This window comes from Diceros bicornis, chromosome 4 (assembly GCF_020826845.1).
Source record: "Diceros bicornis minor isolate mBicDic1 chromosome 4, mDicBic1.mat.cur, whole genome shotgun sequence".
Taxonomy (NCBI): Eukaryota; Metazoa; Chordata; class Mammalia; order Perissodactyla; family Rhinocerotidae; genus Diceros; species Diceros bicornis.
In genome coordinates this window covers 4870513-5014691 of record NC_080743.1, presented here as the reverse complement: position 1 = coordinate 5014691, position 144179 = coordinate 4870513, and the positions used below count along the sequence as shown (strand labels likewise).

The 144179-nt window shown below is 38.2% G+C and overlaps 1 long non-coding RNA gene across 1 annotated transcript; it reads right to left on the bottom strand.

Moving 5' to 3' along the window:
- Positions 1–58984: 58984 nt before the first annotated feature.
- On the bottom strand, positions 58985–110431 carry LOC131404040 (uncharacterized). The gene is made up of 4 exons (XR_009219710.1): positions 110375–110431; positions 104668–104833; positions 98783–98865; positions 58985–59180 (listed from the first exon to the last, which is right to left on the bottom strand). It is a non-coding gene; the product is annotated as an uncharacterized LOC131404040 (long non-coding RNA).
- Between the last annotated feature and the right edge of the window lie 33748 nt (positions 110432–144179).

Here is a 144179-nt window from a genome sequence, read left to right as displayed (position 1 = left end):
CTCCGTAACATAAAAATTATTCTAGCACTACATTTCTGCCCTATAAAGGTTTTGCATTGTTTTGCATGTTTTATACTAGGATTGCTTCAGATTTTTTTGATGTGTGAATGTGTCTATCTTCCCATATAAACTGTGGAAAGTTCCTTCAAAGACAGATCTTATTTTGTTTCTCTTGTGTTCCTCCCACAATACCCTCCTGCAATCTTTTGCTCACAATAGCACTTCACTATTCATTAAAAATAAGTTAACAACAAAAAGAAAATAGCTACCATTTCATAAGTGTCTACTGTGTTCTAGTAGCTTTACAGATATTACAATAACTTTGCACAATACACATTTTTATCTCATCTTGCCCATTTAAAGAAACGCAAGTTCTGAGAGGTAAGGTTCAAAGCTGAAAACTAGTAATTTCTGAAGGCTTTAGTCAAATCCAGCTCTGTCTCACTCTAAAGTTCTTTCTCCATCTAGAATGTCTTCTCTAAAAATCAATTACTCTATAAATAAAGTATATATTTATTGTTTTATACATAAATATACATACGTTATATATAAATATAAAAATAGTCACTGAGTTTGAATACCTCCATTAGTAAGCCTATATTCATTCCTAATTATCCAGGAATTGAAGAATTTCTCTGTCACTCTCTCACATTCAGTTTAGTTCTATGGGAAGAAGGAATAATTCTGTGTGGCTTTCCAATTAATGAGAAAAAAGGCTCGGTACTGGAGCTGATATTTTTTCCAATATTGTCAATTAGCTAATGCTCAAAGCTGGCTAGCCCTGGATTTTCCTGACAAAAACAGAAGGGATAGATTTTCAGCCAAAGGAACACTTTGCTCCTAGAACTTTACCTAAATGCAATCAAAAGAATGTACAAGACAGAATATTCACTGGACTAAAAACTCTCTAAGGCAACAATTTGTCACGTCCAACCCTATGCATGACACAAAGCAGGTATTCAATAAATGTTTGGTCCCAGAGAAGTGAAAAACAATAGAGTGTTATTTTCTCCTCTCTTCACTGAAAAGGTAAGAAGACTAATTAGTTATAGTATAATTGCATCTAAATAAGGGGAAAAATTGAAAATACCAGGCAGAAATAGCCATGCAGATATAGCAAGTCCGTCAGAGTATACACCAGACAGCATGTAATCCCTCATACCTTTTCCTCCACTTCCACTACTTTTGGGTAAATATCACAGACCTTCAGATTGATTCTGTCTCATCCAATTCCACAAACACCAATTGAAGAACATCATCATTCTTTGGCCAAAGCTACTTTTGATCCAAGAAAGACTGATCTAGAAGATTACAAATTGTCCCTTCTTCAAGGAAATATTCAGCTTTACTACACCTCTTCTCAAATAATCTAGACCTATAAAACATTGTAGAAAAAAAATAATAACCCTAAAAATCAAAAAGCAAAGATACACAATTTCCTGAGAACTCAAGATCTCTAATAAATATGTAATCCAAATGACAAAAAAATCCTCCGTGTAATGTAACAAGATATGGTAATACAGAGAACTGTGCAAACACATCAGCAGACCATTTGAAGGAATAATCTCCTGGCCTTTTGGGAGACTGACCATCCAAATGGCAAACTGATTTGTAAAACAATTGGCAATCTGACTACAAAATGTATGCATTGATACACACCTGCATGTGAAAGTGCAAGGGACCAAAATGCATAAAAACTTAAAAATCAAACATATCAGTTTAAAAGAAAGAGAAAATCCAACAAATGCACAGTAACAACATTTTATTAAAGATTTTTGTACTGGAGTCTCTAGCCAGTCCGGCTGGAAAGAATAGTGTGACTTCATAACAGAGAGAAGCAACAATGGTGGATATTTCCTGGTAACACAGATAACGGCTTTTATATTCATAAGACACAAGACACGCCATTTAAAAGTCCAAAGGAAGAAGGGATTATGACCTACTTTGTTTCATTATTGATAATGATGCTCATTTCCAAAGTATCTCAAATTATGCAGCACTATAGCTACAGGAATACAGCAAAACACCTGCTAAGGCATTCTAGAGATGATTATGGAGTCGATTTTGGCACTAATCATTCTCCCTCATTTTTATTCTTGATGTGTCAAAAACAGCTGATACTGCTGATAGCAGCATCCTCTCTGAACATTGTCAGGGACTATCATATTCTAACTCTGAAATAGTTAGGATAAATATCACACTCAGCACTTTCATTTCACTTCAACAACGTTAAATCCTTCAAACTCTGCCAATGGCTACATGCGTGCCATCAACTCCTTCCTTTATTTGCTGATGGGTTCTTGCATTTAAGTCACATAAGTCTCTTCCTGAAATGATTCCCTTAGAAATCTCCCAGTATACCTATTGCCATCTATTAATAAAAATGCCTAAATAAGTGGATTTTCATAGCTGAGGAAGGTATTGACTGCTATTAACACGTCTGCTGCTTTCTAACAAATGCATTCGTCCTTGAAAGAAAATTTAATGGAGATGTTTTATGTAGAAAAAGCAATCAAGTTATTAAAGGCCCAGCTGCCATATTCTAAGCACATAGTCATAATATTATAAATTAAAGCACAAGAATTAGTCACCTACCTCAATTGCCTAGAATCTAGTCACTGGAGAATTAAACTGATAAAACCAACATTTAAGTTCTATGTGCCTCCAGTCTCACTATTTCTAGTTTCTGCCTCCCCATCTCCCACCACAATTACTTATCTTCCTGAATATATCAACGTGACCATGTCCTTCTCTTACTTTATAAGATTCAATGATTCTAGATACATACAAGATAAATTACCATTCCTTTACCGAATGCTTCTCCTTTCTTACCCTGAAAAAGTAATCTATTCTTCTGAGGCAAACCCTAGCCAAGACTGTGTTCTGCCTCCCAGGGTTTCTTTCAGCCTCATCTCCTGCCAGCACTCCCTACACACTGCACACCCGTGTACACAGCCCTCCAGCCACGTTTTCATACTTCCATGCATTTAATCACTCGTGCTGCTTGTTGTGCTTGCAGTGTTCTCTCCTCTCCCTCCAGCGAATTCCACTCAAGACCCCAGTCAACGTCACTTGATTACTCCACTCTTGGAAGATCTTGCTGACACTTCCGGGTTGTTTTCCACAACCTCTTGGTATTTCCTTTGTATTTGGTAGATACCTTTCTATTACATTATATACTTATTAATCATATATTAACATATTGATTTTCCCCAGTTGACTGTGAACTCCGTGAGAATATGGTCTGTGTATTAATGATCTTTATATTCTAAGCTTCTATGAAAGCATAAGGTCCACTATTGACACATAGTAACTTTGGCTGGTTAAGTGAATAAAGTATGGATCCCAGAATATCTAACAGCAACATATCCCAGTACCTCCAGTCAATAATCTTCCAAATGCATATATTCCTCTTCTGCAAAGGATCATAGGAAAGAATGTAGTCTAGCCCCTGCCACTGGACATTATTTCAAAGTGCATGTTCCATAGTTAGGCTTGTATTGCCAACTTCATATGAAAGAATAGAACCTTTTTGACCTTTAAAGAGTAACTAACTTACTTAGAAAATTATTTGTAACTTCTCATAAACTTTTAGTAATATACATATAATTAAATCAGTTTGAAAGCCTGCTATGGTAGAAAAAGTACAATAAAGATTTGCTGAATAAGAAAATGAATAAAATTGTTAATGCATATAAAAATTATGCTTTAGTTTGAAGATGTAAAGTAAAAGCCCATCTTATGTTCTTCACTACTTTGCCTAAGAAAGTTGAATAATGAAATGAACCTTTGAGATGGATATTATGAGTATTTGTGAGTTTAAAATGGTTTTCTGACAAATTCTGGCTCAGAACTGCATTCGATTGGAAAATGAGTAAGCACTAGTAGAGTACTGTCAAAGAATAACACTGAATAGCAATTCAAAGCAAAACCCTAAAAGGGTCTAATGAAAGCACAAAGGGAAAAAGAAGAATTAAAGAAACAAAATCTCTACTATAACCTAAACTCACTTCTTTTTTAAGGCTTTTGAGAATCATAATAATAAAGTGATTAATGTCCATGGGCAAGAGTGCAGAAATATACATCATTCCAAATGTCATAAATCTAAAATTTGAAGATGTTGACAAAATTTCAGCAAGATATAATATAATGCAGTAGATCTTTCCAAGAAAGTGTTTTGATTTAAAAATAAAAATGATTTCTCAACTAACCAAGTGGCTAGGATAACCAACAGTTAATTGATTCCCTAGCAAATTAAGAGAGCTAATGCCTGAAAACAAGTCTTTGATGCTGTGTTTGGTAGTAATTAGTGTTACTCATCAAGTATCCCAGCTGTCTTCCTTTTAGGCAGATGGCAGGATAGCACTTCCTGGCCCCTTTGTGAGCATATGAAGAATGTGACTATTCTGACCAATGATTTGCAACTGGATGTGACCAAATGACTCGTTGCTAAGGTGAGACCCTACAGAGCTCTCTTTGTCCTCTGACACGTCTCATGAAAATGCTTGAGACAGTGGCTGCTGTCAGCCTGGGTCCCAGAAGGATTAGGATCAATCCAGCTCATCCATATCCAAGGTGAATGTGTAGTATGAGCAGGAAGAAAATCTATAGTGTTTTAAGCCTCTGAGAGTTTGGAGTTGTTTGTTACAGCAGCATAAGCAGCCTGTGCTGACTTATGCACCCTGAGAAAGCAGGTGTTTCCTAGGGAAAACTAGATGGAATAATTTAGTACATCAACTGTTAGATCAAAGTCATAAAAAGATCTATGCTGACCCAAAATATGGCTATGATTATTTTAGTATAATTACCCCCATTATATTAAAGTATAGAGATGCTTTACATTAAGAAAAACCTTATAGTAGAAGAAAAATATAGGTTGGGTCATGACATGACAATATGCTTTCTACATATGTCGTTGAAACATTCTTTCAAATGGTCAGTTTACTCTGGTACACTGAAAATATGAAAGCTTATAATTTCTAATTTATAAACTGCATTTTAAACACAATTTTACATTGTAATGTGAAGTATACCCACGACGTCACTAAAAAGCTAGAAAACACTAAATTTGCCATTGTTCTGGTCCATTCAAATAATTAACAAGGAAATACAAATGATGAGTTTAATCTTTCTGAATTCATTTATCTCATCAAAGAGAGCTCTATGATGACAAACAACTCTCCCAATAAGAATAACTTCTCATTACTATAAGATCCTATTTAAACAACAAGTAAAATCTTGCAGGAAGGGACCCCAAAGCCAGGGACCGTGTGTGACTTGTTTGCAAGCCTATTCCGTATGACACAGCACAACGCCTGACCCACAGAGAAGACATTCAGCAAGCATCTGTGGAATACATTAATAAATACATGAGCTTTGACAATAGGGAAAGAAAGGAAAAAAGCCCTGAGAGATCCCTTAGAATCTTAGGTACTCAGATACGAAAGAAACTCCCATTGGAGTTAATCTAGTCCAATCCCCTTTTGAACACATGGGTAAATGGATCCACAAAGAGAAGTCATACATTGAGTGAATAGAAGAGCTGGGATTAGATCTCCAGTTGCTGGTCTCTCCATCCACACAGATTGGAGACTTCCAGGTAAGGACATTTTCCAGCTCTATCAAGTATGCATACTTTCAGTGAGGGCCTACTATGTGTCAGGCACTGTGCCAAGCACTTGGGGAAAAGGTGAATAAGATGGTTTTTGCTTTATAGAAATTTATTCATGGTGACCTTGATCCATTAATTGGGAACCATCATGATTGACAATGTTTATATTCCAGTTAGATTTTTTCCTCGACAGATAAGCTCTTTAAAAATGTTGTCTTGGATTTATGAGAAATAAGGACATTCATTTTTAAGTTAAAAAAACCGACAAGATTCCTGGAAATGTTCACCACTGTTTAACATTTAAATCTATGAAAGTGTCTAATGTGGTTTGCTCCAAATAAAACGTATTTAATTTTTATTCCAAGGATGCCATATTTCTGTACTGGGTTTACTTTGACAACAATATGTGCTTTGTAACTCTTTGAGAATAGGATCCTGCACCAATTTCCCTGAAGTTTGTAACCACAGACTATGCAAAGCTGCATTCTAATTAATAGTACAGAAAAAGCTTTGTTCTCCTTGCTCCACCGGGGGGTGAGGTGCCTTAACTCTTTAAGCAGGCATCAGGGGGGCCGGCCCGGTGGCGCAAGCAGTTAAGTGCACGCACTCCGCTGCGGGGGCCCGAGGTTTACCGGTTCAGATCCCAGGCGCACACCGATGCACTGCTTGTCAAGCCATGCTGTGGCAGCGTCCCATATAAAGTGGAGATAGATGGGCACGGATGTTAGCCCAGGGCCAGTCTTCCTCAGCAAAAAGAGGAGGATTGGCAGATGTTAGCTCAGGGCTGATCTTCCTCACACACACACAAAAAAAAAGCAGGCATCAGTTGATGTTGCCCACGGTGTACTCCCATTTCTCTAGGTTACCCCTCCTCACCTTTCTAAAACCTATCCCTAAGTAATAGGGCAGGAATTCAATGAATTATTCAGATGTTCCTGCTCCATAAATTTAGCACATAAACATATGCCTCACTTTATAGTTAATTGTGTATGACTCTATCCCCGTCAAAATTCAGAAAGCTCACTGAGAATAACTTTTCCTTTAACTGAAATAGTCAAGCATGCTCAAGGCATAAAACAGAGCACAATGAGCAGTGTAAATAGGAAATAAAGCAATGACTTTAATCATTCTACTCAGATATAACCACTGTTAAGAGAACATGTGGGTATATATTTTCTAAGTCTTACACCTACCACACACACAGACACACACACACACCACACATATGTAAAAATGTTATCATGAGGTTTTATAGCTTGTTTTTACCACTTAGCAATATATTCCAAATATCTTTCCACAGCAGCAAATATTCTTCCACAACATGATTTTAAATGGTCTGATAGCAATCTATTATCTGGCTGCAAGTTATATCAGGCTCATCTATTAGATATGTAGACTTTTTACTCTTTTTCAGAATTTTAAGCAATACTTGAGCAAACATCTTTACGTATACTACTTTATAAACACCTATCATTTAGTCTCATGTCATCGTTAGTTTACATGAGCAAGGACATTAATGGACACATTGTAAATACACAGAATTTTGTGGTGAGTTGGTTTTCACACTGTGGTTTATAAAAGTCCATTTCTCTTGCCACAACCAAAAGTACCAGGAACAGTGAGTCCTGACCCTCCTGATGCGAACGCACGTCTACCAAAAGCCGAGACTCAGAGTCTGCAGTTACAAATGTGAATCTGTGCCTTAAGTTTTACGGTACTCAGGAATAATGTGCCTAGCAAAACCTTTCGTTATTTACTCATTTTATTCATTGGCACATAAACTGGGATGACTTTTGTAAATAAACAACTGTTTAAGCAATTCACTTGAGAAGGACATTGGTAGTGCAAGGATAGAGCTGCATGTCACTTGATTCATTTCAGCTGAGAACTGCTGGAAAACAAAGTGTGTGTGACGTGGAGTAAATTCTGTCCCAGCAAAAGTGCAATATCAATCACTTGACAATAAATCACCAAAGATTTCCAGAGGAAATGTCTTCCAGCCTTATCACTTCTCAGAAACGAGGAAAGTTGCTTTTAAGAAATCCGCTAGAAACTGAATTTTTCTGATATTTCACCAATCTCTAAAAATGTAGAAAGATCTTTATATACAAGCAGAAACAGGAATAAAAAGGGGGAGAAAAAAAAAAGAAAAACCCAGATTCCATGTAAGAATGTATTTGCACCCTCCAGGCTCAACTAATAAGCTCGGGTAACCAGTTTATTTCTAAGGCAGGATGAAAGATCTGCTTTTTGGAAGGCAAAGACTGTGTTAAGTGAAGAATGAAGAATGAAGAACGAGGGTGACGGCGCTTGCCTCAGGCCACTGCCAACAAGCGAAGGAGAAGCATTGATCAGGCAGCTAGTACCCACGTGGCTATAGGGGAAGACCAGCCCGTAACTGAATTAATAAACTTCATTTTCTGCTTGTGGAAGGCTAGTGTGTGACAGCGGGTGGTGAGTTGACAACAATCATATCTGGGTAAGAATGTCAGAGCCCTGGTCTCAGAATCCCCTGAGAAGCTGTGTTTGCTGCTGTCACAAAGGTGCTTTCCCACTGCTGACGGGCAGGCTGTAAATCACAGCTGGGTAACCTTCCTCTGGGGAGCCGATGAGTGACACGTGAAGCACTACCGGCACAGCTATGTGCTGAGAGCTACCGTATATTCCTCGCTGTGCTGGGCACCCTGGTGCAAAAAGGAAGTTTCAGACAGTGTCTCCTTCAAGGTGCTGGAAGGGAGGCTGGCAGGCAGACTTCCCACTGCCCACAGTTTCAGGTCCAAATGCACTGCTGGTCTAATCAGTACTTGTGGAGATGCAAGGATCAAATACACTAAAAAATCTAAGTAAAATTAAAGGGGAGGGACCTGAAGAAGAGAGTCTTGTAGGTAGAGCATATGCATCCAGTGGTGCGCTGGAGCTGACCAGTCACAGCTTGAGAAAGCTGACTGTTCAATTTTCAGGAATTTTCAAGCCAGTTGACACCACATTGAGAGTTTGGAATCAGCCACAGGGGGAGTATTTAGACCATGGAAATTAGCAAACACTATACGAATCAAATTTTGGTCTGTTGTTGTTGTCGTCGTTATTTTCTAGAGAGCAAGTTGTTAAACACTTCCCACCACCATTGCTTACATCCCAGTTTACGCCCAGAATTTTCCAGTTTATGCCTGCAATTATTAACTGCACCCACTTTCACTGTCTAAAGTATGCCAGTTTGGATAATAAATTATATGATCCCCCAATTTTAGGAGGCAGAGGTCTCTGGGACCCAGGACAGGAAATAGACCTGCCTCATGAGGCCTGAAGCATGGGGTACTGCAAATGCAGCAGAACTGAGGGGCTGCTGCCTCCCTTTCTTTTTCTCAGAGACCCCATGATGTTCCATCTTTGCTCATCTCTACACTTGTTCCATTTTTCTCTTTCTATAGACAGCTTCCTTATTAGTTTTCATATGGCCTCAAATAACTTCCTGAGCCTCAAAAGTTTGATAACTTCCCTATTCCAGGGCCCTCCATGGACTAGCTATAGTCTCGGTATCCTGGCTTCAAAATTTTGAAAGAGAGAATCTGATTCAGCCAACTCACCTGTTTGAGCCAAGCCACACAAGTCATACGTCTCTTGTAAGACAGACGCTGCTGCATTTGGGTCAGGGCTCCATCTCTGCCCAATCAGCCATGGCTGGGAGGTGTCCTATGTCACAGTAGCAGACCCTCCCTGGCACATGCAGGCACAAGAACACATCTACTACACTTAGTGCTGCAGATTCTCCAGCCACACTTAATTGTTTGCTATTTCCTGCATAAACCATGCTCTTCCAAGCCTCTGTGCCTTTCTCTCTCCGCTCCCACCCTCAGCTCCTGCTCCCTTAGGGAACTCATCCTCCATGCACAAGTCTCATATCATCCCCTCTTGGCAGCTTTCCATAACCCCTCTCACACGATTGTCTATTTTTCACTCATCTGTCTTCCCACTGAGTTACTCTGAAGCCTGCACTTTCAGACAAGACAAAGTGTTGCCTCACCAGCTTACTAGATATGTGACCTAAGGAGGCTATTTATATTCTCTGAATAACAAGGGATAATTATATTTATTTGGTGTGATTTAAGGACTAACCTAGCACATAGCAAGTATGCAATAAGTGCTAATTATTATCATTATTCTTATTATGAACACCTATCATAGAGGAGCTATAGAGTTATAATATATAATAGATACTGTCTCCCAAAGAGACAATGAGTTATATAGGAAACCCATCAATTTGCACGGTTCGCCTTGGTCTCCCTGCTGTTTCTCCAACATAACCAGCCCACTTCCTCCTTTGAAAACATTTTCCTTTCTGTTCTCTCTGCTGAGAACTCACTTTTCCTAGATGGATATGTGGGTTATTCCTTTACTTAATTCAGGTCTTCACCCAGTTTTCACCCTCTTAAAGAAGGCTTTTAAGATAACTCTATCTAAAATTGCAGCCACCATCACTCTCTAGCCTTTACCAAGCTTTATTTTTCTTCATATTATTACCAAAGGTTCTCCGTGTGTGTGTATGTGTTCACCGTCACCCTTACAATACAAGCTCCAGGGATAAAGGATTAGTCCATTTGCTCACTGCTGAATATCCAGTGCCTGGAACACTGCACATTGTAAATGAATGGATATTTCTCTAGTATAGATTAGGTGCGCATAAATGTTTATTGATTTGAACTAACTAGATAAGGATAAAAGTATAGGCATAAAATATAGGCAAAAGTATAGGAAGTTGAGTTCAGAGAAGGGAGCCATTATGATCTTATATTTTTACAAGGCTTTATAGTTTATAGACCATGCTAAAAGCATCTTTTTTCTTACTCTTAAACTTCAAGCTTTCTAGGGACACCCAGTGGCCTCAATGGGCACTGCTTAGAACTGCAGCTGGCTTTGAGTTAAAGGGACTGTCACTGTGCCCTTGTCACAAAACAGGGTAAATTTAAAAAATATGGCCATTATTTATTGAATGAGTATGTGTGTGCAAAAATATATACATAAAACAGCCGTGAGAAATGGGTATTATTCTTTTCTTCATAGATGAGGAATCTGAGGCCCAGAGAGTTTGCCCAAAACCAAAAGCCAGAAAATAGCAAAGTTGGGACTAAAATTCAAGCCTTTCTGACTTCTACAGTGGTGTTAAACTCAAAAGACACAGTCCTGGGTCGAGAACAGAGTGCTCGCTCAAGGATTGCAACCATTAGCAATCACGGACAGTCTATGTCAGCAATTTGTTCTTGCCTCAGTTTCCCCTTCTCAAAGGTTAAGATGAATGCTGTCTGCCATCTCCACCGCTGGCAAACAATGGAGACGGTGACCTACCATCTTCACTGTGCCTTGGGCTCCTCAGAGGAAAACGTGTTATGCGAATCCACGGTGCTACCGTACGAGAGCACATACTCCCTTCTCCACCACTGATTCACTAGGGCACTGCAACACAACTCTAAAAGGGACTGGAGTCTCTGGAGTCTCCCCCACTGTTCTGTTGAGATCAAGATTCTCAGACATAAGGCATTAAATGACTGCTCAGATACAAAGAGCTAAAAATAACAAATGCAATAATAAAATTTAGACTTTATACACCATTTTGTATTTTGCTTAGGGTAGCTGTATTGGTCAGGGTTTTTCAGAGAAACAGAAGCAATAGGATATATATTGATATAGATATGAGGAGATTTATCATAGGAATTGGCTCACATGATTATGGAGGCCAAAAAATCCCACATCTGCCATCCGCAAGCTGGAGGACCAGGAAAGCTACTGGTATAGTTCAGTCTAAGTCCGAAGGCCTGAGACCCAGGGGATCCGATGGGGTAAGTCTCAGTCCGAGTCCAAAGGCCCAAGAACAAGAAGTGCTGTCCAAGGGCAAGAGGAAAGGTCCCCGCTCAAACAGAGAGCAAATCCAAATCAGCCCTGCTGCTGCCTTTTTGTTCTATTCAGGCCCTTGAGGGATCGGGTGACGCCCACCCACATTGGTGAGGACGATCTTCTTCACTCAGTCTACCGATTCAAACGCTGATCTCCTCCAGAAACACCCTCCCAGACACACTCAGAAATAATGTTTCACCAGCTCTCTGGGCATCTCTTAGCCCAGCCAAGTTGACACATAAAATTAACCACCACAGGAGCCCAGACTAAATCAAACATACGAACTGGAGGGGGTGGATGAAGAAGTTTAAATATCAAATCAAATTGCTTTTTTTGTTGGATCACTGAATTCAATGTCTTTTGCTGTTGATGGAGAGGCAATGTGAAGTCACGGGAAAGCCTAGGTTTAGCAGTCAGTGCTGCCACAAACGAGCTTCGTGACTTAAGGAGTGAATCACTTAACCAGACCAAGCTCCCACTTCCTCACCGACAAAAATTCGGTAGTAACATCTACTTTAGAAGAGTATTATATTTAGAATAATATAGTTAAGCAAATAAAGGACCTAAGATATAATGAGCAGCCAAAAAATGGTACTTCTTCTTCTTCTTCTTACTGTTATTATTATTACTATTATTATTGCACTCCCAGCCCCCATCTCCAAATCCATTCGTTTGTACCGACCTGCCAGCACATTTGGCACAGTTTTACTTTCTCTCTCCCACAGACGTGTTGTGTCACATCTGACAGGAAGCTCACCTGCATCCTTTACGTCAAACAGGCCTATCTCCTGGTACCCTATCTACTCTTCCCAGCAATATGATTGAAAATTCCATTTAAATGAATTCATATTTCTAGAAAATTACCTACCTAAACACTACGAAACACAATAGTACCTAGTCTTCTCAAAATTAGGTGATTGTTACAGAATCAGAAATAATGAAGCAAGTATAAAATGTACAAAATTTGCATGAATGCTCATCAGAGGGTACTGTTTTCAAAACTAGCATTAAAATGAAGCCTATGTGAGTGATAAATAGCCTAGCTCTACCTTTATGCAATTCTCAAATGACCATCCACTTGAAAGAGGTGCCCCGTGCACCTAAACCTGCATAAAGTAGTGTCAGGCCTACAGGAAATGAACAGTGCAACAATGCTGCCCCCTTGTGTTGGGAAGTAAAACAAATGAAAATACTATTTTATTTCTGCTTATCTGGGAGGGACAGAATGGACTCAAATTTTAAACGATTATTTAAATATACCCCATAATACTTTCCTGATGCATAATTATAAAATTAAATATTTCAAGAAGAATTTTTTAAAAAGCATGTTCACAATTGGAAATGAGGTTCCATAAATAAAAGGCATCGGTAATACAAATTGCCACGCTGGTCTACAGTCCTTTCTAGTTTATACATCTCACTCTGCCCCTGAGACAAACGCACTTTGTCAATCACAAGTAAAACATACTTTTATCAACCACAAACTTGGCGAGAACTATACTGAAATCACCTTGAATACTCCATCAAATATACACGTACATTTTGTTCATTAGTGGTTGGTTGAGTTTACTTAACAAGGGAACATAAATAGAAGATACAAACAACAACAAACAAACACATAGAGACAGAGACTGGATTGGTGGTTACCAGAGGGGAAAGGGGGGAGGGGGGAGGGCGAAAGGGGTGATTAGGCACATGCATGGTGATGGATTGTAATTAGTCTTTGGGTGGTGAGCATGATGTAATATACACAGAAATCGAAATATAATGATGTACATGAACTTTATATAATGTTATAAACCAATGTTACCACAACTAAAAACAAAAAAAGGAAAAAACAAGGGAAGAATGTGTGGGGCGTGGGGGCTAGGTGGCACTGTGGCATGAATTCCATACCCACTGCAACTCTTTTCTCCAGATCATCTTTTATTCCACAAAACTAGATGACTAGAATTTAATAGGTGCTCTCGCCTGTGTACCTCATTCATTTGCTTTGAAGGCAATTCTACTGATGACAATCACCGAGAGAAAAGACTAAAAGCAAGAATAAAATGCTGTTTGAATCCAAGAAGGTGAGTGTAATTATTCGAGTCCCAGGACTGCCCTAACAAAGGACCACAAACTGGGTGACTATAAACAGACATGTATCCTCTCCCAGTTCCGGAGGCTGGAAGTCTGAAATCAAGATGTCAGCAGGGCCGTTCTCCCTCCGAGACTCTGGGTGGAATCCTCCCTTGCCTCTTCCTAGCTTCTGATGGACGCCACAGATCCTTGGTGTTCCTGGGCTTGCCCCTGCATCTCTCCGATATCCGCCTCTGTCATCACAAGGCCTTCGTCCTGAGTGTCTGTGTCTTCACATGCACTCTCCTCTCAGAAGGACACCGGTAGTTTTGGATTAGGAGTCCGACCCTACTCCAGTATGATTTCATCTTGATTACATATGCAAAGACCCTTTTTCCAGATAAAATCACATTCATGGATACTGGGAGTTAGGACTTCAACATATCCTTTAGCGGACATCATTCAACCCACAACTGCAAGGAAAATACTCTCAATACTCTTATGGGGGAGGATTCATTCAGTTTTTACCTTGATCTTTCTGATAATCTATTAATGATCAGAGAGCATCAATCCAAATAAGGATGGGGGAAAAATACATGATGGAAGAAAACTGTCAAAAGGGGTCATGTTAGTCAGTTCAGGCTGCCATAACAAAATTTCATGGACTGGGTGGCTTAAGCAACAGAAATTTATTTTCTCACAGTTCTTCAGGCTGGAAGTTCGAGATCAGAGTGCCAGCATGGTTGGGTTCTGGTGAGAGCTCTCTTCCTGGCTTGCAGAAGGCCATCTTTTTGCTGTCTCCTCACATGGCCTTTCCTCAGCGTGGGTGTGTAGAGAGAGAAATATTTCTCTTTTCCTCTTCTCATAAGGCTATTAATCTCATCTTCATGAGATGAGATGAATGCACCATCATCATGACCTAATCTTACCCTAATGACCTCGCAAAGGCCCTTTCTCCAAATACCACCACATTGGGGGTTAGGGCTTTAACATATGAATTTTAGAGGTATACAACTCAGTCCAGAGCAGGGATAGAGTAATCTAGAGGAAGGACAAGTCTGCTTTAAAAAAAAAAGGGGGGGGGGGTCCTATTTTTCCTTTAGTTTGGTTATTCACTACACTATACCTTGGGACCATCCTGAGAAATTCTGCAAGAATTTGGACTTCCCTCTCAGAGCTTATCTTGGACTCTTACTCACTCTGAGATGACCACTGAGGTAAATTATGATTGAAGGAGTCTTGGTACTCTGGCTGTGCCAAGAGTACAAAATTGAAGACAATTGAGCATACAACCACCATGGGGAATCTGTGCTTCCAGGTTTTTTGTTATAAGAGTAAAACTGTGTAAAACAGTACACCAGAATTAACCACTAGAACTTATGGATGAGAGATTATCTCTTCTCCTCAAGAACACACTGATGGGCCCAGAGGTGAATGCTAAGTGGAGTTGCGATGCTGACAAAGCCGAAGGTTTTGCTGTGTGTTTCACAGCTGCTGTGTCCTTCACTATGACTTTGTTCACTTGTGTTCCCAACCTTTTCTCCACCAAGGACCTTTTGACTGTTTTCTTCCATAACATGCATGTGTTAGAAGAGTTTGGACATCTTTCTTAAAAACAAGAACAGCTACTATTTGAATGAATACTATATACCCGGCACCATGCTGAGCAGTTACGATTCACTCATTTAACATTCACAACAATTCTGTGATTTTCAGATGGGACACAAGGAATGTTTAAGGACCTTGTCCAAGGTATCACCATTGGTAAATTACAGAGTTAGATGCAAACCCAGGAAATCTGACTCCAGAACCCATTGGCTTAACCTCAGTAATTCTGACATTTTCACATGGCAGCTACGACAGTGATACTTAATTACTTTTTTAACCAGCAAATTTCAAATACACATAGGTCCTGTCATCAATATTTTCTCAATGAGGAAAGAGGTCCAGAGGCTTTAAGACTCTTGCCTAAGGCCATACAACATAGGGGACAGAGGCAGGATTCCATCCCACATCTCATAGATTTCTTTTTTTTTTTTTTTTTGTGAGGAAGATCAGCCCTGAGCTAACATCCATGCTAATCCTCCTCTTTTTGTTGAGGAAGACCGGCCCTGAGCTAACATCTATTGCCAATCCTCCTCCTTTTTTTTTTTTCCCCAAAGCCCAAGTACATAGTTGTATGTCATAGTTGCACACCCTTCTAGTTGCTGTATGTGGGACGCCGCCTCAGCATGGCTGGAGAAGCAGTGCGTGGGTGTGCGCCCGGGATCCGAACCCAGGCCGCCAGTATTGGAGCGCACACACCTAACCGCTAAGCCACGGGGCCAGCTCCCACATCTCATAGATTTCTAAAGGCCATGTTCCTCCTTCTATACTGAACTGTCTACCCAGCACCATCATTTGTAAGACCCATCGAAAAATGAAAATGCGAGGCTCCTGTTCCAAAATGATTTTGAATTTCAAGGCAGCTACAGAGCATTAAAACAAGAGCTGGGCCCTCCTGAATGTGGGTCTCTGCACCATCTCACGCCCCTGAAGCTGGTCCTGCATCTACCTCCATGTCCCATAGTTGTAAGGGTGTTGCAGGAAACACAAGCAAAATACATTAAATTTCTTTGTTATAGCACCTTTGGCTATCTTTTCCATACTCTATTTTATGGCCACAGCTCAAAACTACCTTAAGAAACTTGCTAGGAGTATCCAAGGAAAGAAAAAAATTATAGCAAAGAGCTCAGGAGGGAACACAGCACTAAAGGCTGGTAAAGCCTTGGTCTCGAAGGCACTGCTAAAGAACAAAATTCAACCAAGCAAATTTAAAGATCTAATTGGCTTTATTAAATGATTCGTGAATCAAATCGGGCAGCATCCCATCTGCAAGTAGAGAGGAACTCTGACGAGTTATACAAAGTGGCAGGTTTTTATAGGCAGTGACTGGGCAGGAGAGAAAATTTATTAGCAAAAGAAAAGAAAGGATTGTTTCAGGCCAGGTCATCCTCCCTTAGGAGAAGACAGGGGTCTTATCATGCAGATGACTTCACTAGTGCTGACCAGGAAACTCCAGAGTGACTGGTTTAAAACTCCACTCCTGGAAGAGGCTGAAACAGCAGCTAGGTTAGCTACTAAGTCTTGGTAGGGCTTGACATAAGTGACTCCATTTTGGGCTGTTGTTTCTTTTTAACAGCACAGAACCACAGATTACTTGAATAATAGAACTTACAGAGACCTTAAAGATCAGAGTTCAGTCCCTTTCATTTGGAGACAAGAGGAGACCACAAAGTGAGTTGGTGACCTTTTGTGAATTCTTTCAACTCTGAGGTCTCAATTTTCATTTTAGAATGATGGAAAACTAGATTATTTCTAAATGGCTCCCAGGAGTAAAATTCATGACATGGTGTAGATATTTTAAGCATATACTGTATGGGGTAAAAGAACCATGTTAGTTCTAAAAATGTTTTAAACTGAGACTGCTTTAGGTCAAGTTCTCCCAGGAAAGCAGACTCTTGAGACAGATTTGCATGCAGGAAGTTTATTAGGGGGTGCCTGTGAGATCATCAATACCTGTGGGGAAGTGAGAGAAGCAGGATTCACAAAGAAATTGAACTGTGATGTGGTCTCAATAAAGGCCTCAACCAACTCCATAGGGAACTCTGAGCTGGGATGGGCCTTGAGAGTTGTCCTGGATTGGGCAACATAGGCAGACATGTCGACAGTCACTGAACGCAGGCTGACCCTTGGGTATGGCAGTCCTCTTCAGACACGGGCAAGTCAGAGAGGATAGCAGTGTCCACACTCCCAGAAGCTGGGGAAATGAGTGCTTCAGTCCCAGAAGGGCGTCAAGAGAGGATATTGGCAACACCCCAAGACATACACTACAGAGACAATACAATTTTATTCAATACTTATTCAAAAGATTAATGACTACTGTCACCTTCCCTCCAGAACTTCTGCTTCCAGAATATGGTGGACCAAGAGCTCACTGACCTTCTGCTACAAAGCAACTGGATCTTTGATAGGACTTAATTTGTAATATATTGCTATGCTCCCAAATGCCACACCACCCTCTGAAAAACAAATAAGCAAGCCACTGAATTCAGTAAGCAGTGAGAGTTAAGGACAGGCAGAGCTGCCCTGGGGGCAAATGACCACAATAGCACTGCCAAAGGATGCAGAGTGGAAGGAACTAAGCCTGTGACTCCTTCACCAAACCAGGCCCTTAAGAGACTTAAAACAGTCCTGGGTCAGTGGCATCCCTGGCTCCCAGCAAAAGATACACAAATCCTCTGTAGTGGGAGACCATCTCAGTTTAAACTGGCAGGATTCCACATAATATGATCAAGTAATGAGCACACATTAAAATGTCACAAAACACATTGGGGAAAGCCGCAGTGAGTAAAAGTCAGAGAACTCCAGGAACTACAGATGTTGGAACTGTCCAACACAGAATATAGAATTACTAGGTTTGAAATGTTTGAAGAAGTGAAGATTAAATTACAAAAAAAAGAGTGATATTGCACTGTAGTTTTGCAAGATATTACCATTGGGGGAAACTTGGTAAACAGTATACTAGGTAAAGGATACTCAACTATATGTGAATCTACAATTACCTCAAAATAAAAAGATTGATTTAAAAAAAGAAAACCAGTTGGAGCAAAAAGACAGATCATTTACAAAGGATAGACGGTCAGACCAGAGAGCAGTCTTCTGAACACCATGGAAACCAAAAGACAGTGGGTAGAACTTTTGAGACAAAATGACTGTCAACCTAGCATTGTCAATCAAATAAAACAATCATTTTAAAAAGACAGAAAATAAAGACAAACTCAGATAAATAAAAACTGAGAGAGTTGATCATCACCAAATCTTCACTACAGGAACTTCTGAAGGATGTACTTCAAGAAGTAAAAATTATCTCAGGGCAATAGCTCTAAGATGACAGAAGGAATGGTAAGCAAACAAAATGGAAAAAGTGTAACTTAATCCCAACAAACATTACAGAATAGTCCTTGCTAATGAAATAAGGCAAGAAAAGGAAATAAAAGGTACACAGATTGGGAAAGAAGACATAAAACTGTCTTTGTTCACATATGATATGACTGTTTATGTAGAAAATCCAAAAGAATCAACAACAAAACTCCTGGAACTACTAAGCAAATATAACAAGGTTGCAGGATTCATGGTTAATATAGAGTCAATTGCTTTTCCATATATTAACATTGAACAAGTGGAATTTGAAATTAAAAACACAATACCACTTATATTAGCACCCAAAAACAATGAAATACTTAGGTATAAATGTAATAAAATATGTACAAGACCTATATGAGGAAAACTATGAACAAAATCAAAGAAGAACTAAATAAATAGAGACATATTCCATGTTCATGGATAGGAAGACTCAATATTCTCAAGATGTTAGTTCTTCCCAACTTGATCTGTAGATTCGATGCAATCCCAATCAAAATCCCAGCTAGTTATTTTATGGATATCACAAACTGATTCTAAAGTTTACATGGAGAGGCAAAAGACCCAGAATAGCCAACCCAATATTGAAAGAGAAGAACAAAGTTGGAGGACTGACACTACCCAACTTCAGGACATACTAAAAAGCTACGATAATCAAGACAGTGTGGTATTGGTGAAAGAACAGACAAATAGATCAAGGGAAGAGAAAAGAGAGCCCAGAAATAGATGCACATAAATACAGGCAATTGATCTTTGACAAAGGAGCAAAGGTAATACATGGAGCAAAGATAGTCCTTTAGCAAATGGGGCTGGAACAACTGGACATCCATATGCAAAAAAAAAGAATGTAGACTTTACACCCTTCACAAAAATTAACTCAAAATGGATAAGAGACCTAGATGTAAAATGCAAAACTATAAAATTCCCAGAAGATAACATCGGAGAAAACTTAGATTACCTTGAATACGGTGATGGCTTTTTAGAAACAACCAAAGACACAATCCATGAAAGAAATAATTGATAAGCTGGATGTCATTAAAATTAAAATATTTTGGGAGCTGGCCCAGTGGCATAGTGGTTAAGTTCGCACACTCCACTCCGGCGGCCCAGGGTTTGCAGGTTCAGATCCTGGGTGCAGACCAATGCATCACTTGTCAAGCCATGCTATGGAAGCGTCCCATATAAAGTAGAGGAAGGTGGGCACAGATGTTAGCCCAGGGCCAGTCTTCTTCAGCAAAAAGAGGAGGATTAGCAATGGATGTTAGCTTAGGGCTAATCTTCCTCACAAAAAAAAAATTAAAATCTTGGGGCCGGCCCCATGGCTTAGCGGCTAAGGGTGCGCCCTCCGCTACTGGCGGCCCGGGTTCGGATCCCGGGCGCACACCAACGCACTGCTTGTCTGGCCATGCTGAGGTGGCGTCCCACACACAGCAACTAGAAGGATGTTCAACTATGACATACAACTATCTACTGGGACTTCGGGGAGAAAAAGGGAAAAAAAGGAGGAGGATTGGCAATAGATGTTAGCTCAGAGCCGGTCTTCCTCAGCAAAAAGAGGAGGATTGGCATGGATGTTAGCTCAGGGCTCATCTTCCTCACGAAAAAAAAAAAAATTAAAATCTTTTGCTGTGTGAAAGACAATGTCAAGAGAATTAGATGATAAGCCACAGACTGGGAGAAAATATTTGCAATAGAAACTGATAAAGGACTGTTATACAAAATATACAAAGAACTCTTCAGACTCAACAATAAAAAAATAAACAACCCAATTTAAAAGTAGGCCAAAGACCATAACAGACACCTCCCTAAATAAGATATATAGATGGCAAATAAGCATATGAAAAGATCATATGTCATCAGGGAAATACAAATTAAAACAACAATGAGATACCATCTATTAGAACGGCCAAAATTCAGAACACTGATAACACCAATTGCTGGCAAGGATGTGGAGCACCAGGAATTCTCATCCATTGCTGGTGGGAATGCAAAATGGTAGAGCAACTTTGGAAGACAGTTTGGCAGTTTCTTACAAAACCAAACATATTCTTATCATATGATCCTGCAATCATGTTCCTTGGTATCCACCCAGAGGATTTGCAAACTTGTGCGCACTCAAAAACCTGCACACATAAATTTATAGCAGTTTTATTCATAATTGCCAAAACCTGGAGGCAACCAAGATGCCTTTCAGTAGACAAATGGATAAATAAACTGTGGACATCCAGACGATGGGATATTACTCAGTGCTAAAAAAAAAAAAATGAGCTATCAAGCCATGAAAAGACATGAGGAACTTTAAATGCATATAACTAAGTAAAAGAAGCCAATCTGAAAAAGCTACATACTGTGTAATTCCAACTACATGACATTCTGGAAAATGCAAAACTGTGGAGACAATAAAAAGATCAATGGTTTTGGGTGGGGGAGGTGAATAGGCAGAGCACAGAGAATTTTTAGAGTAAATACTCTATGATATTATAATGATGGATAAATGTCATTATACCTTTGTCCAAATCTCTAGAATGTACACCACCAAAAGTGAACCCTAAGGGAAACTATGGATTTCGGGTCATTATAATGTGTCAATGTAGATTCATCCTTGGTAAAAAGTGTACCATTCTGAAGAGTGATGTTGATAATGGGGGAGGATACGCATGCGGAGGTGCAGAGGATATACGGGAAATCTCTGTACCTACCTTTCAATTTTGTTGTAAACCTAAAACTGCTCTAAAAAAGTAAAGTCTTAAAAAATGGCAAATACGCATTTGAAAAATTGCCCAACTTCATTGTTGGAATTACCAACAATGTTACGTAATTACGTAAACTCAAATTAAAGTCACAATGAGATACCATTACATACCTACCAGATTGGCAAAAATTAAGAAGTCTGACAATATCAAGGGTCAGGTAGTGTATAGATAAATAGGGACTTTTATACACTGCTGGCAGGAGTGTACATTTTCAACCACTTTAGAAACAATGATTCCTAGTAAAGTTCAAGGGGTGCACACCCTCTAAGCCAGCATTGTCACCAGTGCATATCCCTTAGAGAAAATCTTGCACAAAAGAACCAGGGAGACATGTATATATAATGTTCACAACAATAGAAACAAAGGCAGCAAGGTTACCACAAGCTCCACCTCATTTTATCTCACTTATTATTCAGATATTTCATAAACATTACTGAAAGTCTGCACTGTCACTGGAAAGTCATTGGAGAATCACACAAGGAGGAACCCCTCAGAAACTCAAGGAACTACACTATCTCTTTCCGTATCTATATCTGAAATAGCACTTACACATGATGTAACACTCTGTGTGTATGTGTGTGCCTGTAGGCGTGTATGTGTGTGTTTTAAATAAAGTGGCTTTGAGAACACGGAGGAAGGAGTGAACAATTTTGCTTGAAAAGGAGAATAGTTGGTGGAAAGGCTTCCGAGAGGAAAGAGTGAAGTGCTTCACTGTTACTAAAACCAACACCTTTCCTTTCTTGAATTAAAACAGGATCATTCACCCAAGAAACTAAAAATACTGCTCTTTAAAATGTGCTGAGTTAAGATGTTCTTAAATCTTAAATATAGCCCAGTGGTAACAATGAAACTTTGCCAATTACAGCAGCTCTCAGAGACGCAGCTTATCCTTTAGAAGGCACTGCTTCAGGTTAAGTATCAGAAAGAATTTGCTGACAGTATGCAACAGCTCATATCTGAATAAACTATTGAAGAAAACTGCGGAATCTTCTCAAGATTCCTCTTAAAATATCCCAGCGGCTAATCAGTCTGGGACCTAAAGACATTTGAGTGCCTTCTGCACTTACGATTCTGTATTTGCTGAATTATAGTGGTGGCGGATTTCTTTTTTTAAATCAGTGATTTTCTTATTATTCCATTTAATTTAGTTAAAAATGATTTGCTCAGTTCCTAATACAATCAGGCACTCTGTTAGGTCTCAGAAGTGCAGAAATGAGTAAGACGCAATCCCTGTCCTCAAGGAACTCAGGGATCAGTAGGAGACTAGCATGTAAACCAATAGGTGACTAATAGATGTGTTTCTTTTAACATCAGAATTGCATTTTCCAAGTTCAAAAAGGCATCGGGAGGTCGTCCCCAAAGAAGTGAAATATGAGCTTGTTTCAAGCAACAAAGAGTGTGGTTAAGATGCTAGACAATTAAATGAGAGAAAGAACTATCAAACCCCATTCTGAGGAAACAGCTAGACGATCAGAATGAGCTCTGTGTGAAGCAGGCTTGGGCTTGAATCCCAAGTCTCACTGTTAACAAAGTAAAACAAGCTTGAGCCACTTACTGAAATTCTTCACTTGTGTGTGCGCGCGCGTGTGTGTGTTAGCTTGCACACACATGCCACTTGGCTCATTAGGTTATATTATGGTAGTGGATATGCCTTTGTTGTTCTCATCTTTTTTTTCAGGCAATAGAGGGAAGACACATTTCTGTGGGGAGAGAATGAAATATCCTCTAAAAGGATGGATGTTCCCCAGTACCACGCTCGACTTTAGAGGGTATTTCATAAACTGGCCACACTCCACAGAAGCACTTCTTTACATTTCTTGTTGCAATCCTCAAAATAAAAGGTCACGGTGTCTTAATACCTAAATGTTTACGGGCTGTGCCATAACTGACATTGAGACAGGCATGGTTTCAGAGTACGGGGAAGGATTTAGGTAAAAGAAAAGACAAATTACTTAAATAAATCCTCTCCTATAGAATGAATGCAATAGATTCTCTTACATCATTCTGCAGCAGTGCCAAGTATTCACTTTCTTACATCTCTCTGTGTTCCTGCTCATGGTTCTCGAGGTACGAACTGGTGCTGCATTTTCGACAGCTGCACATGGAAACTATGGAACATTTTGCAATACTAAACAATCTGTATTACCTATAAATTTTTACAAATGTAAATCTAGATGTAAAATGCATAAAGTATGATACAGATTTTTTACATTGGCAACTAGATAGACATTGAACACTAGAATTTTGAATAGTTTTATTTTTATAAAATATTTAATAAGAATTAATAAAATTTTCAAAAATAGTAAATATACTTTCACTTTATTTAAATAATTTAAAATATTATTGAGGATATGTCTATGATACTGGTGCTAAATAGTCAGCAAGAAAAAAGTTTTCAGGACAGAATTTTGGCCAAAATTCTAGAAGCATTTCTTTGTGCCATGTATAGCTCACAGTTTGAATTTGTTACAAGTGGGCTGTTAATGACGATATTGTATAAAACAATTCACATATTACATACGGTATTTTATAGGTCTGCCCCAAATGAAACAACTTAATAAGATAATATCAAATTTACCCCTAAAACCAGTCTTGGTACATAATGGGAGTGTCAACTGAATGCTATTTAAGCAATAAGATTTTATTTAAACATGATGAAATAAATTTCTCCAAATTGTAATTAATAAAAAATATTATCTAAGAACTACAATAACTCAAGAAAGGTGGTCTAATTTGGCAATACCGTCTATTAAAAACAAGTTCTCTGAACAATATAACTCATAATTACGCTGAAATAAAGTCAAGAAAAATAAATGGATTGGAATAAAAATAATTAATGAATTATATCTTCATTTTATTATTCATTTAAATATCACTGAATCATTCACAGACCATTCACTGTGCAAAATAATCATTAAATTTAATCATCATTGATATTTTGCCAACTTTGCAGTCTTATAAAAGCATATGTACACATTTTTAAAAAATTATATTCTTATGAAGGTAGGAGGGTTATTAGTTTCTTAATGCTGCTATAAAAAATTATCACAAACTTAGTGGCTTCAAACAACATAAATGTATCACCAAACAATTCTGAAGTTCAGAAGTCCAAAATTGGCCAGCGGGGCTGCCTTCTCTCTGAAGGTTCTAGGGGAGAATCTATTTCCTTGCTTTTCCTATCTTTTAGAGGCTGCCTGCATTCCTCGCTCATGGCACCAAACTACTGCAACTTTTGCTTGTCATCACATCTCCTTCTCTGACTCTCCTGCCTCCCTCTTAAAAGGCCCGCTGTGATTACATTTGACTGGATTATCAAGTATAATCTCTCCGTCTCAAAGTGTTTAACTTAATCACAGCTGTAAAGTCCCTGTATCATGTAAGATAACATATTCACAGGTTCTTTGGATTGTAGGGGCTGTTATTCTGCCTACACAGAGGAAAAACATATTTTAGTTTGCTCTATAAATTATAAATATAAATATACGTTAGATGGGCCTCCAATTTGTACTCTTGCTCCAAGCCCTGTAAATGTTGGGAGCGTGCCTGATGTTCCCCAAAAACAACAGCCTAGATAACAGGTGGGTCTTGAGATAGTAAACTAGAGTTTGGACTGTGGGAGTCAGACACAGAAGAGAGAATTCTTGCGTCTCTCTTGGCCTAGACACCAAGAACACCAGATATTCTTAGGCGCACTTCTGAATTCCAAGGGTGAAAAATGTTCCATGCCCTTGGGGGTAGCCTAAGAGCTGGTCGATGAGACCCACTGCAAATAGGGGACTATGAACTGATGATGACTAAGCTAAATTATGATTTATTACCGTTTAGTCATGTGCTTTGCTAATTGCTTTACTTTCTTCGTCTCTCTCACAACAGTCTTAGAAGGTAGGTATTACTACTATCATCATTTAACAGATACAGAGCCTTAATATCAACATGATTCAGTGACAAGCTGGATTCAAAGTCTAGTTTGTCTCACTATAAAACTGGCACTTTTAACCACTATAATACATTTCCATATTTTATGAATCATTATATCTAATTATACATTACTCTGGGAATTCATCTTCCTATATGGACAAGCCGTTAGGAAAGCTAGTTTAAATGTTCCAACAGTGCCATGCCAATTAAAAGTTTATTTGGCTTGAGTGCTAATCGGGCAAAGTACTCCCTGTGGCCCGCAGGATGGTATCCAAGGTGACCAGTAAGAGATTCCCTTGGACAGTGATTCTCAAACTTTAGCAGGCCTCAGAATCACCCAGAAAGTTTATTAAATCACAGAGTGCAGGACCCACACTCAGGGTTTCTAATTTAATAGGACTAGGGTGGAGCCAATAATTTTCATTTTAACAAGTTCTCTAGTGATGCTAACACTTTGGCCTGGAGACCACACTTTGAAAACATCATCCTAAGGAAAGGAGGTCCCTTCGAGTGGACAAGAATTAAGCCCATGGTTTCTGTGATTAGTAGACATTTGGTCCTGTCTAAAATATCCATAAGACACTTGGTCCACGTCAAAAGGTCCTTGATATTTGGTCCTGTCCAAAGCCATTTGGCATTGACCAAATATGCACATGGACATTTTGGACAGGATCAAATGTCAAGGACCATTTGGCGTGGACCAAATGTCTTACAGACCACATGTCTTATGGATGTTTGGATAGGACCAAACATCAAGGACCTTTTGTCTTGGACCAAATGTCTTATAAACGTTTTGGACAGGACCAAATGTCCTGCAAGCGTTTCTGTCATAGTTTTCCCCACAGGAAGATTCACCACCCTTTGCCAAACCTTGGAGTATCAGGATTTGTTTCCTCACAGTGGGGATTCAAACCAAGCCCAGAATTCTGGGTAGAATTTTGATAGCTAAGAAGGAAAAAATGAAAAGGTTATTCTGCAGCAAGTGGGAGGAAGAATCTCAAGCTAGAACAAGGGATTTATGAATGGGGAGAAATGGGATACAAGGTGAAAGACAACTTTAGTGCAGACCTTAGAGAGGTTCATTTAAAGCCACCATAATACCTTAATTTTATGTGGATTTTCACAGTTTTCAAAGAACTTTAGCATGCATCACCATTTTTCAAGTGTTTATGGAGCACAGACTACTCATTTCACAGTGCGCTCAGAGCTTTGGGGAGTAAAGAACAGGATGATTCTAATCGTGAACTGCTTTTTATCAACTCAGGAGCAATGACTTATTTCCAGACCCTTCAAGAACACTGAAGCCCTGAGCTGAGGTTATACATTTTCTTCCTGGGAAAAAAACACAAATTTCCAAACTCAAACTGAGAAAGTAGGAAATCAAAACCTCACTCTCAACCATTTTTACATTAATTTTGGATCATCCTTTCCAGCTTTCCTTTTTCACTTTCTGTTTTCTTTTCAGAAATAGTGTATATTAGGATAAAGACATTTTCACCTGCACATGGAGAGCAAAAAGGTAATGCATTTTTCACATTATATCACCATTCCAAATGGAACAAGGTATCTGAAAGCAGATGTTGTTATAATTTCTCACTCCAACCATTACAGAATAAAAGGCAGGAAGGAGGGAGAAAAAGAATAGAATTAACCAAGGGTCACAGAGGGGAATAACATTCTCAACTTGGGGACTCTAAAAGTTGACAGCAGAGCAGAAGGGGGGATCTAACTTGCATGAGAGTCCCTAGTCAAAGATGGTAAATTGGGCATCTGGGATTTACGGCCAGTGGGACTGAATATAATTCCACCAGGAAGGAGGGAAGATAAATACAACCTTCCTACCCAAGCTTAGAGAACATTTCCAAACAGTTTAAAGAAATTTATTTCTTACCTAGGATACAGAATAACTCAGAGAGTTTGCCGATCATTACAGTTTATAATAGCTCTACATTGTGTTGTAGTGGATGCTGTTGGCATCTGCCCAGATCCCCCCCGCCCCCGACTGGTGCACCCCTCTCCCACGTGTGTGATTGTTGGAGTTAACAATACAGAGAATTGCCCTGGACCAAATGGAGCACCTTGCATGGGAGGCTACACCTCTCCCCATCCCCCATCAGGGTTGACTCAGCCAGTGACCAGCTGGCATGGGATATAAAAGGCCAACCCTCTTACTACAATGTGGGACTAGCTCTGTCACGTAATTTGTGCTCTAGAGTGTCTTGTGCCTCAGATTGAAGCTAGCCTCTGCTGAGATCATAGTCTTGCTTAACATTTTTCTCTGACCTGTTCTGTTTCCCTCATTTCCCTTCTCCTGAGAGCACATTCCCAATAGACCACTTAAACAAGGATCCCTACTTCAGGTTTTGTTCTGGGGAACCCAGGCTAAGACAGCTGATACCAGAAGTGTTCCTGGGGAGCAGACTCTAAAGATGGGAATTCTGGAATTGGATCATTTTCTGGCTGGATAGCAATGAAAACCCCATCACTGGTGATAGGCAAAGTATGGATCCTCTTAGAATGCTAGAGCATTTTTCTGGCTTCCACCTATGGTGACCTGTGATATGTTACAAGTGGAAAAGGATGCAGTAATAAGAACTGGGTATTTTAGAGGTATGAGGAAATAATAACTATAAGAACTGTGGAATTGGTTGCTGTTGCTAAGCACCATTGATGGAAGAGAGAGAATGACAGGTTAGGTCTATTCATCAACAATTTAAAGCAAAGTGTGAGAGTAAGAGGGACTCCTTGGCAGCATTTAGGGATCTCCTGCTCCTACAGCTGGACAGCAGTCACAGCAGAACAGGGACAGAACTTCATTGTTAGCAGAGCTTCAGAAAAGGCTGAATCTCAGCCTAGGCAAGTCTCTCACACAAACTCTGGGCCCTGATAGGGAAGGAGTGGGACCCTGACACTGGAAGGGGACATCTGTGTCAATACTGTTCAGAACCTTGACCCTGAGGTTATCCTGAACCCTGTGGGCCTGAAGAAATGGCCAATTCCCTCTTATTGGAAGATAGAGCTAGACACATACACATGCTTGAAGTTATACAAAGGCCTCAAATGAGGCAAGTGCCTTAGAAGACATTCCTTGCCCTTCTCAGGATTTGTCCCACCTCCTCTCTTGGCTCATAATTAGAGTGAAATCTCAGCATAACCTGACTCAGGAAGTGCTGGGCCAGCTAAGGCAAAAGAGAAAGTATATGCCCTAAAAAGCTTTAGGACTGGATAATATGTTACCATCAGGAACTAGGAGTGGTCCCTGATGGGGCTATATCAAGAGGGGACAGGATATAACGCTGGATTAGGGAAAGTTTTGCAAAATGGTGGTACTTTCCAGTGAAACAGGACTTAATACCCTGGCAAGGACCCTGAGGGAAGTTGCAATAGGCGGTTGCAAAGGCCCTTGAAAGCTTCAGAAAAGCAAAGGTCTATATTAAACAAAATAGAGATGCCAGAATTGCTGGTCAAGTATGGGGGAAGGTTTTACAAAGCTCAGAGAAGCATGCATAGGTCCACTCTATAAGACAGAAAACTCTGCAGGTGACCACGTTCCCTAAGAAGGCCTAGAAGACACTTCCTTGATCAAGGCAATAAGGTTGGAGAGATGACTTGATAGAGAGAGACGACTGCAGCATTCAGCAGGTCGAGAGTAATGGTAGGAGACATCATTACAGCATTGTGCACCCTAATAACAATAGGGATGATACAATCTGAGAATAGCAGAGGCCAGGTGGTAGCACATACCCATTAGAAGGGAGATGGACAGAATTACTATAATCGGTAGCAAGTTCAGAATCAGTTAGCAAGGCCAGACCCACAGAAATTTATGGAAATGGCTCATAGAACATTATATTCCTAGGAGCAAGATAGAATATAGACATAAATATTTACACTCCTTGCCCTTATTTTACTTGACTTCTCTGCGACATGAAAACCTTAATTGCTCCAACTTTCCTGACTCAGGTCTCCTTGTTCCTCTATTGCCACGGCTGCTCATTCTCCACTGTCTTCACTCACTCTTTGTCTTCCCCCTCCTTTCAAATGTTGTCCTTTATTCATTCTAGAAACTCATTTGGGGATTCCATTTCCCTATCAATAAAAAATCCAACTATCATTTTATCTTCCAAGACTTATAAATCAGCATCCCTACACCTGATCTTGCTCCTGAGCTAGACAAATATTTTCCACTGCTTGACAATGACTCAGGCCCATCAATTTCTTTCACATAAATATGTTCCTCCTACATTCTCAATCTTGGAAAATTATGGCAATAAATATTTGAGAAATGAATGATCCAATGAATGAATGGCATAACATCAGTGTAGGTAAAAAGGGAATTATCCTGGAACAATGACTCTTAACATTTGAAAAATTTGCCAATTTATTAGACCTTCACTACTAAAAATGCACATACTCAAACAAAATATATTTGGAGGTTACTACTACCTAAATGGGGAACGCAACATTTTTGGTTCCAAAATATATATTCAACCTATAGTCAAGCAATACACATTCTATGACAATAACATGTTTGTTAAATAAACTATTATTGGCCAAAATGCTCTAAATGAATACTAGGAAAATTGGCATAGATCTAGAAGTTCTAGGACAAGCCAAACTTAACCCTAATACAATGAGTCATACCAAGGAAAAAGATGTGTTGGCCTGTACTTGCTGCTTAAAAGGAATGCTGTTTCAGGAATAAGGGAAAGAGTGACAAGTGGCCCAGACAGATAACACAGCTTCATAAAAATGGATAACAATTCAACAGATAGTTAACATGCTAGAGTACAGATATAGGAAAGAGAATGCATGCTGACCTAAGAGGGACTGTTAAGTATGTTCCTCCAGATGGAAGTAGAGGTATCTTAAGGACCATGGCCTAGGGCCTTGGCAGCAAAAGTACAAGGAATAAAATTTGGGGACACTTATGGTCCCCCTAGTCTATGGAAGTTCATAAATGGAGACTGTAGTTTGCTTAGATGTTCTCTAACTGCCAAGTCCCTACGCATAACAAAAACCAAATATACCCAAATAGCGCAGTTAGAATTGAAGACTTACTACAATTGACTAGAATTATACAGATGGAGGAATATGGGTATCACTTAAATATAAGGTCCATTGGGAGCCTGTGTCAGTGCAATCTTGTAGTATGAAACAGGGCTGTGGCTATGCCCATAAGAGACTCGAAATCAGAACTTACTGAGATTTGGCCCTTAATTTATAGCCCAATCTATTTGTCATATGGGCAAGAGCTGCTCTTGTTCGGAAGTTAATTCTGACATTTTGTAATGATCTTAGTCTAATTCATAATGTAACTACTACTTAGGGTAATAATGAGGTAATTGGTAAGAATAATTTGACTACTTAAAAAAAACCTATCATAATATGATATCAATGATCAATGTATTGGGAAATTGAATCAAACTCCCCACCAGATGTTCTTCCATCAGAAGGTGATTGGCAAGAGAAGGAACTAGATTTACTTGGCAATCAATTAATCATTACATTAAATCAATCTATTGACACTTCATATAAAATTCACATTTTGATAATGAAAAGAGGTAAAAGAGTTGACAAATTTGTGCATGATTGTAAACAAACCTGTGCTGGATATTTGGAAAACTGAAATACTTCTTTAAAGCAATATGTATACTCTGTTGGATGAAACAAATAAATAGCATTTTGGTATTTGTACTTTTGGTTTTTTTTCGTTCCATAAACGGTGCAAAAGATACAGGAAAAAGAATGGTAATTAGCAATGTATAATTAAGAAAGCTTGAGCAAGAGTCAGGTGGGTGGACTGTGTAATATAGAGTTATGTTACAACTGGCTGGGGAGAGTGCTTTGCTTATCTCCAAGGACAGCTGGAAGCCACATACTGATTCTTGGTCAAGATAACAATGAGTAAGTTAGGGATAGATAATGTGCTGTTAAAAGTTTAACATTCTCTTGATGGCACCCAGGGCCTGCTCTTTTGTTGATAGCTTACAACTTTTGTAACCAATTAAAGACCCTGACTTGACTATGGGACCAATGGAGCATAAGAGATTTCCCTGGAAACTTTTGCCAGAGCTTTCCTGAAACAAAATTCCTCTCATGCATCTCAGTGGTTCAAGATCCAGAGTCGAAGTGTATTCTGTTCAACTAAGAAAGGACCCTGGGATCTCCTCTTGGAATTCTTCTGCACCTTTTTCTCCTGCAATCCCTTATCCTTTGTCTTTATTAAGAGGCTTCCAGGAATATGCTCTGAGCAATCTTAAGAGTCCTTTCAATGATCCAAACTGTATAATCTTTGCTGAGATTACAAAGGCTTTCCTGACTTGTCAAAGTGTAACACTACGGTTAGTAACAACTTTTACCTCTTCGCAAATGATGTCTGGACCTTAGAAAAGTAAGATTGCATCTTGGTTTGCAATCTTTCTAGTCCCACAATTTCTGGACCAGCTGAGAGCCAAGCCCCTGGCTGAGAGTCTTCAACAGTTTTTTCAGTTTCTGTTTCCACTCCTTGGGCCCAGCCAGCTGATGGCTTCCACCTTATCCCCTGTTTTGTCCTTCTGTTTCATTTCAGGCCTAGAGAAGTTTTGTAACTGCTGTGTTTTTGAAGCAGCACTTACATTTTATCAAAACTTCCCATACATGTATTTTCAAAGTTTGTTTAATATTTTATTTTAACTATTTTTCTTGAAAACAGCATGATGCTTCAGGAGCGTATGATTCAATCTGAGATCCCCTGTCTTTTAGTGAGATCATTTAGTCTATTCACATTTAATGTTTGAGCATATGTATTTCACCTTGAATTTTCTTTATACTTACAAACCTTACAAAACTAAAGCAAAAGAGGAAATGTTTCACTTTATTTTATCGTCTTTGTACTTTTTTTTTTCTGATTTGACTACATTGATATTTACTTCTTTTCCCCCCACTTTAATTTGGAAAGACTACTGCACTTTTGTATTCCATTAATGGCTGCTTTCCCTTTTCCAGTGCTTATAATCAAACCAATTTCTCAACTGTTACGTGACCACAAGATATCAGCTATGTCCCTGACCACTATGCGCTCTTCCGTCACTTCCCCCAAATATGATTGGACTTTGATAATATTTTCCCCTCCCTGAACTATTCAGAAGAGAACTTTGGAGAGCTTTTATTGAAACCCAAGTCCTAGGCTGTGCTGAAATGGTTATTATGTTTATTTCCAGATTACTATGAGTTTTCCTTTCATCATGTCATTTTTATTCCATAATTCTTATTTATCACTTGTATTACATATTTCCCAATAGTCCATAATTGTCCACTCAGTTTTAACTTTTCATATTGCAATGTTCATTTCTAATCATTGTTTCCACTTTTTATCTTCTACTATCTGGAGTTTTCTGTTTAAGTTGTTATTTGTAATAGTTCTTTATCAAGTATTTTCCTCAGATTGGGTATGTAGATGATAAATCATTCTAATCATTCTAAATCATTCTATCTCTACAAATACCTTTTTTTCCCCCAAGAGAGGTTGCATTAGTTTTCTATTCCTGCCGTAATAAATTACCATAAATTTAGTGGCTTAAGAAAACATAAATTTATTATTTTAGATCCAATGGACTGAAATGTGTCCTCCCAAACCTCATATGTTGAAACTCTAATCCCAATGTATTTAGAGGTTGGAACTTTGGGAGGTAATTGGGTCATGAGTGCAGAGCCTTCATGAATGCGATTAGGGTCCTCATAAGAAGGACACACCAGAGAGATAGCTGGGTCTCTTTCCACCACATGAGGATACAAAAAGTTGGCAGTCTGCAACCCAGAAGAGGGTTCTCACCAGAACTCAACTATGCTAGCAAACTTATCTCAGAATTCCAGCCTCCAGAATTGTGAGAAGTAAATGTCTGCTTTTTATAAGCCACCCAGTCTATGGTACTTTGTTATGGCAGCCCGACCTGACTAAGACGTTACAGTTCTGTAGGTCAGAAGTCCAGTAGAGGTCTCATGGGGTTAAAATCAAGATGTCAGCAGGGCTGTGTTCCTTTCTGGATGCTCTAAGGGAAAATCTGTTTTCTTGCCTTTTTCTGCTTCTAGAGGCCACCCATTCCTTGGCTCACGGCCCCTTCTTCAATCACCAAAACTAGAAGCCAAGTCCTCACACTGCCATTTCTCTGGTTCTCTGCAGCTGGGAAAGGTTGTCTATGTTTAAGGTTGTATGTGATTGAACTGAATCCACCTGGATAACCCAAATAATCTCCCTGTCTCAAGGTCCTTAACATTAATCACATCCATTATTTGGCCAACACAGTTGTGGATGACATGTTGGTTAAATATAGGATTCTTGGTTTGCAGTTCTTTTTTCTTAGTAGTCTGCAGATGAAACCCTTCTATTATCTACTTTCTCGTGTTGAAGATTAATTGTCGAATCTCATTTTACATACTTTTCTCTTGAAACTGAATTGTTTTTTCCTGCTGAAAGCTTAAAGACTTTTTTCTTATATATAACTGAAATTCAGATTCTTTACTAGGATGTGTCTAATTATGAGTGTTGTCGTGAATCTTGCCTGGAATTCCCTTCCAATTTTCAGACTCAGGTCTTTCTTAAACTCTAGGAAATATTTGTCTGGTATTTATTTAATTATTCCTTGTATTCCATCTATTTTTTTTTTCTTCTTCTAGAACTCTTCTTATTTACATGTTAGAGTTGATTGCACTAGCTTCCCAGTGTTTTTTTTCTTTAAAGATTTCTATGTCTTTGTATTTTTTCTCTGATATTTGAGATACTTCTACCACTTGATCTTCCAGGACATTAGTTTGTATATGTGTATGTGAGTTGTGTGTTTGCTACATTGTGTGCTATTTTTAATCTCAAAGATTTTACTCTGCTTCAATTTATCTGCTGAATTTTTATTTTAAAAAGTTTATTTTGGTTCCAGAAAGTCTTTATTTGTGCTGTACTTGAATCTCCCTAAGCACCTTGTTTTTTGCCTTAAGTCATCTGTCTCCCCCAGCAACTCTGTTTCATGAAGAACCTCTTCTGCGTTTTCTCCTCACTTTTCATTTCTCCGGTAATTTAATACCCTTAGTTGCATTGTTATTTTCCCTAGTCTGCTCACAGGGGCTCAAGGTAACGGGGTTCATTAAGTGGTAGCAGTCTTGCAAGTTTCCATTCTTAAAATTCAATGGAGCGAGGGTTGGCACCTTATTGGTATCACATTAAGGCATCAGGAGGAAACCTCTCTGATTTTCTTGTTCTGTCCTCTTCATGCTCTCTCAACCTAAGAGGTAGAATGGATGTAGCCCACCTCTTTGATTGCTTCTCAGTGTTTAGGAATCCAAAAATAGAATATGAGATATATTCCTGTAGATTTGAATTTATGTGAGATCATGAGTTCCTAAGGGCTAAGCTGTCCCAGGATGCAGGCATTCTGATCCTCATCCTAGGGCTCTTCACTGCTGACTTCCAAGCTTTCCTCTTCCCAGAGGAGAGAAATTCCCGTACTAACTTTCTTTGGCAAGACTGCGACAGAACTTGAGGTTTCATTTTTATCCTCCAGGATCTGTCTGCTGGCAGAAAAGGTAGAGTTGGGAGTGGATTACAACTGAGATGCATTCAAGCCACTGTCTTCCCAACATCCTTAAGAATTCTCTCACTCCTTTATCTGCAACATTATATTTTTAAAAGTTCTGAAGCACAAAAAAGCAAAGTGTCACATTTGTTAAATCTAGATGGCAGGTACATAAATAGATGGTGTCTGTTAAATTATTTTCTGTACTTTTAGTTTGTTTTAAATATTTCATAAATAAAATGAACTTTTAAAGTATTAATACTATATTTTTTCTGATGATTTACCAGATTTGTCTTTCTCCTCTGCAGCCCGGATTTATATACTTAACTGTGTGTGCCCATCACAACTCGTTGGCACCTTCACACTTGACTTATTCAAAATGGGTCTTTTGGTTTATACACCCCAAATTCTTTTCCCAGATGTTTCCAATTTCAGTAAATGGCACCACTATCAACCAAGCAGCTCCAGCAAAAAGTATGGGATTTGTTCTTGATGCCTTCCTGTCCCAGACTGCCACGTGCATTCTACAGCAAGCCCTATCAATTTACTTTTAAAAAACAATTAAATCCTTTCATTTCTCTCCATATGCTCTGGCATCACCCCATTTCAAATCACCTTCCTTCAACAGTCTCTGCTTCCACTTCGCCCCTACAATTCATTATACCCATACCCATGTTATAAACCAGTGTTACTGCAATAAAAATAAATTAATTAATTTAAAAAAATAAAATAATGCTCCAGAACACTATTTTTTAAAAGTCGGACCATGTCAAATTTTTGTTAAAAAAAAAAAAAATAGCTTTGTAGTAGCTTGCCATTGCTCTTAGAATAAAACGAAACTCCTAACTAGAGCCAATAAGTGACTAGTTGATCTAGCTGCTCTCGGCCTCTGCAATCCCAGGTCCTTCCTCTCTCTTGCTCTCTGTGCTGCAGCCACATTGGCCCCTTTTCTCCTATTCAAATATACGAAACTCTTGCCCACCTCAGGGCTTTTACATTTCTATTCCCTCTGCCTATAAAGCTTCTCCCCCTCCCAGTCACTCTATCACATCATCCTGTTTATTTCCTTTACCACATTATTTCAGTCTATAGTTTTCTGTTAATTGTTGTAATCAGCTTGCACTTCAATGAACAGACTCATGCTTTTATTAATTAATTACCAATTTACTTAAGATAGCATCAGTAAGCACAAAAGATAAGTCATAATGAAGGGATATTCAGCTCTCATCACAATGGCTGACACACCCACATGGAAGTACCTGGCACAAGTGGGTCTTTCTTGTCTGAGGAGCAACCAGCTGAACAGCTTGGACATTCTATAAACCTCCTCCTCACATGCAAAGTATAGCTAGTTCTTACTTTGAATAATAATATATTAAACTTAACGGATTCAGCTGTATACAATATACTTATACAACTTATTTACACTTTTAGGTGACTGCCTTTGTGGGATTCATGATCTGGCCATCCTCGTCAGGTAAATCTCTACTACAATTGCATATGTCTTCCAGTATTACTTATGATACAGGTTTAGCTGCTGTTGCTCTTCAAAACAACCCTAGAATTGTACTTACTGCACATTAAAATTCAGTCTGGTGTGGTGGCTCTCCTTGAAGGTGTCACATGGCTCTGGGCCCTTCGGTTTTGATGTTCCCTCAGGCCTGTGGTGTTACTTTGGCCACACAGTGCAAGAAATCTCACTACTGCATACCCATTCCAGCCAGGAGAACGGGGGAGAGTGGAAGGAGAAGGATGCTCTTTGATTTCAAGGGCACCATCTGGCCAGAATCGAGATTCTAGCTAGACTAGGAGGAAGCTGCAAGAAAGGCTGAAAAGAACAGTCTATTTTCTGGGTAGCCATGTACTCAGTTATAACTGGCGTTTTCTTACTGTTGGAGACAAGGAAAGAATGGAAATTAGAGCTTCTCTCCCACATACCCCCATTAGAATGTAAATTCATAAAAACAGAGAATTTCTCTGTCTTTTCTCACCATTCTATCCCAGCTGCATTATATCCCAGGGCCTGGCTCATTCATCCTCCTCTGACCATTGTCCTTGCCCACCTTACAAGGTTGCTGTGGAGTTAAATTCAAATAAAACAGGGGATGGAAAGGACATTATATACTATAATGTATTATAGTGAGGATATTATCTATATGTAAAGTATGACACCAATTATTATAAGCATATAGGCCAGATCCTATCCTAAGCACTTTCTATATAAAAGCTGCACTCCCCGTATTCTAATGTAATTTTGACCTGACTGATAACAGAATATATAAGCAATGAGGTGTGGGGGAGATGATGCATGATTTTAAATTTCCATTGTCCATTATCTCACATACCTGAGACGGGGAGCCCAGGGGCACTTGGTGAACTGCTGACTTGCAGAGTGAAATGCTTGATGCACAAGTCACAAATGCAGTTTCTGTAGCCAGAGGAATTCAGCGGGCGGTAAAGCCTGGTGAGAGCTGACAGATGTGTGTGTCATCAATTTCCCGTCCTCACACCAGCTTTTGTTGACTCTTTGGCATTTGCGTACGGCATCTGTGGGTATTTTGATCTTTAAAACAGGGCTTTAGGATCTGCAGTTGAGAGGCTGCCCAAAAGTATAAAATATTTTTATTGAAAACCTCATCAGACTGTAAACTTGTGACAGACTGTGGGAGCAGTAAAGCTCATCCCGTGTTTCTGAGCCACCTCAGTGGACTGACCACTTTCCTTCCACGATAATGAGAAGAGTTGAAAGGCTTCCAGACTTCTAGACACAACAGGGAGGTTGGCACCACTATCCCCAACCGGGGTGAAAGTTGGGATAGTGAACGTTAAGGACATCACAGCGAAGTTAAAAGATGCACAAATAGAATCATCACATTCACAACTGAAACATTCAGAGAGGCAAAGCACAGCCTCAAGCAGACGGAGGTGGAGACAAGCAAACTGATATTTATAATCTTCTTTGAGGGAATAACAAGGGAGAAGCCAGAACTGTTTCTTATGAAAAAGTGCACCATTAAGAAAACCCTAGAACAAGAGTCTCTGCCTTCTTTATTTCTGTGCCTCTTCCTACCCAACTGAAAATGTGGCTGACAATAGTTCTATTGTATTGCTAAGATGTGAGCATTCTTACAGCAGTACTGTTACCTAACACCCGGGAGTTCAGTCCCCCACAGGCCAGTTGACATGGCATAGAAAAAAGGAATGCCCTCTGACAAAAACTCATGCTTGGTGATCTGGAACAACGTATGCTGTTGGCTGAAAGGAAAGTAGAGGCCCACACCCCCTTATTCTTAGCAGATGACCTAAGCTCCTACTTCATTTAGAAAATCCAGGCCAGAGTCCTCAAAATGTGGTCCCCAGGTCAGTCCCATAAGTATCACCTGGAAACCGTTAGAACCACAGGTTCTCAGGCCCCATCCCAGACTCTCAACTCTAGGGTTGTGGTCCAGCCATCCACTACTCAGTAAGTCTTCCAGGTGATTCTGATGCACTCTAACATCTGACAACCTCTGGTCTCCACCTTTGGAAATGAGGTTCTCCTATTTCTCTCCTTGTCCTTTCCAATATATTCATTCTTTTCTGCCTTGGATTTACATCTCTCACAAGAAGATACTTCTAATCTTGTCTAAAGTTCATCCTTCCCCCTACTATATTCTATATCAATTATTGCCCATCTCTCTCATCTTCAATGTCTCCCCATCTGCTGTTTCCTTCTGTTCAGCAGGCATGAGAAAGTCTCCACATTATAACACTTCTCCTTAGTCTTGTCTACCCCAATCAGCTTCCATTCTCACTCTTTCTTTTCACTAACAAAAATCGTGAAAGAGTAATATTTTATTGCTATCCTTTCTTCCTCAGCTCTAATTTATGCTTTTTTAAAGTTTTATTTTGTCCTCCAGTATCACTCTTAATATAACATCCAGGATACAAAGGAACATATGTACCTACCCAACAGACGTAAAACATTACCAATGCATTGCTGTGTATTCTTCCCACCCCTCTGCCTTCCCCATAGAATCTTAAATCCAGACCATTCTGACTCTGTAACTCCACTAAGACCTTCACTTAGTGTTAGCAGCATCCACTAAATGGAATTACCCAAAGGCCTTTGCTCAGTCTTCATCTTACCAATATGTGAGACGTCTGTCTTTGATAACCAAACCTTCCTATGGCCTAACTTCTGTTTCTTTTGATAATTCTCTATCTGAGTTCTCCTCCTATTTCTCTGATTGTTCATTTTCTGCTTTCTCCCTTCCCCCATAGCTGGCCCCATGTTATTATTATTCCTTAGAGCTTATCCTCAATTCAAGATAAAGTCGATATTGATTAATCTCTGCATACTTGGTCTGCCAATCTCCCTCATTCCATTACTTCATTCCCACTAGTACATCTGTGATCTCCAAACTATGACAGAGACACATGTTTCTAACTGCTCCCGGACAACGTCTGCTTAGCACGTGTCTAAAGGTGGTTTAAACTCCCTCCGTTCAAAGCTAAACCCACCATCCTCCCCTTCATACCTTATCCCTCTCTTTTATGTGTCCTTGTTCACGTGATTACCGTTCATCCAGTTGAACAAGCTAGAAACCTCTGCGCGTTCACGGCTTCCCCTCCTTGCTTTTAATCCACATTGGCTGAGTACCAGTTCCTATCTATTCCACCCCCGTGTCCCTCACATTTTCCTCCTCCGTTTCATTCCCACAGCTACTTGCATGCTCAGATCCCTCAGCATTTATCACCACCTCACTCTCGAAAGCCTCCTCTCTAGATTTCCAATCCCTAGACTTTCTCTTGCCAAACAGCCTTTATGTTTTCTCTTAGTGCCTTACTAAAATACAGACCTATATTCACTTTATTAAAAAAAAACTCAATGGCTTCAATTTATTAAAGGATAAAGCTAAAACTTCAAGACCCTTCATGTTCCGACCCCTGCCCACCATTTCACACTCAGCTTTCCCAACTTTTATTTAAGCCACATTTCTACTCATACCTTCTCACATACCCTATGTAGCCTATGAACACTTGCGTTCCTTGACTATGTCATTTTGTCTCAAGTAGTCATGGTCTTGTTCACGCTATTTCCTCTGCCTAAAACATTACTTCCATTTCTGTCCAGCAGACAGATACTTACTCAGCTTCAAAGTGAAGGATAAATATCCGTTTTCACTGTCACTTCTCCCCTCCAAAGAAGAATTCCTCCTCACCTGTATTCTTACTCTAGGACTAAACATATTGCATTATATTAATTTGTTTACATCTGTTTTGCCCACTAAAGTCTGAGGATGTTGAAGCTTCATTCATTTTTTTTTCCAACACTCTCCTCCAAGCCCCTGGAAACCACTGATCTTTTACTGTCCCTATAGTTTTGCTTTTTTCTAGAATGCCATATAATTGGAATCATACAGTATGTTTCTTTTTCATACTGGATTCTTTCACTTAGCAACATGCACTTAAGATTCATCCATGTCTTTTTGTGGCTTAATAGCTTATTTCTTTTTATCACTGAATAATATTTCATTGTATGGATGTACCACAATTTGTTTATCAATTCATCTATTAAAGGACATCTTGGTTGCTTCCAGTTTTTGGTGATCTTGAATAAAACTATTATAAACATTTTTGTGCAGGTTTCCATGTGGATATACGTTTTAAAATCAGCTGAGTAAATACCTAGGAGCATTATTGCCAGATGGTATGCTAACACTATATTTAACTTTGTAAGAAACTGCCAAACTGTCCTCCAAAGTGGCTGTGCTATTTTGCACTCCTACCAGCAATGAATGAGAATTCTTGTTGCTCTACATGCTTGCCAGCAATTGGTATTGTCAGTTTTTTGGATTTTAGCCATTCTAATAAGTGTGTAGTGGTATCTCATTATTGTTTTAATTGGCAGTTCTCTAATGGCAAATGATGTTGAACATCTTTTCAAATGCTTGTTTCACATCTGTGTATTTTCTTCAGTTGGTTGTCTCTTCAGATCACAGGCCCATTTTCTAATTGGATTCTTTCTTTTCTTATTGTTGAATTTTTTAAGTTTCTTGTATATTTTGGATACAAGTTCATTATCAGATACATGTTTTGCAAATATTTTCTCCCTGTCTGCAGCTTGTCTTTTCATTGTCTTTCACAGAGCAGAAGCTTTTAATTTTAATGAAGTCCAACTTCTCAGTTTTTCCTTTCACAGATCATGCTTTGGTGTTGTATCAAAAAACTCATGGCCAAACCCAAGATCACCTAGGTTTTCTCCTACATTATCTTTTAGGAGTTGTATAGTTTTGCATTTTATATTTAGGTCTATGATCCATTTTGAGTGAATTTTTGTGAAAAGTGTAATGTTTCTGTCTAGATTCTTTTTTTTTTTTTTTTTTGGCATATGGATGACTAATTGTTCCAACACAATTTGTTGAAAAGACTATCATTTCTCAGCTGAAGTGCCTTTGCTCTTTTGTCACAGACCAGTTGACTATATTTTACGGGTCTATTTCTGGGATCTATAGTCTGTTCCATTGATCTATGCATCTATTCTTTTGCCAATATAATGCTATTTTGATTACTGTGGCTTTATAATAAGTCTTGAAGTCATGTAGTGTGAGATTTCCAACTTTCTTCTTCAGTATTGTGTTGGCTCTTCTAGATCTTTTGCCTTTCACATAAAGTTTAGGATCAGTTTGTCAATATCTACCAAATAGCTTGCTGGGATTTTGATTGGAATTGCATTGAATTTATAGATCAAGCTGGGAAGAATTGCATCCTAACAATTTTGAATCTTTTAATCCATGATCATAACATATTTATTTAGACCTTCTTTGATTTTTTTTTATCAGAATTTCATAGTTTTCTGCATATATATTCTATATATGTTTTTAGATTTATACCTAAGTATTTCTCTTTTTTGTTTTCATGCTATTATAAATGGTATTTATTATTTATTTATTTATTTATTTATTTCCAATTCCAATTGTTCATTTCCAGTGTATAGAGAAGTAATAAATTTTATATATTAACCTTGTAATCTGTAACCTTGCTACACTCAGCTATTAGTTCCAGGAGTTTTTTTGTCAATTCCTTGGGATTTTATGCTTAGACAATCATGTCATCTGCAAACAAAGACTGTTTTATTTCTTCCTTTCCAAACTGTATACCTTTTATTTCTTTTTCTTGTCTTATTGCACTAGCTAGGCCTTCCAGTTGAACGAGATAGGTGAGATAGGATATCCTTACTTTGATCCTGATCTTAGACGGAAAGCATCTAGTTTCTGATTATTAAGTATGTTAGCTATAGGCTTTTGTAGAGATCTTCAAGTTGAGGAAGTTTCCCTACATTTCTAGTTTGCTGACAATTCTTATCATGAATGAGTGTTGGATACTGCCAAATGCTTTTTCTGCATCGATTAATAAATTTATATGATTGTTCTTCTTCGGTATTGACTTTGAAATGTTGTATCAGCCTTGCATACCCAAAATAAATCTCACTTGACCATGGTGTATAATTCTTTTTAAACACTGTTGATCAGCCTTGCATACCCGAAATAAATCTCACTTGACCATGGTGTATAATTCTTTTTAAACACTGTTGAATTTTATTTGCTAATATTTTTTGAGGATTTTTGTATCTATGTTCATGGGAGATATTGGTCTGTAATTTTCCTTTCTTGTAATGTCTCTGTCTGGTTTGGGTATCAGGGTAATTCTGGCCTCATAGAATGAGTTAGGAGGCATTCCGTTCTACTTCAATTTTCTGGAATAGATTGTGGAGAATTGGTATCATTACTTTCTTAAATGTTTGGTAAAATTCATCAATAAAACCATCTAGGCCTGGAACTTTCTTTTTTTTTTTGTAGGTTATTAGTTTTCTATTCAATGTCTTTAATAGATACAGGCCTATTCATGTTATCTATTTCCCCTTTGTGAGTTTTGGTACTTTTTATCTTTCCAGGAATTCATCCATTTTATCTAAATTTTCAAATATGTGGGTATAGAGCTGTTCACAGTATTCCTTTATTATTCTTTTAATCTTCATGGGATCAATACAGATGATCTCTCGTTCACGTCTGAAAGTGGTAATTTGTGTCTTTTCTTCTTTTTCTTGGTTAGCCTGGCCAGAAGTTTATCAATTTATTGATCTTTTCAAAGAACCATCTTTTCATTCCACTGATTTTCTCTGTTGTTTTCCTGTTTTCAATTGCATGGATTTCTGCTCTAATTTTTATCATTGATTTTCTTCTGCTTGCTTTAGTCTTAAATTGTTTCTTTTTTTTTTTCTAGCTTCCTAAGATAGAAGCCTTAATGATTTTAGCTCTTTGTTCTGGTCAAATATATATATATAATGCCATAAATTTCCCTCTGAGCACTGCTTTTGCTGTATCCCACAAATTATGATAAATTGTATTTTTATTTTCACTTAGTTTAAAATGTTTAATTTTCTCTTGAGATTTCTCTTTGACCTATCTGTTATTCAGAATTGGGTTGTTTAATTTCCAAGTATCTGAGGTTTTCTAGCTATCTTTCTGTTATTGATTTTTTGTTTAATTCCTTTGTGGTCTGAGAACATACTTTGTATGATTTTCATTCTTTTAAATTTGTTACGGTGTGTGTTATAGCCCAGAACAGATGTATCTTGGTGAACATTCAATGCAAGCTTGAGAAGAATGTGTATTCTGCTGTTTCTGGATGGAGTATGCTAAAATATTTCAATTAAATCAAGTTGATTGATAGTGCTGTTCAGGTCAAATATATCTGTAATGATTTTCTGCCTCTTTGGTCTATCCATTACTGAAAGGACAATATTGGAATCTACAGCTATAACAGTGGATTTATCTATTTCTCCTTGCAGATCTATTAGGTTTTGCCTTATGTATTTTGATGTTCTGTTGTTAGGTGAATACACATTAATGATTGTTATGTCTTCTTGGAGAATTGACCTCTTGATCTGTATGTAATGGCCCTCTTTATCCCTGATAATTCTCCCTGTTTTGAAGTCTGCTTTGTCAAAGTTAATATAGCTACTCTAGCTTTCTTTAGATTAGTATCAGCATAGTGTATCTTTCTCCATTGCTTTGCTTTTAACAAATCTAAATCTTTATATTTAAAGTGGGTTTCTTACAGACAACATGTATTTGGGTCTTGTTTTGTTTATCCACTATGATAAACTCTGTTTTAAAATTAGTGTATTTAGACCACAGGTATTAACATTTAAAGTAGTTACTGATATAGTCAAGTTAATGTCTATGATATTTTTAGCTATTTTCTATTCATTGATTTCATTCTTTGTCCTTACCCTCCTTTTTCTGTCTTCTTTGGTCTTAATTGAGCATTTTGTATGATTCCATTTTTCTCCTCTCCTAGCATATCAATTATACTTGATATGAAAAAATTCAGTGGTTTCTCTAGAGTTTTCAATATATGTTTTTAATTAATTTAAAATTAATTAAATTACTGCCTTACTGTGTAGTACAGGTACTTTAAAACAGAATAGCCCTGATTGTTCCCTCCTGTCCGTTATGACATTGCTGTCATTCATTTCACTTTTCCATGTCCTATAACCACCCAATACATTGTTACCATTATTACTTTAAACAGTTATGTTTTATATAGTTAAGAAAGATTAGTTAAGAAAACTGTTACTTTATCCTCATTTATTTCTTCTCTTACACTCTTCCTTTCTTTATATAGATCCAAGTTTATGCTCTATATCATTTTCCTTCTCACCGAAGAACTTCTATTATCACTTCTTTCAGGATACAAGTGTTGATGATGAATTCCCCTAGTCTTTATTTCTCCTTCACTTTTGAAGGATAATTTTACTGGTTATTCTAGGTTAGTAGGGGGTTTTATTTCAACACTTTAAATAATTTACTCCACTCTCTTCTTGCTTTCATGATTTCTAACAAGAAGTTGCTGTAATTCTTATCCTTGATCCTCTACATATATGGTTTTTATTCTTTGGCTTCTTTCAAGGTTGTATTTGTTTTGGGTTTTCTGTAGTTTGAATACGATATGCCTAGGTGTAGATTTTTTGGTATTTATCTTTATGGTATTCTCTAACCTTCCTAAATCTGTGGTTTAATGTCTGTATCAATTTTGAAATATTCTTGGCCATTACTTCAATATTTTCCTCTGCTGCATTGTCTCTTTCTTCACTTCTGATATTCTAAATAGGCATATGTTATACCTTTGAAATTGTCTCATGGTCCTTGGGTGTTCTGTTGTTTGTTTGTTTTAGGTTTGGGGTTTTTTTCTCCTTACATTTCAGTTTGGGAAGTTTCTACTGACCTAACTTCAATCTCAGTGATTCTTTCCTCAGTCTTATCCAATCTACTGATGAGCTCAGCAAAGGCATTCTTCATTTCTGTTACAGATTTTTTGATTTCCAGTATTTCCTTTTCCTTTTTCCTTTTGACCTCATCTTTCTGCTTTACATTACTCATCTTTTCTTGATTATTATTTACTTTTTTCATTAGATCCCTAGTATATCCATCAGTCATTTTAAATCCCCTTTCTGATAATTCCAACGTCTGTGTCATATATGGGTCTGATTCAGATGCTTGCTTTGTCCCTTCAGACTGTGTTTTGTCTTGCCTTTCAGCATGACTTGTAGCTTTCTTGTTGAAAGCCCAGCGTGATATATTAGGTAATAGGAACTGAGGCAAACAGGCCTTTAGTGTGAAGTTTAGTCTTAATCTGGCTAGGGTTTGGACTGTGTTTAACATTTGCTATAGCTGTGAATGCTGGAGGTTTCAAATTCTTCCAGTATCTTTGTTTTAGTTTCCCCTGTTTTCTTTGGTATTCCCTAGGAACCCTTAGATAAAGTCTGTTTCTTGCAGCTTTGTAAGCTATAATCCACTTTTATTATCCTGAAGCCCTGTTGGTGTGGTGGTAAGGTGTTGGGGAGAGGAAACATTCCATAACTTTATTATTAAATTGCAGCTTTTTAGTGGACCTATGTCACAAGTATTTCTTAGCTTCTCCCTCCCTCTCCCCCCTGGCTTAGGGAAGATAGGCAAGCTAGAAGGGGCTGGAGTTAGGGAAATGTCCTCCTCCCAGGTGGGATGTGGCTGCAGTAAAGTATTTTCCCCTGAAGAGTAGGACTTTATGGAGAACGCTCTGGGCATATTTCACAATGGTTACTTTTCCCCCTCCCTGTGCCAGGGCCAAAAGGGGATCTTTCCCGCTCTTCACCGTGAGAAACTGGTGGGGTTACTAGAGGTAAAGTCCTTTAACAGTACAATCTGAGTTTCTCACTTTCATGCTAGTCCACACTTAGCCTCCAGCAATTCCTCATAACTACCATTTAAGTTTCCCCACCAGTTTATAATTCCACTGGCTTCTGCTCCAAGGAAGCAGATCTCAGCTGTGACTCTCTGGATTCACCTATCTCTCTAGATTTTGCGGTGGTTGTTGGTTCTGTGACCTCAGTTCCCCGAGGGGTCCAAGAAAAATTGTTAATTCTCAATTTGCTCAGCCTCTTCTTGCTGTGAGGATGGGAACGATGACTTACAAGCTCTTTACATACCAGTCCTGAAACTAGAAGCTGCCTCATTCATTTCTACATTCCAATCTCAGACAGAGTTCAGGACATAGTAGTTGGAAAGACCTGAAGAAGGCTGTTTTGTTTTGTTTTGTTTTGTTTTGTTTTGTTTTGTTTTGTTTTGTTTTGTTTTAAGAGTCAGGGCCGAAATTGCTGAAGCTTAAGAGCATGAAGCCTGAGCAAAGTTTATGGCCACAGGTTTCAGCACATATGTGAAGGGGCTGTGAGAATTCCAGTAAAGGCATAAAAACTACAGAGGCCATGAGGGCCCAGCACTCTGGCTCAGCAAAGACATAGGTCTTTGGTGGAGGCTGCTGCTACTTCATTCTGAACTCTAACAGTGTTGCCTAAACAGGTATAAGCTGAGGCAAAAATTTGGCCAAAGGGAAAACAGTGTTTGCATACCATTTGCTATCGTACAATATTTTTGCAATATTTGTAAAGGTCCTCATGTTCTACAAAGCACTAGTAAAGTTTTGATTTAAAACTGCTGGTACCAAGCCTAGGTGGGTAGCTCTAGACTGAGTTTCCTGAATTCATTCTCCATTAAGGGATAAGGAGAAAACTACGTAGAGATAAACGTTGAATTCATGTGGATTGACCAAAGGCCATAAATTTAAAAAATACTAAAATAATTACTAGGTAAGTTTTCAGGTAATACGGTTAATTGTTGATGGACCTTCAGATTTTCCCTGTGCCTGAGAGATAATAACCCTCACCAAAAAAATTACGGAATTGAGACTTGAAAGATTAGCAGAGCAAAGATGAGGCATATTAAAGGACAGCCAGACAGTGCAGTAATAGAGTCCAGGCCTGATGGGAAAATATCTCATGGGTAGAATCATCCGGTCTAGAAAGATGCAAGTGGATAAGATTTGTTTGTATAGTGGAGGCTTTCATCAAATCCAGAACATAACAAATAACAAAGAGATAAGTAACAAAGAGAAAAGAAAAGAAGTCATCAATGTAGGTCTCCATGCATTAAAGAAGAGAAGATACTAAAACAAGAATCAGATTAAACTATTACAAACTTGGATGGTCTTTTTTGAAAGGGAGTTTTGGAGGAGGTGATTGAGAGGATGAGATCATCGGTTGACCTGTGAGCTGGACCCCGGCAACTGGAGGCTCCTCACCCCCACCCTGTTCTGCCCACTGTTCCCACAGTGGGAGCCACTTTCAAGAACATAGCCTTGAGAGTGCAATGTGTTGTTGTTGTTAAAAACAAAGATATTGGTAAATATATAAATCTAAATCAAAGACTGAATGCAAAATATAATGCTAGTGTATTGTGGGGTAAAAAAATATATAGATAACTAAACTAGATAAAAGCAAACTGTAAACAAGGAAGAGCTAGGCTTTAAAGTGTTCTAAGATCTTTGTGGAGAAAGTTAAAAGTACAGAGTAACTGTAGACTTTCAAGGCTGAGTATTGGCTTATTTTCTAAATTTGACTGTGGTGTCCTTGCTTTGATAAATTTGGTAGACCAATAAACTCCTTAAACTATTTTGAAAAACGAAGACCACCAGAGACTTGGTATTGGACTAACACAACTTACATGGGACTGAAGAAAACTAAGCCTTTACAGTGGAAGATGGTTTAGGCTGCAGCTGGTTAGGAAATCTTCACCTACAACAGGCCTCAAGAACCCTCTAATAAAAGGGAAAATTAAGAGGACAAAGTGAATAGATTTGAGGCTTTAATTTCCTTGACCTTCAATTTAGAAGGGCAAGAAACTTTGATTTCAGATTTATTATCTTTACATACTCAAGCAGTGGTTGGTATTGGAGGAACAGTCTCACAAAGATAGTAGTAAGACTGTCCTGATATACTCCTGATACCTCCCCGTCTAAAGAACAACCACAATCCTGGTGTGACCCCAGACTTAAGATGAAAAGAGAAAAAACAGTTAAGGAAGAATATGTTTTTCCCACTCTTTGATGTGTCTTCCAAGTGTAGGAATGCCACCAGTTTAACATTCCCATCCTCCTTCTGCCTCCTTATTCAGTCTTCCCCAGGAAGAAGGAGTAATTTAATCTGTATTAATGTCTCCAGGAGAAGCTGCACAACTCAGTTCTTCCTCCCTACTTTCTCACATGAGCAGGATTTCTACAGCTCCACCATGCTACAAGTTTTATAGTTGTAGATTCTCCCTCTGCGGGGGAGGCCTGCCCAGGTCCAGCACCTCCTGTTACTGAGAGGTAAGTCTGGATAATCATGGTGTTCAGCGTTAGAACCCCACTTGCCCACAGATATAGATTACATATTCCAATATCCATTTTATCAGTAATAAAGATAACATCTTATTTTCGTATCTGACTTCTTTCATCATATTTTCAAATTGGTTCCAATAACTCAGGTGGTGAATTTCCTCCAGAACTCCCAATAATAGAAAGTGCATAATTCTGGCTACTTAGTCTATATATAGCAAAAAAATAACAATAGTAACAACAACAACATCAAAATAACCACTAAGTGCTAGCTATCATGCTACACGCATCATAAACATTTTCTTTAATCATACCACAACTCTGAAAAGTAGGTATTATTATCTCCATTGTCTGTTCATTTGGGTTTTTGTGGGATGAAGAAACTCATCCAAAAGGTAACAAGATGGAAGTCCACCCAACTGGACTCAGGTCCTTTCTCACTCTTTCTTTCTCCATGGTAATACATCCAGGCCTTTTGCCTGCAGTGATGGTCAACTCCCTTCATCAATGTGCTCTCCCCAAACAAGGACTAAATTTATATCAATGTTTTCCTATTTAACCTAGTATACATTGGGCAATGCCTTTCATTTGTACTCACTTGAATTCCTTCACTGGCTTTAAAGACTTGATCCATAGACAGTCTCCTATTTATGACATTTAGAACACCACCTAGGAACTTAAAGTCAGTTTCACCCAGTTGTAACTGTCAAAGCAATTACCTGAGCAGGAGTCATGTCCTCCCTAGAGACTTTTTCTAGTCTAGAACAGGGCTCATCAAACCAACTGGCAGGTCAAATCTAGCCTGCTTCCTGTCTTTGTGAATAAAGTGTTACTGGAACACAGCTACATTTACTCATGTGTGCATTGTCTATGGCTTCTTTCACTCTACAACGGCAGGGTTAAATAGTCGCAACAGAGGCTGTAAAGCCCACAAAGCCAAAAATATTTACTATCTGGCCCTTTACAGAAAAAGTTTACTGACCCCTGGTCTAGACAGGGAAATGGATTCTATATTCTCAGTGCTCTACGTGGTAAGTATAATTCTTTCTCACACATGGTCGCAGGGTGCATCCCTTACATCCATGAACTTTCATCAGGTTGATGGCAATCATGATAGCTGGAACCCTACTTCCTCACTTCTAATCAAACGATCTTTCAATTAGATTCCTCTGCCAATAATTCCACCAGACTTCAACCATTAATATTCCAATGGAAGAATTTTTAAGGGATGTATAGAAATGCTTTTAGTTGCTTATATTTAAAAATAAATTTAGAGTCAATGACCAAATATTCTCATTCATTAAAAGGTATCCAGGTAATTGAAATAAAACAGACATGTTATGAATGAATTACTAATATGCGATATTACTGATTGCACACATAAAGTCTCTGGATAATGGCTAAATCTTCCATTTCACTCCAAACTACTGACACCCAGCATGAGGCTACTGATACTTGAGACGTAGTTTCTAATTTTCAAATGCTTTATTGGATAATGATCAAGAGGAGAGAAGCTAACATTTGTTGATTGCATAATATAAGCTTTTTACTAAGCTAGGTACCTTAAGAGATTACCATCTTTAATCCTTACAATAGCCTATGAGGTGAGTTTGGACAGAGGAATACACTCAATTTAGAGAAGTAGACAACATGCCCCAAATGTCAGAGTCTGGATTTGATACTTTTACAGAAGGAATAATTCCACAACTGCCAAAGTGTCCTTGAGTTAAAAAGTCAAAATCTGCAAGGTACACTTTATCCAGAGTGTTCTTATAGCAGATACAGCACCAACACTTGCCAAAACCAGACTCCCACTGTGTCAGCCATCACCTCTTTAGTTGCTGGATGGTGAGGTATTTACTTCTGGGGAAGAGCCTGAGATGGTAGTGGGGCAATCAGAGCTCAGTAAAGCATACACTTACCAACTGATATGGAAGCATTTAAATACTGTAACAACTGGTGCAACTGTACCAGTGCCAACTTGCTAAAAAATAAATCTGTGGAAATCTTTAAGACTCCAAATCTTATGCAGAAGCATAATCAAGACTGATCACATAGCTATGTGATTGAGTAAGCGATGTAGGAGCAACATGCCTAATTTAGTTCTCAATGATTGGTTGTGATTGTCCTAATGCTAATTTGGCTGAACAGAAGATGTAAGTCAGTGCTTCTCAAATTTGTAATCCATTCTCCCTACAATGTGTTAATACGCTTCTCTATCATTTACAGACTGTTTGAGGAACAATTTCATGCTAATAACTGTGATAGCTGGAGTCTCAGTGATCTAATTCTTAGTGTATTTGATAACCACCAACTAAAAGATGCCTGCATCATTCAATGAGCATATACTGGGCTACTTATCAGCACTGCAGAGCTCAGCACGTGGTGGGTATCCAGCAAACCATAAAAATCACAGATTTCAATGACTTCCTGGAATAATATTGTACAATAATTTAATATATTTAGTCTTTCTCCTTAATAAGTGATTTAAACAAAAAGTGATCTTAAAAGCACCAAATTATTACAATTTAAAGCTACATAAAATATAGAGAAAATATTTTTTCATTTTAATGATAAAACACCACCTTATGTAAGCAGGCCATTCTAGGAAAATATTTGAAAATTATGTAGAGAAAAAATTTTAAAAAGGATAAAATGCTAATTATTAAATATATGAGAAAACACAGAATTGAAGGAGTGTCATGGCACAATTTTAACCACAGTTTTAAGATTATATGTACTTGAGTAACTTTTCAACACTAGATTAAAATAGCCTCTTTTGCAAACATACACTCTGCAAAATAGTCCAAGTGTCTCTCATAGCACAATCTTTGCTCCTCTTTTGATTTACAATGAAGTGTTTCACTTTATAGATAATCAAAAATTGAGATTAGTAAGTGAGATTATAATAAAAAAGACGCTAGGAATAATTACATGTAGAGTACAGCAATAAGAACGTCTCCTGTCATATATATATAAATATATATATATATAAAATTCCTTCAGTTATTCTGCTATAATTTTGCTTTTCTAAATTTAAGCATAGTGATGCACACTGAATAGTTCTTTTTAAAAAAAAAAACAAATAAGCCAAATAAGCATTAATTTTGTTTTTCCTTGGCATTAATAAAAATGCGTCTCATTCCTTCCTCAATAGGCTCCTTCCAATCTTAAGAGGTAGAAATATCCCCACTGTTTAAAAGGCCGCATCTTGCGCCCTAAAGGGAAACAAATTCTCAAAATGTCAACAGCCTTAGATAACTAACATTTTAAAAACAGGAAATTGTATTTGGAGTAACTGGAAAATAAAACTTAGAACTGACATTTAATTTTGAGGCTACTCACCGCTCCTGGCTTACGGTTGTAATCGCAATGCTTGGAAGGCTCGTCAAGGGCAGCGTGGTCGGTCGGGACACGCCGTCTCCCTCCGGTGTCCTGGCTCTCTCGCTCTGTCTTTGGGACAGCGGCGGTAACTGTAGGTTTCCTGAGCAACACCTTCTCCCTCTCCAGAGGTCGATCCCAAGTGTGTTACTAGAAGAACTGTAGGATTTACTCAAGCTACATTCAAAATAATCTTTAATGTTCTGGAGGAACCACAGGGAAAGAAAAAAGAAAAAGAGAGTGAAATTCAACTGTTTAAAATGACGTGCAGTAGAGTAAAATAAGAAACTAAATGATCAAGCTGTCACTCATAGAGTCCAGATCCATGATCTCACAATCAGAATCTAACATTGACGTCAAAACCTTAAGAGCAAACAGAAAGGAGAGGGTGCTAATTCTCAACTTTTAGAATAAATATAACGGTTGCATATTCTTGGTGATTTTTAGGACCATAGATCGTATTTACCGGTTCGAGCATGTGGACTGGAAGGCTTTCCATCTTCTTTCTCTTTTCTAAACTTTTCTTTCTTTCCTTTTTTTTTTTTTTATTTTGCTAGAACGAAAGCTTATAATTGAATCCATATTTTGGAAATTGATGTTATCTTTCTGCAACATGGGAACAAACTATGCTAGCTAAAGTATAAAGTTTCTCGTTTAGTGTTTTGAAGTAAAAACACTTTCTATCTTAGGACAGCAAAATGTCGATAATTATGGGTGACTGACCGTTCCTTTCCCACAAAAGGTCTTTTCAGGGTTGAAGTTTCTTTTTTTGGGGGGTCAAATTATATAAGGGCTCAGAAAAAGAAGAGTATACTTTACGCAGTCCTGAACTGAACTGCCATGTGTCCAATACATGCCCTGAGGCTGACAGGAATGAAGGGCTTGTGAGAAGATAAAGACATGGTACTATAACTGATGATAAGAGTTATTCATTCCTCCTATATCTCTTGGTGACTATGGTTCCTGGTACTGTTGAGAGTGGGTACTATTCATAGCAGCTCAAAGATAGAAAATGTTATAGCACTGAAAATGCCCACTGATAGCAACTGGGAGTTCAAAAGATATAACTGTCACTCTCCACTCTTATTTTAACAGGGAATAATGGAATTTCTACCACCAGGCCAAGGTCTCTCACCTGAAAGTTACTCTGTGCTCTAAAAAGACAGGTCCTTCCTACTAGCCCTTCAGAATAGACTTAGGAGAATGTGGGACTAGACCTCCTAAGGTTTAAACAAACAAAAGTTCTCTACCCCCGACTCGTCCACCCATCCCTACCCTAGCTCATACAAGAATAATTAACTTGAGTTTAAGGGTGTAGCTGGGTTCATGCCACAAATATTTGTTGCACACTTATTATAGTTTTGCACTGTACTACTTAAGAAGGATACAACAGCAAAAAGACGCATAGTATCTGTGCTCACAGAACCTATATTCTAGTGATTTGTGCTTATCTAGTCCACACAAGACCACATTTTGATGATGGAAATCTGAGTATGAATAGGCCTGACAATTTTCAGGGGTCCCACCCTGTCTACCTGAAAACGGGATACCGTCATATTTTCTTGTGCTTGACTTATGGTTTTGGAATACCATTTATTTGAAATTCAGTAGAACCACAATTCAATAACAGGAAGAAAACAGAACAATCTAGAATTTTCCAGAGCTTGAAATATTCTGGAATGTGTCCAGTGTTTTACTGTTTAGTCATTGGTTATTATATTAAATGCACCATAGGCCTAGTACTTTCTGTAGTCAGTGTGTGTGTGTTTGTGTGTGTGTGTGTTTGTGTATTTTAGAAACAAGAGGCGGGAGCCGGCCCCGTGGCTTAGCGGTTAAGTGCGCGCAGTCCGCTGCTGGAGGCCCAGGTTCGGGTCCCGGGCGCGCACCGACGCACTGCTTCTCGGGCCATGCTGAGGCTGCATCCCACATACAGCAGCTAGAAGGATGTGCAGCTATGACATACAACTATCTACTGGGGCTTTGGGCGGGGGTGGGGAAAGGAGGAGGATTGGCAATAGATGTTAGCTCAGAGCCGGTCTTCCTCAGCAGAAAGAGGAGGATTAGCACGGATGTTAGCTCAGGTCTGATCTTCCTCACAAAAAAAAAAAGAAAGAAAGAAACAAGAGGCTGAGGGGAAAGCTTAGTATATATATGTTTCTTTCTCAAAAGACTTACAGACTAATTAAGGAAACAGGATACACGAAGTCTTCCTGAAGAAATTTAAGAAAAAACTAAAAGCCAGAACTCATAACTATAAATCTGTCTAGTTCCAAACATTCATCTAAGAAAGTGCTGGTTATCTGGAGCAAAGTCATGAGTATATATTTTACCTCCTAGGCAAGAAGCACTGTACCAGAGAACAGAAATAAGGGTGTCATTTAGTTAAACCACCAACTACCATAGTCTCCTAATAAAGTTATTGGATATTTTACTCTTCTAGAAAAAGAAAATATTACCAACTAGGTTTAATTGTAGTAAATGAACTAACTGGGTATTTATTTGGGACTCGTTATCTGAAAACCAACAAAGTCACACTACCACAAAAGACCCCCCACACTGACTTGCCAATAGGCTTGAATTTACAGATTTGAAGTCATTCTTTGAGTTAAAATAATTTGTTTCAAAAGACCTCAGTTAATGTGAAAATGCATTACCACAAAATAACATAATAGAAAAGCTTTTTAGAAATTGTTAAATACTGAAAACATTACTACTGTTTTACAAACATTAATGAACCCATGTAGAGTTATTCATAATTACCTCAAACCTTCAAATTCATATTCATAATTTATACAGTATTCCCTCAAAATTGCTAACATCCTTAAAGGCAAAATCTAATTCAGTCAATTCTCAACTACTAAATTTTGGACTTATTTTTCTATTTTAACCAGCATGATTCTGGTCAACTACACCACTTATCAGATCAAAGATTTTTGGGAAAGGATTATTGTGAATGTTACTTCTGGAAATTGCAAATTTTAAAATGTATTATACTAAAAAAAAAAAAAATGTATTATACTGCTTCAACTTCACCCTATGTCTTTATAATGCCAAGGAAACCAACCTAGTTTTAGATTATTCTCATGTTCCTAGATAATCGTTTATTTGAAAATCAGTATTTTTGCCAATGTAATTCTGAAAGTTTATCACAAAGGAAAAGCTAGTGTGAAATGCTGCACCTAAGTAGGAAAAGTTTGCAGGGAGGAAGGGAAAGGGACACCAAAGGGACTCTTTGTCCTGTCCCCATATCAAAACTAACCAACCAAGTGAGGACCACTGAGATGTCCACATGAGGCACAGTGGTGCCCTATAGTCAGGGCTTTGTTGATGTTGCTGTTGTTTTGTTTTGCCTTTTGTTTGTCTGTTTCAGTCATTTTTGGAGCTTCCTCTAATTTTTAAATTCTTCCGATTAAACTCATGATGAAAAAGCGGGATTAGGTATTTCCAAGGACTTCTGGTGTGCTTAGGTGCACATTCAATTCAGACCATAGGCCATAGTTTTCAAACCTTATGAAACCAGAAATGGAAATTATGGGAAGGATCAAATGACACTTAGGGCCCCTATCAAGGCTAAATGTCATGATGCCCCATGAGACAATAATAAAAGTAATTTTGTCTTTGAAAAATGCGATTTTAACCATAGGCAGTCACCATCAATTACAAGAGTAGTTTGCCTGGAGGTAATTCTTATCCCTCTTATGACTAGGTTCAATTCTTTGAAACAAATTCCTGACTTCCATGATTAGAAACTATAGAAGTATAACTGGGGTATAGATGTGGCTATTTGTTTATCTATTTTTGTATATAATATATGTATATTTTATATATAATATATGTGCATATGTTTTATATATATTTATATATAATATATAAGTTAAATTTTAAATATATTCTACATAAAATATATATATATAATCAGCCACTCCCCCTCCCCTCCCTCTCTCTTCGTCTCTTACACACATATCTCCTGGTTCTTCTCTTCTAGTCTCTTTAGTCATTTTCCCCTTTTCAACTCCTCCCCAATCCTGCAACTCCCACCTCTCTAAACTATTCTGCAATTCCTTTCGTCACAATTAGTTGCTTGTGTTCAATACTTGAATAGCACTTATTTACCCCTCAGTTCTGGAACTTAGTTCCCAAATGCGAAGTACTGAATGGACACCATTCCTATGTCATTTATTGTATTAAGCCTCCTATTAAAATCATTTGTGCACCACAAGTATATGAAGGCAGTAATCATGCTTATTCATTTGTATATTCCCACAGAGCCAAATACTGTGTCTTGCATGCAGTAAGGGCCTTTGCACATGCTGTTCCCTTTACCAGAAATGTTCTTCCCCCAGAACATCACTCCCTCGCTGTCCATATGTCATCTCCTCACATTATCCTTCCATAAACACACTATTCTTACCATTCAATCGTTCTTTGCCACCCTGAACAATTTCATTTCTCTGCACAGCCCTCATGAAAGCTGGAATTATTTTCTAATTTATTTATTTATTTCTGCCCTCCCCTCTGGAATGTAAGCTCCACAGTGACAAGGACTCTATGCTATTTCTTGCTGACTCTCTGGAACCTAACAAGCTTTTGGCACATCATAGGTGCTAAATTAATACTACGTGAATATTTAAGTCATTGAATAAATGTCTTCTGAGTTGAAATAAATGAGAATAAAATATAATATCCCTGACTTAAGGGAGTAAAAACATACTTCAAGAGTATGGTATATAAAATATAAAATCTGCTAAGTTGCTCTCGTTGAGAGGGAAGAGATACTGTATGTAACATTCAGTATGATCTTTTGCACTATACTCGAAAGTTTGAGGTGTACAGTGAAAAGTTCTTGGTCATCACTGTCCATGAGAAATAAGGGGGAAACCACCAACGGAAGCCAAATGTATAATTTTAAATTTTCTAGTAGCCACATTAAAAAAGTAAGAAAGAAACAGGTGAATTTACTTTTAATAGCATATTTTACTTAGCCTTGTATATCCAAAATATTATCATTTCAACATGTAATCTATATCAAAAATTTTTAATGAAATATTTTGCATTCTTTTCTATTTGTCCCATGATATATTCAAAATCCAAGGTCTATTTTACGCTTACAGCACAGATCCATTCAGACCAGTGCTTAGTAGTCACACATGGTGGCTAGCGGCTACCATATCAGACAGTGCAAATCTAGGTAACAATTATCCACTCTGGTGGGGTTCATATTCTTTGAATGTGCTTTTCTTTTTTGCATATTGTTTTATGCAACCTTACCTCTCTTTTGACCATGGCAACCATTGTCTCAGAGGATCAGGATTTTTAGTGTAAGGATGCAATGAAAAAGAAAGAATGGTTGTCCATCTTTTATAGACAGAATGCATTGCTTAGTTTTGTTCTTCCAAAAAAAAAGAATCTTGGAGAACACAGTACACAAATAGTATTAAGGAACAATCTCAAGCTGTTTTGTTTTGTTTTTTTAAGAGAAAAAGGATTCCTAAATTCCCTAAGTTTCCCTTTAGATATCCTGAGCAGAGCATGGAGATCTGAATAGGTTTTTACCATTGGTACTAAGAACTTAGAATATGACTTAAGGGAAGTTCCCTTGTGGTCAAGGAACAGAGAAGGGAGAAATGAAGAAAGGCAATATTGTCACAGGTGATGAGAATAGAACACAAAGTAGGTCCCTCAACACAAAAGAGTAGAAATGGCAGTGGCGAAGGAGAGTGTTTGAAGGCAAGAGCCTCACAGCATGCAAAGTCTCCCTCTGCACTTGTGGGTCCTGGAAGTTCCCACAAGCCTCTACAGGGACACAGGAGGAAGCTGAGAATTAGCTTCAGCTTGCCTGTTGAGGTGTTTGCTGCAGCACAAGGCAAAGGGACCAGGAGGCCATGGGGTGAGCACCCCAAAGTTAAAGGTTGGACGAAAAGCAAAGCTGGGTCCTTTAAACAACCAGAGCCCCGCTGAGATGTTAGGTGAAGAACTAGGACAGTGGAGGAGAAGGTCCAACTCACAGTGAGCAGAGAAGGTGCACTGCTCATACTGAGAGCAATCACCTGTCGTGTGCCTAAGCGCCCTGGACCAAGGGCAGAGAGTGACAACCACAGACCTGGGGAAACGAGCTATTCCTCAACTGGACGACAGTAGGGGCTAATAGAAAAGGACAATACAAGACATGGACAATACTGCCCACCTGTTACTATAATGTTAATTAATGTTAAGTTTCCCCCTTTGCCCAATGCCATCTGATTAAAGGGAAGGAGTAAGAACTGGGAGAAATCCTGAAAGACTGGGCATTTACCCAAAAGACACCATTGTACATTAATTGGCAAGTTCAAGTTCCTCCCAGCCTCTCCCCCATCTGTGAAATAGCAGCTTAACGACAAGATGAGCTATTACAGAGAGCAAGGAAAATTACTTCTTTTTCCTACCTCTCTCCCTCCCTGCCTTCTGCCCATATCTGATTAGTGGCAGATACTTTTTAGATCTATTACAAACAGAAACTGAGAAAGGACTGGACAAGTAAAGACACACTAATGGAGGACAGGTCAATTGAAAGCAAAGGAAACAATTCATTTCAGCTGGCCAAGATGCAAAGCTATGAAGATGGTGAGTCTACAGACTTCTTCAGATGACCCAGAGCAGGTATCTCCAGTTCCCCTGGGATCTTGTTAAAATACAGTCTGATCTGTAGGTCCAAGGTGCACCCTGAGATTCTGCATTTCTAATAAACACTCAGGTGATGCTACTGCTTCAGGTCGGAGGACCACACCTGAGTAGCCAAGACCCAGAGGATGTGTACATCACAAACGTCTTAGCAGCAGTGGGGTCAAAGACCCCACCATAGGAGGTGACTCTCAAGGATTAGCTGTACCTGGGTAAAAACATGGAAGAAAGTCATCAAGAAACTAATAATGTAGTGTGGAAAGAGGAGTTTCTATGAATGAGGATGCAGACACACATCAGAGATTGGTGGTTGTGAATGAGAACTACAAAGCTCAGACTGGGCCCATCTCCAGGCTGCAGAGAGGGCAGCGTGGCTGCTCTCTACTTCGCAGAGCGCTGGGTCCACATGCTGGCAATGTCCGGGTCACAGAAACACCTAGTCACAGAGTGGTGCTGTTAAACAACCTTGCCCACCCTTTGAATAGAATTAGGGAGTGGCTTCTTCATTGAGCAGACAAAAAGTGGGCAGAATCTGGCAACTCTGACTTTTGGAACTTACATCATCAGCCGTCACTGTCATCACACTCCTGCTTTTCTTCATTATAGAGGTGAAAAATATCCCCTCCTAGGATATCTGTTATTCAGTGCAGCTTTGCAGACAATTTTTAAGACCTACAGGGGAAAAAAGGCATAAAAAAATAGACCAGCTTGGCATCCGTAGTTAAATACAAATATATGGCTTATTTATATTCTCCAAACTAACATCTGAATGTATATGATGTACATGTATAAGTTCATATCACAATTTACCAAGGCAATTAAATCTGACATATGAGAAAAGAGGTTCACAAAATACAAAAATCCAAGAAATCAGTGCAAAACTATTTGGGAGGAGAGAAAAAGTATAGAGGGTAACAATTAGGCTCTCAAATAATCAATGATCATTAAGAATACAGAAATAATATGTATTTGTGAAGAGCTTTATACTTTAAAAAGTACTTTCTCATGCTATATTTCATTTGATCCCCATAACAGTCAGAGATTATTTTCATCTTTTTTTTTCCTAATGAGAAAAGAGAGGATCAGAAAAATAATTTGGCCAAAGTAACACAGCTAAAACATGCCAGATGTAGAATTTAAGGAATATGACCCTTTGATACTATTGTCAAAACAAGGAAAAGAAAGAATAATAAACCAATACAAAAAATATACATGACCAAAAAAAATCTTAATTTCAATTTTACCATCAGTTTAAACCTCTCACATGTATAAATACACAGGCAAGTACTCATCAGAAAAAATTTGAGCAACCAGTAATTAGAAAGAGCAAGAATTCCCTGGTTTAAATCACACAAACCTGGCTATTTTGAGGTAGAGATGCTTCAGTTTATGACATTTGTTCTTTGTAGATCACTGGAAGCCACTTCAGAGACAAAGAACCTCAATAACATTACTGAAATTTGAGGGTGCATCCTGGTTGTGCAAATTCCACAGGAAAGCTAGCCCCTGGTTTATGGAAACTCAGGCTGTTAAAACAGGCCCAAATTTAAAGTTCAGGCGTACAATAGTCTACGAGGGAAGATGAAGAATTCTGAGTTTGCAGAATTGAACTGGAAAAGCTACACTACAGAAATCATCGAATGCAGCAAGCGTTAGTCCATAGAGTGGTTTCTCAGGATCTTGGTATCAAAACTGTCCTGCATTGTGGCTGAGCTCAAGAAGCTCCTGTGTTTTCTCACTGTGCACATTTAAACTCTTAATGCATGCCTGATTTGAAAAATCTGCTGCTTGAACATGAAGATATATATAGATTAAGAGCGTGATGGAATTGTAGCTATGTGACTAGGAATACTAAGTAGTGGCATTGTACCATCACCCAGGAAACCAGGGTTGAATTTCTAACACACAATTTGACTATATTATGCAGGAGTTGGCAGTGAAACTGACAGAGTAGATAAGAGAGTGGGGGGAGGGAAAAAACTTCGCCTTTGTAAGCGTTCTGGGGAGAGAATCCCCCAGGCTTTTAAGGGGTTTGACTCAATATGCCAAGGAAAAACATGTCCTCAGCAAACACCAAGGAATGAGTGCAGTCTGAGCTCTTCTAACACTGACCACAGAGGAGGAGGCAGAAGTTCAGAGCTTTTGCTCAAAGGCTGCTTGAAACCTAACAAAAGTAGACAAATAACAAACATATTTTATCACAGTTATATTGAATCTTGAGTGCCTGTAGAAGGTGGAAAAGAGAGTTTATACTCTTAAGTTTAAAAAAAAGGCAAGAATCGAAATTTAAGTTTTGCACGCAAGATATAGAATTAGACATACCCAATGATTATAATTATGTAAAAATACAATCGTAGAAAAATATTAAAGAAGCTGTGTAAAATTATAACAGTGCACATTATATGAGTTATAGGAGGTTTTCCTTTCTTTTCCATATTCTCCAAATTTTTGTGATGTATTATTTTATGAGCCAAAAAATTATATATATATAAATATATACAAGCATATAGTACATAATTTATATATGTGATTATATATAAATATACATAAATAATCATATATAATAAATAATAATTATAATATGTATTATATAAGGCCCACAAAGTACATGAGAACACGAACTTGTTTTTTAAATTACTTTATTTCTACAAAACTTAGTGTGTCATATATTTAGGGAGCCATCTTTTTGTGAGGTAAACGATATCTACTTATCTTGAATGAAGAAACTAAGGAACATTGACAGGCTAGGACCCAAGTCTTAGGCCACAGCTACCTGGTATATTATATGGCTTCCTAAATATCTATTAGAAGACTGCCAATTGAATTTGCACAGTTAACAGAACACGTGTAGCATTATATCTTATCATGGTGCAAAATGAAACACATTTGACTGATAAGTGTAGTATCAGGACTATCAAGGTGCACGTGTTATTTGCAGGCAATTTCGAAGAATTGTAATTAGTAAGGAGGTGTTTCTGTTAAGAAAATAAGAAGAGCAAAGTGATCTTTAACAAATGACTTCACAGACTAAATTAGTTGGAAAAATCTATGAAGCCAAATTTACTTTTTTATCTTATCTATTTCACTTGGTAGGAAATGCACTTAAAAATACGATAAAACACACAACTGGAGTGGAACTCTCTAGACTGCCTTCAGCAGGGAGGAACAAGGCTCAAGCTTCCCCAGCAGAAAACAGCAGTAAGACCTTAACTATATCTTCTTCGATGTGTGCAAGGCATGATAGGATCCAAACGAAGCTCCGTGCAAATCTGGCCCTCAAGGATTTTAGGTCTAGTTTGGAAGGTTAGACTTACATACATTAAATATATATTTAGTGTATAGTAGGTGCTCAGAAATATTTGTTAAATGAGTGAATCAAAGAATATATTCAAGCACTAAAATCCTATATGTGAATAAAACTCTTCTATAATATACAGAAGTAGTTGGTGCTGGGTTTCAGGGAAGGATTTGGGAAGAAAGTGAGATTTCATTTAGCTTTGAATAATAAGTAGAATTTGTTTATTGGAGATAATGGAGAACAATATGGTGTGCAAAAATAGGGAAAGAAATTTAATATACTAAGGGTGTGATACATGTAGGAAGATGTCATGCTAAGAAAATTTATGACAGGCAGAAAGACAAAGTGTTTCAGGGTAACATCAGTAGCTCTTTTGGCATGCAAGAGTATTTTTGTGAGGTCTTAGCCATGGAAATAAATTTATGTTTCATGACACTTTGAGTGTGAGAACTTACTGGATAAATTCATGTGCCTTCAACTGGGAGCATGTCCTGGCCAGGAAAAAGCAGGATCTCAAGTTACAAAGCAGTTTTCCAAATGCTCTACATTAAAAATATATTACTTTTGTATTCAGAAATAAAACCCAACATCTGTTATATAAAACGAGAAAAAAAGAAAGAAGGAGAGATTATTTCTGGATGTTTCTTGTTTGTCCCTCGAGATCCACTCCTCCACCTTCCCATCCTGCCTGTGCACTGGGAGGCTGGTCCTCAGCAACTGAGTCCATGGGCTCTCTATCCCTCTGGCTTCCGGGTGTGTTCAGCCAACAGGAAGTGAGGCAGGAGACTGGAAGGCAGGAGGAAAGAGAGGCTCCTCTCTGCTGGCCATGATGTGATAGTGACTAAAGTCCTCTCCTCTAGGTCACAACGCTTCTTCTAAGGTGACAGGTTTCCCTGGGTTCCATTAGCTACTGTCTCCACTTGAGCCTTCAGACATAGGGCTGGTGCTTCGTCGTCGCTTTCTGGTTATCCTCAACCCTGCCCACACCTTTTGTAAATAGTACCTTCATTAAACTCTCTTTCGCCCACTTTGGGAGTGCAATCTATTTCCTGCTAGGAATCTATTTCCTGACTGATAACAGATATGCTCCAAAAACTTTACAAAGCCAGAGGGCAATTTTAAAATATCCCCCCTGGGTGCCTAGCACAATGACTGAGAGAAAGCAGGGTCTCAGTAAATAATTGTTCAGAGAATGAATGAGTAAAATCTAGTTGGAGTTCTAGAACGGTTTTACGGCTTTTAGAAAAGAAGGTCAGCCAGCATTATCTCAAGTTGCTTTTGTGAGGCAGAATAAGTTTTATGTCATCACTCACGGGTGGTAATGGTGATTCTGTTTGGGATTCAAAGAACTGTTATAATATGTTAATATTATATCATTATAATATTACATTATAATACTATTAGATAGCATACAAAATAATTTAATACTGTATTATATATTATAATATTATGATATATTATGTTATAATACCTATGATATAGGAGTCTAGGGACTATACATGCCGTACTATTGCTGATTGTCAGTGTCGGTTGCCTTCCATTCAGGCTAGCGTGGATTGAGAATTCATCTCGTGCCAGTTTAAGCACTATACATACATAATTTCAATTATGTCTCATAAGAGCAGCCAACCAAACAATATGGGAACAATTATCACGACAGGTGAGGAAATCGAGTCTCAGAATAGTAACAAAACTTGCCCAAAGGCACACACTCCGCTGCTTCAGACTAGAATATTCTGGTTCCAAAGCCAAGCCTCTTAACCGATCACCACGCAGCTGATTGGGTCTTATTCACATCTTTTCAAGGTAGAAGTGAAATGAGTAATTTTTATTTCTTTTTCTGTTGTTGGAATACAAGTTATGTTGATAAGTTTTCTGGAACCATGCTCTCTAATCATGTAAGGACAAAAAGCAGTAATTTTTTAAAAATACTGAAGTTTTAAAATGCCTCAAATTTAAGGCAAATGTAAATGAGAGAAGAGGTCAGGCTCTCTTAATTTGAGAATATTCTTCCATTAGCAAAATTTGCTACTCAACAAATAGAACACCATATGCTTCATTAAAACAAAGTATTTCTAAGAATTTCCAAGGTGATGAGTAAGAACGACGATTATAAATTTCATTTGTGGCATATTTTAATTGTTTCCCTGTGGTTTTATATTTCACCACTTCTTACTTAACTGGGCATTTAATTGTAGTCCTCTGTTGAGCATCACTGCTTCTCTGGCAAAAAGAGACTGTATATTGATGCCCTCTCTAAGGCAGGTGTCCAAATGCTGGCTCTCTTCTTAGGGATAAGTAGGAGCTTTCCCAGTGGGAAAAAATAACTTTTCCAGTCTCTTCAGCTCCCATTCCCACTGTACACATTGAAACTCTTGTCGGTAGGGTCCCCTTGCCCAACAGTCTACTCTCTTGATTGAAGTAATGACAAGATGGCTCAAGCCACAATGCAGTTGATCCAGAATAAGCTCAAGCATCCTTGTCACACCAAGTGGTGAAGATGTAAGCTGCTTTGCTGCTATCTCTTCTCTCTGCCCTGCTCTCTCTCTCCACGTCTCTTTTTCCCTTCCTCAAGGCGTCACAAAAAGCACATCAGAAAGTCTTCTGCATAAGTGATCATTAGAGAAATAAGACGCTGTGTCCATTTTTCATCAAGGCCCCAAGCCAACCGTTCTAAACTAACCTCTGGGATGCTGGGGCTGAGACATTGCAAACTACGTTTCACAGATTCTCTTCCTAGCTGGGTTCTTTTAGGTGCTGACAATGGGATCATTGGCAGGAGACTGGAAGAAGAGGATTGTAGAGAAAGGACTCTTCCTCCTTCCGAGAGTCGAGACGCTTTGGCACGACCTTCTGGCAGACCCAGAACCAGCCACACGACATCCCCCCAGACGCCTGCTCGCTGGCTTCAGAGTGACCCCTCGGTGGTTCCAGTCCCTGCAGTGCAGACCCTCCTTTGCACTCCTAGACTCCTGTGACACCGTCTTCCTCTTTGTCCCTCAGCCCTAGGAGTGGTAATTGCTTCTTGCAATTAACTAATCTTTGGGTTACCTGGCTGGTCCCTTTTCACTTTCATCATCAAATACTTGCATAATCAGTTTCTTACATTAAACCCCCTTTGTTTTCCTACCTATAACCTAAAGGACACAGAAGCTAAGCTTCCTTTTACTGAAGGCACCCCTGATCACTAGAAGTGGCTCTTCATCTTCTACAGGCCAACAATTCACTTCTCCAACACCTACTCACATTCCATCCTCCCCCCCCAGAGTCTGCTCATATGAGGATAGGGAGGCTGCAGGAGTGATGATTGGTATCAGAACTCATCTGGCTACCTTTCAGAGGGAATTCCCTGCAACTTTTGAATATAGCGCTCCTTAGAGAATGTGGGATATTTTGATGGCTCTTAGTCCTCTGTTTTGGGTTTCAGTCGCCATTTCTAGCTTAAAAGGAAAAGTCCTACTCATCACCCTTTCAGATGTTAAAATGTCCATTTATGAAATGATGATAATGTAATGAGGCATGAGAATTTCTTTCTTTTGTTTCTTAATGGCCTCAACTGAGAAAATTAAACATTGGCAACTCTATGTCAGTCCTCTGGTTCTTTGGAAATTTCACTGATTCATAAAGCACAAATGTCTAAGAACCTCTACACTAGACCAGTGGGTCTTAACTTTGTTATATAACTAGCATGAAGTCTAGTTCAAGAAAAGGAGGGTTTTCTGGTGTGGGCTCGCATCTAACACAGTATGAATTGGGGGAAGAAATGGTGGATAAAGAGGAACCTGAATTGCCATCCCCATTCACAGCCACACGACCGCCCACCTATAGCGAGTCCCCCCAGCTCTGGGCTTTTGGGGTTCTCGATTGTCAAAGAGGTTGTAGGGGGGTTGGATTATAATCTTCCATAAACTTGATGAAATTCTAGGAAACTAATGGAAGTGAACACAAACTATAAAAACCAACTCTCTAGACTCAACAAACAGATAAATATGTCCAGAATTTGATACATAAAGTACTAAATGCCTCCCTTGAGTTTGCATCTGCTGGTCTCATCACATTTTCAGAAACTCAGGACTACTGCACTCAATTACAGCTGCTTTGGATTTGACTGTTGGGGAGGTAAAAATTGTCGTAGTGAGATGCAAATAATGGGGAGCACACAAATGTGAGAAAAAATATGTATGCAATACGAAAAGACATTTTCTGTGTAAAACTTCTTAAGACTGTAAGCACCCAACATGTAGATGTAAGCATTTCTGAGAGAGAAAATCAGTATTTTAATTAGGCAATAAGCATCAAGAACTTTTGAGATAAAATTTGAAAAGTATTAAGAATTAATATGAACTTAAATCTTTAGTGTAGCCTGAGAGAATAAGTAACAAGAGATAATGGCATTCTTTTAACAGTCACCAGACTGCAAAGTAGCCTAAATGCTGCTCTGAGTAGAACGTGTCCCCTGAACATCCACTTAAAACCAATTTCTACTATAAAATATGTTCTCTGTAAATTTCTAATAAGATGCAAACTTGAAATCAATACACATGTTGACAAGAAGGAAAGAAAGAATTCTTAGTATACAACTCGTTTGGATGAATATTAATTTCTGACAACAGAGAGACAGTGACAAATTATTCCCATGTTTCTACTTGTATAAATGATGCCTTAATAGATTTATTAGTGAGTTTCTCTCCAGTAAAAACTGTCTAAATGGGAAAGTTTTAAAGACTTGAATTATTTTTCCTACTCTAAAAAAAAGTGACTGGTACCACTGATTAATCTTTTATAGTTTAAAATGCCATGAAGTGGCACATAAATTGTTTTGTTTTTCAGCCATTTTTGATTCCATCTTAAATAAGGGGGAAAGAACAAAGAAGCCCTATATTCAAATGGCACATTCAAGCTCTATGTTCAAACCAATAAACAATTTGATATTGTAAGCTCTCTCAATATCTGAGGGTTTCCATCTCTGAGTTATCATTGTATCAAAGTGACAATGTGATTAGGGAAGATTTAGAAAGTATTAGGGAATTTTTACTATCTCCTAAAATGAACCATAGAAGCCCTACAAACAAATGTAAAGGACCAGTATGCATGAAGGATTGTCAATTCACTTAAGTATTTGCTGGGTACCTGCTCATGCCCAAATCAAGATCTTCTAATTCCATCCTCAGAGCTATTTAGTAACTTTCATAAACCTATTACAGCTGTTCTAGGATCCCAATTAATATTACCAACTTTCAATGAGACTATACAAAATTAAATTGCATTCATGATCCAAAATCCCCATTTCCATCCATCATGAATACTGACCACTTCTCTTCCTTTGGTTCCTGAACAACAGTAACAAAAAACTACTGAGAACCCATTATGTGCACAGAGACTTGCTAGATGCTGTGGGTAATACATGATGAATATGACATAATCTTTGGCCTTAAAATGCCCATGTCTAGTCTTTGAAGGGATGAATCAATGATTATTCATTCTATTGGCAGGTGTCAGGCTCACAGTGCAGTGTGACAAGTGCTATAACAGGAAGAGACAATGGGCTTGTTAGGTGAATAAATGAAAGAAGGTCACCTCTACAGGCAAAAGTTATCAAGGAGAGCTTCCTAGAAGAGGCTCCGGTCCCTTCTCTGGTCCTGTAACTAAGGAACAAAGAAAGATCCCCTTCTGCTGGGCCCCTGTCTATTCTCCAGAGTCATCTTTTAAAAATGCAAAATTCCTTATATGACTTCCATGTTTTACACTCTTCATGACTTCCATTACATTGAGGATAATCCAAAATCCTTAATATGACATACAAGTCCCTGCAGATCTGGTCCTCACTTGCTGTTTCAGCCTCAACTTCCCGTGTTGGCTTCCATTGCTTCCCCACCTTATCCCACACCACTGTCTCCTTTAACTCCTTTATCTTTAGCCAAACTGCATTTAGGGTTTATCCACGTGCCTCCCTCGCCTCAGGACTTCTCCAGTACTGTAAGACTGTCTCAGTCTTGCTTGGCTACCTCATCCCTCAGCCTGCAGCTTCCACGTCATCTCTTCACGAGAGCCTTTACTGCCTTCCCTACTTGTCCCAAGGTCTTATCACATCACTACTATTTTCTTATTTACAGTATTCGTCATAATGACATAATTATTTGTAAGAATGCAAAGTTTTGAACCCCTCAGAAGTTCACAGTGAATATTTTAGTCACTTCATTCCAGTGCCAAGCATTAAGTATTTACTGAAAAATGTGTGAATGAATAAAATAGATGTGCTCTCTTCCTCTCCCCAGACGCACTAGCAGTGTGCAAGAGACAGAACCAGAATGCCTGGTAAACCACAAACATCGCTCACCACTAATCGACAGTGCCAGGAGATACTGTCTTCCTCTTGCGAAAGGGAGACTGATAGCTTTGTGGTGGCCACGTTCCATCGTCCCTAAATATATCATCTCAGGTATTTCTCACAACTATTTTTGTCTCCTTTTTACAGGAGAGAATTCTCAAGCATAGAAGGAGTGAAGGACCCATCCCAGCTCCCTCACCCTGGAGAGGACAGAGACAGGATTTCTACCCAGGCACTGAGCTGGAAGAACTCACACAGCCAACCATTATCCTCCGTTGCCTCTTGGAAGCAGCAAACAAGCATCATTTATCAGAGAACAAGCAGCAAATGAGGATGGGTTCGGGCCAAGATACAGAGGATAACTGAGAATAAAAGTGAGATTTCAGGACATGAAAGGAACCAGATTTTTTTTAAATAATGAAACAAAAAAAAAAAGATAAGATTCTGTTGTTTGCAGAACATATGGAGCCTACGAAAAGCTACTCTTTTATGTAATCTCATGCAAATTTACATTAAAATGGAAAACTTAGACTATGTGTATAAAACTGTAGATCTAAAACATAACTAAAAAGACATAATAATTTGCCTTTGCTTTCTCTGATGTTTGACCAAGAACTCACAAGTATTTTCCTCTTCTAAATTAGGTCTTTGCTTCAATATCTAAAATGATTTTAAGTTAATACAGAAGACTCTTGATATTCATTCAAAAGTGCTATGCCCCTAGGCTTTTTAAAACTATCTACCAGTGAACATGATGTAATCTATGCAGAAATAGAAGTACAATGATGTGCACCTGAAATTTACACAATGTTATAAACCAATGCGACTGCAGTAAAGTAAAAAAATAACTATCCACCAGTATAATGTTTTTCAAACATGTTCCATGGGACACGTGGGAGATGGATAAGACTTTGGTCAACGTCTTCTTTTTAGGCTCAAAGACCCCAAACACTCATCATCAATTTAAAATTTTTCTTTTCTTGGGAAGAAGACTGAAATAACAAAGTGCAACAGCTCCTTATTGTTTTCAGCAAGCAAGCGCACACAATTTCTGTATGGTCCTTTCTCAGAAATAAAATACTACATCATTACAGACTTCCTATGTGGAAGATCCCAAAAATGTGAGAAATCTTCCCAGGACTTCTCAATGAATTAATGGCATGAGATTTGCTGGTTTAACTGAATTAACTGGATATTAACTCTGCCAGTGATCACTGCCTATTTAAAGGCAGACACCCAATTTTGAGCCAAACAGTCTGTCCCATCCCTACTAAAAGGTCGGGGGTACAGATCTAGGTGGACAGAAAAAAAGAAGAAATCTCTCAAAAGCAGAAGGCTGAAACTAATGTGATAATACCAGAATGCTGTGTAATACTGTTTTTATAGAGCATAAAGGAACATAGGGAAACATTTTTGATTGGTCTTTAAGGAACTTTATATTCAGAAACTATGATTTCCTTCCTTATTTTTAAAGACAAAAAATTAGGTCTTGCCCTGAGAATGGATTCACAAGTGAATTTGACAGGCACCTAACACATTTGATCTATAGGGTATGAAAGAATAGAATCAGCCAGTATTAGAGCACAAAAAGGCTTGGCAGCCACAAAATCTCAGTTTTTATCTATTTCACATTCTGGGGCTCTGTGTAAGATTTTATTTGACAAGAAGTTCTGCCACTTAAAAAGAAAAGTTTGAAAACCACTACAGTACTACCTATAATACCCCCCATAAAATGCCTTAAAGCAGTGTTTTTCAAACTTTACTTAGTCAAGTACCATCTTTGTAACTGTTGCCATCTGTGATTCCCTCATTTTACAGATGAGATATAGAGACCTATGAAAGTTGACTTGTCATTCACCCAGTGAGTGGCACAACGAGGACTAAAATTCCAATAAACTAGATTTAGTACACAGTTTGTTCCATTACAGTGCCTACAGGTGTTGCTTCTCAGTTAAAGGGTTTTGTTCTGTTTTTAGTAAAAGCTTATTTATACATTAGAGAGCATGCTAAAACATACACGAAAAAGATTCAGCCCAAGCAATTATCTATGAATACATATGCTGATGTACTCGGGCATTCATTTATTCATTCATTTCTCCAACAACCATTTACTGAGCACTACTGAGGGCCATGTACTGTATAGTACTGAGAATACACAGATGGAAAGGCATTACTTCTGTCCTCAAGGCTTGGACCATCTCAGAAGAGCAGTAGAGGGGGAATGGACAATTGATACGACTAGTTATATTAATAGAGGTGCTTACAAGGTGCAGCAGTGGATACAGGAAGGTTATGTAAGTCTGCCCAGGAGGACCAGAGAAGGATTCACAGAGAAGGTAAATATGAACCATGCTCTTGTAGGATATGTATAATTTTATCAGGAAGGTGAAGGAGAGTAGTTAATTCCCAAACCAAACAAGACTTCCTCTCACTGATCTTTAGCTACCAATAAGAGCTCGATTAGTAACTCTGGAATCTTTAATAAGTCATTTAATCCTTCTAATCTTGTGCTTCTATCAGTGAAAAACAATTATTTGCTGTATATATTCCTGATATAGCTACAATCATATATGATCAATATTTAAAAATGTTAAAACATTGCATGCTTTTAGGATGACAGAAGCAGTAATATTTCTGATACTAGCGATAGGCATTTGCAGATTGTCCAATATAAACTATATTCAAGGCATGCCAGTTGTTATATAAAGGAAAGCTCTCTGAAAGTGTATTCGGAAAACTCTAGGTTAAGATTCCAACTCTGTCACATACTAACTGTGGTACATCTAGCAATTCACTTGATCTCTCTGAGACTGTGTTCTTAGTTATAAAAACAAGCACAATGCCTCCTATCTCAGAGTTATTGAGAGGACTAAATGAAATAGTGAGTGGTGCCTAGAGGGGCTTATATGTAGTAGGTCCTCATTAAATGGTTTGCTGAATCACAATCCCATCAGAACATTTTAGTTAAGTCTTATCTTCACCTGACCACAAAGATGCCCTCTTTCAACCTCCTTCCTTTTAAAAAACACAACTGAAATAACATGACCTTATATAACTCTGTTTCAGAGCTATTTATGCTTGAATTTTCTTATTACCAAGAGAACATAACAAGTGCCTCACTGGGGAAAGACAGTCTCCAGGGATCCAGGCAGGGGTCAAGACGAATCTCACAAGGTAAACATTACAATCATCACAAAAGGACAAATCATAAGATGAGGAAATAATATCATGTCTGACATGACATTAATCCCAAGTCCTTCAGACTATGGTCCATTTATGGATGATTATAAGAAATGAAAAAAACAAATTATTATCCAACGTGAACATAATACAGAACACTCTCCATCAGTAAGTAATGAAAAAGAAGCAATACCTATTGCTCTCTTTTACCATAAAGCTATACGTCATCTGGGTCACAGAATGTCTTTTAGCCTATCTCTACTTTACAGATTGTCAGTATAAATGGGTCATTGTCCTAATGACAGCCAATCCAGACTAAAGAGTTTAATATTTGTTCTACTCGCTGTGTTGCAGAAATTATATATATATAATGCAAATGCAGATCAAATTTTTGTAAAAATACAAACAGACTTCAAACACAGAATACAAAGGTTACACAGATCTTCCTATTCACTTCCTAGGGAATTATTATAGCTGATTTGATGTATCATTATTTTCTTTTTCTCTTTGCCTAGATGCTAATAAAACAATTACCATTATCATTTGTTAAGTATGTGAAATCTAAGACTGTACTAAGTAATACTGAATAGAGAGAAAATCACCTTCACACTCACAATTTCCATCTGTGAGTTCTCCTGTTTCATTATCATCCGGTCATGTTTTTAAGTGCCGACAGGAAATGAGGCAATGATCTCAAGCCTAAATCTTATGAGACATTCATTCATTTGTTTGAAGAAAATAAATGGCTAGATGTACTATTTGACAGGCACTGCTACCAATAGGAGACATCGAGTTTGCCTGCCAAAGAGCTCACCGTCTAGCACACTGCAATGTTGAATGGGTGGTAATGAGCATTACGCATTACAGAGAGAATAAACACGTGGCAGGGATTGATTAGCATGAATAAGAGAGTCAGAGATTCACACCAGAGCATGGTTTTGAAGGATAAATGGACTTTGCCAAAGGAAAATATTTGGAAGAATAATCCAATTGGAAGAAACAAACAGAGACATTCAACATTATGGTATGTTTGGTGAATTTTATCTAGTTTGTATGGCTCTGAAGAACAGGATCTGCAGGATGAAGAGCAGAAAACACAATTGGAAAGACGTGTAAGAGACAGAACTTGCTGATGTTTCAATGTAATGCTAAATGGCAGGGACTTTACTTCACATATAATGGAAGGGGGACACATTTTTGAAGAATTGTAAGTAAGGGGATCAAAACGGCCAGTTCTGCACTCTAGAAAATGCATTCTTGTGACAATAAGAAAGTAATTTGAAGGGAATAGAATCTTGAAAGAAGGATAGCAAGACTAAAAGGATTTATCAAAATATTAGAAAGAAAATAAGGAGACAACAGTGACAGAAACCAAAGGTGCAAGAAGCTTTAAGGAGGAGGCACAATAGACATGGTCTCATGACACAGAAAGGGCAGGCACGATAAGGACTAAGAAGGCATTATCACACAGAGAAATTAGGTGGTCATTAGTCAGCTTTGAAAGAACAGTCTCCAGAAAGCGATGGGGGTAGAAATGTGATTTGAGGGGGCTATAGGATGATATTAACACCTTTGGAGGCCCTAAGTACTGAAAAGATCAGAGTGTATCCCCACATGGGGTTCAAAATAAAAACACTGCCAAGCCAATTTAGATTAGCTGAGAAGAAATAAAGTCTAAAATAAATCATTCATACACCTGACAGTATGACAACAGGAGAATTTCTTTCATTCCTGGAACAACGTCCTAACCCCACCCTCATGGAAAGCTCCAACAAATAAGTGGCCAAGAAGAACTCACTTCACTCAAAGATGAATGAGAATCAAAAAGGAAAGAACACAAGATCTATGCAAATAAACAAGGAAGGGAGGGTGGGAGGGAGGAAGGAAGGAAGGAAGGAAGGAAGGAAGGAAGGAAGGAAGGGAGAGATAAATCAATCTAAGACAAAGAACATCACTAGAAAAATACTACCATGAGACTACATAAAAATTTTAATCAAGCACATTGCTATTAAATTGTGTGTGTGTGTATGTGTGTGTGTGTGTGTGTTTAGACAGAGTGTGAAAGAGAGAGAGAGATGACTTTTCTAAAATAAGATTACATAGAATAGACAACAATTGGGAGAACGGTGCCTAATACACGGTAGTGGCCACTCAATAAGATCTGTCAAATGAACACCTATTATAAAATAACACAAGAAGACAAAACATGAATACATAAATTGGCAGAGCTCAGTAAAGAAGTGGAAACACATAGTAAAATCATCACAGAAATAAAGGCCAAATTGGAAGCAGTAAATGGGAGAAGCAACAACACTGGAAACATATCTGGGCACAGACCTACGGCAAGCAAAGCAAACTGGGAATGAACAAAGAGTTTAAAGGGATTAGAGAGAGAGTGATAAATAAGAAAAACAGGCAGCACATAATTAGTACACCTGAAAAAGGAACTGAAAAATGGAAAAGGCATTAATATAAGAGGCAAATATCTAAAAGTATAATTTTCCAGAAATAAAAGAACATTGAAGAAGAATGAAAAGACAGTGTGGTCCAGGAAAAAGTGACCCATAATGATCATATCTTAGTAAAGTTAATAGATTCAAAAATGAAAAAAGAATCCTTTCAGACTCCAGTGAAGAAATTAAGCCACTAATAAAATTTTTACAAATAAGAATTTCACCATCTGTATTTCTGAACTCCATATACCTGCAACCATAAAGGATGTTCTCTTGTGTTCAATTTCTTCCGTTCAGCTTTATGTCACTGAGTTCCCTCTGCTTTGTCACGCCTATCAGCAGTTCATTCTTTTTTAATATTGCTGAGTATTCTATTTCATAAATATATCACAAATTGTTTATCCTTTCTCCTACGGATAGATAATTGAGTTGTTAACATTGGGGGATATTATGAATATAACTGCTAAAAACATTTTGTACAAGTTTTTGTGTGTTCATATGAGTTTATTTTTCTTAGAAATTACTTAAGAGTGAAATTTCTCAATATGCTTAAATTTAAAAGAAACTGCCAGGCAGTTTTCCACAGTGATTCTAATATATTACATGCCAATGTATGCCTGCAATATATGAGAATTCCAATAGTTGCAAATTGTCGCCAGCATTTGGTATTGTCAGTTTTTTTAACTTTAGACATTTTATGAGGTGTGAAATGGTATCAAACTGTGGTTCTAATTTGTGTTTCCCTGATAATAGTAATGTTGAGAGCCTTGTCATGTGCTAGTGGCCTTTAGTACATCATATTTTATGAAGTGTCTGATCAAGTACGTTGACCATTGTTAAACGAGTTGTTTGCATTTTCATTATTAATTTTTGTACGTGTTCCTTAATATTGATACAAGTTCTTTGCTAGATATATTTCCTTCAGTTTGTGGCTTGCCTATTCATTTTATCAAAAGTGTTTTTAGTGAGAAGTTTTTAATATTGGTGAAGTCAAATTATCAATTTTTTTATTTTACATTTAATGTATTTTATATTCTAAGATCTTTGCCTACCCAAAGGGCACAATGAGTTTTTTTCTATTTGTTCTTCTAGAAGTTTTATCATCTTATTCTTTACGTTAAGCACTATTGTCCATATGAAATTAATGTTTGTGTATGTAGGGAGACAGGGCCAATGTTCATGTTGTTCCAACGTTCATCTAGTCGTTTAAGTGCCATTTTAAAAATCAGCATACCTGAAGTAAAAATAACGTATTAAAATTAACCAACTTTAAGTTGACTAAAGTACACAGTTCTGTAACATCACCACAATTAAGGTATAGAATATTTCCATCAACCCAAAGAGTTCTCTGTTGCCCGTTTGCAATAAATCCTTTTTCCCACAGGTAGCTTTTGGCAACCACCAATCTGCTTCTTGAGTCACTATAATTTTGCCTTTTCTAAAATTTAACATGAATAAAATAAGATAGCATGTAGTCTTTCACGTATGACTTCTTTCATTCAGCTTAATGATTTTGAAACTAATCCATGTTGTCGTCTTTTATCAACAGTTTTATTTTTATTCCTGAGTGGTGTTCCACGAAATGAATATACCACAATTTGTTTATCCATTAACCAGTTGATAAACTTTTGGGTTGTTTTGGGGTTTTGATTACTATGAATAAAGCTACAGTGAACATTCACACATAATACAATATTTGTAAGAACATATGCTTTCATTTCTCTTGGGTAAATACCTAGGACTTGGAGAGCTGAGTCATCAGATAAGTGTACATTTAACTTTATAAAAAACTACCAAGTTGTTTACCAAAATGGCTAAACTATTTTGCATTCTCCATAGCAGTGTATGACAGTTCCAGATGCTCTGCATCCTTGTCAACACTTGCCATTGTCAAGATTTTTGTTTTCTTTTTAGTCATTCTAGTGGGAGTGTAGTGGTATCTTATGATGGTTTTGATTTACATTTCCCTAACGACTAATAATGTTGAGCATCTTTTCATATGTTTATTTTGCATTTATATATCTTCTTTTGTGAATATGTTCAAAACTTTTGTCTATAATTTTATCTGGTTGTTTTTCTCCTTACTGATTTGTGGGAGTTATTTATATGTTCTAAAACCAAATTCCATACAAAAAATACATTTCACAAATATTTCCTCCAAGGCTGAGGCAGGTAGTTTTATTTTCAGAATAGTGTCTTTTAAAGAGCAAAGGTTTTTAAGTTTGATGATTTGCAATTTATTTATTTATTTTATGTTGTGTGATTTTTTGTGTTCTATCTAAGAAATCTTTGCTTAACCATGGTCACATAGATTATTCTCTCAGGTTTTCTGCTAGAAAGTGTATATATTTAAGTTTTAAATGTAGGTCTAAGTTCCAATTTGAGTTTTTTTTAATATATGGCATGAGTTATGATTTAGATTATTTTTCTCCCATATGTATGTTAAAACATCCAGCAATAATTGTTGGAAATACTATTCTTTACCTCGGGGAATTGCTTAGGCACTGTAGTTTAAAAACTACTTGATCATAGCTTGGACTATTTCTGGACTCTCTATTATGCTCCATGGGTCTTGACTGCCTATCCCTACACCACACTATCCTGAAAGCAGTTAAACTCCTCTATTTTTTTTTTTTCAAAATTGTTTAGCTATTCAAAGACCTTTGTATTTCAGTATAAATTTAGGAAATATCAAAGAATCCTACCATAGCTTTATTTTTAACTGCAGTTTGAGTGGAAGATAGCCATGAACCCCTAAAAGGTCCAAAGACTGGTGGGAAAACAATGGTGCAGAAAAAATACTCCTTCCAAAGAATGACTCTTGCACACACCCTTCCACAACCACCACCCAGCACTAATTCCTCTCTTCCTCTTTGAAGGGGTACAATAAACCTTCATCACGTTGCATTTTATGTACAAACTATCTTTATCATGTTATTGTTTATTACTTACAAGCTTGTTTTCAATGGACCTTTCTTAATCTATGAAAATTGTCTGTGTATCATGGGAGAGGAGAAATGAATCATATTGTCTCCATGAAAACATTTTTTTCACTTAAGGCCTTTTCACTAATCGGCATGATTTTAGAGAACAAATTAAAGTAATTAAGCAAGGGACCAGTATATTCTGTATATTGTCATAATGATATTAAGTAGTTTATTTGCAAGATGACTCCCCTGTAAGAGTCTATTTTAAACACAATTTTTTATTATTGTGTGACACTTAACTCCTAGATTAAGTTACTAATTTTATATATTTATTATGGGGGGTTATTTTTATTCATTGTCGTTTGTTGCAAGAAATATGATTTACTTTTCAATACTTATTATTTATTCCACTAACTACGATTTCACTCCTCAGTACTGCCTGAGGGGTGCATCTGAACTAATGAAGTGGATGTAGCATATGTAGGTCACGTCTTCATGAAATTTAGCTATACAGAAAAAGAGACAAGGGAATGATACCTAGAGAAGAAGAAGCAACAGACCACAAGTAAAAGATTTTTATTGTTGTTTTCAGTAGGAGTGGACTCAAATAAGTCTATTTGTTAAGAGGAAAGAGCTGACACAGAGGAGAGGATGAAGGCAAAGGAGAACTGATGGACTAGTAGGAGTTGAGATCTATGGCACAGGTGGACAATTAGCCTTGGACAGAAAGGTGGACTAGGATGAGGATGGGTGCCGATGCAGACAGATTTCTAACTGCAGAGAGAGGTTAAGTGAAAAGAGTTTATATCTGATATCCACAATTTTCTTTTAAAAAAACTACTGTCTGATATTAGGGAGCTGGAGGAATCATGACTTTCCAGACTTAATTGTTGAGTGAAAGGCATAAATAGGCTTTTAGGTAGGTTTTGTTTGGTGATTCTCTTTAATAGCAAAACAAGATTCTGACCTATTAAATGAGGTCACTCAACCTAAAATAGTTACCCACTTATGGTAGCCCCTGTCAAAATGTTTGTCATGAACTCTTAAATTACATACTACCAATATTATGAGTGTCTCTGATGTGTAGAAACTTGGAAACAGAAGAGCTTAATTCTGGTCTGCTTTAATTACTATGGTCTTAAGCAAGTAAGGTAATTCTACAGGCCTCAGTTTCCTCACCAGTAAAATAAAGGAACTGTGGCAGACAATTTGTATTACCTTCCAGCTCTAGAATTCTATGATTCTATGGTATTGTTAGGTTTTAAAAGGGAATTGCTGTTATAAGAGTTTCTCTTGTATCAAAGCACACTAGATAAATTAAAATTAAAAAGAAGACACCTACCGAGGAGATTAATAATGTGGTCTTACTTCTGAAAGGGACAGTTATAAAGATTATCAGATCACAGCTGACATCATGGGTCATCTGAGGTTGTACCAAATTCTATTAATGACTCCTAGAACAACTTTTGACCTCCAAAATACTTATTTAATTTTCTATAGTGAGAAGTTTTCTAAAGAAAATAATATGTTCTTTTGAATATTAATCATGCAATCCATCAAAACAGTTTACATAGATGCCAATTACTGTTAGTACATTCTACTCTGGAAATTCTGCCAAGACTTTCATTAACTGAAAAAGCATTTCAGTCTTAAATCCGTTAAAACACTGAAATATCAAACAAATGAAATAACTAAGATTAATTGCATTGATGTAAATCTAGTCTACATCTCTTATGTTATTCAGACCTCTGTGACTGAAGCAAGAAAGGCATATTTTTAAAAAGGAGCTTGACCAGATATGATAGGCTAATTCCTTTACTGCGACAGACACAGAGAAGATGATATGCCAAAGAAGTATAATTATACTATATCCTTATGAGGGCTCTAAGAAGTGTAACCACCAAGGAAGGAAAAGTGACTAACCCTTAAGATAAAAAATATTTCAGCCTCTGATAATTATTTACTTTAACAAATATCAATTATGTAAAATGTAAAGAAATTGGATGTCCATTAGATAACCTATCTCATCTTTAGCTTATAGTATAAATGGATACTCAAAATGTGAATGTTAAACAAATGAATTAATTAATTAAAATAAAAGATACATGTTCCGGTGTCAAGGAGCCTTTAGCAATACAACAAAGGTAATAAAAATTATGAACATCTTCCACAAATAGTTTCAAATGATAATATTAAGTATTTACCAATATCTAAATACATGACCTCTCCCAGGTCACAGAGCTAATAAGAATGATTGAGACACAAAACCAGGCAGTCTGACTCCAGAACCAACACTCCTAAACCACCACATAAAAAACTGCTTCATCTCAGTTCCTTAGTTGTTGTTAATTCTGCAGTTGTGTGTGTGTGTGTGTTTGTGTGTGTGTGTCTCAACTAAAGATGCAGAACTGCAGCCTTAACTTGCAAAACAGGGGCAAATATTCTATATGATGTCTCCTCAAGACGTTTGCACACACTTTTGTTTTGCTTGTCCATTCTCCTCCATGTATCCAAATACTTTAAAATCAGCATCAATTCCACCTCTCTCATGGGACTCTGTGCTCTCTCCACTCTGATTACAGCAGACTTCAATTATTCTTTAATTGGTGGATATTCCTTTATCTCCAAAACTAGAGCGAAAGCAGGTTTGGACTGAAAATATGTATATTTCACTGAAAATATGTGTATTTCAATCTGTCACAGTGTCTAGTTTGTTAATTGATTAAGCTGGTTTGGATACTCAAGTGAGAAAAGCAATACTGAGACTAAGTATATTTGCATCTGTTACGGTGTCTAATTTATCCACTGATTAAGTTTCAGAATTCTCACGTTTCCAGTGTAAGAAAAGTTTAGATTTTAACTGCATTAAAATAAACATATAACTTGATGGACTCAAACATATGCATTCACACATACAATCATACATGAACAGACAAAGAAATAGTCTTTCCACGAAAATGCAAACAACATAAGGCAAATGAATTATCTTTAAATTTTTTAGTTTCATTCGAGTAAAAGAATTGAACCTGAATTTGAAAAATAAGCAAAGATGATATTGGATTTTTCCAGACAGGGGGAAATCAAATTCATCAAGTTTTAAATTACAGAATTCCCCAAGTCACTATAAGATTTCCAGCAATTCTCAATTCCTCATACTCTCAATGGTATAAACAGGATTTTTTTAAATTTATGGATTAGCTGTTTCAGTTGGAGAAAGTTGAACTTCAAAACTATTGAGCTTGCCAAACTAATAGCTTTTCAATCTTGGCATGATTCAGTTTTGGGGTATGTGGAACCTTTGGTAGGATTATGAATCCAGTGGAGGCTCTGCAGTAGGAAGGAATATGCACTACATTTGTTGTTCCTAGCAATAGTTATGTACTCTGTAGCATAGAACTGCAGCTTTTCCATGAAGATGTCTACTGAACACAATGACTCCAAATCAAAGGAGGCTTCCAAGTAAAGGAACATGGTAGCACATAATGCTAACGCAACATGTCTGTTCTAGGGAGCCCCCACTAGCAGCAGCCATGCAGGACAAGGCCTGCCAGCGTGTACTAGGAAGATTGTCCCGTCTCTCCCCCAGCCAACTCTCAGTCAGATCCTGAGTTATCAGGCACTTTGTTAGAAGGACAAATATTTTCAGCAGCAGCATGTGCCTTCCTTGGCTTCACTTCTAAACATACTTGATATTATGGAGCATTTTATTTTTCAAAAAAATTTATGATTTCATTTGATTTTATAATTTTTAGCAATTAGCTTTGAAATATCCACAGTGTAAATATTGAAGTGTGAAAAGCAGGGAATTAATAATAGAGTTTGCATAACATTTTACAGTTTACAAAGCACTTTCATGTAGGAGTCTCATCTAATTCTCTTAACCCCATAAGATATATCATGACTCATTCCATTTGACAGATGAGCCAATGAGGCTCAGAAAGGACAAATGGTTTGCCAAGGTCAGATAACTAACAATATGATACAAACAAAGGACTTAAATTAAGACCTCAATTCCAAGTTCAGTGTTCTCTCCACTCTTATGGCCTGAATTGAAATTAATTCGTCTCTTAGAGGTATTTGGATCTTCAATGTTCACGATTAAAATTCAAATACTCCTATAATCTGTTGCGTTACTTGATTACTTTTCTTGTAAAATTTTTTTGAAAAACATTACATGTGTATATCATATATCATATAAGCATATATAAAACATTAAAAATGTCATTCCTCATTCTTCTATGAGCTGATCCTTTTACATACACATTGTTTTTTCAAATAGTTACCATCAATAAGAAGATATCACTTAAAAATCTGTTGTTTAACCTACCCTTCACTATAAACCCTTTACTATGTGGCTATTTAATATTAATAGTGGTTACTGACAACATAACATTTAATTATATCTTCATCATAATATATTTAACCATTTGCATATTATTGGACATTGAGATTATGTCTAGGTTTCTGTTAGAGACTATGCCGTTGAGAATAAAAAATTCCGACACTTCTAGGAAAAGACTGATTATTTGGTATCCATGGTAATAAGTGTTAGTTACCCAGCTGGGTTTAAACTTATTTAATTGGCCAATGACAACTCACCTCAATAACCAAGTTTCTGAAAGTCAGCCAACTGGAAACAGCCTCACTTCAGTGACCAAACTTTTGAAAGTCAGCCAGTCAGCAACAGACACACACTGGTAACTATGCTTCTACAGTCAAGGGTCAGCCAGTTACCAAGCAGTCCCATGTTGTTTTAGGTCCCCAAATGCCTAAATTCCTTGCTTCCCCAAATCTTACAATATCAGGTTCTTGCTCCACTCAGAAAGTCTTGTGTTTAAAAAGCAAGGCTCTCCCTTGCTTAAAAAAGTAATAAATTCAGTATTTTGTTTCAGATATTGAATGGTAGTGTCTTCTTTCAACAAAGATGATAATTTGTGAATGTAGATTTGTTCTTCCTTTTAACTGTTTATGAATATATTCTCAGGAAAGTGATTATTAGGCCAAATAGCATAATGATATATAATGTCGTGCTATTTTTCTCAAGAGTTATTTTGATTAATAATGCTGTCAGCAGTGTGTAAATATACCTGTGCCATAACAACTTCAACATTACTGGATGCTATTATATTTTTAAATGTTTGCTGACTTAGTAGGCATAAACTGGTAGTTTAAGACAGCTTTAATTCGTATTGTTAGATCATTTTTCAAGAGCACAGGTTGACATAGGAATCTGAGAAGACCATAATGGATCCCAGGAACATGAACTGGGAAAGTACAAAACAAAGCTATGGCCATTGTGGGTCCTGTTGGTAACGGCAGGCAAGAGAAGTCGATTAATCTGCACGAGAACTAGCCAGCACACATGCTTTTTAAGAATGAGTGCTGTAAACTCTCTGTGAAGCAGATGCTGAGATCCGTGTTCCAGATAATTATTAGGGAGCAGCCTCAGGATCCACATCTGTGGAAGTGAGAACAAGGAAGCAGGTTTGGCAGGGGAGAAGCTGAGGTCCAGTGCAGTCCTGACAAGATCTCAATCCTATGGCCGTCCCATGTTGGGTCCAAAGGACCAAGCCCTTCATCCCCCCACATTGGTCAGTCATTGGATCCAGGCTGCTCCAGGAAGGAGACAGGACCTTGGTGAGGACAAGTGACTGAGGGCAACTCCTGAGAGAGCTGAGAGCCGTTCGTCAGGCCTGAAGGAGGAGTCTGTATGGTGTATGTAGCCCAGCATCCAGAACACAAACAGAGAACACACTCAAAGGGTTTACTTTTAGAGCATTTGATGAAGGGACATTTTACATTGTATAGGCAGGATTAAGGAAACTGGCAAGGAATGGTGAGGCACCCAGGACTAGCAACAGGGGGAAGCTGTTATCACCCCAACCTGATGGGGCAACGGAAGGGTACAGCACTGCTGAAACCTGGTAAGAGCTGGGGTTGACAATGAGGGTACCTGAGAGTAGCTAAAGGACACAGCCTCTGCCAGAACTATGGTCTGGGAGGGAGAGGGAGGGGTAACAAATACCCCACCTCAACTACTCTCTTCACCTGTGCTCTCTTCTTCTACTAGCACCTCCTATGGGCCAAAATCAGTGGGAATTCAAAGGGCAAGGGAGTACCAGTAATGGAGTCCTGGAGGTCAGCCTCCTAGAGCACAGAGAGGAGCAGAGATTGGATCTAAAGGAGCAAAATACAGAACAACCAGCAAAGGCAGAGAAATATTTTGCTACTCAAAAGATTTACATTGCATTGATGGCCACCTACTCGGGCCTGCCTGGTTCACGTTTGTTTAATTCTGAGTCTTCGCTAGTCAAAAGCCAGCAGAGGGGTTCACAGTGGCCAACAGCACTGGAGACGCCTGTCCAGGTATTAAAGGGAGGCTGAAGCAGCATAGCTTGAGCTATTGTCCAGATTATGTCTTCCCTGGCCAGGGCTCAAATCTAGCCAATGAAGGCACAAAGAATATAGAGCCAGACCACATCTGCATCACCTTCTCGTGTCTTGTAGTGATCATGATGCATATGAATATTTGAGGAAGCAGCAAATACCAATGCTTTAGAGAAAGCAAGCCAACTGCATTTTTTCCCCCTGTAATTCCATTTTAGAGTCCTTATATAAGGCAAAGAAGATACTCAGACCAAGAACAGCATTAACTCTATGCTGGTCTGTGCAAGCCTGAGAAGAGAAAGAAGACGGATGCAACTAATCTTCAATAATCTACGGAGTAAATAGTCCTTAAGTCTGGATAGGAATCAATCGATACTCTTCAAATGTGTAAGTAACTTTGAGCCAAAGCGCAATTGACTATCCTCTTTCCATTTTCTTTCATATCCCTTGTACTCCAGCTATAAAAGCCTGTACCTGATAAACTCCCTTTAAATCTTTCAGTGCTTTTATTCATGCTTTTCCTGTACCTGAATGCCTACCTAACTGGGTTCCAGACAACCTCCTACTTCTTTCAAAACCCAGCTCAAATTACATTCTTTCTCTACAGTGTTTCACACTTCTGCTTCCTCTGGTTGGAATTAAATCCTTTCTCATCTGTTATTCTATAATAGTCCTTATACAGATTTACTTTATACTATTCATGTTTTGCATATGTTATTTATGCAAAATACTAGGCTGTTTATTTTATATGTCTTTGAATCACACCATCCAGCGGGTACTTAACATTTGTTAAACAAATGAATGACCAAGTAAAATTGCATATGAAACCTTGGCTACCAAGGAAAAAAGAGCATACACCTGTGCCTTCTACACGGTGGGTGTGCTACGTCACTACCAGCCTGCTTGTCCCTGGATCAACTCTTACCCCCTCCCCTGGTCTGTCTGTATTTCAGGGGTCTTGAACTTCGAATACTGCCTTTCCCAGGAAGCCCTGACAGGTGGCTGCTAGGTGGCTCAGCCAACAGAAACACTGATGGGAGACCCGAGGACAAGGGGAAGGGAGAAGCCAGGTGTCACCTTTCTGCACTCAGTTTCTTCATTTCTAAAAAGAGAATATTACTTATCTCATAAAGTTAAAAGTTCAGATAATACTTGGCACATAATAACTTCTCAACAAATTACTTAGTCTCATTATTTATTTTCTAAAAATTTTCATATTATAATTTTTGAAAACTCCTCTGCTGATTGCATTAATTTGGAAATGTGACACAGAAACATACTTTCAGGCTATCGTTCCCAACCATGAAAATACTTCAAATTGTATGAATACAGAAAATTGTAATGAATAATTCTATATATGTACAATGTGTCATAAATTATAAACATTTATTAATCAACAGCTTTAAGACCATATATTTTGGGAACCCTGACCACCAGTAATCTAAATAATTTACTTATAAGGACCCTGAAGAATTTGGCCAATGCACTGACACAAAATATAGATCTTAGACCTTGATCTGATGAAAAAAAATCATGATAACAAAAGAGAATTGTTCTTTTTCATATATTCAATTAAAATATTTCTTTTATATTAGGTTCCTAATTAATTCCCAAATATTTTTTAATGTCTTTTACATGTTTCAAAAGAACAATTTAGGAAAGTTTTATGATAACTATTATACTAATTGCTTCATACAACATAGTTAATTTGAGAAGATAAACACTTTAAACTGATCATTAAAAAACTGGTTTCTTGCCTCTTATCTCACACCTTAGAATCCATACACCACACTCTGCCATATTAATCTCCATCGTTTTTTTTTAGATCATTCTAACACTTAAAAACCCTCAGTGATCCCTACATCGTAAAGCTCAACCTTTCTGCCTGGCTTTCTGGGACACAATCTCAACCTTTCTTTCTTCTTCTTCTTTTTTTTTTTTGTGAAGAAGATTAGCCCTGAGCTAACATCTGTTGCCAATTCTCCTCTTTTTGCTGAGGAAGATTGGCCCTGGGCTAACATCTGTGCCTATCTTCCTCTACTTTATATGTGGGACGCCACCACAGCACAGCTTGATAAGCGGTGCTTAGGTCCGCACCTCGGATCTGAACCCGTGAACTCCGGGTCACCCAAGCGGAGCTCGTGGACTTAACCACTACGCCACGGAGGTGGCCTCCCAACTTTTCTTCCCAGGCATCTTTGCTGCCTCCAGCCCAGCTGATCCACTCATCTCACACTCCTGGGTTCTATCTCGTTGCTCCTGCCATCTCTCCTTCCTTTGAAGGGAAGCCCCCACCACACACACACACACACACACACACACACACACGCAAAACTTTAAAACCCAGCAGACATCCCTGTCTTCCTTGCCAGGGTGAAAGGACTTCCCTCTCTGAACTCTCGGTGCATTTCACATGTGCCTGCACCATTCGTCCAGAACCCAGCAATCACTGCTTGGAACTGTTGTTTCCCATCTCCCCTTCTGGAATGCGGGCTCTGGAAGAGCAGGGCCTTTTTCATAGCACCAGTACTTGGCACAGCGCGTGGCACACAGTAGGTCCTCAATAAATATTTTTGAATGAATGAATATTTGTTTTTGAGGATATGGATCCAGATGCCAGCTCTGCAGAAGATGGAGCAAATCATTTAATTTCAAAGACCTTACGTCGTCTTATCCACAAAGTGGGAAAAGTTATAACATCTGTGTTCCTTCTTCACAGGGATGTTGTCAAGATCACATGAGATGATATATGTGACAGAATTTTCCTTACTTGAAATGTGCTTTTATTATACTTTATATCCCTCTACAATCCTTAATATACTGTTCTTTGCACACAGTGCTTTGCATATAGTGGGTATTCAGTGAAGCCTGCTGATTGACTGAAGACAGAGGAAAATTCCACAACTGTTAACAGTGCCATCCTGTCCTTCTTTGAAAATCATGATGGCTAAATAGCTGCTTTTTTCTCCTCTTTTCTAGACATTAAGCAAACTGAGATTTACTTCAGCAATCCATACATTGAGTGCTAAGGATTACAAGGCGGCTGTGATTCAGAGTTGCTAAGAACTCTTTGATCCAAGCACTAAGGAAGGTCGGTTAACTGGCCACTGGTCTCTGTTTCCTTCCCATCCGCACAGTAACCCAGTGTCAGCTAAACACCGACCTGACTGAGAGGTATCTGCTCATGATGGCATTTCAATGACTGTACATTATTCAGGGTCAGAATTTGTCTTTTGACTGTTTCATTATTTGGCATTAATTATTAACAATTATTCAATAAATTGCTTATGTAATTTCATTACTTGGTAAACATAACCATTCATTATTTCATTATTCATAAACATAACCATTTTTCTGAAATGATTTCTTTTTTTTTTTTTTTTTAAGCCCCCCTGAAATCAAGACCCTTACAATGAAGGGCCAGCCAAGGCTTTCTTTCTTTTTTTTTTTAAATTTATTTTTCCCCCAAAGCCCCAGTAGGTAGTTGTATGTCATAGGTGCACATCCTTCTAGCTGCTGTATGTGGGACGCGGCCTCAGCATGGCCGGAGAAGCGGTGAGTCGGTGCGCGCCCGGGATCCGAACCCGGGCTGCCAGCAGCGGAACGTGCGCACTTAACCGCTAAGCCACGGGGCCGGCCCTGAAATGATTTCAAAGTCCTAAATAATTTGGTGTGTAGGTGGAAATTTTTTTTAAAAATTTACATTTTCTGAAACAGGGCTAAATCTGGCACTTACACACTTGAAAAAAACAAACATGAGTTTGATAAGCAAAAAGGAAGAAATTGGATAATAACTTATACATTATGTGTGTAGGTTTTTCCCATAAAATTAATCATGAAAGCAAAACAGTAACCATTAAGAGAACAATTTTTAACTTCATTTACTCTTTTTAAAAAAGCATATTTGCATCTTATTCTTAGTACAATACTCACATTTTCACAAAAGAATCATATCCACAAAGAGACTCTCTGTATTGTATTGTATTCGGGGGTGAAAAGTCATACTCAGAGCTTAGGCAAAATTGATGAATATATTAAACAGACTTCTAGAGATAAGATTTCGTGTGTTATACTTCTTGGCAAGCATTATTACAGGGTTTTTAACTATAGAACAGTCACACAATTCAGCCAGGCTGACAGGCACAGCGAATGAGGCAGAAGGAGTAGCCTACAGGGGTCTGGGCTGATGATGGAAGGCTGTGTGTCAACTGGTGCCTGAGCATCAACCCTTCAGCCACACTTCAAGTCCTCTCTATACCTGGTAACCAGTTAGACATAAAACTAAAGTGCGAATTCTAATGAGCTATGTGCCAGGAATTATACCACTGTTTCACAACAATCCTAACAATAAGATTGTGAAATAATTTTCTTATTCTCTTTTTATAGATCAGGAAACAGAGGCTTTGAGAAGTTAAATAACCTGACCCAACCTAGTCTAAAGCTAGTCAAGGGATCTGTCTAATACTAGAACTATGTTTAATCACCATGTTATACATTAGTTAGCAGTTAAACTAACAGGCCAATTCAGATTAGAGCACAGAGGAACTGTGTTTCACCCAGGGATGACTCATAAATGGGAAAATTTTATATTTTAACTATGGCCTGCAAGCCCTGGTCCAACACCCCAGGTCCAAGATCAAGTCTGATGTTAGTTGTGGAGAGATTTAAAGGATACTCAAAAAAGATCCACTTAATCTGCCCTTTGAAGGGTTCTGACTCTAGGTCTCCCCCTGATAGCCAAGGCTCTATCTTGTCCATGGCAGCAAATCTCTACCTTGATCCCCAATTCTGATAACTAGGTCCCTGTTCTTGCCCCCTGCTCCTGGGTCTCAATATTCTGCCCAGGATCTCAATGTTGAACACATCCCAGAGCTGCTTGCTGCCCTTGGACACCAGACTCACAGTGTGGTCCTTCCTCTAACTTGGCAACTCTTGACACAGATACTCTCTTTCTTACCTACCTGGATTTTAGACCATTAAAATAACCTATACCTATACCTTCCTAAATCGCAACATATTGCTATCTTTCACTATGCTCTCTGATAATCTTTCATGGCTCTAAATTAAACAAGGATAGGCTCAGCCACACCCATATGGTGACAATAGAATACTCATCTTATTGCTGGTAATTTACTTAAATGGTTAGCATCAAAGACTTTTACCAAGGAGTGCCATCTAAGGACTCAGAGGGAAATTTATTTATTTATTTTAATTAAACACCAATATCCCCTGGATGATTTTTATATGTTCTAAGAAAGTAATGTTTTAACCCCTCTATTCTTTAAAATTTTGGTTTAGTTTAGTTTTGGTATTTTGGCTAGTGGCAAGGGAGGTGAAGGGGTTGGTGGAAGACGATTGAGAAATGGTATCCTTTGATAAAAATAACTTTGTGCTCAATAAGCAACAGAATGTGCTATTGTGAGCATTCAGGACATTATTTGAAGACAAAATAACATCTGAGAGCATGAATATATTGGTTCACGGCTAGGGTATGCAAACCTTTTACACATTTTTTAGCCTAGCTCTGAAATTTATTCAGCTTGAAGAAGAATATAAATGCATGATGAATCAATCCTCTTGGGAAATAATTCTGTCTCTCTGGTCAGAAATTTCTTGGCTATTTTCAATCTTAGCATGATACTGTAAAAGTGGAGAAAGTAAGTGAGCATTGAATGGAAAAAATATCTAGTCTAAAATTAATCTTATGACATATGTGAGCTGTCTTAGTTCTCAAGTCCTTCCCACAACCATCCTCACATCTTCGTCTCTAACGAAAGCAGTCAAAGTCATGGAGGTCACGACTGACTAATTGCCTTTATGTGAGCATTTACATGAGAGGATGAAAAAAATCACTAGTTATAAGTTAAAATATAACAGGAATTTTCTCTTTCACACTAAAAGACACAAAAATCCGCATTTTTTAAAATGTGATAAAGGCAGGGAATAAGTGTGGCTCAATTCCAGCACTGTGGTGACTAAAACTTAAAACAAATAAATTAATACAAATATCACCTCAGAAATTATAAGGAGTGGATTTTAGTCAGCTATAGACAAATGTGCAGAAACCATGCAGCCTCCCTCTCAGAAACCAGGGCAGAGTTCCAACACTCCTGAATGTAATTCTTGTGGAAACTGACAACTGATATTCAACTGCTAATGATTGGTTACTACCAGTGGTTCACAAATTAATTCTTTCTGTGACATTCTGTAAGCTCCTGCACTCTTCGTACCTACAACACACACACACACACACACACACACACCCCTTGCTGTTTCATCCTTTTAGAAATGCTGCAACTAACATTAGTTCAAAATCCCAAAACTTTAAACAATTACATTTATTGAGCACCTTTCACATTATAATTCTAGGTGAATTATATAAATTATGTTTAATACTCCCAAGAATCTGTAGGGTGGCTACCCTTACCTTCATTTTACAAATATGGAAACAAGGGCAGAGAATGGATAACTTTGCCCAAGATAACATATTTGGGATTTGAACCCATGTAAACGGCACAGATTGTACCTAAAATGGAAAACATCTTAACTGCATTACCTACTTGCGCTTCCAAAGCTGTTTAATTATACCTCTTTCATAAACTTCTGAGGACAGAGCATCTGTCAAGAATCACACTGGGTTTCCCATTTCCCCACCTGGGCTTGATCTGTGGACCTCTGATCCTACCCCACTTCCCACCCCGATACAGATTCCCCATGTTGTCTCTTTGCTGGATTGGTGCCCATTCACCTGCTGAATCAGGGCCTAGCAGAGTCCCTGTCACATAGTAGGTGCTTGATAAATAGTTTTTCAATGAATGAATAAATAAATGAGTGCTCTGTGGCTAACCCAGCCATACAGGGAAGGGAGGAGCAATAGAAGGAAAATGTTAACCCAACTCTGTATGTTATCCATTGAAACCCAGCCTAATTTTCACAATCTGTGAAGCCCTCCCTTAGTCACCAGGCAGTGTTGTTCAAAACTCCCTCTGTTCCTTGTACGTCACCACCCCAGTGTTTAACAATCTCTGTCTCCCACTGGAGATCAGGGTTCCCAGAGCCTGGAACATAGTAGGATGCTCAACTACTGTTAAGTGAATGGGAGATGATGATAGAAATGCCTATATTTCATCAGAGGCAGCAGCAATCAGTGAATTGGCCTAGAGGTGGAATAAGCTTGGGCCAGTGGGAGTCTAGGGAACCATTTGGAACCTTAAGAATTAGAAAGTTTTTATAAAGTAGAGGTCACCGATGTCAAATTCAGTACTGAGGACAAAGAGACTGAGTACTGAGAGATGAACAGGGGAGCAAGAACCATGTTTCACACATTCACCTCTTTACCTCCAGGACCCTGCCCTGTGTCAGACATCAGTTGGCCACTCATTAAATGTTTATTAATGACCACCAAGTGAGTGCCCTGGTGACTGCTGTAATATCAGTGTCAGTGGAATTTGCAATAGCAGAGTCGGTGGAGAAATAAAGGGATTCTTATAAAGAACAGATGGTGAGGCAAAGTATGTATTCTCCCTCCCTACTATGCCTAGGAAATCAATAAATATGTGTTGGTTGACAGATTGACATCTGCTCCTTTCTGAGGTGTGTATCTCTGTTTGAAAAAAGACATTGACCACTCTGAACAATGACGTAAGCTGTAGAAAACAATTCCTAAGTAGAGGGGATAACAAGTCAGACTTACGGTTTAGTCTAGTGTTTTCCAAGCATTTTTAAGGTATGGTAGGTCTAAGAAATTATAATATCTGTATAACAAATCAAGGTAAAAAGACAAGGCTGCTTACAGCTGGAGGCTGAAAGTCCTAGCCCAGGAGATCAGATGTCCCAGCCCCTGTAAGGGCTAAAGCAAACCTGTAATCCATTCTCATCACACATGCTGGGAAGCTCTGGCTTGGTAAAAAGTTGGAGAAATTGCCAACCTGTCAGACAGACCTTTTTAAGTGTAAGACACAAATATATTACAAAGTTAAAAAGAAAGGACTTTGCACTTATCTGCTATTGTAGATTGCTAGGGAGCCACAATATTTGAATAGAACTGGAATGATTTCTACCAGGTATCCAGGATTTTTAAATCTGCTTTGGTTTTCTTTCACTTTGTCCTATTAAAAACACTTTCTCTAAAGTCCTATAGCCCATCCTCCAGTCCTTATAGTCTCATTTAAATACCCTTTTGTTCTCTTAGTGGATTTTTAAAAATGTTTATTATAGGAAATTTCAAACATATTCCACAGTAGAGAGAGAATACTATAATGAACCTCAGTCATCCAGCTTCAAAAATTGACTCATGACCAATCTTTTTCCATCTCTACCTGATTTTATTTCTTCCTCTCTAGATATCATATTATTTTATCTGTAAATATTTTATTATACATCTCCAAAAGTTAGGGTTTCTTCTTCTTCTTTTTTTTTTTTTTTGCTGGGAAAGATTCACCCTGAGCTAACATCTGTTGCCAATCTTCCTCTCTTTTTTTTCCCTCCCCAAAGCCCCAGTATGTCATTGTATGTTCTAGTTATAAGTCTAGGGATTCTTTTCAAAATGACCACAATACTATTATCACATCTAAAAAATTTTAGTTAATAATAATTCCTTAATATAATCAAATACTCAGTTATATTCATATTTTCTTACAATGTTTATAGTTTGCTTGAATGAAGATCTTAATATAATCCCTACATCAATCACAACTGTCTAATATGTTAATATGTCTCTGAAGTCCCTTTAATTTACTCTTTTTTATTCTTTCACTTATTTGTTAAAAGTACCTTTCTTCAGTAGGATTTCCTCCCACAGATCAGAATATGCTGATGGTATTCCCGTAGTGGGTCTAACACTTTCCCGGGCTGTAATGGGCAGTCACATCCAGACGTTGTTCTGGTGTAGGTCTTCTTGCTGTTGGTGGCTTTCCCTGACTTGATCACATTCTGGGATTCACACTGTCTCAGCTAGTTTTGTTATAGATATTGTTTATAGTTAGGGGGCTTTGCCATCCTAGTTGTTTTTTTGTTTTTTTATGGTGAATTCAGAAAAATTTAAAAACTACCTATCATCACTACCATATTCTAAAAATATTTCTTAAAATTGACTTTATTTTGTTAAGGTTTCAAGAGACATTGCTTTAGTCTTTTTTTTTTTGAGTATGTTAGTGACAATTCGCTTACCTCAGATTTCCTCTAACTTAGTGTTACACGGATGCATATTAAAGGAAAAGCACGTTCAGGGATTCTTGATGTTGGCTTATTTTCATTATAATTTTACTTATATTTATATGACATTAAAAAGGAATGAAATCTTTTGCATATTGTACCCATATAACCACAAAAATAAAACAAATTTACAAAATAAATGAAAAGAAAACTGTGGGAGTGTGAGAGGCTCAGTAACGATTAATTCTTCTCCCTCCCAAGATGGAACCCAATCAAGAGAAAGAGACAGGCAAGTGAGATCAAAATATCGTCTTTCATACCGAGAAGGCAGTTGAAGAACAAGGCTCAGTGTTAGGATTAGCATTCCTCCCCTGACCCTTCCAAGTCCAGATCTCGGAACAACCTACTTGCACAAAGTTTGGGTCTACAGAGCAGCCACCATCTACAACGGATCAAGGGTTATCCTCCAACCAGCTAATTCACTCCTTTTCCATGGACAAGAATGAGGATTGGAGCAAGACGTCAGGAGTGTTTCTCAAATGGGTATCTCTCTACATGGAAATAAAAAGAGTAGAGAAATTTCCTCTAACCAAAATTAAAAAATAATTACCAATCAACTTAACTACATTAATTTAATGTGATACATACTGTTTTTCTAAAACTGAGCTGCCAACATTGAGTAAACTAGTAGAAAGCTGTATTTATCTACAGTACTTATATTTTATGTCAGTTACTACTGGCTTGATTATTATTATTTTGAGCATATTTTGGCCATCGATTAATTTTCATTATTTTCCCTTTTTAATAGCAAACTCCTTTTCGAGAACCAGTTGGTCATTTTATGTGACAAACAACATATTAATACAACAAAATGCAATACCAATGTTTTTAAAATATTGCTTATGAAAATATCTTCATTGCATTGCAAAACAAAAAGAAAGAAATGTTGCAATTCGTACAAAGATAGATCTACCCAATCACCCTGTACATTCAGACGCAAGGTAAACATGGTATGACGCATAGTCTTCTGTATTTGACATCCTATACCAGTGTCCTGTGATGATTTCAATTTTCCCAACTCTTTTCTCAATTCAAACTAAGGCAATCCTTAAAATTAATTATTGTGATGTTAATCGACCTTCGCTCTGTTGCGAGGTAAATGTAAACTCAACAGAAATGGACTTCCACATCATCTAGAATATCTTATGTCAATTACTTTATATCATCAAACAGAAAATCGAAACATTCTCATTGTACTCACAGATAACCAAAAATAAGTTCTCAAAGATCTAGATATAGATCTATAGATCTATAGATGCTAGTTTGAGAAATGCTGGGTACAGCGGGGCGATACACAAATATACAAGGTAGAATAAATACACGGATGCCAAAATGGGGCAGGACAGTAAATAATAAAATTCAAACAGCTCCTGAGAAAAGTAAGAACTCACATGCTACCAAAGGCAAACATCTCTAAAATAGGAGTAAAAGGATCCCTCTTCCCATCTCTCTCAATGGTCTATTATGGAATGGAGATTGCTAACTAATGAAAGGGGCACTGAAGAGAAGAAAGATAGGGATATGTACAAAATCCTTTGTAAAATTATTGAGTCAGCCCAGAGACATCACATAGTCTAATCTCATATTTTTAATGGCCATCATGAGATCTGGAAGTTGGCTCACTCTTCTGGAGGATGAACTGGCCTCTTTTTTCTACAGGTCACTCTATGATTCTAAGGGAACACAGTTACAGCATCATGTTGGCAGGAACATAGATTATCTTCACAAATGTACCAGACCAGAATTCAGAGCTTAACTGCATTTCCTGTCTCTCATTCACCCTGTTAGGAGGTTGCTTGGCAAACAAAATCAGGGCCACAAGAACAGTCCTTTGCCATTCCATGGTAAATTCTCTGTCCTTCTGTTAAGAAAATTGCTAGGCTTTCAAATGTTAAAACGGCCAATCATAATATCTGATTTGCTAACCAGGTGATGTAGGCACAAAAGAAGAGAATGCTGTATACAAGCCAGTAAGAAGGGCCACGTGTTCGTGTTCGTATGAGAGAAGGACAAAAAAACTATCAAATTAAGCCTAATGTTACAACTTAATACTTTTAAACTTCTAATTCCTGTATACAATATTTAATCAACATCGATTGTCACATTTTATCCAAGATAATGAAATGTTTCCAAGTAAATGTTATCCCTAACAGGTCATCAAGCCACATTTCAAAAAGGTTTATAAATCAATTACTTGGAGCTTACAAGCAGATAGCCCTCACAGCTGCTTAGAACTTGGATACACTTTCTCATATAAAAAAGATTATAAATCACATAGGTACAATGATATTATTAGAACTACTGTTCAGCTTCACGCAGATAAAATAGACTTTTGCGGGTTGGCCCATGCACCCAACCGCCATTTATAATAAGGAGGTGGCAAGGAATAAACACTGATTATACGAATTCAAATGTTCACAGCTGAACTGAACTCATTTTTAACACTTTCCAAGAGGTTATCAGTGACTACAATGACTTGCCATGTAACTTAAATTAATGTTGCCATCTGAGGATGAAACCTTCAGAAAGAAACCACAAAGGACAAAATTAGTTCTCAGTAGAAATAATCCACTCCAAAAGATATATACCTGAGTCGATTTGGGGACTTCCAAGTCCAAGCAAAATAACCAGTATGCAAAGCCAGGAAAAATATGTCTGAATACAAAAGAAAGCTCTACCCTAGTCATGGGTATTATGTAACCTTCATGCGAAAAAAGAACATGGCAACAGGGTAGTCTGTGTGAAGGCAAAGAAATATTGAGTCTGGAAGTCACAAGTATCTGGCCACTAAGACAACCGACTTCAAATATTTACTTATTCCACAAATATCTCTTGAGTGTGTACAATGTTCTCAATGACATTTTAGGCAACAGAGATATTCTAGTGATTAAAACAGACAAAAATTGCATTCTAAGTGGAATAGAAAAAATAAAATAAGTTGATAAAATATTTAACTATGTTGGATGATGATCAATGCTACTGAAAAAAATAGAGAAAATAAGGAGAATAATGAGGAGAGGAGAGGGTACAATTTTAAAGAGGTCATCAGGGAAGACCTACCAGAGAAGGTAACTTTGAATAAAAATCTGCTGATGGTGAGAGAAGCAATTTGGATACCGGATGCAAAAAAAAAAGCAAAGAGAACAGAAATGCTAAGGCCCTGGGGTGGAAGCATGCCCGGAGTGTTTGAGAAAGAGCAAGAACACCGCTATGTCTGAACACACTGCATGATGGAAAAACACAAGTCACGGAGGCCAGTCTGTGTAGGGCCTTGTGGGCTATACTAAGGAATCTGGATTTTATTCTGGGGGAGATAGAAAATCACCAGGAGTTCAGAACAGAGGATTAATTGATCTGACTTACATTTTACCAATATTACTTTAGCTACTACGTCAACATTAAACTGGGGAGAGGAGTGTGTGCAGGTGAAGGGAGGCAGCAGAGAAGACAGGTATAATATTCCTATTATATTCCAAGCATAAAATAGTGGTGACAAGCACCAGCATGGTGGCCATGGAAAGGGTGACAAGATGCTGGACAATTTTGATGGTAGAACTGTCTGAACTTCCTAAAAGATTGGGTGACATGTAAGCAAAGTTGAGATGTTGAGGATGAATAGACGATATTCGGCATGATATGCTGGCAAGACGGGGGTGCATCTTGGGAGGAGGTGGGGCAACTTGGGAGGAGTATGTTTGTGAGACTGACAGTGTTCACAAGACTTTCTGTGGCTGAGGCAAACAAACCCTTAAGAATCTCCATCCCCCTGTACATTGATTCCACGCTCACCAGGAAAGTGTTCAATAATTAATGCAATCCACCCAGTGGAATTAGGGAGAGGGTACCCAGGACAACAAATAGGTGTATTTTAGTCATAAGAAAGTTTTATCTTCTATCACATTAAAGAGATTGTTTCTTTTACTGCTGGCTTGAGAAGTCTGTAATTGTTCTCATATTTGTTTCTCTATACGTAATGTGTCTTGTTTTCCCTGGTTGCTTTTGTTACTAGCCTTTGGTAATTTAATTATGATGTGTGTGGTATGTTTTTCTTGTGTTTATCCTCTATCAATTAAATACATTGATTTCATTGTTAAATTTTTTAAATAACAAAAATTCAAAACGCAGATGGCTTCACTGAAGAATTCTATCAAATGTTTAAGTAAAAAAATAATATCGATGCTACACAAACTGTCTTAGCTATTTGAAGATGAGGGAACATTTTCCAATACATTTTATGAGGCCAGCATAACCCACATACCTCAACCAGACACATTGAAAACAAGAAAACCACAGATCAATATCCTCCATGAATACAGATACAAAAAACCTCAAGAAATTTGGAAATAGAATCCAGCAATATACAAAAAGGGGGAACACATCATGACCAAGAAGGATTTATCCCAGGAATGTAAGGTTGGTTTCACTTTCAAAAATTAATCAATATAATTCACCACACTAACATAATAAAATACATATGGTCATCTCAATAGACACAGAAAAAAAAATTTGATTAAAAAATACTTTAAAACTCTCAGAAAACTAGCAATATAAGAAGCATCTATCAAAAACTCCTTCTAACATCATACTTAGTGATGAAAGAATGAATGCCTTCCCCCTAATATTGTGCACAAAGGCGACGATTCCAATCTCACCACTTCTATTCAACACCACAGTAGTAATCCTAGCCATTACAACAAGGTGAGAAAGAAAATAAAAGACATACAGACAAGAAAGAACTAAATTCCTAAATAATTTAGGGGGAAAAAAACAAAGCTTCTAGAAAAAAAAAGTAAGTAAAACAAAGTCTCAAGATTTAATGTCAATATAAAGAAAATCAAGTTTATTTCTGTATACCAGCAACAAACAGTTGGAAAATAATTTTTTTTTGGTCAGGAAGATTAGTCCTGAACTAACATCTGTTGCCAAACTTCCTATTTTTGCTGAGGAAGATTGGCTCTGGACTAACATCCATGCCTATCATCCTCTACTTTATATGTGGGATGCCTGCCACAGCATGGCTTGATAAGCAGTACACAGGTCTGCGCCTGGGATACGAACCTGTGAACCCCGGGCTGCTGAAGCGGAGTGTGCAAACTTAACCACTACGCCACCGGGCAGGCCCCAGAAAATAAAATTTTAAATACCATTTAAAAAAGCATCAAAAAACCATAAATTGTTTATGAATAAATTTAACAATTTATGTGCAGACTTTCACAATGAATGCTACAAAGCATTGTGAAAGAAATTAAAGAACACCTAAATAAGTGGAGAAATGTCGTGTTAATGGATCACAAGACCAAAATTGTTCCAATGCCAGTTCTTCCCAAATTGATCTATAGATTCGATTCAATCAAAATTAAAATCTCAGTAAACTCTTTTGCAAACATTGACAATAAGATTCTAAAATGTGTATGGAAATGCAAAAAAAAAAAAAGCTAAAAAAGCAAAAACAATTTTCAAAAAAAAACATATGTAGAAGACTTGTACTATTGGATTGCAAATCTTACCATAAAACTACTGTAATCAAGACAGTGTGGTATTGGCATAAACATAAAACACAGATTAATGGAACAGATCAGAGACTCCAGAAATAGGCCAGGCATATATAGTCTATTGATTTTTGACAAAGTGCCCAAGGTAATTCAATGGAAAAAAAAACTCTTTTCAAATAATGGTGCAGAACAACTGAGTGTCCATATAAGGGAGGGGGGCGGGGGGGGTTGGAGGGGGCAGATTTGTATTCATATCCATATAAACCTCAATCTTTCTCTCATCTCATACAGAAAAATTAATCTGAAATGGATCATAGACCTAAATATAAAAGTGAACACTCTAAAACTTATAGAACAAACACAGGAGAAAAAATATGCTACCTAGGCAAAGATTTCTTAGATTGGACAGAAAACCATTGTTAAAGAAAAATTGTTAAATTGGACTTCATCATATTTTAAAAGTCCTGCTTTTTGAAACACATCAATAACAAGATGCCAAGACAGGACACGGACTGGGAGAAAATATTCATAACACATATATCTGACAATGGACTTTTATCCAGAATATATATACATAAAATATACAACTCAGCTGTAAGAAAATAACCCAATATAAAAATATATATTTGAAAAAACATTTATCAAAAAAAGATACACAAATGGCCAATATGCAAATAAAAAGGTTATCAACATCATTCACCATCAGGGAAATGTGAATTAAAACCAAAAAGATATACCATACCAAATTCACTACAATAGCGAAAAGTGAAAAGACTGATAATACCATGCATTAGCGATGATGTGGAGAATTGAAAGTCTCATTCATTGCTGGTGGGAATGTAAATGGTGCAACCACTTTGGAAAACAGTCTGGCGGTTTCTTATTTGGTTAAACACACAGTAGTAACAGATGACTCAGCACCTGCACTCCTACGTATTTACCAAGCGTGCCAGTTATCAGTTACTGACTCCCAGCTCCATATCCACCCTTACTCACCTGCTCTGTGATAATGGAGCTGAATCCTGTAAATATTTCTCCTTTGCCAGATGGCACAATGTTAGGCTTTGTAGTAGAGGGTTCTGGAAAAAAACAACGTAGGGAAAAGGCGTTTCTCTTTCTGGTTCTGGCGTGCTCCTCACATCAGCATCTTGCAGTGCACACAATTTTTTCCGCAGTGCCCAGTGGCCAAAAGCCTACAGCACCTTGCCATGGGCAGCTTCCCTTGCACTCCTGCAGGCAGTAGGGGAGTAGTGGAGTGCCACCAGCAGGGCATCTCACAGCAAACAGCTTCCCCAGGACCCGTAGAGCAGCTTGCCTACCAGTGCCACTTGCTAAGCACCTGCCCTCGAATGGCTTTCCCTGGCACCCAGGCAGAAGTATTGCTGGCAAGCCAACTCCACTTGACTGACTCCCTCAGCACGGCCTTAGCATGCTTCCCTAGTGGGTCACTGTGAATCCCTCTGGGTAAACAGCTTCTTCCCTTGGAATCCCTAATTCCCCAGTGAGTGTGGCCAGCTAGGCACCAGTCCTTGGACAGCTTCCCAGGGCCTTCCCATGGGTACCTTTGCAGTGAGTTCCAGAGTGCAATGTCTCCCTGTGGACACTTGCCCCACTTCAGCACTCCCGAACAGATATCCAGTGATTCCTGCTGGGAAGGCACCTCACAGAAATTCTCCACCATCCGTTGAGCCATGGCCATTCCCTCCCAAATGAGCCCTGGCTCTCACCTCAGGAAAGGCAGAGGTCTCCTCTGAGTGTTCTCTCTCAGTCCTCGGGGCAGTGGCTGCTCCCTGTTCTACTAATCCTATATTCTTTAGAGTTCTCTTTACCTCTTAATAGCCAATTCCCCATCACTCCAGTCCTCTAATAATAATCTCCTATTAATAATTATCCTTTGTTTAATGATTTTAAGAATATTTTAAAATTAAACTTTCTCCTTCAAATTACTATGTGATTTCTATCTCTTGATTGTACCCTAACTAATAAGCCAAGAGAAATGAAAACTTATAGTCACAGAAAGACTTGTACATAAATATTCAGAGTAGTTTCATTCATAATAGCTAAAAGCTGGAAACAAATATTCATTAACAGGTAAATGGATGAATGATTTGTAGTATATCAATACAGTAAAATATTGTCAGCAATAAAAATGAATGAACTACTACTATGTGAAACAGTGTGAATGAATCTCAGAAACACTTTGTTGAACAAAAGAAACCAACCACAAAAGAGTATATACTATATGATTCCATTTATATTAAGCTTTAGAAAGGAAATTTAATCTGTAGTGAGAGAAAGCATATCAGTGGTTGGTTGCCTGAGGCTGAGGGTAGGACAGGGGAAGTGACACAAGGGACTCTCAGTAAGGATAATGGAAGGTTCTACATGTTGATCTGGGCCGAGGTTTCATAGCTGTAAACATTTGTCAAAATTCATCATACTGTACATTTAAAATCGGTCCATTTTACTGTTTAAAAATTATACCTCATAGTTGATTTAAAAATTCATGAATTCACAAAATTGATCAATACATCAGTCCCCATTCATTTAATTTTGGTGAAGCTGTCCCCCAAAGCTTACTCAACTCTTATACTGACAAAACTGAGCTTCTAGACGTTCAAAGCTAAGGACTTGATACTGAATGATGAAATTATACTAACAAGGTTCCACCTTTCTAGACTTTTCCTTAAAGTTCTTTATGATCTCTTTCTGAGTTCAATATGTGCTACAATTCCATGAAGGCAGAAAGGACAATAAAGAAGGAACGTGGATGCAGTTGTGTCACTCACATACAGGCTACTGAAAACTGCAGAAACCATGGCAACTCCCCCAGTCCCCACACTTCAGAGATGGCCATTCTGCTAAGGCAGACAGTGACTGAGAGACAGTCAGTAAGCAGGGGGGCTAAGAGAAGGAGGCAGCCTCTCAACTTGTACTAAAGATCTGAAGGTCACAGCCGTACAATCTGCTCATGCTCAGCCCACCACCACAGCCCCAATATGTTTGATATAGAAGGTGATTCATCCTGAGTCCCATGCCCCACAGCCATAGCCATGACAGTGAAGAACTCAGCAACTGAAGGCAGACTTCCCAGACTGTATCCTGGCTCTGCCTTTACACATGACATGCCCATGGCCAAGAAACTGGATACCTCAGTTCCCTGATCTGTAATATGGAGATAGTAACAATACCCTCCTCACAGGGTTGCTGTGGGCTCAAATGAGCCCATGGGAAGTATTTTAAAAAACAGAAGACATATAGTAAGATCTCAATGAATGTTATAGCTTGTTATTATTATTGTTATTTTGTTGTTATTACATACTATTACAGTGCTTAGAACAGTGATCATAACAAGAGCAGTCAGCGCTGCTGTCCAACAATATGAGAAAATGTTAGGACTTTAACAGAAAACTGTTTTGTTTTGTTTTTCTTTGTTTTGTTTTGTTTTGCTTTGCTTTGTTTTGTTTTGTTTTTCTTTGTTTTGTTTTGTTTTTGCTGAGGAAGATTTGCCCTGAGTTAACATCTGTTGCCAATCTTACTCTTTTTGTATGTGAGCCACCGCCACATGGCCATTAACAGACGAGTGGTGTAGGTCTGCCCCAGGGAACCAAACCCGGGCCACCAAAGCAGAGCGCACTGAACTTAACTGCTAGACCACCAGGGCTGGCCCCAGAAAACTGTTTTCTTAACCCATAACAGTAAATATGTTCAACAAGAATTTGTTGCCATATTGCTGCTGTATTGTCATAATTCTTCCTATGCTGAATCAATACCAGGGGAGAATTATTTACTATATATAAAGATTGTACTGTTTCCTCTGTAACACCAAGTAAAGATTATCATGGATAGGTACACTTCATTAGGTTTGTTTGCTGAAAGCTAAGAAATTGCTAATAATACAAATCTCTAATAAAAAAAAGATTCCATTTGTGTCAGATGCCTGAAATAAAAGCTATCAGGGCTCTCTATAACTATAGATGAAATAACTCTGACAAACACCAGATATACAGCTAGAATTCTAGAGCTTTCAGAACCACTTGCTACTCTCCAAAAAACCCTTGGGAATGTAACGTAGACCCCAATGCCCAAACCTGTAAGCATGTGCCTCTCTGTTTTGTTCACAGCTGTATTGTTAGCATCTTGAACACACCTAGCAATATAAGTACTCAATAAATATTGTGGAGTAAAAAAATACAAAATGTCTTAAAATCAAATGAGTTGCCATGAGAGGGAAAAAAAAGCTTTCCCATCATGAGTGGTTTTCACGGAAGGCTGGGTGACCTCTGGTCAGAGATACTCAGAAGACAGTTATGAACAGATAAAGATTAGAGGATACGACTTTCAAGGTCCCGTCCAAACTGTCATTCTTTGACTATAGACTATGAACCACTGCCTGGGTACATCCAAGGTACCACATGTAAATTTCAAAATCAACGGCCCCAAACAACATGTTACCTTTCACCCCATATCTTCTCCACCTAATTTCTGCTAATAGCTTCCTCAATTAATGCAAACTCAAAACCCTAGAAGCATTATTTTACACACTTTTTATCTATTTCACAACTTCAATTATTTGCCAAGACCTGTCAATCCATTTCTATAATATCCGTTAACGTCATCCCTTCTTTTCCATTCACCTCTACCGTCACATTAGTTCCAATCTCTACACCTTTCTCCTGCGGTACTCAAATAACCTCTTAAGTGAGCTCTCCTTTTAAGTCCATTACAGCCATGGTTGACAAAATAATAGTTTTTAAACAAAATCATAATTTTATTCCTCTCCTGGTTAAAAACATTTAAGGACTCCACATCCTTTTCTAAATTAAATTAATTTGAAGCTCTTCAACCTAGCATTCTAGGCTCTCCACAATATGCCCCAAATTTTCCTCCTCTCTGCAACTTAAGCCATCACCTCCCTATGCCACAACCAAACTGGACTATCTCTTTAAGTCCAAACATGTCCTACGATTTCTCACCTCAGTATTCACTTTAGTCTCTCCACCTGAAATCCCACAATCTTTCCCTCTATCCATCTGTTGAAATACAATTTATCAAATGTTTAAATATTCAAATCAGTCTACTGAAGCTTACTGTCATTCCCTACAAGCTTTGGTGAGTGTGGAGCTCATGGAGAGAGGCCAGTCCCTTCTCTCCCTGTGCTTTTCCCTTGCTGGAGCTAAGTGAGAGAGGCTCCAAGAGACTCGTTCACAGAGACTGGAGAGTCCTGACATCCACCCTGGCTGGATGCTTCCTAGGGAGAAAGAACCTGCAAGCCGGCCCCAGTGCTTTCATGGAGTTGAACAACATGAGGGAGAATATAATCCCTAGAGTTACATAGATATGGGGCCATAGAGCCTGAGGCCCTTTTCTGGGAAAGAGATTTCTGAAAATGGAAAGCCCACTGAAGTGACCAGGCCAGCAAGGCCTAAAGAGACTATGGTACAGTGTGCTTTGAAGAGCAAGATAGGAACCCTCTTCTTATTCTCTAAACCCCTCAGAAGGCACTGGAGAGGACCTCGGGTATTCTCATGGATTCCTGTAATGGGACACCTATCCAGAGAAGGGAGATGCAGAACTCAAGAAAGATGTGACTTCCTCAATCTGAAGGGGTCCTTGGGGATAAAGGCAGCAGGCGTAAAGTTAACCACTACCCAAAGAAGACCTTGCACTGCACCTATGTGGACATCCCTCCACGTTGTCAGAGGCCACCAAGGTCAGCCACAGCCAGGATGGACTACAGTGACAGCAAGGGCACTTTCCAGAACCACCAACATAATACCAGTTATACTACAAGAGCCCTGCTTCCTTTTTCCTTCATCAGTCCACCTTTCCCCAATCCAGAAGAGCTTAACCTCAAAGAGTAAACTGGAGAAGGTATCTCAAAGACAGACTACACCTCACCCCTACAATAAAGTCAGGACTACAGCTCTAGCCCACACTATAGGAGGAGGGAGCTTTGATTCAGGTATGAGATGGAAGTTTTAAAATAGTCTAAAACCACATTTTGATAACTGAAAATGACTAGAAAGCTATAGATTCTATCCAAGGTGTTGTTAAGAGATGCTAAAAGGGGATTCACATAGCAGGGTTAAAAATTTAGACTCGAGGGGCCAGCCCGGTGGCACAAGCCATTAAGTGCGCACACTCCGCGGCGGCGGCCTGGGGTTCGCCGGTACGGATCCCGGGCGCGCACCGACGCACTGCTTGTTAAGCCATGCTGTGGTGGCATCCCATATAAAGTAGAGGAAGATGGGCACGGATGTTAGCCCAGGGCCAGTCTTCCTCAGCAAAAAAGAGGAGGGTTGGCATTGGATGTTAGCTCAGGGCTGGTCTTCCTCACAAAAAAAAAAAAAAATTAGACTTGAAAAAAATAAAAGTATTTCATATTTATACTGCAATGAATGTATATTCCTCAACAAATCATTTACAATTGTTTACAACCATGGAAATAACTATGTCATATAAGCTCACTTCTGAAAACTGCCGAATATGTCATGTTGGACTTTATGTTGGATGCTAAAATATCATCCAGAGAAGGAAAAATTTCTGCCATATTAATTAAAATCAATTTGTCGTGTCATAGAAACCCAGAGCACAGAAATGATAGGTGGAGAGGCCCCTTAGACAGACAGGGTGGCAGAATTCTCCACTGCAGGTGCAATTCCCACAGTGGGGACTGTCTAGGCTTATGGTCACACTTCATATGTCAAACAAGAGCCCACTGAAGTGATATGAACTTTAACAAAACTACCTCTGAACAGAGCTGCTGTACAAACCACTTTCACCTCAGCATTCCTTAACAACTCTGTGACAAAAAATAACCGGTCCATTCCTCTACTTATGACTTCTGTAAAGTCGTCCAACTGGTCACGCCATCTTACTTTTGAGCCAAGATGGAGACTAGAATGTCCTGGGTCGTCCTCTGCTTCTTTAATCTCCTTTTTTCCTTGCTGTTCTTTCAAGTAATGTGGTGGAGGGAGAATAAACTACATATTAAAGAAAGCAGCCTTGTGGTTTTGGTCACTGAATAGTCTTGGAACAGAACTCCTGTAATAAAAGAGATTATAAGAAACCCAAATTAGTTTTTGTTTTGTTTTGTTTCAATTTTTTTTAACTTCAAATCCAACACAAAATGAGTTTGTAAATCATTTTTGGCTGCCAAGCTAACAGTAATAAGTAAACCAGTTTAACTGGAAAGCTTCCACTTGTCTACGAGAACACAACAGTCCCTAAGATTCCAGCTCTGAGAACACATTTCTTCGCAATGTTAGGCCCATCATCGAGGCAATGCCAACACGCCTGTGTGTACTACTTTTATTCCTCTTCAAAAAAGTTTTTGTGTTTGGACCGCCTAGCTAAATTGTAGGCTACCTGAAAGCATAGAAAACATTTTCTTTCTCAATTTTGTTATCCCCTACAGCACCCAGTACAATCATTAGTATCCCATAAATGCTCTTATGCTATTGATTGCTTTTGCTGTCTTGCCCACAAGGCCTAAGTCCACATTTATAAAGCAATTTATGAATGCCAAATGTCAGGCACTTCAGATGTACCAAGTATTATGACTATATATTGAAGACGTGTGAATAAGAAATGTTTGAGGTAAATGCAGTTAGATGGTGTTTTGTTTTCTGCAAGATCAAATAGAAAGTAAACACCAGGAAAAATAAACCCAACTATCTGACATTTAAAAAAAAAAATCTAACTAAGCCATCCATTTATGTAAGCCTTATATGGCAACATCGTTACCAGAATTGTCTGTAATTGTCTTATTCCCACTTATGTCATGTTCTAGAAATAGGCAAGTAATATTCAATTTCACCAGGCAAGCATATGTAGAGATATGCCATTTTTAGAATAATTATATTTAACCGAAAGGAAATTTTAAATTACAGCTTAAAAAATATATCTTTATCCTTAAAAAAATTTGGAAGAATCATATGTTTGGGTACAAAACTTCTTATTTGCAAATGTAAGGAAAAAAGCAGACTTGGAAAAAATATATCCTGTCTTTCAACATCTACTGATTTAAACTAATCCAATGAAGTGATTAAATGCATGTATTTTATTATGAAATTTTAGCCTTATTTTTCAGATGAAGAAACTCAAGTTGAGACATACTAATGAACATGCCCCAAGTCAGATAGCTAGGAAGTGGAAAAACTGAAAATCCAAAATCTACCCCATGTTTTTCAACTGTTAACATGGGGTGCTTCTCACGGCCACCAATAGCTTTAGTAGCGGGACATTTTCATGGGCTCTTTTAATAGCTGTACCTTGGGGAAGGAAAGGGCAAAGCTTCCCACATAGAAATTAGAGTATCTAGCCTCCAAAGGGTGAAGCCAAATGAGGGAGAAGCCAGCAAATGAATCTTTTAAAATTTCTTCCTTAGAGATTTTCCTGGGACCTTCCTAAGGGGTCTGACTGTGTTTCTAGTGTGTAGGATGCTGGGCCTTCTCAGCCTCACTCTTCCTGGCCGCTGTGCCTAAGTGTATCACTCTAACATCTTCTCTTCTATTCATAAACGCTGAGTGTACCCCAGGGCCTGCAGAATAAATCACTAGTTCCTGAGCACCACAGACGAGGTCCTTTAAGAAATGGCCTCCATCTAAATCACCAGTCTCATCTTCCCCTCTCCTTTATTCATATACATCCTAGGAATCTAATAGTTTCCCCAATAATCATGCACCTTCAAACATCCATGCCTAAGCACATGTAATGCCCTCTGCCTGGAACCCCTTCCTCCACTTCCTTATCTGTCTGGCACAAGCTCCCATGCATCCTTCTAGATGCCACCTATTTTCTGAGGATGTCAATGTCTTTCCTGTGAAGCCTTCTTGGATGTACCTCCCCCACTTTGCATACCACTCTATCACCATGTAACGTATTTTATAACATAAACTTTTGAATGTGAGCTCTTTGAGGGCACAGACTTATTCTTCTCTGCCTCTATTCTCAGTATTTTGCACAATGCTTGGCATGGAGAGGGTCTTCATTTATTTATTCAGCAAATATTCACTGTGCAAATGCCAAGTGCTAGGCACTTCACTAAGCTTGAATAACAAGTCAGATGAACTTGACCCCTGACTTTATAGAACCTACAATCCAGTAAAACTCAATAAATACCTACTGAAATAAATAATATTTCATATTCCTTGTTATGGTTTGCTTAAATGTTCCCACTTATGAGCCTCCAGGCATGCTGGTTCTTGTGCTTGGAATGTCCAACCTTCTCCTCTACATTTACCCAAGTTCAATTTGTCCTTTGAAATTCAGCCCATATTCCATGCTCCCAAGCTTTACATGACTGGTCCCAGCTACAGTGACCTCAATAAGAATTAAACTCACTGCCATCTTTCCTTTCTCAAACAACGCAGCCTTCAGACTTTCTTATTTCTGCCAGCAGCAACAGCGTCCTCCCCGTGACCCAGGTGCAAAACTCCCGACTCGTCTTTGCCTGTCCCTTCACTCATTCCCATACCTCATCAGCTGTCCAATCCTGCCGCCCCTTCCTCTGCAATGCCACAGACACCTGTCCCCTCCCTCTGTTCCCGCTGCACTGACCTCGGTCTAGCCTCTCACTACGCGCACCGTCCGTTGCTACCGCACCCATCTTTCTTTGGCCTTCTCCTCCTTTCAGTTCATTCCGGGTTAAGCTTCTGAGAGCAGAGTTCTATCTTCCCCCGTTCATAAATCCGTAATACTTCCTCAGAACCTCTGGGATAAGGTTCAGACTCCTCCCTCAACCCTGGTCTATGTTTCTAACCTTTGTCCCTGCCGCTCCTTTATACACATCCTGTGCTCCAGGCCAACTGGAAGATGCGCTGTGTCTCAAATGTGCCGTTAGCTCCATAGTGTCTTTGCTGCTGCTGCCTGCTCTCGGCTTGTCCCCCCTGTTATTAAATTCCACCACAGTCATGGCTCCACATCTTTCACAAAGCCGTTTTTTGATCATTCCGTCACTCCCTTCCCCATAGACGACAGAGAACTCTCCTTCCTCAGAAACTGCATGCACTTCGTAATGAATTATGATGTAACGTATTTCACCCTGTTTAGCTGTCTGTGTATTTATGGTACCACTCAGTTAGACTGGAGACCACCAAGAGCCACCTTACGGGTCACCTCAGAGGGACTCTTCTGTTTTCCCATTCACCTTTTTCATATCTGCATTAAAATACTGGATCACAACACTGTAATTATTTGTTTCTGTGTCTATTTCCTACACTACGACAGTCCCTAATGTTGACCACATATTATTTATTAGTGTATTTTTATGCCTGCCATATAGGCAGCGCTCAATAAATGTGCCTTGTATGAATGGATTAACATAACACCTTGAAAATATTGTCTTACTACATCAGCTAGAATTAATAGTCTACTTCACTTACAGGCAACATAGTCTTAAACATAGCTTCCCTTTAGTTTTCCACAGTGTAAGCTTCACCTCCATGACTACATTGAGATGAAAGATTAGGTTGATTTAGTCTTCCTAATTAGATAATGGGTTCTTTAAAGAAAGATATTGGTGTACCCTTCACTATCCCCCTTTGTAACAACAGTTCAGAATATATAATGGTTATCAATAAATGTTCATTAGCTGCTTGTGAGTTAATTATTCTAATAGGAGAGGAAACAGAGAACAACCCAAAATGTGATTTCTCTTGTAGAATGACAAGCTGAAAGGTTTATTTTCTAATTTTAATCTACTGATTAAAATTTTTGCATGTTACACTAAAGTCTATTTTTAAAAGTAAAATAAACTCTATAGATAATTTAGACCAGAAATTAAACTTAGGGGGTAGAGGGAATATAGACTCCTGAGAATCTGTTGAAGTTTGGATCCTCGCCAAGTAAAAAATATATTCTCAAATATCCACACATAATTTTGCAGACCATTCGAAGTCTTTCAAGGCCTCCCTTAAAGTCTTCTGTGACTTCAGGTTAATTAAGAAGCTTTCCTTGGCCCTCGTGTTAAAGATGAAGTAATCTCAGGTTCAAAGACTGTAGGCTACCTGCCCAAGATCACACAGGTACCTTCCCCCCACACTCCTGTGCTTTCCACTACACTAAGCGTTAAAGTAAATAGAAATGTTTAACGCTATAAACTCTAAATGCAAAGCTGTTATTTGAATAGTTAAATAATTTGCATCCTACACTTGTGTTCTCTTCCATTTATGAAATTTCTGAGAAGCCCAAACATGACTCAACTTAGTGATTCCAAAATCTTCGTTTTTCACTCTTGCAGCAAATATTCGAGTCAATGCAACAAACAGGTATTGACTGCTTTTTATGTGTTTAACTCTGCGCTAGGTGCTAAAAGGCCAGAGATGAAAATGCACGCACAAGGAACAAAGCTAGCCCCTTCGTCTGTCCTCAGAGACAGGAAGTGTATTTAATTCATCCAGGGCCCAGCACAGGGCCTGGTAACTAATGAGCATTCCTTAGATATTTGTTTAAAGCAATATAAGAAGTGGCACATGCCCTTAAATAGCTCATATTTTTTGGAAACTTTTTTTCCACTATTTCTATTTTCCCAGTCTGAATCATCAACCTGTTGCTTTGTTTTTAGTATTGTTAATGCTAATTATAATACTGAAAAATGCTAAAGACCAACCAACTAAACTTTTAAGAGTTTATAATAAAAGTGCAACTATTTATAAAAAGAAATCAGGATAACTTTTTTAATGTCCTAAGAAAATCATTGTTTTTAAATCCAATTAGGTGTTATTTTGTGCATCAACTTTAAAAGTAAAACTACATGTTTTTCTTTTTAAACTTTGATTTTTTTAAGTCAATTATTTTAAAGTATGCTACATTGAATATAGCTTCTTGGTCTAATCTACATTTATTTTGAGGAATTTACATTCATTTACTTCTATTACAACTTTTCCATACATCCCATAGTTATATATATATATCCTTACATTTAAGCCACAATCCTTGCCATATTTGCTGAGGAACTGTATAACAGAACTATTTATTAACTGAGTTTTAAGGACATAGTTAGATATCACAGTTTAGCTTTCTATTATCTTTGATAATCATTGTTTTGTTTTCTCACATATTGTTTGCACATACACTACCTTCACTTTGCTTCTTTCTTTTATTTTTTCTATATCTAAAGTCACAGAAAAATTGCATCTAACAAAAGAACTCAGACCTAATCTTGGAAAGCTGAAGGTAAATAGTAGGGATTTTACTGTAGGGATTTTAACTTTAGCTGTTACAGTTATTTCCAAATCCTAAAGGATAGAGCAAAATTTCACACTTACATTTGCCTACTGCACAAGCCACTAGTTACAACTAGTTTTCAGAAATCAATTATTTACCCTACACAAACTTTATAAGTTCATTATCCAACACAATGAAATTATACAAAGCGTTTATCAACCTCAAGGTCTTTTTGGTTCCACAAAAACCTTTGCTTGAACTTGCATTTTTTAAGCAACAGAAATCCAAAAGCTTATAATTCAGTAGAAATAATTAACATTAGAGGAGATTTTCTAAACATGTGAGGAAAACAGGAATTTTTTTTTCTGTCTTTCTTGTTAAAGGAAAAAGAAAGTAAAAGAATGCAATTAGAGTAACCTGGTATTGTCCAGCCATCTCCCAGGGCCCAATCAATCACTAGCCCTATCTGTTCCTACAATAAAGAAACGGAAAAGAAAAAAAAATTGCAATGATCTAGAGGAAGAAGAAAGACTCATTGGGATCAAAATGTAAATTGTACGAACAAAATTATTTCTAAATTAGACACTTTATTAAATCTTGAAAGTGCTGTTTCTGCTGTAGCTTTTATTTCCTTATAATCTCTAACGTCATCCTCTACAACCAAGAGGCAATTAAACTTCTTGTCATTTATGCACATTTTTTATGATCCAGAACACAAAATGGCAAAAATATCAGTGAAATACCTTATCTGTTTCAAAAAACAATGTCAATTCTTAGGCACTTTAAATACAAATTACATACAGAGGCTTCACTGGCTAGAGATACATTTCTAATTGGAAAAGAAAAAGGAATCAAGAGGAAAAAACTCTTCACACAACTGACTATGTATGTCTCACCTAAAAAACTAAAAAACAAAACTAAAAAACATGTATTTCGTTTTTATGATGATGTTTTATATCCAAAGGGGAACAAAGACACCAGAAAAGAGCTCTATACTAGATGTGCTTAAAACAAAATCATGTCCTAACAAAGTTGCTCATTAGCTTCTACCTTCTAAACGCTGGTCCTCAGGCTACTGCAGCAGCCAGCGTACGAAAGAGAGCTTCTTTATCCCTGCAAACAAGGTTTGAGAAATACTATTTCAGAAGCTCTCCGTTCAGATGTAGTAAGTACTTTGTCCTTATGTAAATGGGTACTTCATGTAGTTTACAAAGAAAAATGCAAATTGTTTTGTGCTTTATATATGTACATCTAGGATATCTGTCACCATAGTAGCTTAACGACAAAGAACTGGTGCGGCTGGTATATTCAACTTAAAAAAGTATACAACGAATATTATCAGCAATTGATCTCTTTAATATTATGAGTAAATTATACTCAGAAAATATTGTGGAAATAAAAAAAGAAGTATTTTTCCTAAGTTCTGGAATCCTCTTTAGAATCAGCATTTTTTACTGCTTCAAGCCCCATGAAGACTCTAAACAAAGCAAACAGTCTCTGTCATAAGAAAAGAGAACAGAGAATGGATGGTCAACACTCTCCTTTACCTCCATCAAGTCCACACTCCTTCTCTATACCACAGACAACTCTTCAGGCATTATTGTCTAAAATATACATTAAGAAAATAATAATCTTTTAGATAATGATAGAGATAGAGACAGAGAAAGAGACAGAGCAATAGAGACAGAAATATAAAAGAGCTGAAAACAAAAACTGTAAGGGAATAATGTGTTTAGGCTAGTCAGTGTAAGCACAGAATGCTAGGGCAATGAGAAGCCTTAGTGATGTCCGGTCCAACCACATCACTTACAGCTAAGGAAATGAGACCCAGAGAGGTCAAGGGTCTAGTAGAAGGATGACTGGCTCTTAACAACAGAATGTAGCCCCTGTTAGGTACCCAACTCTCAAATGTAATCAATATTACACAGGGAAAATGACCATCCAGTAATATCAAAAGAATACTAGGACCAGGCAAATAACCTAATGGAGTAGGGCTGACCAGGGACAGGACATCGAGACATCGGGCAAAGGTTAGGGATGGTGGTGAGCTGGAGAGTGTGTGACTCATCTAAAGAGGGTAGCACTACTCAGGGCAAGTGGATATTTGTCTTGTGGTAATACAGGTCTGGTGTTACTGGATATACTGAATTTTCAAGAGAAGTCTGAAATCCAGATTTGTGGTGGAAATACCCTGATATTTGTTAGAAACTAATTCAATTTTGAACTCCCATGCAGACCTAACATGTCTGCAGCCCAGACACCGCCTACAGATTGCGAGCTCATGAACCCTGGTCTACAGCAGTCCAAATGTCCTCAGACAACAGTTTCAAATGTGGTCAAACTGGTCAAAAGGTGGTGCCTCTGGTGACTTCATTAAGAGGATCCTTAGACTTCAGTCTAGGCAACCATCTAGTGAAACCTCTTTAAGACGGTTGGTGCGATTTGCCTTCATTTTCCCTCGCTCAGCCTTCCCTGAGGACCACCCAATTGGGCTGGCTTCTCTGCACTGACAGACAATCCACTTCATAGCTTCATCTTCTTCTTCTTCAGGTTTGCTGAGATCGAGTTTTAAGGACTAAGGTTTCTCTAAGTTAAGACCTTATCTCTTTGCCCAAAAAATCAGCACTTCTGCCAGCAAATGCACTTGTATTAAACACCACAAGGGAAGAAAAGATGTCAAATTTTCTTTAGGAACTTGTGAATGGCTCAGGGATTGCTTTGGGAAGCTCTTTGGAGAACTGGGGGGATAATTCCCGTTTGCAAACAGAACGGTGTTAGATGGCGCTTCCTATGTAATGCCTATACGTACAGAACAGCCGAGGCAGGCAGAGCGGAAAGAACAGAAAGCAATTTCAACCTCATGGAAACCGTCCCACTCATGCTCCCTGGTTTCTCTCATCTAGCTTCTTTTAAAATTCCTGCTGACTCTGTTATTAGTCATTAATTCATTCAATAAATAAATATTTATTGGGCACCAACAAAAGCAAGGATAAAAACATGTGGCCTTACGGAGCTTAACTTCTAGAGGCAGAGAGAGAGAAAGATGGACACAGTGGTGTGCTGGTGAATGTTTAACAAGCAGTTCTCCAGAGAAAAGGCTCTGATTCATAGTGTTTGATGATTTGTGTGGCATAAGTACTCCCACCATGGCTGATTTCACGCTACCAATGACGCGTCACTGAATGCAAAGTTGAGACAGATGTTCAAGCAGCACACCATTGTATGTTTCCAACACACAGACACGATAGATGTAAATAGCCTCGGGAGCATAAATAATAGTGAAATGTAGCAAAGTAAGTAGGAAGTGATGAGTTTTGACTATTACCTTGTTTTTTGATACAATTTATTCCATTGTAAATTTACATAATTCAGTTTTAATAATGTCTGTGTTTAACAATCGCCTCCAAAAATTCCTGAAAATTTAAAATTTTGTTCTCTTGGCCTAGTACAAGGTGGCTCCAGCACACTACTGGATATAGGTAGATAGATAGATAGATAGATAGATAGATAGATAGATGGATTTTTAATATAATGTAAAGTGATAAATTGGATGAATAAAAATAAGAGAGAGAAAGAGATAAAGGAAAATCAAGGAGGTTACCCATTGGAAGAGGCCTAAGAATCAAAAACTCTGAGGCTAGAAATGGCCAGCCAATGACAGAATGCCTTCTCCCAGGTACCTACCTAGTCTAATCAATCAGTGCTTTAACATTTCCAAAGACGGCAGCTCTCTACTCTAGTATCCCACTCTGTCTTTGGATATTTCTGACTAAGAGAAAGTACTTCCTTTTATTGAGCTAAAATGTATCTTCCTGTAGTTGTGGTTTTTAAATTAGGCTTCATTAAGCCTTAGGAGTTCTACAAATGGGCCCCAAGGATCTCAGAGGCCTCAAAGTCTGGTGAAGGGAGGGATGGGAAGGCTGGCTAGAGGGGGCCATTCAGGCTTCTGCTTCTAACAAAGTAGCCACACGATTTCTCTCTTTGTATACTGGGAATCTATGTAAGCCCGTATTGTTGCCATCTGAGAATGAAACTTTAGAAAGAAACCACAAACGACAAAGCTAACTCTCAGTGGAAATAACCCACTCCAAAATATATATATCTGAGCCTATTTGCGGACTTCGAAGTCTAAGGAAAATAACGAGAATGCAAGGACAGGAAAAGCACATCTGAGTACAAAACAAAGAGAAAAGCATCCCCGTGCAGCTTGTCGAGCTTCGTTCTTACTGCAGGGTGAACGTGAAGCTCTTTCCAGGTCTCTACATTTCCACGCTGACACCCAAAGTTGCCCTCACACTCGGTACATACAGACAAATGCTTGAATGCTACAATGTTTCCTTCTCCTCTTCTCTTTCCCTGTTGACTTTTATGTTAAGTATTCTCAGCTGTTTCACCTCTATTTTTGGAGTGGTGGAAGCTTCATAACCCTACATTCCAGAATAACCTCTAGAACAAGGTTGGTAAACTACAGCCTGTGGACAGAACCCAACCTACACTTTGTTTTTGTATGACCCATGAGCTTTAAAATGGCTTTCACATGTTGAAAGGGTTATAAAAACAAAAACAAAGAAAAACAGGCAACAGTGACCATACGTGACCTACAAAGCTTAAATTATTTACTATCTGGAACTTTACAGAAAAAGTCTGCCTACTCCTGCTCTAGAATAAAAAGCCCCATATTCACTGGATATCTATGGTTCAAGTTCAATGATTCCATGAAACTCCATCAGGAAGTAGGGAGGAAGCATGGACCAAAAAAGTAACAACTTATACTACTAAGGTTATTTTGCAAGGGACCATCACAAGGATTTATGCATATGCCTAGCTCCAATAAAGCAACTCTTCCAATGTAAGAAGTCTCATGAATTTCTGGGAAATGTGGACTTTGAGAAGGAAAGTCATCCTGTTGGTGAAGAGTTTGTTAAAACTCCTAAAGGGGCAAAATTAGCAATCTTCTATAAACCAGGCATCCCTCCATGTAGATGAGTACAGAACAGTTTGTGGTAGTCCAGATGTAAAATATGATGAAATTTTAATATGAGTCAGATTTCCATAAGGAGGATAATATCATCACTGTAAGAATATTCCCAATCAGCACCAGAAAGATGTAGCATAAAAAGAGAATGAGCATGAAGTTGTTATAAAAACTCAGGAAAGAAAACCAAGGGAGAGTCTCTTGAAGCTCATGCTAGGACAGTTAACAGAAAACTCACCAAGAGGCTGTTGAAATTTAGATAGATAGATAGGTAGGTAGACAGGTCGGTAGGTAGGTAGGTAGGTAGGTAGGTAGGTAGATAGATAGATAGATAGATAGGCAGATAGATAGGCAGATAGATAGACAGAATTAAAGCTGGATGACTCTTTCAACATGTGACTCTATCAGTTAGTATGTATTCAGCTTCAAATAATAGAAAATCCAATGAACAGTGAACAATAAGACATTTATTGTTTATTTATACCTATGCATGGAGTTGGCATTTCCAGTGTTCATTCTCTTGCTCAACAGGGTCATCAGGAACCAGCCTCTTTCCATCCTTGTGCTCCACCACCTCAGTGTGCTGGCTTTTTGCCCTTGCAGTCACAGGATGACTGCTACAATTCCATATATAGTATTAACTCACCAACATCCAAAGAAAGAAGGAAAGGGAAAGGACAATGCCAACGACCTCTCTTTGTATGCCTATCCCTTTCATTGGGAAGCAAATACCTCTCTCAGAAGGTCTCCAACTGTCTTTCCCTTAAGTGTCTTTGGTCAGAACAGAGTCACATGCAAATATGTGGCTTTTCAACTTCTAATGTAAAGGGATGAGAGATAAAAGGAGAAAGGGGTAAGAAATGAGATTGGAGGATTTCATTAAAGAAAATAGCCACATTCTTCTACTATGAGAGACAGGTTGGGTTTAATGGACCTTTGGTATCACCCAAAGTAAACATTCCAATGATGTAGGGTATCACTAAGGAGCCTGATTGCCCCGGGCTTCTGAAAGCTTGTCCTCCTGACTGCTTGCACACCACCCAAACTCAGAGACCCGAGGAAGCAGCAACAAAGTCACATTCAGGATCAACAGCATGAAAATCTACCAAGAAGGGTTTGCTGTAAGATGAGGCTATAAAACCACAAGAATGGCTTGCTTTTTGTTTTTTAATCAAGGTAACATTGGTTTATAACATTATATAAAGTCTAGGTGTAGGTCATGACAAGAATGGTTTTAAACAAGAGAGATGGTGTATGAATTGGATATATATGGAATCTTTTAGTTGGAGAGTATATATATATTTCAATGATGACATCATCTCTAAAAATATTTTTGGAACATTCATGTAGAAATGACTTTAGGGATATATATAACTCACATAAGAAATTCAGTCTTATTTCTTTATATTTCCACATAATTAATCCTTTAGGTTTTTTTGCATAAAGAACCCTGTTAATATTTTCTATAAATAGTACTGCCTAGTTACGTACAAAGTTTAATCATCAGATTTAATTCCTAATAAATTTAAACTGATTTCTTTAAGCAAACTCACATTAAAATACTTACTACTTCACATCACTGCGAATTTTTTTCAAAATATCTTTGGTTTTAAGGGTAGAGTTTATTGTGTAACTTTAAATGTGTTTGCTTAAACAACATCAACAATAAAGCCCATCACCTTCTTTTATCTTCACACCAAGCATGTGAAAGATACTTTAGTTAGAAGAAAGCACACACATGACTCAAAAGACTCAATTCTTGGCCTTGAGGAGTTGCCTGGTTTAACAGAAAGAGGAAAGAAGAAGACTAGCTTCCGAGACTTGGGTTCTAGTTCCAGCTGACGATTTCATTCAGTCACAAAAAATTACTATCATCTAATATGTAAAAGACATACTGGGGGCAGGGTGAGGCAAATGAAGGATTGTACCCCCCTGGATTAACTGCCTGGCAAAGACAACTAGAACGCCAGGTAGAAAGTGGTGAGAAGAGTAAGGGAAATAGAAACAATCACAAAATTTTACAACAGTGGAGCACCTGGGTGACCAGGTGTGGAAGGAAGAAACCGTGGTGCTCCCATTGAGAATAACAAGATATTAGGATCGACAAATGTAAAAAGTACAGATGAAACTAGAGGGACTCAACATTACGGAGGTAGGTAGGTACTAATCAAAAAGGCACAAGAAGTTTAGAAGTTATTTGCAGGCAATGGGAAGTCGGCAACAAGGTTTTACAAGGGAGTCAAATAATCAGCCAGACCTGGGGGCCAGAAGAAGAACCTGGTCAGATGAACTGATGGCGGGGAGACTGGAGGCTCAGAGCCCACTGAGAAGAGTACTACAAATCAGTGAGATGGCTGAGGTGACAAAGGCCTGAACAGGTACAGACACAGTAGGAACAATGAGGAAGGGAGAAAAGGGAGAGACATAAAGGCAGTTATTCTCACCCTTGTCTGCTTCCAGAATTACCTGTGGAATTTAAAGAACGCAGATGCACAGCAAAAGAGAGGAACGCAGATTCTGCAGAAGAGCAAGCAAGAATAGTTGCTCTTTACACATAAGATGCTCAGCCTCTTTAGTTATCAGGAAAATGCAAATTAAAATCACTATGAGATACCACTTTACATCTTCCAGTGTGAAAATGAAAACAAAAACATGGGTATTAACAAGTGAAGATAGAGATATGGAACAACACAAATTCTCATGCACGACTGTGGGAGTAAATTGATAGAAGCACTATGGGAAAAATACTTGGCATTATCCTGTGAAGTTGAAAATGTAAATGTGAAGATACAGTCCAGCAATTCCACTCCCAGGTATATGCCCTAGAGAAGCTGTGTAATATATGCACCTGGGAAAAAAGGAAGAACCATCTGAATATCTATCCATGGGAGAGTGGATGAATAAATTAGGCTATAGTCATAAGCGGAGAACTACACTAAATAAGTGAGCCACAGCTGGAGGCACCACCATGCGTGAATAACAAGCCATAATGGAGAATAAAAGAGGCAAGTAAACAGATTATATACAGCATGACATTTACATAAAGTTCCAACAAACAAAATTTGACCATTTATTGTTTAGGAAAGCGTATATCTATAATAAAACTATAATGAAATCTAGGGGCTGGCCCAGCGGCGTAGTGGTTAAGCCACCACTTAAGCACCGGTAAAGCGCTCTGCTTCAGCAGCCTGGGGTTCGCAGGTTCAGATCACAGTCTCAGACCTATGCACCGCTCATCAAGCCATGCTGTGGTGGCATCTCACATACAAAAAATAGAGGATGATTGGCACAGATGTTAGCTCAGGGACAATCTTCCTCACCAAAAAAAAAAAGCTATGATGAAAACTAAAGGAAAGATAAATATAATACTCAGAATGGAAATTACCCTTGAAGGGAGAGAGAGAGAAAGAAAATGGTAGACCAGAAGTACACAAGAGACTTACCCCTATTGGTAATGTTCTGTTCTTTTGAACTGGGTGGTAACTAAACAAAGTCATTTTATTATATCTATACTTTATTTTTGTATTTTATATTGTATTTATTCTTCCATATCTACAAAACTTTCACAATAAAAAATATGGAACTTATACCCCCACACATCCAGGGATGGGATTCAGGAGTGGCATTTTTTAAAGGTTCCACAGGTAACTCTCATGCATGGCAGGAATGAGGATCACTGTATTAGGAAGGCAAAATTGGAGGGAGATCAACAATTTTAGGTTGTGGGATAGGAGTATAAATGACAGTCAGTTTTGAGCTTCTGTTTCCAGAAGGAAATACGGGTACCATTAACCAAAATAGGCAATTCAGAAAGAGAATTGGATTGGTGAGAAGAACTATGGACAAGATCAATGTAAGGTACAAGTAGGACCAAGACCACTTGCTGAAGGTAACTAGATAAAGCAGTTAATTTTTCAGTTAATTTTCATTAAATAGAGAACTTTTGTCTGTCTGAAGACCAGGACTAGAGAAAGTAGATTTCTTTAGGAGATAGCTTGCAGCCCAAGAACTATTATATAGAATCTATGCTACTTTCCAGGAAGATGTGGCAAAGGAATTTCTTAAATTGCTTTAAAATTAAAGAGATTTTTAATAAATCCTAACAGGATTAGAATTTCCCAAACTTCCAGTTCTTCTACCAAGGGGTAACCTTGTGCTTATCTGCATTGGAAGAGATAGCTGTTGCTATGGCAATTACTCTCCTGCAACTTTAAGCGAGAATAAAAAGGCTGCTGTTTATAAATGACACTTCACTTGAAGCTTTCCAGGGGCAGCATGAGCTGCATTCCCCGTACCCGACCAAGCTGTGGTCCAGTTGGAGTCACAGTTAGAGACAGATTGCCCTGTCTCCTGCTCTACACTCGTCTCTCCTCCATGTATTCACACAAACTGTAGGGTTTGCGCATTATGGTCAGAGTACCCGAAATTCTTTATTAAGATTCCAAGTAGCTAGATGGGTTCTGAGCCTCTGGGGAAAGAAATATCCCCTGCTGGGGACCTCCATGCATCCCTGTCAACCCTGACTTACCTGACAGGGATATCAGGAACTGTCCAAAATTAAATCAGTGCTGATTAAATTCTTTCTAACCTCACTTATCCCGCTCTTTCCTAAGAGTGAAAACTGGATGAGTGAGTAATTATAACTGTAATTATTTCAACTAGTACATCACCAGAGCTACCATTGATTGTCAATATTCCACATGCATTATTATTTATTATAACAAAACATCAAGGTAAATACTTTTTCCCCACTTTGTAAATGAAGAAAGTAGGAATCAAAGAGATCAATTAATTTTCCCATTAATAGAAATCTAGTAGAGGCTGAATTAAATCCTAAATCCAAGGGGTTAAAAAAGTTTTAAAAACAACCTAGATGCACTTTACGTAAAACCTGTGCTTTTCCTCTGCCTCTGGATCTCCTCTTAAGGTAATTCTCAGACCCCCTGAATCTCATGTCCTAATCCACATTTCCGACCACACACAGTCTAATCTCAATAAGTGAGAAAGCAATGCTTTGATGAATCTTTATGATTTCATATTTCACTTTAACCATAAAATAAGATGACTAGAATTTTGAAAAGTGCTTATCCTAATGTACAACATTTGAAGTCCCACTTTTTTTCTGTAGTGAATTATTGAGATTGGCTTCAGTCATTCAAGGAGATTAATGAGGCTATTCAGGGATATAATCCATTCTTCATTTAACAATGTTTCCTTCTGTGTGTCTGAGAAAATGGAGAGCTAGCCCACTTGAATATACCACAAAGATAAAAACTCTCTAGACCTCAATATGGGATCTTGGCAGCACTCCCACCCCGATCTCAGTCTTGGGATGCTCTGAAAGATAAATATTGTCACTATCACTTCTGCCTTTTAAAGTTTGATCAAAACTGAAAATATTCACTTATTTGCCCCCATGGCTCCACTGAAGAATCTGACAGCAAAGACCTTTTCTAACCAAATGTTGCAGTTTTTTCCCCAATCAATCTCTTGCTGTGTTTATTACTGCCCTTATTCTTTTCCTTCTGAATATTTTTTTTCTTAACCCGATTCCTCTGAAACTATACATTCCTGGCCTCATTCTACCTCTGGGGCCATTCTTTCTCTAACTTCTTTCATTGTCATGGCAAATATTTCCCCGCTATTTACAGAAGAGTTAAAAACAAAGCGAATACAAGAGAATGAGCAGAGAGCTGTCAGAGAGAGGTATTAGTGGGCACCTGAGACCAAGCAATACAGACGGCAAAGCCATTCAGACTGGGTTCTGCCACAGACCAATCAGATCACAGCTCTGCATGCCTACTAGCTTTGGGACATTCAATCAATCAGTCACCGAATATTGAGACCTACGATGTACAAGGCATATCACAGGTGCTGAATAGGCAGTGGTAAACAAACAGTTAGGCTCCCTGTGCTAGATCACGTTAATGTTTGCCAAATATTTCCTTGTTCCTCTCTGTGGTGCCATCCCTGCAGGAGGATTATACAACCCGTCCTTCTGTACTTAGGAGTGCTCATGTGACTTGCTTTGGCCAATGGAAAATGGCAGCAGTTCAGAGGCCATTGTGTGGTTCCATGTCTCTGTTTCTTCTGCTGTGATAACTGACGATGTTCTGTCAGACTGACCCCAGGGTGAAATCTAGGTGTGGCATAAGGGCATCCAGCTCACAAAGACCACAAAATGTGAGTAACAAACAGCTATGTTGTGTTTATTTTGGGAAGCCATTGAAAATTGGGGGTGTTTTATTACTGCAGCATGTCCTAGCCCATCTTGACTAACACGATTCCCAGCTTTGCTGAGCCTACAGTCTAGGGGTAGGAACAGACATTAAGCAGATAACAACACAATAAATATAATGTCTCTAAGCTCCAATTTCTTTATCTGTATAATAACACCCACCACGTAAATTTGTTGCAGGGAATTAAAAAGGCAATGTATGTAAATTCTTAGCTTTTATACATATGAGCATTAAACATCGATTATATAACAAGCCCTCAGCTAGTTGAGGAAAATATGGTTCTGGCCCCAGGGTATTTCCCAATATTTATAGAGAAGACACAAAAATAACAAAAACATTACGTTCTGTACATGCAGTGCTGGGAACACAAGAAAGGAACAGATTACTCTGCTAGGTAAAACTGAGTTCATGAAAGGAAAGAGAGACGTTTTCTCCAAAGAAAGGGAGAATAGCAAGAATGAAGGAGGGAAGAGCAAAAGGCATGAGAAGCAAGGAGAAAGCATAAAAAAGGCCACAGAACTCAAGGAAAATTACCAGTAATTCAATAAAGCTAAAGAATAGGATGCCAATAGGATGGAAGCAAGACCCCAAGAGGCATTTGGGCAGAGTCCTACAGGGAAGGGCCTCGTGTGCAGGCCCAGAGTTTGGTTTCATGACGTAGGAACCTACTGCGTAGGGTAGTTACAGGGAAATAACCACAGCTAGGTTGGCATTCCAGAAACATCCCTGAGGAGACAGTGTTGGGGGGAAGAGGCGACAGCAGAGAATAGTTAGAAGGCTTCAGAGGCATTCTAAATAAGATACAATTAGAGTAAAATCAAGGGCAGCGACAGTTGAGCAATGAGTTTAGCTTTGTTTCCTGGTCAGTAAAGCGGAAGAAGCCCTATATTTTTATCAGACAAAGGAAATCTTACAAGTTTATCTGGAGAAATATTTTCCTGAGGGGTTAATCTTTTAAGAATGACAGTAGCAAGTGGATCCTTATAAAACGTAAATCAAGTAACACAATGAACATCATCCTTGATTACATCTTGCCAAAGACATATTTTTATAATATATGTTATGGTGAGATTATAAATTATACTTGTTTGTTGTTGAAAATACAGGGAAGACTAAATATGTGACTATAATGCATAAAGAATCCCACTACCAAGAGATAACTACCATTCATTTTTAGTGCATATTCTTCTAGCCCTTTTTGCTCATTCATATATGTAAAAATACAAGCATAATTGTATTTTTTAAAAAAGTAAGTTTACGTATAGAATCCGGCCAACACGTCAGTAAAAGTTGCAACGACAAAGAGGGGTGCTAGACTTTGACACACCACAGGTGGAAAACGATGAAACCAATCCACATGTACACCCCACTGAGCAAGACTGCTCCATCAACCACACACACATCCACGTTCAATTATTAGAACAGTCTCACTTTGATGTTTAAGGCTCAGTCCTCTCATTTCAGAATTTCAACCCTAAACTGAATTCAAAGCTCTACTATTCGCCCGCCAGCAGCGAAGCTAGACGTGTGTTCACTCTGAGCAGTTGTGAAGGTGAAGTGAGGCATCCTGACGCACCACCTCCTTCCTCATAAAGGCGAACTCCCCTCAAAGAGGGGAGGCTATGAGGGGTGAATCTCTCCTAATTTAACTGGGAGAAATCGTCATCCTCTCCCTGGCTATTTTCCTGGTTATTGTTTCTCTGATTTAGAATGACACACTGGCTTTAGATGCCTTCCAAGTGGCGGCATCTTGATAATGCCTCTTCTGGGGACCTTTCTTCCCAACCACTGTACACCCCCCAAAGACAACCATCTCTGTGGGGTACATAGTAACCTTTGTTCTCAGCTCTGGACCTCAGTTGCAAGTGCAGAAAACAAGAATAATCTCACTTGATATTCTGTTTTATGAATACGTTTGTTTTTGTTTTGTTGCAAAATTATTTTCAAATTATAATTTTATAAAAATGCTTTTTACTAAACTTATTTTGTAGAGAAAGGCTGCTTACAAAACAAGAATTGCACACATGGTATTATATCTTGCTTTTATCTAGCTTATGCTATATCATACGCATTTTCCCAATTCACTAAATACTCCTCAAAAACTGCTCTTTGTGGCTTTAATCATAAGTACAATATTCTCGTATTAGACAACTAAGTTGCTTCCTGTTTTTGCCCCTTATAAATAATACTGTGATTAACATTTTTGTTTATAAATCTTTGTGAAAAATCTTTCATTACTATCTTAGATTTTATCCTACAAATGAAATTGAATATGAACATTTGATGGTTATTGACACAAATTGATGATTTGTCTTTCAAAAAAATTGTACCAATTTATATTTCTACTTACAGTTTAAAAGATCCTTTCACTACAAATTCTTCAATACTGGCTATCTTTCCTTCTGAAATCTTTTCTGAATTATCAATTTGGTCACAGAAAAATGGTCCCCTCTTGTGTTAAGTTGTATTGATTTGATTATTATGGAGAGTTAATATATTTTCAAGTGTTTATTAGCTGTCAGGGTTTTGCATAATTAATTACAGTCTCCACCCCACCCTCACACCACAGCTCTCTCTCTCTCTCTCTCTTTCTCATACACACACACACACACACATGCACACATACACACACGCAATGCACAAAACACACATTAATAATCACTAAAAATTGAAGCAGGAATCACACTGACCAAAAAATAGCTTTCTTAATGTTTAGGCTGATCAGAAAAGAATACTTAACTTTTTTTTTTTATGAGGAAGATCAGCCCTGACCTAACATCCATGCCAATCCTCCTCTTTTTGCTGAGGAAGACTGGCCCTGGGATAACATCTGTGCCTATCTTCCTCCACTTTATGTGGGACGCCACCACAGCACGGCCTGACTGGGATCTGAACCCGGGCCACCAGCAGCGGAGTGCGTGCACTTAACTGCTACACCACGGGGCCGGCCCCAAGAATACTTAACTTTTGATAACATGATTCTTCTAAAATTGAAACATAGGCAGCAGAGGTGCATCCAAAGGAAAAGAGAAAATAGATACATAGCTGAGCCATGTGTGTCTCATATTTTTCTCTCAAATTCCTAAAATCAGATAAGTAAATCCTCCCCACTTAGGACAGAGTGGGAAACAGGGAAACTGGCCAAGGCGTCACTCTAGCTGAAGTCCTCCTAAGTAGAAACATGAAACAGGGGCACAGGGTCCCTTCCTTACATAATCCCTATGTACAAATTATTTTATTGACTGCCTTTACGTTCTTGGTCCATTTTTCTTTCAGGGGATTAGTATTTTTATAATTGACTTACAAGTGCATTTTATTTAATAAGGATGTATTTCTGTCACATACACATCAAATGTTTTTCTCACTTTAATTTTTTTTTTGGAGGGGGAGGAAGATTGGCCCTGAGCCAACATCTGTGCCCATCTTCCTCCATTATTTTTGTATGTGGGATGCCGCCTCAGCATGGCTTGATGAGCAGCGCATAGGTCTGCACCAGGGATCCGAACTCATAAACCCCGGGCCGCCAAAGCAGAGGGCGCGAACTTAACTACTATACCACCCGGCCAGCCCCTCATTTTAATTTTTTTTTGCTTATAATTTTATTGAACAGAAACTCTTAATTATATATTTGGTGTCTCAATGACCTTTCTTTAAAAAAAACTTTTTACTTTCAAATACGTTTAGATTTACAGAAAATTTGCAAAGATCATTCCCGTATACATTTCACCCATTTTCTAACTACTGTCCTTTTACTGTTCCAGGATCCAATCCAGGATACCATATTGCATTTAATCTCAGTTTGATTTTTAATTTTGGTTGTACTTCTTTTTTATTTAATTTACAGAGCCAAGGGTGTTTAATTTCTTCTCCCAAATTGACCAATCATTTAATAATCATTGTGTTCTCCAGTGACTTGAAACAACTTAGTCTTATAAATGACTTCCAAATTGATATTTCTTAAATTAAATTCCTACAAAAGCAGAGATAAAATATTTAATTTTGGCTCTCCAAGCACAAAGTGTGTTTGCTCAAAAGTGTGTGTTGAACGAAGAATGAATGCATTTATTCGGGAAATGCGATAATTTTAGTATAACCATGCACTTTCTGATTACCCAGAACAACCAACGTATTCCATAACTAGGTATTTACCCATAAGAAATGAAAACATATGTCCACACAAAGACATATAAAAAGTATTTGTAGCTGAGTAGTTGTCATAGTCCGTAGCTGAGGACAACCTAAGTGCCAATCAATAGGTAAGTGGATAAACAAATTGTGGTATTTCCATACACCAGTAAAAAAGAAAAGGCGTTAAGTTGAGTAGGAAAAAAATGAGATAAAAAGAGTACATATTGTATGTTTCCATTTCTATAAAATTCTAAAACCAAAACTAAGCCACAGTGAAAGACAGGAGTAAGTGATTGCCAAGGGCCGAGGTGGAGGGAGGAATGGACTGCAAAGCAGCCTGAGGAAACTTCAGTGTATCATAGAAACATTTTGATTGTTGTGGTGGTTCCACAAGTCAAAATTCACCAAAATCAAAATCACCAAACTGTAGGCTTTAAATGAGTGTAATTTATTGTACGTGATACCTCAATAAAGTTGTTGAAAGAAACATTGCAGAAGGTACACAAAATAATCCATTGGTTATAGGAATATATGTTACGACTCATCTTTATCAATTTATTTCATCTTTATAAATCTCTGTTTTCATGCATTCTCTACATCATACACACACTCACATACATATATATTTACCCACACACACACGATAGTGTGCTTCAAATAAATTTGGTTATAGGGATAAGGGAGCAAAAAGATTTAAAGACTACCAACCTAGCAAACAAGAGAAGAGTGATGCTATGTCTCTTGAGCTGTTCCCGTCAACCAGCAGCTGCCTCCAGCAAGGCTTTGGCAAGCAACGGGCTTTAGTCAATTCACGGCTGAATTTTCCGTCAGGCGCCCGGAGTGCCCCGGCCTTCTGTCCACCTGGCTCACTACTCTGGGTATTGCCCAGAGCTCAGAACTTGGCCTTCTGCACTGTTCTGTCTATTCTAAACCTTTGCTTGGAGCTCACACACACCCAGGGCTTCTCATGTCACTGCGATTCCCAAGACACAAATCTACACCCCAGATCTCTCGCCTGCTTCCCTTGGCCACAACCCCTGCTGCCTGTGGGACACACTATTTTCCAAAGTTCTATCCCAACTCAAATTCAATATTTCTAATCATATATTTTCCCAAACGAATTGCTTTTCATACTCTTGCATTACTGCCAAAGAAAAAAATATACCCTGAAGTTATCTTCAATTCATTCTACTGTTTTACTTTAAAAATTATAATTCCTGCCAACTTGTCCTGTAGGTCTTAATTTACTATCTGTAGCAGTGTTTCTCTCCTCAGAAAAACTACACTGCTATACAACATTTTTCATATAGGTTTACAGATGATTTCCATGGACCCCCTCCAAAACCTAAAACATATGGATCTCAACATTGTTCACTTCTAAGTTCTGGTTTCTCTGGTCTGGCTCTTTCTTGAAAGTTCCAGAACCACTTTTCAAGTACTTTCCCGATAACTGTTATTTTTGTGTTGCACAAATATCTCAAACTCAGGATGTTCAAAACTCAATGTGCCATCTCTCCACCCAAAATTACACCTTTTTCTTGCCCTTTTTTTTTAGTGACTGGCAACACCATCCCCCAAATTAATTAACATAGTAACTAGAATATTATTATTGACTTCTTTCTCCCCAAAGCCTTCATATCTAAATGGTAATTATGGTGGCCTCACATAATTACTTAAGGGTGTAAATATAGCTTCATGTGCCAAGGTGGTAAATGTATTCCTAACAGCTGGCCCATCATATACACTGAAGTCTTTTCTGCGTGAATATAAAACGAGTGACTCGTTCCTTTTGTGTTTGGTAGCCAATACTCCAAACTCTCCGTACCTCATTCTTTGATGCCCTCAGTAGCCTCCTAACTCTCTCCCTGCTCCCAATCTCTTTCCAGTTCTAACTTCTCCCACTATGTCTTAAAATGGATTTAACTCTTCCTTCAGCAGCCCCTACAGAAACATCACTGTCCTTATCCTCATTCTTAAGTCTTTCACTTCCTGGGGCAGCTTTTCCAGGGCCAACTGGGCCTTTAGAAAGCATTTGATAGTTAAACAGAAAACGAAGAGACTAGAAAACAACCGTTTAAGGTTTACCCTCTCCCCCACCCCCGCCCAGTGCTATTGTCTGCATTTTCTGGGAGACTTTAGTATAGAGTTCCCCACCAGCCTGCCTCTATATATGATTTTGTACAGGAGGCTGAGACAGTCATCCCCTCGGTTCCTCCACGAGAGCCAAGCAGGTCCTGGAACAAGAACAGCGTCATCTATGTATCTCAGTGTTCCCTACAAATATTAACTCTGCCAACATGTGCCGAAAGATAAAGAAAACATTTGCGAGGCATTGCAAACACAAAAAGGCCCTCAAGAGTATAAAAACAATGAATTTGCATCATGGCATTTTACTGTCTCAGGAATTCAATGCCACCAACCTATAGTTAAAACCTAAATGATTACGGCCAATGACATTTGGGAAGAAATTTGTCACAGCTCGCTTAGGGCCAGGGGGAGCAGCAGAAGGTGAGGAAGTTGAGACTTGCTGCCTCTGAGCAGTGGATGCCACTCAGGTGGGGCAGAGCATGGAGTGCAGTCACCTACGGAAGGAGTCCAGTGGGAGGCAAACCAAGTCGGCAACTCACCTGCAAGACGACCCGGCACCTGGAAAAGGAAACCTTGGAGCAGAAGCTGAAAAGCGAGGAGCAGAACCCAAAAATGAGTCAGAGGAAATGCAGTAAAAGGTCAGACCTCGGGGAAGGAAGCGGGAGATGCCAAAGCAGCAGAAGGCTGAGGGCTGAGACCACGATGAGTCCAATCAGCTGTTCTAGAGGCCAAGAGAAGGCGCTCCTTTGAGCCACCAAGTGGGTTAATAGTTCTTTACTGAAATGAAATAAACTGAACTTAATTCTTCATCGAAGCCTAAATAACCGGGTATGTTATTTTAGTCTGTGTAACGGTCCTATATTTTTTGTTTGTTTCTTCAGCTTTACATTTTCCTTTATTTCTCTTCTGTATATTTTTTATGGTTTTTTTTTTTTAATGTTAATGAAAAAAGCTTTCACGTTGTTCCAGGTCGACAAAAGAAAATATTTCTTCTAACTTGATTGAAATGTCAGTATATGTGATGGTCTCATAATACAAATGGAAAATCTAAACCACTTTATTATCATAAATATTATGATTATTTGTATTACTAGTAGCCACCATTTACTGAATTTTTTTAACCTTTGCCATGTACTGTGCTAGGTGACATGTATTCCTCACAATATCCACAGGAGGAATTATTAGTACCAAACAGATGAGGAAACCAAGGCTAAAAGAGGTCAAAAAACTGTTCCTAGGATCCTAGAACTAATAAATGGCAGGGATGAGATTTAAACCTGTGACATGTCTGGTTCCAAACCCTGTGTTCTTAATTACTGCACTAAGCTAAAGTTTATTTAAAAGATTCTTATTTAAATATGACCCACATAAAATGGGTCATTTGTTTAATGAACATCTGTCAAAGCACTGCTGGGTGTTAAGTACTTTTCCAGGTGGCCTTGGGCCAAAGAAAAAGGAGAATCTGACATAGTCCAAGCCTTCCAGAACACTTAAGCCTGAAGACAAGACACAGTCCACAAAATAAAGCAAAAATCAATCCAAAGTCATAGTTAAGCCTTGAGTTTGAGGCCTGGAGATGCCACTTCTCAGCACCGTGCCCCTGAGCAAGTGATTCCTCCTGTGAAATTGAGATGATAAGGGTTGAGCCTCACAGAATTCTCTGAGGATAAGACAGATAATACAGACCAGCGGTTCTCAGCCTCAGGCGACTTCCTCCCCACCAAAGGTTATTTGATAATGTTGGGAGGCATTTTTGGTTGTCACAACTGGGGAGATGGGGAGAGGTGCTGTCAGCAACCAGTTGGAAGAGGCCAGGGATGCTGCTAAACATCCAACGATGCCCAGGACAGCCCCCTCCCCAACAAGAAGGAATCATCTGGCCCAAAATGTCAATCGTGTTGAGGTTCAGAAACCCTAATATAGACAAAGCATTTAGCAGAGTGCTTATGGCATGCAGTAGGCCCTCCATATTAGCTCTTACTGCATTTACACGAAAGGTGGTACTGTATGTACTTAAGCAGCAAAAAAAAAAAGAAAATTTAAATAAAAAATAATTGTAAAAAAATAATAATAATTTTAAAACAAGCCTAAAAGACAAAGACTTACAAGGCAATGGAGTAGGTAAGAGTGCAGGCTCTGCAGTCACAGGCTGAGGTTTGAATCCCAGCTCTGTGTGATGTTAACAAATTACTCAGACTCTGAACTTCTCAGTTTCCTCATCTTTAAAATGCAAATAAATATATCTACTTCTCTTTTTTTGGTGAAAATTAAAAGAAATAATGTATGCACCTGGAACATAATAAAACTCTCAACAAATATTTTTAAAATTTTAACATATTGAGTCTCAAGCAGGGCTTAGAAAAAGTATAGACTTTTGATTGGTGAAAGGAAAAAAATCATCTCTCACTATATAAACTTAAGCAAATTACTTAATCTGGTGGAGCCTTAGTATTTGCATCTTCAAAATGAGTATAATAATGCCTCAATTACAAGGATATAGTAAGAAATAAATGAGACAGAATTTTAAAACATTGGCACATGATGGTGAGTGCTCAATAAATATTAGTTAATTCCCCTCAAAGAGAAAAAACAAGGTTTTTATAAAGCTACCAAAGTTGAATACCATAGTAAAAATTGCTTCTGCCAGAGCAGAAAGTCTGGACTGAGGAGTACTGAATATGCCATAATCTATAAACAGGTCACCTTGGAGAAGCCCTATAATCGCATTTGAAAGGAACGCTATATACACAGCATCTCCCTCTCACCACCCACCAGCTTTCGGCGAGCATCCTTCTTCTGGTCTAGGTATGTCACTGTGACTTATCTAGGCTGAAAAAGAATATAGCCCTTGGCTGCAGTTACTGGAAGAGTAAAAATTGACTTCTTCACCTACAAATTTAACTGCATTTTATGAGCACCAAAAAGACCCACGGCAGTAACTATTTATAAATGAGCTAAGCACAAGGCGTGATTTATTAGAAGATATTTGCCATCCTACCTCTAAAAAATGATCATTAATGAGGTTTATGCCCATCTCTGAAAATCACTGTTTGTCAGGCAGTAATATCAAAGATGAAATTACTTATTCAGTAACTGACTGTCAAGCCAAAGCAGATTATAACTAAAAGTATAATGCTATTTCAGAAAATACAATTTAAATTTCAATGAAAATTTAAAAAATAATCATAAAGCATCCAATTTCAAGCTATTAATGTTGAGGCCTTTATAAATATCCTGTACCACAAGCTTAAGATAATTTCCCAAACAAATGAAGGCAGTGCTTAGATCTCATTTACTCTAATAGTTCAAGTATGAAAGACGTGTCCATATACAAATGAAATAAAAAATACAACACATATAACTTTGCTAGTCTAAATGTCTCCCTGAGTGCATTTTCCGTTTGAAAGTACACATTTGCTGCTGTTTGGCGAAGTTGATGATCTTACGGCAAGCTTATAGGGCGGCTTTGATGCAGTTTCTGAATTCATTTTGCATTTTTATATGCCAAATATCTACCCACGTACCACATGACATTCAAAAACAATTTCACTTTCTGTTACAAACAATACATATTCTAAAGCTCTGACCTGTCTGTCAAAAAATGAGCTACTTCCACTTCCCTTTGTGGGAAATAGAGAATAACAACAACCCTGAACTGGAAGCATTCACCTGATTCTGTGTCCCTCCAAACACGAACCAGCCACAGCTGAAAGCTTCTAGCCTTTATCAACTGTAGAAATCAGGTAGAAACCAAGAACACCACCTTCTGTATTGCCTGTCTGCATTGGCAGTGCCATCCAACGCTACTAACTTTCCTAAAACATGACATTTGTCAGGTCTCACCATACTTGGACTCCAAAAATCTCAGAGATTCCTCCATTGCACTTAAAATAAAGAACATACTCCTCAAACTCACATTCAAAGCACACTCAAAGTTCACAAGTTGACATCAGCCCACCTTCCAAACACGGTCTCCCCTCCCTCTCCTAGGTGGACAACTGTCCAGAGTTAAATTATGCCCTCACCCTGCTCCACACTGTCTGCCTTCCAATGTTTGTGCTCTTTCATCTGCCTGGTGGACCCTCTCTTTGCTCTCCACTGACTCAAAGCCCCACTGACACCTCCCCTATTTATTGCCCCAAGGCTACCCAGTCTATGGGACTAGTGAGGATCATATAGCCTAGAGGTTGTGGCTCTGTTCCCACAGGAACCATGGTGAAAGTAACAGAAACTGCGGCACCTGGAAGGCATCCAGCCACCGATGGAAGGCAACAAAAAGGCTCTCTGCGAAGGTTAAAGGGTGTGAACCAGAGTTCCTTGGCCCTTCCAGGACTCCAAAGCAGTGACTACTCATTCCCTGCCAGATAATTTCTACTGACATCAACCAAAGAACCACTCCAGCTCCCTGCCCACGCCCACCCTACCCAGGCAGCTTCTCTCTCACAGGATACCATATCACATAAAGAATTTTTTCAGGCTCTCTAGTAATCAAAGAAAACAAACTGAAAACAGCAAAGAGATCATTTTTCCCTCCTTGCATTAACAAAAGACTGACAAAACCCAGATTTAGAGGGACATGGGGAAATGATCACTCTGATGGTTAGCTGGTGAAGCTGTAAATTGGTATAACCGTTCTGAAAGACAATTTGGTGTCAAAAAGCCTTTAAAATGTCTATAGCCCTTAACTCAGCAAATTACAAACATTCATATTAGGATGTTTACTAAAGCATTGTTTAACTGCAAAAATTAAAATGGAAGCAATTTAATGTTCAATACTGGAGAAAGGATTAAAAGCACAGCATGTTTACTCAATAGAATACTATGCAGCCATTCATAAAGATGCTAGAAATCTATATTTTTCATTCAATTTGGGGTGAATAGATCCACTGTAGAATAGCATGTACACCACAGCTGTGAATCTATACCGAGGGACAGCTGGAAAAACGTCTCCCACTGCTTTTAGGCATGATTCCCTGAAGTACCTGCCGAAGGGGCCTGAATCATCAATGTGGTACTTCTTACCTCTGATCCCCTCCAAGTGCGGGTGAGTCTTCCGGCACATGTGCTGCTTTTAGAGGTGAAGGATCCCAAGGATTCTTGCCATTTCATTTGAGAAAATTCAAGTTCTTTACAATTCAGGCACAAACAGAAGAGGAAGACTTTTCTATCTCTCTGTCTGTCTATCTATGCTAAAATAAAATGTATAACAATATGTAAGATGTGAAAACTGGATTTAAAAAGATAAGAAATTTTTAGAGAATTCATTCAGATGGTTCAACATCTAAATACCATGCACATTTTCCACATTATTATAGCTCTGAAATCAGAAACATCTTACAATCGATAGTATTTTACAATTGTTCTCAGGGAGGCAGCAGTAATGAGCTGGTTGTCATGACCTGCACATTCGTGAAAACTTGCAGAATGAATATTAGCTTGGTTGGAAGAAAACCCAAGAGACAATAATGGAACACTCTGTTAACATCCAGAAATCACAGGCTTGTGAGGAAGGGATAGGAGCAGTGGAGAATCAAGCATTTTTAACAACATTCTCATAGCAGGAATCACAAAGCTAGCTCACTCTGCACAATTGCTAACATCTTTTCAGGACCAGCACTAACCCTGGCACACAAAGTGACTGCATGAATGAACACAGACATTAACGACTTGGAGTTCAAGAAGGATTCAGAAGAGATGAATTCTGAATGTGAATAAGTTTTCAGAATAACTTATGCACTTTATTTTAGTATGTGTTCTTTTTATGCACTCACAGGAGAAATACATGATACATTTTATATTTAATTAAGTCTAAACATGTTCCCATTACTACATTAGATTGGATGAAATACAGTAATTGAAGTTCTAGAAAGAGAGAACCAAGGAAACCAAAGGAATGAATTTACAATATCTCATGGAATCTAAGACACTGATGCCAGCACTTTTTTTTATCATATAAGAAAGTGTTGGGCCAGCTCCGTGGCTTAGCCCACGGTTCGGATCCTGGGCGCGCACCGACGCACTGCTTCTCTGGCCGTGCTGGGGCTGCGTCCCACATACAGCAACTGGAGGGCTGTGCAACTGTGACATGCAACTATCTACTGGGGCTTTGGGGGAAAGAAAGAAATAAATAAAAATTAAAAAAAAAAGTGTCAACAGAATATTTTTTACACAACCATGTCATGACTGTCACCTGACCAATGGCTATTATAAGATACCGTCTATTTAATATGCATCCTTATTTCCTGATTTGAAATGTCAAACTATAGGGGGAAATTGACTTTAGAATTGATAAAATTACTAATACAAGAAAAACTCCCAGAACTAAAGGACAAGTAACCAGAAAGAAAAAAGCCATTGGGTTCCTCCATACAATAAATGACCTACACCAAGACACATCATCCTGAAATTTCAAAATTCCAAGGATAATAATATGATGCTAAAATCTCCACATTAGAAAGAGAAAAAAAAAGGAGTTCGATTTAAAGGATCAAGATTCAGAATAGCATCAGACTTCTCAATGGGAAACGGCAGCAAGAAGACAATGAAATACGTCATCAAAATGATGAGGGAAAATGACTTCCAACAAGAATTTTGCATTCAGAGAAACTATCTGCCAGGTGTAAAACAGAATAAAAAATTCTCAGATATAAAACATCTCAAAAGTTTTACCTTCAACATACCCTGTCTTAGGAAGATATTAGAGGGTGTGCTCTATCCATCAAAACAAGAGACTAAGTCAAGAAAAAGCAAGGGATATGGAAATCAGGAAACAAGGGAACCAACCTAGGAAAGAGGTAAAGAAATCTGCAGAATGACTGCACTGCAGATACTCCTAGCTGTCCACCCAAATCCATTTCCTCTTCTCTGGGTGCACAGCTAGACAACATTATCCCAGCCTCCCTTGCAATTAGGTTTGACCACAAGAATGAGTTCTAGACAATGACATATAAATGCGAGGGATGTGAGCCGCTCCCACGACTATCTCCATGCTGAGACTGAATGGAGTTGACCATGACAACTTTGGAACCCAAGTACTGAAAACAGCAGTGCCTCTAACCAAGGTCCCTGAGTGACTGCAGGAGGCAGAGCAGTGCCCCACCCCACTCACCTGAAACAGCAGATCAGAGCCTCTGCCCCACCCCCAACTCACCTGGAACAGCTCAGTAGTGTTACATGAGCGAGAAATGTATTTCTGTTGAATTTGAACCATTATAGATTTGGGGGCTACTTGTCACCTCAGCCTAAGATTATTCTAACTAATTTAGATGGAAAAGGAAGATTCCAAAATGACAACAGTGAACAAATGTATGGACTGCTTGAGGATGCATGTGGCCAACAAAAAGATGAAATGTATAGATCACCTGATTAAACTAAATATATTAAGAAAAGATTTACAATTTAGACAGAGAGTATGAGGTTGAAATAGTAAGACATACTTTGAAAATTATGCAAAATAAAATAATTGAAACAGTTATCAAATATGAGGAAAATAAAAACATTTATAAGAAAGGAAATGTAATCATAGTATGCCAAAGGGTTCAGCTCTGAGTGCTAGTTACGGTCAGAGCAATTTAAAAATTAAATTGAGGACGCAAAGTAGGTAAATGTGTGTGTCATCATCCATAGGAGGAAATCATATATAAAGAATGAAACTAAAAATCACAAAATAGCAGGATAAGCATCTTGTTTGCACAAAATGAAGGCAAACAGTAAACTATTTAATGGAGGAAATAGTCAACTACTGAAAGGTAAATGCCTCCAGGGAGTCAAATCAGAGACAAGGAAGGGTACAACAGGGACCACTGCTGTTAGATGACATATCAAACTATATAAATTTGCAATCTGATAAATTTTTAAACATTTACTGCATTCTTGAATGAACAAAATATCAAATTTGTTTGCTTTAAGCTGAATTATAACTTCTCAGAATGGTGACACCAGTTATCCCATGTTAACTGGAAGCTTAATTGGCTGCTTTATATGCTACCGATTACTTTAAAAAGACATAATTATAGAAATAGTTTGATAAACAAAATCTTTCAAAGCAAAGGAGTTGGAGAAGAAAAGTAAAAATGGCTGTGAAACCAGGATCTGGCCTAATCCCCTCATTTTCCAGATGAGGAAACAGCAACCATTGTGGGAATTTGCCATCTTCCTCAACAAAAGTAAACCCCAAGCCTCTAAGGTATACAGTGGAGGAAGAGCCTCCATTAGGAAAATGACCACTGGACCTCTAGTCGTGTTTGGCAGGCACAGTCCCTCAATCCTCACCATGATCCCCTCCATATCTTAGGAATTTCCTGCTCTCCATCATTGCTCCCACTGCTACTCTCACACTGGTTTGGGCTGGGGAGCGCTCTTCCCACCTATGGCTTTTGCTGAAATTTGACCTTTCCCTAATTTTCAAAAGACAACTAAGACAATTAAATGAGAGTTTTTAAACACTTGCAGTAGTAAAAAAAGAAGATAAAATAATTTGTATAATCTGATTTACAAAGTATGACACGCTTTCCTTAACTGGCCAACTCTGTTCCATTAGCTACTATCTCTGTAGCACACACCACCACCGAGCCCACACCTAAGCAGTGATCTTCAACAATTCACCCAACAGAATAAGGCACAGAGAAAAGCAAAGCTTCCCTCCTCACGGCCACTTCCAGACCAGCTTTCATGTGCCAGTTTCATGGCTGAACACCCATCAGAAGATTGACCTGAAGGAGAGCTAGTATTCTTCCCAAGGAGATGTGACTTTCTCCTATGACCTCAACTAGTCAACTTAAGCACCTTAAGTCTAGAATGCCTGAAGAGCAGAAGGAGATGACTTAAAGGATGTTTCTTTAAACAAAGCAACTGAATAACTTTCCCAGTTACACAGATAAATTAGCGGCAAACCTGAGACAGGAACCTTGCTCCCTGGCTCAAAGTCAAGAGTTCTTCACCTTATAATGTGATTCTTTTTCTCCGAAGACTAGCACAAAGAAAGCATGGCAGTTAAGTTAGAAATAAGGAACAACATCCTGTCTCAAATTATCTTTCAAGGAATAAAAACCTGCGGCCAAGGGGATGACAAAAAACCTTTATTGAAGATATTACAAAAATATTTTTTGAAGATTTTTATGAGTCAAGCAGAACCTCATTATTTTCAAGATAGAGGCATTGTAAGTTCCATTCTAGGTTTTAATCAGAGTTCACATTTTAATCAGAGTTTTCCCATTTCCCTAACTACTTAAAAGACCCAAAGGACTTTTTATATCTGGGCAAAATATATTTGTATATTGCTTTACTCAATAAAGCACCTCTCTGTGAAACTCTTTCTATACATTCTCTTCCCCTCACAATGAGGTTTACCTTTGATATCTCAATGCAAGAACATAAGAATGTGTTGCTATATTGCTCTCCTTTGAAAAACAAAAACTGACAATGAGGACCACACTCAAAATTCCTGGTTATGATACTCATTTTTGGAAATGCTCACCCATCAACTCATTTACACATTAATAATACTATTTATAGAATTTATATAACACCTTCTTTCAGAGCAAAAAAAATGCACTTCACATCCATTATTTCATTTATCTTCGTACTATCCCTCTGAAGTGTGGTGAGAACAGTTGCCTCACCCTATTTTAATGGAAAAAAATTTAACCAGAAAAGATGCATTATCCTTCTTGATGTGAATAAACAGCTTCTAAGTAGAGTGCCTACATCAAGTGGAGAATAAACCTTCAATTACAGGATATTTCTGTCAATATCCTGAATGAGAACAGAAAAGTAGAAATGCTGGAATTCAGCCAATTTTGATCTTCTTAAAATAAATATCTGTTCCTGGGTATTATTCATATATGTCATTACAATTTTTAGGACAAAAAAATAGCTCAAAATACATAAATGCAAATTTAAACAAAAAAGAAAGGACAGCATTTCATGAACGAACAGTATATTATATTGTCACTATCTGATTTCTCAGAATTTCATGCTTGCATATGTCATTATTCATTGTAGAAGGAAATGATAACTTTTTTGCCTACAATTAGCTTAATACCAATGACTATCAAGATACGCTTTGAGTTTTATATGTCAGTTAGCTATCTTGACACAAAGTGGCAACTGATACAAAACTTTAAATGATTGCACCTTCTAGGATTTTTAGGCAAATAATAATTAATAACTATTTTTAAGTTGTCATATTTTAAGAAATCTCCAGATTTATGATATAACACTACAAATATGATTTTTAAAGCTGAAAAATATTCCTCATACGCATTGGCAATGATGGCTGCCTCCCCAATATCCATTCTCCCCTTCTTCCTTAAAATAACAGAATCCTGACATTTTAGGGAGGTACCAATTTTCCCAGAATAAAATGAAAAGGAAAAAGCCTCTATTTTCTCAGACCTCCCTGCAGTCAGGGATGGCCATTGACATAGTGCTGGTCAATACGGTATTAGTAGAAGGGTACCAGATGCATCTTCCCAGACCCAGCATGTCCCTTATTAAAAAGGACTGACTAAGTTGTTGTTGTGCCCTGCCTTTGGCCAGCCTGTGGTCCAGATGCCTGCCTGGAGGTTCACTAACTATCTTTCCATCAAGAGAATGAAAGCCATACACTAATGAAAGTAGAACCAAAAGCAACAAGGAGCCTAAATCCTTGATAACCTCCTGGTGTGGTTGCTCCAACCTTGGATCACTTCCCTCTAGGCATCTTATGGCATGTAAAACAATAAACTCCTTACTTGTAGTATTGTATGTCAGATTTTCAGTTACTCTCAAATGAATGCAATCCTAACTCACAAAATAACACAAATATATCCCGGTTGGATCCTTCTTTTTCTCTTTTCAAAATTAATTCCCTGCACTTAAGTCAGGCAAATCCAAATAAAGAGGGTACAGATACTACCTCACACCAAAAATTATTTTCCATCTTTTACATCCACTTACTGCGAATGGCCATTCTTCTTTAATCTTTAAAGTCCTCCTTTTAAAGTATTTTTCAGTTACAGGAAAGTGTGAAGTCAGAAAGAATCTGCTGGAAACAGACTGCACAGTAAAGAGGACAACCCACTCCGCTATACATTTTTGCTTATAAACCAAATGAGGAAAACATTTTTTTCAAGACTCATTGGTATTCTCCAGCTGCATCCCCGTCTTACTGAAGATTACAGCTAAGTAGGAGGTATGAATCACAGAAATGGTTTTCCTCATGTAAATTTCACCCATTGAATAAAATTCGAAATACTCTAAGCAATACAAAGCAGAGACTCTTGCAGTCTTATGCTATTCTTCATGCTATGAACAGTAAAATGAAAATTTTACAAATTATCCAAAATTTTCACACCCAAGCTTCCTCATGAGAATATTTGTACAAACTAGCTTAAATTTTGCAGTCCAAGATTAGTAAATACAAAGATCTGTAAACACTAATTTTATCCTTCAAAAATGTAAAGTGCAAAGTCATAACAACTACTTTACATATTCAGTTGGGAATGCGTTTGAACGGGGGTAACAGAAAACCTAATAAACAGTGGAAGAAACAGCCTTTTATTTTTTCTCATGGAGTAATAAGACTGCAGGTAAGCAGTGCAGAGCTGATAGCACTACTGTAAGACATCATCAAGGATCCAAGCTACATCTATTTTTCTGCTTCATCATGCTAAGTGTATAGTTTATTCCTCATGGTTGGAAGATGGCTGCTCACCACCAAACAAGGCATCCATACTCTACCGAGAAAGAAGGGGTAAGCATCAAGGGCAAGGGCCCTCTCCTTGAGAAGCTTTCCCTTTTTTTCAAAAAAGGAAGCATTCTCCAGAAATCTCCATCCAATCTTAGTAATATGGGTCACTCCTAGCTTCAAGGTAGGGTGGAAAGTTGAATGATTTGTCTTCAAACTTATATAGCAGAAGAAAATAAGAGAGAATGGAGGTGAATGGATGCTGAATGAGGAATCTACAGTATGGCTACACCTCCAGACCAATTAAATCTAGTGCCATTCATATTAGCGTCATCACTATTGTCCTGATCACTATTAGCATTAAAGTATTTGTTCTCCAAATTGTGCTGTGTTATATCCATACAGTTGGGTAGTCCTAACCCAACCATGACTTCTCTAACTATTGCAGATTTCTCACTGTATCAAGGTATTATAATAATTTCAAACTAAAAACCTAGTTCCCTGCAGAGCTCTCTTATGAATAATACGCAATTACATAGGCCTATCAAACAATTTCTCTCATGCTATGTCAAACAATACCTTCTAATCTGAAGTTTCACCAAATCATAATGCTAGAAAGAATCCTAGAGATTATCATAATTCAAACTCTTCTTTTATACCCTGAGGCTTACACAGGGAGTGTCATTTACCCACTTAGTGGCACAGCAGAACTGGAACTCAGGACTTCTGATTCCCAGTCCTCACTTATTTAGTGACTAAAGAGTAACCCTGAAGGCAAAACTCCTCTCAATCTTTTAAAAGACGTAAAAGCACTAGGAAAAAATGTCATTCTATTACCCCTCTCTGTACAAGCTCCCCATTTTTCTGCATTGAGTTTCTCACTCTAGTATATATCGGGGCACTTCAAGTCATTTCAGGTCTTATTCTCGTCCAGGGAGCTGTACTAGACACAAAGAAGTACAGGAGCTTCCTTTAAGTATACACAGGCAGCTTCCTTAAAATAATTTCAACTATAGCAAATACTGGCCTCCTTTCCTGATCTCCGAATTCAGAGACATTTTCCATTCAATGATCTGAAATTGGTTTAATGCATAATACAAGAAAAACATGGATGTGGTTTTCTTCTTACCCTCAAAAAGTCCCCAGTAAATACATCAAATGCTACTACCAGCTTTCTTCTTTCTACCTGACATTTGATATGGATGAAATTAGGTTTAAATGACCACCAAAGCAGCCTTACCAGAGAAAGGGAGAACTGTCTCCAAGGAGCAGTGTTTCTCCATACAGTAAGAGGGTGACAGCAGACGGGAGCAGATGAAGAATCTTTCCAGGAATCATAAGGGGTATGTGTGTGTGTGTGTGTGTGTGTGTGTGCGTGTGCGTGTGTGTGAGAGAGAGAGAGAAAGAGAGGAGAGAGAATGGGGAGGAGAGAGCAAGTATTGTGGGCTGAGTTGCCTTCTGTATTTCCCACAGTCTGTTTTAACACCTGCTGGTCCTGCCATATCCTTCTCATCAACAGCTCTCTAGAACCTACAGGAAAACAAACTCCTCAGCACACCAATGCACTGTGCCCAGGACAACTGCCTCCACCCACAAGCCTTTAAGGGTGCGTCTGACTATAACATCAGGCACTATCCCTAAGTCACTTTCTCCAGCAAAGTCCATCCACGGATATCACTTGGTACAAATAACACAGGAACAGTATCTAGGGGTCTTTCCTCAATATTGTATGCAAATTTTTGAGTTTATGTTCATTGTTCCGCATAATTGGTCCATATGTTCATCGAATTTTCAAACACGCCTGTTTTTTAAAGAGTACCCTTATGTCACCCCAACTTATAAAAGTGGCTTTTTCTCATTAGAAAAGCGTACTAAGGAATCATGCCTCAATACAAAATTTTAATGTCTTCTCCAAAGAAAGTGATTCTGATTTCCTAAAGAAAACATAAAATTGAGAAATATTAAGAACCTAGAAGAAACAAGCCCTGCTGTTATTGAATTAAAGGAATTTAGACTCCCTTATGGCCTTGCAAAGTATCGGTTTTCTTAACTACAAAATAATAGGGTTGAAATAGGTGATCTCTAAGTTGACTTTCAGCTCTAAAAATGCCCTAATTCTATGAGTCAGCACTATGGTACAAACCAAGAGAGCCAAAGACAGAATCCTGGTATCTTTTCCTTAATCCATTCAAAATATCAGCAAGGTGCTTGTGCAAACAATGTCATTTATTTTCTCTACGGTTTAGCAAATCCATCCGATAAGGGATTTTTTTAGCATTTTCCAGAGATGGCAACACATAAAAGGTACAAATATTTTTCAAATGCTTTATGACAACTTGGAGAGAAATGTTCAACAGAGGAAATATCACATACATAGATTTTTGTCTCAGATTCCACTGGCAAGATGTGACTTAACATTTAATTATCCAATTACAGTAATATTAATTAATTTAAATAAGATATGCATTGATTTTTAAACAGGTTAAGCTGTGTCTCTAAAACAAACGTACATTATAGGAAAACATAGTGACACTAGTATTTTCAACTATATTAATGGATAATGTGGCTGAGGAGTTAGAGTACTTTTAAAAAGCATATACTCCCAGTCCAGACAAGATGGCATACACTTGCCTCTCCAGGCCTCCCCCCAGTTAGTACAATTATACACCCTGGAAATAAGGCAAAAGGCAACCAAAGGAGGACTCACAACAGTGAAAAGATGGAGGCGGACACCTGGACGAGAGGAACAGCAGAGCAGCAGGTCGCCTTACGACTCCCTACCCAACAGCAGGTTACCTGGCCCAGAGTCTCCCAACCCCCAACCCAGCAGTAGATGATGAGGTGGGCTCATTCCTCCCCTGTGTCTAACTGTTGCCCAGTGGACAACACCAGATGGCCTCACAGCACGGGCAGGGGGACTCTGCCACAACAAGCTCCAGGCCCAGGAATGCTCCTTATCCCTTCAGGCCAAAATGTCCCTTAACTCACCAAGAGGCACCAGTGGGTTTGGCCTGGGGAGGCTCCTTCCACCCCCCTCCAGTGGCACCAGCAGGGGTCACTGGAGTCCCAGAAGCACCAGACAAGCTAGGTCAACTAAAACAGCACCAAAACGCCTCTGGACACTAAATTGTTATGGAAACCACAGCCCACAAAAGTAATCTAGGACCCAAACAAGGTGACTGTCTGCTAAAGTATAAGATTTAAATAGGACCCAAAGCCTCTTAACATTGTAGCCAAAATGTCCAGGATACAGTCCCAACTTGAATGAGAAAAGACAATCCACTGACACCAACACTGAAATGAATCAGATGTTAGAATTATCTGGTGAAGATTTTAAAGCATTCATTATAAAAGTGCTTCAATGGACAAATTCAAATTCTTCAGAAACAAATGAAAAATAATAAATAAAACAGAAAATCCCAGCAAAGATATCTAAGTTCTAAGAAGGACCAAATGGTAATTATAGAAACTAAAAAATACAATAACTAAAATAAAACACTCACTGGATAGGCTCCACAGTGGAGATGACAAAGGATAGAATCAGTGAACTTGAGAAGAGATCAATAGAATTTATCCACTCTGAACAACAGAGAAAAACTAGACAACAGAGCCTTGGGGTCTTGTGGGACAATAACAAAAGATCCAACATTCATAACACTGGAGTCCCAGAAGGAGATGAGAAAGACAGCGGGGCTGAAAGAGTATTTGAAGAAATAATACCAAGAAACTTCCCAAATCTGGTGAAAGACACAAACCTATAGATTTAAGAAGCTGATCAAACCACAAATGGAATAAACCCAAAGAAATCCATACCAAGACACATCACTACTAAGCTTCAAAAAAACTAAAGACAAAAAAAAATCTTAAAACTAGCCAGAGAGAAACAGCACATTGCCTTTAGCAGAGCATAAATTCAAACCACAATGATTTTCTCTTCAGAAACTATGCAGGCCTGAAGGAAGTGGCACGTTTTTCAAGTGCTGAAAGAAAAGAACTGTTAATCACAAATTCCTTCCTGATATGAATTGTCCAAATAATATTCAATGATTGAAACAAAAAAATATAACACTGTCTTATAGTCAAAACAACAGCATTTAATAAGAAGGGAGAGTAAAGATATCTAAATATATATAGTAAGAGGCAGAGCAACCACTGAGAAAACTATGCAAAGAGGTACACTCAAAAACACTGTAAACAAATCAAAATGGAATCCTATAAAATGTTCAAGTAACTCATAGGGAGGCATCAAAAGAGACATAAAGGAATAAGAAACAGAGGAAACAAAGAGAAAACATAATAAAATGGCAGATCTAAACTCTAACATAATGCAGAAAAACAGGATCACTCATACATTGGTGGTGGGAATGTAGAATGGTACAGCCACTCTGGAAAACAGCTTGGGAATTTCTTATAAAACTAAACATGCGACTACCATAGGACTCAACAATCACACCCTTGGGTATTTATCCCAGAGAAATGAAAACTTACATCCACACAAACACCGGTACACAAATGTGCATAGTAGCTTTAATCATAATAGCCAAAAACTGGAATCAATCCAAATGTCCTTCAGTAGGTGAATGCCTAAACAAGCTGTGGTACATCCACACCACGGAATACTACTCAGCAATGAAAAGGAACAAATTATTGACACATACAACAACTTGGATGAATCTCTGGAGAATTATGGTGAGTGTGGAAGAAAAAAAAAATCTGCAAGATTATATAATCTATGATTCCACTTATAGAAAATTTTTGAAATGACAAAATACTATAGATGGAGAACAGATTAGTGGTTGTCGGAGATTAGGAATTGGGCCAGGAAGCAGAAGGGAGGGCGGTATAGTTATAAAAAGGGCCACACGAGGGATCCTCGTGGTGATGGGACTGTTCTGTATCCTGACTGTGGTGGTAAATACATGAATCTACATATGTGATAAAATTGCATAGAACTAAACACACACACACAAATGAGTGTAAAACTGGTGAAATCCAAATAAGATCTGTAGATTGTATCAATGTCAATTTCCTGGTTGTGCTATTGTGTTAAAAGTTTTTCAAGTTTTCCCCAAGAAAAATTGAATGAAGGGCATACAGGATCTCTTTGCATTGTTCCTTCCAACT